This window comes from Lepidochelys kempii, chromosome 9 (assembly GCF_965140265.1).
Source record: "Lepidochelys kempii isolate rLepKem1 chromosome 9, rLepKem1.hap2, whole genome shotgun sequence".
NCBI lineage: Eukaryota > Metazoa > Chordata > Testudines > Cheloniidae > Lepidochelys > Lepidochelys kempii.
In genome coordinates this window covers 37,779,306-37,923,484 of record NC_133264.1, presented here as the reverse complement: position 1 = coordinate 37,923,484, position 144,179 = coordinate 37,779,306, and the positions used below count along the sequence as shown (strand labels likewise).

The following is a 144,179-nucleotide window of genomic DNA, read 5'->3' as shown; positions in this document are numbered from 1 at the left end:
ATTTGTCCTTATTGAATTTCTAATTAAACTTTTGTTTTGAAAATGTCATAAGAGGACATTTAGACTATTCTAAACCATTTTTGTCCATTTTTTTTCTCCCAGTCAGGAAATTCTACAAAACTGGCCCTTTGTGGCAAAGGGTTTCAATGAATCCGCATTTTCTGACAAAAATGTGTCACTGGAAAATTCCCAGCTACCTCTAGTACTTACTTACCCACACCCCCACAGCTGTTTAAAGGATTAATTAGGCAAAGTTTACACAGAGCGTTGGAAGTGAAGTGTTACATAAGTGCTAAGTTCTATGATTGTAAGTTACATACTCCTGCCTCCAGTAGAAAAGCCCTTTAATAATTTTAGTGTGCACTATTGCACTTTAACTCTCTATGCAAACATTCTATGAACTCCTGCCTCTGTCTAGTTATTTCCCTGGTGGTAGCATAGCTGTGCATACCCTGTATCCTTGCTTAGATTCTCAAAGAGCTGAGTAAACAGACTGGTGCTGGTTGCCACAGTACTACACCTGTAAGGTCAACAACGCACAAGTGGGTTGGCAACAGCACTTAGATTTGTTTTCCGTAAGCACCCAAGAGAACAGACCAAATCAGAAGAGAGTAGAACCAAAAAAAATCCTTTAGTGCTTTTTTATTTCAAAAATATCTGAGAGACTGAATAGAGGGAAGGGATCAAAAGCTCCCATACTGTACTTTTTTATTTGTGTTTTATTTGACTGTCAAGGACTGAGGCCCAAAGTGTCCAGTCTTCAGTGCTTTTCTTCCACTGCAAATAGAGCCCAAGACAAAGAAAATGCGTGGAGAAGAGTAATTAGAAAAGGGTCTCAGGAGAGCTTTTCAGAGTTTATATTTCTTGATGTTGTCTGATGGAAGAGTGGGGTTGTAGAACTAGTTCTATTTTGGTGTGTTCTCGGAAATATTAATTATTAACAATAATCACTAATTAATCACCTTTGCACTTGCATAACCCCTTTCAACCAAGAATATATCCATTTAGGCTCTTATATGTTTCCCATCATGGATAGCTTTGCATGCATTAACTAATTAATTCATTAAGCTTCATGATGTCCCTATGAGGTGGGGAGCTATTTTACACTCAGGCAAACTGAAGAAACCCAGAAGGGCCCAATGCTCATTACTCATGTTGAGTAGTACTTGACTCTGCAAGTAGTCCCATTAAAATCAATGTGAGTAAGGCTGGCAGAAGTATGCAGTAGAGTGCCGGGGGGAGCAAAGAGCCTCCACCTGTTTGCTCAGTCCCTCTAAGAGCCAGGCAGCATTGCAGTCCCTACACTCAGAGCAGTACATAGCACACGAAGAACACATAGGAGGAGGAAAAGCAGGTGACCCAATGGCTCCACCCCTCCATGCATCAACCAACAGAGCTGAATGGCTGCGTGCAGAGGAGTGGGGGTGGAGAGAGTATCTGACTCCCTTGAAAGGTGCGTAAAAGCGAATAGCCTCCCCTTCCACTCTGGAGATCTCTAGAAGCAGGTCTGCATCACCCTCAGCGCAGGGCTGTGTCACATCGCCTGGTGACCTTCCCAAGGTCACACACTGAGTCGGTGGGGCAATCAAGAACAGAACCCAAGAGCCTCTGCTTTTTCGGATAGGATTTTCAAAAGGACTTATCCTTGGCCACATTCAGCTTCCACTGAAGCCAATGGTAAATTGACTTAAATGGGAGCAGAATTAGGCCAAGCAGAGCACTGTTGAAAAGTCCTACCTTTAATCTTTAATTCTTTTAGTCACTGAAGCCGATTAAGATTTTTTTCAATTATTGCAGATGAGGTCAGTTAGGGATTGCTGCGCTAATATCTCAATCATTTTATTGCACTGATTTGAAGCTAGGTTTGTATTTTGCCATCCTAAACCTGGATACATATTTAGCTACAAAACATGGACATCCATTGGAGACTCTTTCCTTTCTATTCTGTGTGTTAATACCCCTCCACTCTCTCCCACAACTGCCAAAGAAAGCATTGACTACAAAACAGAACCTTGGAAATGCTAAAGCAAACAAACAATGAAAGGGACATTAGTAATGTACAGGATTCCATTTCAAATCCTCAGCGAAGTCCTAGAAAAGTATTACATTAAAAATTTAAATTCTTAACAATGAACTTGTGATCCTCCAAAACAACAGTATCAATTCAGAAGCAAGCATTTCCCCAAAAAGAAATATTATTTTTTCTGAAACATGCAACCTTCCTGGGAAAGTTCAAGGCAGACAGATTCATTTCAGCAAAAGATACTGAAATTCTGAAAAATAGGGATTTTGTTCCATCCTCCTCTGGGGATACATCCTGAGCATTCTTAGTCTGCTCCTATACACATTCAGTATAAATACAAGGATTTTTTCTCTTCCCATCACAATTATATACATCAGGGGGTAGCCGTTTTAGTCTGTATCCACAAAACAACAAGGAGTCCGGTGGCACTTTAAAGACTAACAGATTTATTTGGGCATAAGCTTTTGTGGGTAAAAAACCCACTTCTTCAGATACATGGAGTGAAAATTACAGATACAGGCATAAATACACTGGCACATGAAGAGAAGGGAATTATTTTACAAGTGGAAAGCCAGTGTTGACAAGGCCAATTCAGTCAGGGTGGATGTGGTCCACTCCCAATAATTGATGAGGAGGTGTCAATACCAAGAGAGGGAAAATTGCTTTTGTAGTGAGCCAGCCACTTCCAGTCCCTATTCAAGCCCAAATTGATGATGTTAAGTCTGCGTGGACTCCGCCTGATGGTCAAAATGACAGACTGGACTTCTACATAGAGTACTTCCACAGATGTGCACAGGCTGAAATTGTGAACAAACAGCATCACTTGCCCCATAACCTCAGCTGTACAGAGTGCAAAGCCATCCACAGCCTCAGAAACAACGCTGACATTATAATCAATGGGGCCGACAAAGGAGGTGCTGTAGTCATCATGAACAAGTTGGATTATGAACAGGAGACTGCCAGGCAACTTTCCAACACCACATTCTACAGGCCACTATCCTCCGATCCCACTTAGGGGTATCAAAAGAAACTAAACCATCTGCTCAGGAAACTCCCTGCTACAGCACAGGAACAAATCTACACAGACACGCCCCTAGAGCCCCGACCAGGGGTATTCCATCTGCTACCCAAGATCCATAAACCTGGAAATCCTGGATGCCCCATCGTCTCAGGCATTGGCACTCTTAAAGCAGGATTATCTGGCTATTTGGACTCTCTCCTCAGACCCTGTGCTACCAGCACTCTTAGCTATCTTCGAGACACCACCGACTTCCTGAGGAAACTACAATGCATTTGGTGATCTTCCTGAAAACACCAGCCTGGCCACCATGGACGTAGAAGTTCTTAACACCAATATTCCACACAAAGGTGTGCTACAAGCTGTCAGGAATAGTATCCCTGATCAGGCCATGGCACACCTGGTGGCTGAGCTTTGTGACTTTGTCCTCACCCACAACCATTTCAGATTTGGGGACAATTTATACCTTCAAGTCAGCGGCACTGCTATGAGTACCCGCATGGCCCCACAGTATGCCTACATTTTTATGGCTGACTTAGAACAATGCTTCTTCAGCTGTCATCCCCTAGCTCCCCTCCTCTACTTACGCTACATTGATCACATCTTCATCATATGGACCCATGGGCCGGAGGCCCTTGAAGAATTTCACCTGGATTTCAACAATTTTCAACCCACCATCAACCTCAGCCTGGACCTGTCCACACAAGAGATCCACTTCCTGGACACTACAGTGCAAATAAGTGATGGTTACATAAGCACTACCCTATACCAGAAACCTACTGACTGCTATACTTACCTACATGCCTCCAGCTTCCATCCAGGACACATCACACGATCCATTGTCTATAGCCAAGTCCTAAGATACAACCGCATTTGCTCCAGTCCCTCAGACAGGGACAAACACCTACAAGATCTTTATCAAGCATTCTTAAAACTACAATACCCACCTGAGGAAGTGAGGAAACAAATTGACAGAGTGAGACGGGTATCCAGAAATCACCTACTACAGGACAGGCCTAACAAGGAAAATAACAGAACACCACTGGCCGTCACATACAGCCTGCAGCTAAAACCTGTCCAGCACATCATCAAAGATCTACAACCTATCCTGGAAAACTATCCCCCACTCTCACAGACCTTGGGAGGCAGACCAATCCTTGCTTACAGACAGCCCCCGCCCAACCTGAAGCAAATACTCACCAGCAACTACACACCACACAACAGAAACACTAACCCAGGAACCAAACCCTGTTACAAATCTCATTGTCTACTCTGTCCCCATATCTACTCTAGCAACGCCATCAGAGGACCCGCCACACCATCAGGGGCTCATTCACCTGCACATCTACTAATGTGATATATGTCATCATGTGCCAGCAATGCTGCTGTGCCATGTACATTGGCCAAACCGGACAGTCCCTGCGTAAAAGGATAAATGGATATAAATCAGACATCAGCAATGGTAATATACAAAAGCCAGTAGGAGAGCACTTCAATTTCCCTGGACATTGAATAACAGATTTTAAAGTAGCCATTCTTCAACAAAAAAAGCTTCAAAAACAGATTTCAAAGATAGGTTTCAGAGTAACAGCCGTGTTAGTCTGTATTCGCAAAAAGAAAAGGAGTACTTGTGGCACCTTAGAGACTAACCAATTTATTTGAGCATGAGCTTTCGTGAGCTACAGCTCACTTCATCGGATGCATACCATGGAAACTGCAGCAGAAAAATTGCAGAGCTACAATTCAGTTGCAAACTTAACACCATCAGTTTGGGCTTGAATAGGGACTGGGAGTGGCTGGCTTACTACAAAAGCAATTTTTGGTATTGGCACCCCCTCATCAATTATGGGAGTGGACCACATCCACCCTGACTGAATTGGCCTTCAGCACTGGTTCTCCACTTGTAAGGTAACTCCCTTCTTTTCATGTGCCAATATATACTTATGCCTGTATCTGTAATTTTCACTCCATGCATCTGAAGAAGTGGGTTTTTTGCACACAAAAGCTTATGCCCAAATAAATCTGTTAGTCTTAAAGGTGTCACCGGACTCCTTGTTTTTATCACAATCGTGGGGGGTGAAGTCCTGACCCTATTGAAGCCAATGGGAACTTTGCCATTTAAGTTCACTGTAGTCAGGATTTGCCCAGAAGATGTAAGTCTGATCCCACAAACTTCTATACACATAAGATAATAGGATTACTCATGCAAGAAGAGTCATTCATGTGAATGTTTGCTCAATCAGCCCCTATATCTTCTGCAATTATAGTGATGATCCTTTTGTCTTCAGTGAAACTGCTCCTGTGACCAAAGTTATTTGTGTTTGAAAGTATTTGCAGGATTGGGCCCATACATAGTTTCCTATAATACAACTTGCCATGTACAGTATTAGGATAAAAGGCTGTGTGACCTGTGCTCCAATACATAAACACTTTGCTTTAAGTACACCCAATTTTCTATACTGTACTGACTTCACCCACGCAAACATTTTCTGAAAACATGAAACAAGATACTGAAACCTATAACGTGTTTCTCAAAGTTTCCTCAGGTGATGCAAACTGTCCTAGCTGCACATAAGACAATCGTCCTTTTTGAGAACGAACCTTAAGAACGATTCAAACTTCATTTCCAGTTAGTTTCACTTTCCTTTAATTGCTTCAGTTTCAGTATTCCCCTCTGTAGTACCAATTAGTAGGCTGCTGCCCTTTACTGCTTCCTCATTGTTTCTTGTAATGTAAAGCAGTATTATCATCATTTACCGCTAAGAGGGATTTTTTTTCATTCATTTATGTACAATTCTCCGTCACAGAATATGTTCATTTAAATATGTCTATCTGTACAATATCCATAAATACAAATGCCAACCAGGGGCTTTTGCAATGTATATCCCACCGCTATCCTCCCACAGGTCTCCTAGGGAGAAAGGAGACGGAATATAAAAGGTAACTTTAACATTGTCTGCTTCAGCTGATAAAGTGTCAGACTGAGAGTTCACACTTGAGGAATTTCCTTCAAGCTTTTCCATTTTGTCCCCCAATATCATCATCTGCAGAGTGCAGGCATCCAATTCAAGACTGAATCTCTCCATGGTGAACTTAATGGCATTTAATATTATGCTCAGAGAAGCTTCTGAAGCCAGTTGCTCAATGGTAGGCCTGCCAGGGCAGGGCTTGTCTCTTTTATGTGTTTGTACCATGTGCAGCACAATGGGGCCACAATCCTGATTGTGCCACCCTGACAAATATTTACTCCTCCTCCTCACACCAGAGCCCCAGTGGGGAGTAGAACTGCAGTTCTCTTGGTAAAAAGTAAAGTCTTAGAATACAAGTATTATCCCTTTCCTGCCACATCCAAGCTTCACTGTAGGAATGATTCTATAGTCTTGTGTGGGTGTGAGGGTGTGGGGGTGTGTGTTCCCAAACTGCAAAGGGGTATTAAAATGGATTCAGCTGACTCACTTTTAAAACCAACTGGAGCTCAGGCTCTGGCCCTCATTTTTATAACCAGTTACTTAAACTTCACTGAGGTTCTAAAACTTTTGGAAAGAGAAAAGGAGGACTTGTGGCACCTTAGAGACTAACCAATTTAGTTGAGCATAAGCTTTTGTGAGCTACAGCTCACTTCATCGGATGTATACACGAAATGTATGTAGCTCACGAAAGCTTATGCTCAAATAAATTGGTTAGTCTCTAAGGTGCCACAAGTCCGCCTTTTCTCTTTGCGAATACAGACTAATACGACTGTTACTCTGAAACCTAAAACTTTTGGGGAAGTTTCACAGAGATCAAATGCTGCAGGTCTAGACCAAGCACAAGAGAGTCTCTGTGGTGGGAATCTCTACTCTGTAGCTGGGATGCTGCTTCCCAGCATGGGTAGACAGACGCACCTTCCTGAGTAGAGCTAGCATGCTAAAAACAGTGGCACAGCAAGGGATAGCACTGGTGGCGGCTCGAGTACGTAGCCAGGGCATCTTGACTGGTTTGTACTCAGCTAGAGGGGTAAGCGCAAGCAGTAGTGTGGGCCTGCCTCCTGTGCTACCCCCGGCTCTGCTGGATTTTAGCATGCTAGCTGGAATATAGCTTAGGAAGCACACTCCCAGCTGCAGTGTAAGAGTAAGTACCAGCAGCACTAACTCTTTGCAACCATCTTTACTCACCCCACCCCCCAATTTCTAGGCAGTCATTTTTTAAGGTAACTTTAAAAAAGAACTTTTTTACATACAACTGGCTGTAATAAATGCACACCGCATGCTCTAGCCTGATTGATTTTCACAAGTATATGTATGTTAGGATTTAACTCAGGGTCTTCCCATTCAGGTCGTTACACAGAAGGTTCTTGTTGATTGTGTAATTGATCTGATGAGATGATAGAAATGAGTACAAGCTTTACTTAACATCCAAATAAGCCCATTCATTAACATATCCAAACAAAGCTACAAGGAGAGAGAGAGAGAGAGAGAGCGCACCGCTCTCAGGACTATAGGCACACTTACCTACTGCTAAGAGTTACGGAAACGAAGACAGCAGGAATCAACCAGTGGAGCACATCAGAGAACAGGCCATTAATCAGTCGACACCATTGCAGGAGCCTGACACTCCCAGATTTAGGGAACAGAGACAACTCTTTTATACCTTTATTTTATGTAATTATTTAGCTACATGTCCCTATTTCCAGGGCCATAATAAACTTTATTTTTGCTCATTAGCCACATGTGCCCTTCGGATCACAGAAGGAAGCTATTTGTATCAATTCATTTTTTAATAACCGATAGGCATTAGTGCAGTTATCTCTAGAGTTACCATGTTGCAAAAGCCCCCCGCAAGTTCCCCTTATTTCAAAATTACTTGTGAAAGCTTGTGGTGTACCTGTTCTTCTGTGGTCAACCTGTTTGTTACACAGAAGAGAAGGCACAATTCATGACCGCGAATTAAATCCTTACATCTACTTTGGCTAACTAAAACCCAAGCCTGACACACTAGGCCTCACACACAATAAATGTTACCTTTTTATTATAAGAAAGCCTAACATCCCTATGGTTTGTGTTCTCTTACTTGCCCCCAGCATGCTTCAATGTACTCAGCATTACAACTAATCCGTAATATAGCTATAGTGTTAGTACAAAAGCACAACAGGACCATAGGACAACAATGCCCAGAGAAAGCAGACATAATACAGGGTACACAGTGCACAAACACGTACATAGAAAGGGGGCACAGACAGGGGATAAACAATGTACAAATGAAGGGGAAAGAATATACAAATACACTCTCAGATTACAAAGAAAGCATGGGATAGGGAACATAAAGCATAAATAAAAATAAAGCTACAGAAAGAGAACATGAGCATGTGGCCTGATTGTGTCCTTTGGGACTAGATGCAAAGGAGACACCCCCCACAGATGGCCATCCCTCTCCTTATGTGGAAGGTCTCAGCCATCTTCCAGGCAGAGTTCCCCTGTACTTCAGGCCTTGTAAAGAGCTCTCTGTGCATCTAGGGATCCATGTGAGGGGAGCGGTCAGGTAGCGGGCAGGCTGATGGAGAAGGGGGCAAACTGGGGGTGGTAACTTTCCAGCCAACCACCCTCAAGGGATAAGAACCTACCTTCAGGGGAGATCCAGGGGAGTCCCTGAAGCTTTGCTGCCAGGGATCGGGGCAAAAGCAGAGGGGGCCAGACTTGGTCTGGAGGCAGAGCCTCCAAGTACATGGCACCATGTTGTCCCCTGCAGATCCCTGGATGGAGAAGGAAGGAGGAGGAAAGGCCATAGCTCAGACCTATACCCTCTGCACCAGCCCGAACGAACTGGTCAGACACAGAGATAGGAGCATGTGGCACTGCCCCCGCCAAAAATTGTGCCACATTAGTCTTCCCAGCAGGGTGGGGAATGTGTGAGAGGGATTGTCTTCCCAGCAGTACAATCCCTCTACAAGCTTTATCTTTAGCTGTGCATATCTCCATCACAACCAGAGCAAAATTCCTATGGCCCAAAGATTTTAAAAGCTCTATGGCCAAATTCTCTGCAGGCCTACTTCCATTGACTTTGATGGAGTGGACCCAACAAAAAGTTTGGACATTAATTGTGAAGTTAGGACTTTTTCCTGACTATCCCAACCCAGTACAATGTAAATTGCATGGAAAGGAAGAAGCCAGTAATAACATAAAACATATCAGTTAGTCAGCAGAACTAAGTCTAGGAAAGTCATGTATTACAAGGACTAAGTGGACATTTCACAATCAAATTTATATGGCAAATTTAGCCTCCTTTTTCTGCTTGTAGAATATTCATTTAACAAAAGGATTCAAGTAATATTTTTGCAAACTGTATTAACTCAGTGGATTGATTGTAAACAGCTTTCTGCAAGTCGTTTATATTTATTTAATATTAATATTTCTGCAAGCTGCTCAGGTTACAGATGACTGATCAGATAGGTGCTCTCTGGCACATCCAGTGTGAATAATCATACATGAGACTAAAATTCAATTTTTTCAAATCCTGATGTACATAAGTTTAAAAATGTGAGGATATATTTGTAGAAATTCAGTATTTTGTAGTATTAACTCAGCTGGGGATACTAATGTCTCATTTCCACCTAAACCTTGGAACAGCAGCATTCCCCCCCCACACACACACACGAGTACAGAAAACGTTTGTGAAGTGGAGCTAGCTTCATGGGAGACGAAGGAATGGAACCAATGGACAGTCATTAAGATGCAGAATACTGGAGCACGAGACACAAATACATTATGTGGTAGATATAACTGAAGATTGCAGACATTCTTTCATATTTCATTGATCAAATGACAAAGAAATGAACCTAACCGAGTTATAAAATGTATCATGAATTGGAAGTGCTGCAGATAGAATAATTAAAACATATGCTATTCACTTAATTACATTTTTAGTGTTAATAGTGCCAGCTTTTCCGAGCTAGAGTTACATTTTTAATAAAACTGTCCTTATTTGAATCAGTATGGACAAGCATTGAGTGGTCCTGTAGATTATTTCATATATGAATTTATATAAAATTCCAAGAAGCGCAAAACTGCAGTGTCTACAGGCAGGGTAGACTAGAAGAATGCACTCATAGAAAAGTTCAGAACATGAAATATAAGCTGTATTTATATACTTATTCTTCCATTCCTGTCCTAAACCATTGGGTAGTGTCACTGTGCAATGATAAGCAGGTGCCACATTTAATCCCACATTTGGAATAGTTAGTCTGTGCAAGTCTCAACTCTCCAGACTGACTTGCTTAGTAGGCCGGGAAGCTCCCCTGTGTATGATGATACTATATGATGGGCAGGTTGTGGGACTCAGTGCACTGACAGGGTGTCACTGGTCCACTCCTAGGCCCAGGTCAACTCTGCCCCACCTGTTCACTGCACCTTTAAGCAACGCTTAAGTTATGCTGAGGAGTGAAAAGGATGGAGTCGAGGAATAAGAGATTCTCATGCTCCAGCTGTGCCTGCCAGCTACTGAGCAGAGGGGATAGAGAATCACCACAATGAGGCTTGGAAACTTCTTTTATAATCTAGGAGACAGCATCTGTCACCCCTACTCAAACTGAATAGTACCTTACCTGACAAGTATCCTCACTGAAGTCATTAGTATCAGAGTTGCTAGGTGGCCAGCTGAGGCAGAAGCAGATGCAGGATAGAGTAGGGGATGGCTAGTGCGAAAACAGGTATGAGCTAAAGCAGGAGCAAAGGCGGTCTCTTGAGACTATTGGCAATGGGAGTGTTCCCAGCCAGGTAGGGATGTTAAGTGACTGGAGAGACTGCTTCCCTTAAGAGCCTATATACCTGCCTTGGGATCACCTGGATGGGTCCTTGCCTGTGGATTGGCTGAACCCTGGCCACATGGCATGGGAATTATCACAAGACCAGCAGGCAATTGCCTCTGATGACAGATCACACTCTCTGGCTCAGAGATAACTCATCAGATTTAAGCAGGCTTAGACACAGAGGTAACTCAGGCTTAGACAGGCTCAGCGGGATCACAATTAGGACTACTCATGGAGCAAAGGTGGCAGAACCTGGTGCACTCCTGCTCCCACTGAAGTCAATGGGAGTATTATTATTATTTATAGACCTAGCAATGAACCAGGACTCATTGTGCTAGGTTCTGTACAAACGCAGAACAGGAAGACAGTCTCTGTCCTGAGGAGCTTAAAAATCTAGCCATTGGCCTTGCTCCAATTGAAATCAGAAATTTCTCATAGTTTTTCTCTTTTCAAGTATATTGTATGCAGCAAGTAACCCTAGGGAATTATCTTGTATTAGCATTTTTAGTCTAAAAGTTTGTATTATGACTGCCTTGTGAACAGTACGTGCCATCATTTCAAAGCTCTTTGGCTTCATCATATTTCAGGAGCACGTACTGTCATAGCACCTCTTGCAAGGCATAGCTATCATGAAAACCCATGTATAATGGGTAGATATAGCTGTTGTCAAGGGCAAGACAGACAGGCTCCTACCTAAAAGTGAACAGGACACTGGTTTCACTCCAACAGTGGGCAGGCTGTACCAGACTGTACAACATGGGTGTCCCTGCAAGTCTCAGCTCTAGTCCTGACCTTCAGCGCGACGCACTCCTGCTCCTTCTCCCATTGTCTTCACTCCTCCCAGTCATCCTGCTTAATGGTCCCTTACCATGCCCCCATCTCTTCTCATTGCATACTCCCTTTCATGCTCCTGACTCTGCTTAGAGCATCGTCCATCTCCTTGGACAACCATGACCTCCCTTATTTTGAACTCCTCCTTAAGGCAGACCAATGTTGCTATCATTATCTCCACCAGTGTATTCAAGCAGGACTTCAACCTGTGCACCATGGCCAAGATTTTGAAGAGTGACCCATGATTTTGGAGGTCTCTATTTCTGGGGCACCTAGCCTGAGACACTTTTAAAAGGCCCCAATTTTTCAGAAAGTGCTGAGTACTCACCATCTGAAAATCAGGGACATTTAGGGTGTTGTGTTAGGCTCACAACATTTGAGGGCCCAAAATCACAAATCCATTTTGAAAATCTTGGCCCATAGGTATGATCCAAGGTGAGATTTGGAAAATGTAAGGGAATTAGGAACCCAACTCCCATAGGCAATGGGAGGTTGGCAACCTCTTACACTGGGATTTTCAAAAGGGACCTATGTCTAATATAGGAGATCACTTCCTTAAAATAGGGACTCTGTTCAGCACTGTACATACCAATCACACCCCATAGACGATGTATTATGAACATTGTTGTCCAAACACTGCTCTTTCAATCACTGACTATGGATTTGCTTTTTGTAACATGTTTTGCACAGCTGCTGCAGCGAGTAGTGCAGACGTGTGCTGTGTGTTGATGCTGAGTGGTAGGAGACCACAAAACTCAAAGCAATAAGAAAATCGTAATTGCACAGAGTCAGCAGCTTGGTTTGAATCTTTCCCTTACTAGGATTATAGAACCACTTTTGCGCCTTGCTGCTGAGGTTGCACCAAGTGATTCAGCCTGTTGAATAAAGGGGAAGCACTTTCTAATTGTTTCCTGGAAAATACAATCAAGAGGGATCTGTTGCATGTTTTGTAATGTTCAGTGATGGTTGCTGATGACAGTTAATAAGGACAACTTTTGATTAAGGAAGGAAATGTGTATTCCAAATAAATGGAGACATTGAAATTTCAAATAATAAGACAACCATTACAAACCACCTGAATTATCAGGAGACATACTATTCATTAATCCTAAGCAGGTTTTATACATAAAGAATTTATGGACACAAATTCTGAAATTAAATGAGTTCATATTTTGTAGCTTCAGTTTTTTTCTCTGAATTGCACAATGCAGTTAAAACATATGTTACCAGCGTAACAATGCTCATGACTTATAGACATGGAGCAACCGAGACTCTTTCTCTAGCAATGATACTAATTCCCTTCTTCCTCTTAGTTTTCTTTCCTTCTCTGGCCTGCCTTGTGTTTTTAAGGCAAAGTCCTGCACTGGAGATTGGGCAGAGATGCACCGTCCAATGAGAGCAGCAGAGGCATTGTGTGTCAGACATATTTGGAGCTTTCTGGGACACAAGAAAAGTGCACACTGCAACTTCCTTTTATAGGACAGAGCTTGCTCTGTTACTGTGCTAGTCACACTATGGGCTAGTGCAGAGATGGGACTAATCAGACTGAGCGCTACTCGGTGTGCAAAATGGTGGCATGACCAGGCTCTAACATGGGCGGCCAGTGACCTGGCCATTGGGGGATGCTAGCCTCTGGCCCCGCCTCTCCACTCCCCTTTTGCCCACTCCCAACCCCAGAGCGCCGGGCGGCTAAGCAACGTGCCTCCAGCCTTGGTGCGCTGAGCAGCCAGCCCCAAAGCACTGAGCGGCTGGACAGCACGGTCCAAGCGGGAAGTGCAGCCCCAGTGCCAGCCACTCTGAGTCCCTGAGGGAGACAGGCCGGTCAGCGCCAAGGCAGAGCGCTGGGAACTGCAGGCTGGGGGTGGAGTGTGGGCAGGGCCACGCCAGGCTGTTTGGTGAGGCACAGCCTCTCCCAGCCTACATTTGCCCCTAAATATTTAAACAAATAATATTTGGAAATTTTGAAGAGGGGGATAAAACCAACATTTTTCTCTACATTAAAACATCCACAAAGCAGATAAGATGGCCAAGCTATTGAGTCAACCACAGGAAGCTGGTTTAACTTCCAATAAACACCGCCTTCACGAACCCCTTTGTAATTTCACAGGGTCACGTGGTCTGTGGCATGCAAGGGAGCTAAAGAGAAGGGAAAAAAGGCATAAACAAACCGTAACCAGTGGAATGAAGAGTGGGGGCTAAGCAGCACCTTTCCACCCTCCCCATGAAATAGCAGAAGCCCCCTAATGGGGACAATGGATGAGAATCAGCATTTTGGGTGAGGTCTGATTACACTTTGCTAACAGGTGCTCGGCAAACAAATCAGCGTGGGAGCTGTTGCAATTTCAACTCAACAACATCCATATATCCTCTGCCCCTGCACTCCAAGAAAGGAGCCTACAGTTTTGCTGGGAAAGCCAAGGATGGCATGATTCCCAAATGAGTTATTTGGCTGTGGGAGGCGAAAGCTGAAGAGTAATACTGAGCAGGTGATGGGATGCACAGTGGCCCTGGAATCTAAAGGACCGGGACAGGCTTCATGCTGACTTCCCTACCTGCTTCAAGAGGTAGTGTTGCCTGCTCTCATCATTTCAATAGCTAGTCTTGCAGCTATTGATGTTTTTCTTAAAGCCACTGTTCCTACAGTCATGTGATTATGTGACAATCTCAGTTTTCATTTAAGAGAAAGTTTCTAGCCCTCATGATTGCAAAGAAAAGTTAAGAAATGTGAAACCAAAAGGCTCAAACCCGTAAATCAAATCCCCTCTTTCCCAAACTGAAGAAACAACATGATTTTAAGCCATCTCATGAATTTTGGGTGCCTGGTTCACGATTTCTGGCATGCTTGGGATTGGCCATACTGATGACGACTCAAACCCCTGGTTTCTTGCAGAAAATTCATCACTAACTGCCAAGTTCAGAATTTTAGGAACATTTCCCCCCTTGTTGTTGGTTCTTTCAGAAAAGAATTTGGCTCTTCATTTTCTAATCTGAATTAGCTATGGTTCTGACTCAGAATGAATTCAGCAAATTGCAGCTAATTTACAGACAGCTGAGTGGGAAGACAGGTCAACACTCGGCTGAAGGAGCAGTGACAATAGATCTGTAAAGGACATCATCAAAGGATAGCATTTTCTGCCAACAGGGTGCAGGGACATTTGGAGATTTTCACAGGCTCCAACAGTCTGTCTGTAATAATCAGTTTCAAACCATTTCAGGTAAACAGTTATACTAATAAAACAGATGCTTTCCCATCTATGGCCATTTAAGGAGCCAGGTAAAATCCTTGCTCATTGAATAAGTACCGTAATCCCATTGACTTCAGTGGAGCTACTTGCAGAGAAAGGTTCCCCTTATCATTAATAAGGTTGGCAGGATTGGGTTCTTAATGGGCCAGATCTATAAAGCTAAAGGCTAGGTGGTGCCCGGCCTTAAATCAGGCATGCAGAGGTGTAGGATTGAGTGGGAGCTCTCTCTTTCACAGCCTTTCCTAGGATTGGCTACAGTGGCTTGGGGCAGTGCAGGGGAGATTGTTTTGCCCAGCTGCAAATGGATGAAAAGAGGACAGGCATCAGGCAGAGCCAGAGTCAACAATTAGCTATGGGGGAGTCTGAAACTTCAGTGCTACACTATTTAAGTGGGTGTAGTAAGTGAGTGACTGTCCTTCTTTATGCCACTGGGGATCCCTGAGAGATATTGTGCTCTGAAACTCAAATGATTCCCCCAAGGTCTCTGTACTCTCCCTCACTATGGACTGCAGGCTAAAGGATGATCTAACCCTAAACTAGGAAATATAAATCATCCTGTAGCTCGTCTTTTAAAACGCAAATTATAATCACATTTTCTGGTCTAGATTCACCTATGCTGCCCCTTCACCCGAGGGATTCAGCCTAAGGAAGAACAGGTGGGTTTTCTACCACCTCCCCTTGCTGTGTGATCTTACTGGGAGGGTGCAGGGCCAGAGCAATTTTCTCTCGCAAACACATCTCCAAAGTAACATAATCGCTGGAGGCTTCACAGGTGACACCTTGAACTGGCGCATCTCCTGCTAGCGTGAGTCATTTCACCTCACTTTTGAAGCTGTGCTTAGCTGATGTGATCCCTTCTTCGTTTAAGGGGGTTCGGGCGATATTTTCCACCACTGGTGAAAGACATCAGGAACCCTAGGGTAAATCTAACCTAATGGACCAAACTCAGACTCCAAATGTGGAGTTGCACCCACTTCCACCATTTGGTTCATGGAGTTTAATTAACTGAACAAGTCAAAAGCTGCTCTTATTTACTCTCCTTAACTGGCATCGCAAATGGTACAGTTGTTACTTGAACATACTTGGCCAAATTCAGCCCTTGGGTATGCTGGTGTAGTGATACCAGTGCCCACTGCATTGAGTCCTTCGTGCTGGATCCGTGACTAACAGGAACAACTAACCTTCTGGAGTGTGGGTTTATTACAAGGGGTAGGGTAGGCGGTGGGAAGAATTCCTTTGGCAGCTGTGCTCACTCCCATGCATTAACAAACTGCATGGGCAAGAAGTCTGTTATAATCACTGCTGCTGAGCTTTAGTAAACATTCTGTTCTGAATGATCTGTCTGAATGGCATGGCACACCCGCTGTAGGGAACGCTGAGCAGCCCTCGTCCTGGATGCATACCCAGTTAGAATCCCTTTTCAGGGATGATAGAATTGAAAATACCTAAAATGTCTCAGCTGAGTTTTATAGGATTTACCCTAGTCTGCCCTCTCAGCTGGTAATAGTTTCCGAACCAGCTATTCACTAGGAGGACTGGTACCTGCCTTGCTAGATAAACATCCCATAAGCAGAGGTGAAGCACAGCTTTTGTATATTCTCATCTTGTTGCTGCACAGTTTACGAGAGGTCAGAGGGCACCTGGTCTAAAGTCCAACTCTTGGGGTGTCAAATTTGAAACACAGTAACTTCGTGTCAGAGCTCTGGTGCCACAGGGCACAAATGTTTCCTTTGGCTAGAAGAGCCTCTGCAAAATAAATGAATCCAGAGCAATTCTAGCAAAGGTAAACACAGAGTAGAAAGTACTGGAGTTTTCCCTGATGGCTCTTGTTTAGAACTTGCTGTGAATGCACAAAACTCAGTGGGATTTAAATACAACAGAATAATGATTCTGTACTAGAAATGATGATTTGCTAGTGCTGGCTTCTCTGTGATTTTTCCTTCAAATGACATTCAGTGTGGCAAAGGGACACCATCTTATGGTACCTGATGGGTTACTAATTAAGTGGAATGTAGACATGCCTTAGCATTTCCACCCCCATCTCTAAATCAAAGTCCCATGATCAGCTTTAAAAAATACAGCGGGGAAGGTTGCATTTTCTATTCATAACTGACTACTTTACCTATCCAGATTTCTGTTTATCTGCTAGCTCAGAAATAGAGTGTGTTACAGCTTCTAAAATGCCACACCAGAAAGAGGTCCAAGCCAAAATCCCAGGTTTGCTCTTTGAGAAACCCAAGATCAGAATAATAGTTGTCAGTCCTTATATCTACCATGAAATGAGCCAAAAATGAGGGGAGGAGAAAACGGCACGGGCCGAGGGATGTGCTGGCCACTGCTTCCCGCAGCCCCCATTGGCCTGGAATGGCGAACCACAGCAAGTAGGAGCTGTGATCAGCCGAACCCGCAGACGCTGCAGGGAAACAAACAGGCCCGGCCTGCCAGCGGATTTGCCTGACAGACCACGTGCCAAAGCTTGCCGATCCCTGGTTTACACCATAATGTTTATCTTTAGGGTATGTCTTCAGTACCAAAAAGGTGTATGTTTTCTGCAGGATAATTTAATGCACATTTGTTATCCCATGGTAAAATCCTACCGGAGATCAGGAATCTACAGATTTTAATCACAAGGTAGTTTGGCAAGGACAACACTATAACTAGATTTCAGAGTGGTAGCCGTGTTAGTCTGTATCAGCAAAAAGAATGAGGAGTACTCGTGGCACCTTAGAGACTAACAAATTTATTTGAGCATAAGCTTTCGTGGGCTAAAACCCACTTCATCGGATGCATGCAGTGGAAAATACAGTAAGAAGATATATATGTACACAGAGAACATGAAAAAAGGGGTGTTGCCATACCAACTACAATGAGAGTAATCAGTTAAGGTGAGCTATTATCAGCAGGAGAAAAAAAACTTTTGTAGTGATAATTGGGATGGAACATTTCCAACAGTTGACAAGAAACTGTGAGTAACAGTAGGGGGGGAAAATAAGCATGGGGAAATAGTTACAAGATCTCTATCAAGCATTCTTACAACTACAGTAGCCACCTGCTGAAGTAAAGAAACAGATTGACAGAGCCAGAAGAGTACCCAGAAGTCACCTACTACAGGAGAGGCCCAACAAAGAAAGTAACAGAATGCCACTAACCGTCACCTTTAGCCCCCAACTAAAACCTCTCCAGGACATCATCAAGGATCTACAACCTATCCTGAAGGACGACCCATCACTCTCTCAGATCTTGGGAGACAGGCCAGTTCTTGCTTACAGACAGCCCCCCAACCTGAAGCAAATACTCACCAGCAACCACACACCACACAACAAAAACACTAACCCAGAAACCTATCCTTGCAACAAAGCCCATTGCCAACTGTGTCCACATTTCTATACAGGGGACACCATCATAGGACTTAAACACATCAGCCATACTATCAGAGGCTCATTCACCTGCACTTCTACCAAAGGGATATATGCCATCATGTGCCAGCAATGCCCCTCTGCCATGTACATTGGCCAAACCGGACAGTCTCTACATAAAAGAATAAATGGACACAAATCAGACGTCAAGAATTATAACATTAAAAACACAGTTGGAGAAAACTTCAATCTCCCTGGTCACTCAATTACAGACCTAAAAATCGCAATACTACAACAATAAAACTTCAAAAACAGACTCCAACGAGAAACTGCTGAATTGGAATTAATTTGCAAACTGGACACCATTAAATTAGGCTTGAATAAAGACTGGGAGTGGATAGGTCATTACACAAAGTAAAACTATTTCCCCATGCTTATTTTCCCCCCTACTGTTACTCACACCTTCTTGTCAACTGTTGGAAATATGCCATCCCAATTATCGCTACAAAACATTTTTTTCGCCTGCTGATAATAGCTCACCTTTACTGATTACTCTCGTTATAGTTGGTATGGCAACACCCATTTTTTCATGTTCTCTGTGTATATATATATCTTCCTATTGTATTTTCCACTGCATGCATCCGATGAAGTGGGTTTAAGCCCACGAAAGCTGATGCTCAAATAAATTTGTTAGTCTCTAAGATGCCACAAGTACTCCTCGTTCTTTTTACTATAACTAGAGACAGGGTATCTCCCCTAATTTACCTGGTGGTAATAACAATGTGCCCTGTCTCCACTAGGATTTTGTCACAAGATAGCAAATGTGCATCAAAATATCCTCTGGCAAACACACATCTTTTGGGGCAGTGAAAATAAAGCCTGCTTCATTTGTAATACTTCCATTCAGTTTATTAAAAGATGAGAATGGTATTGGGTCTAAGCTCAGGACTGTGACTTAGAAGACCTGAGGTGGGTGTTTTTTTTCAGCTCTACCACGAGATTCTTATTAGACCTTAGGCAAGTCTCTTATTCTGTGTGCCTCAGTTTCTCATTCATGAAGTGAAAATGTCCACTAACAGTGTTTGTTACTTCACACATTGAATTCCTTGGATGAGCACTCTATGTAAGTACAAAATAGTATTACTTTAAGGCAATGTATATGCAAGTTAATCAGAGCCATTGCACACAGTGCCTTATAAAAGAGATGAATGTATAGCTAGAGGTTATCCGTGCCCTGAGAATTAGAGTTGTTCTCATTCTCATGGCTGGATAATTGCTGCAGTGTATTATATCTGTTTGCTAAGTCATAATCACATTTTATTCCTTTATTCTGTTTTTTGTAATGCAGTGTTTGTTCATTGCACATTGGAGTGATGGCTGAGACTATACTGTTTGATTTAAGCATCTGCTGCTATTCAGAACATATTTCAGAGTAACAGCCGTGTTAGTCTGTATTCACAAAAAGAAAAGGAGTACTTGTGGCACCTTAGAGACTAACCAATTTATTTGAGCATAAGCTTTCGTGAGCTACAGCTCACTTCATCGAAAGCTTATGCTCAAATAAATTGGTTAGTCTCTAAGGTGCCACAAGTACTCCTTTTCTTTATTCAGAACATAGTGAGGGAACAACACATGGCTGACATTGTTCCTCCTACAGGTACTCCTACTCCCTAGGAACCCAACCGTGCATGTGTAAGATAAGGAAAGAACAGAGGAGACAGCCCACTGAGGAAAGTTCTATACATGAGTGGCTGAAACCCAGCCAGTGCAAAATAGAAGAAAGGTTATAAAGAAGCCAGAGTGCTGAGTGTGTGTTTTCGGCCTTACCGGCAGGATTTTCCAAGACAAAGGGGTTATTTTCACCAAATTAAACTTGCAAATTTCATACCTTGCAGGGCTGACATTGTAATTCAAACTCTCTGACATTGAAAGTTTAATGATTTACCATGGTTCACACCCTATACAGACAGACCAGAGATTTGTGAGCAATTAATTGATAATGTGCTACAATCCGAGCTAACAATAAAGCTACCAGTAGGCACTGCCCATCAAGCTGCATACAACTACTTCAAAGAATATAACTATTTTCCTCCACCAGTTCAAAGCACATGACACTTTTACATCTTAATTGAGCCAATCAATGAAATATGTACCAAATCAGGTCTGTAAAACTCTACCTATTACTATTACATCTCATTATTATTATTTATATGAATCTGGAGATATTCAGACCCTACTTGGGATTGAATGTGTAAATATAAGCTAGTAAAAAGAATGACAGTGTCTCTTTAACATTCAGTGACAAATTGTTTAGGCTGAAAATTTCTCCTAAAGGAAAATGGTTATAAATGAGTAAACAAAATCCTCCATGTTCTAGATGTTTAAAAACAAACAAATAGGTTTCTCCCAATAAAGTTTTTTTTCTAAGCCAGGGATCTGCACAAAAGCAGTTTTGCGTTTGCTTTGCTTGGCCTGCAGAAGTGATAAACTGACAGATACTATGCCCTGGTATGTTTGTATTCCTCTTGATTCCATCAGTGATGTTAATGGACAAACAAGTGAGCAAAATGGAACTAAGGCCAGGTCTACCCTGAAGACGTTACAGCGGCGCAGCTGCATCGGTACAGCTACACTGCTGTAAGGTCTCCCGTGTAGCCACTCATAACTCAACCATCCCCAACGAGCAGCGGTAGCTTTGTCGGCAGGAGAGCATCTCCCACTGCCATAGCACTGTGCACACCAGCACTTCTGTCGGTGTAACTTATGTCAATCAGGGGTGAGCTGTAGCTCACGAAAGCTTCTGCTCAAATAAATTGGTTAGTCTCTAAGGTGCCACAAGTACTCCTTTTCTTTTTGCGAATACCGACTAACGCGGCTGTTACTCTGAAATCAGGGGTGTGTTTTTTTCAGATCCCTGACCACCAAAAGTGCTAGTGTAGACATAGCCTAAGTTGTGATTAACGAGCAGCAGCAGGAGAGGATGGTCCAGTGGTTAGGGCACTAGCCTGGGACTTGGGAGATCTGGGTCAACTCCCTGGTCTGACACAAACCTTCTGTGTCCTTGGGCAAACCACCTAGGCCCAGATCCTCAGAAGTATTGAGGTGCCTAACTCCCAATAACATCAATGGAAGCTAAGCACTTACATACCTCTAAGGATCTGCACCTTAAGGGGTGTCTACAAAGGCAAAAAAAAAACCCAACCTCATGAGGCAGTGAGTCTCAGAGCCTGGGTCAACTGCCTTGGGCTCACACTACAGGGCTAAAAATAGATATGTAGACATTTGGGCTTGGACTGGAGCCTGGGCTGTGAAACCCACTGAGAGGGAAGGGTCTCATAACCTGGGCTCCAGCCCAAGCTGTAACATCTACACTGATATTTTGAACTCCATAACACAAGCCCCACAAGCCCAAGTCAGCTGTCCCAGTCTCTGAGACTCATGACAGTGCATAGCTTTTTTGCTGTGAAAATGAACCCTAAATCTCTTTGCCTCAGTTCTCCAGCTGTAAGATGAGGATGGATAGTACTTGCCTACCTCACAGGGGTTTTGTAAGGAGAAATATATTTTATTCATTTACATTGATTGTGAGGCGCTCAGATACTATGAAGATCAGGGCTCTAAGTACCTTGGATAGACAGGAATATATTTTTGAGAAACAGAGAAAGTCCTAAGCCCCAGATCCTGCAATGAGCTCTGTGCAGGGGAAGGGCTCCACCCATATAGAGCTCCTTACAGGATAAAGGCCTAAATAGTTATGAAAAGAAATGTTGGTCAAGTTCTACAAATCTCCTACAAAAAATGTAGCATACAACAGGGTTAAAACCTAGAAAGAATGCTTGTTTGCATCCCTTTATCCAAACCAATACAATAAATAATTTAATCCAATTATTACTGTTATTCATTTGTACTGTCATAGTGCCTAGGAGCTGGGCTGTGAAACCCACTGAGAGGGCTCAGCTGGACTCCTTCTTCACAGAAAACCCAAGCACACTACATCCAAAGCTGTAATCATGGACCAGGATCCCACTGGTGTCACGTTATGTTTTACAATTTTATTAGACCAAAGAAAACTACTAAAACATGGTCAAAAGTGCTTGTAATAAACCCAGTACATCCTATTTCACAATAAATAGTTCCTATGGTTCCAATGCACCAATTAAACAGTTTCACATTAATTTTTCTTGCAGGAGTTCTGTATTACCATCTACTCATACAGAGCAAAACCTATTTCTTAAAATATACCCCCCAGAGTTGCTTCTCTGTTAGTATGAAATTTAAATATGTCACTTTGATCACTGGAAATCAAGTGGAAATTACCATTTTGACTAAGAATATCTAACTCTAAGAAATTAATTAATCCTAGAAACTGTTTAGAGAGAGATGTGATCTAGTGGTTTGAGCACAGGCCGGGTAGCCACTAGCTCTTCAGTTCTAATCCCCGCACAGCAAAGTTACGAAGACCAGAGGGGAAATCCTGGCCCCTCTGAGATCAACAGCAAAACTCCCGTTAACTTCAATAGCACCAAGATTTCTCTCCAGATTTTTCAAGAAGTGTTCAATGCCCAACATCTTCCATCTTTTCAGTGAAGCTGGGTTCTGGGCTATTTTGAAAACCTGGCCATTATTTAGGTGGCTAAATGGGAGCTGACCTCTTGAAAATATGGCCCCTAACATCTCTACCTCAGTTTCATCTTCTGTAAAATGCGGATAATCCTCTTCTCAGGGGAGTTGTGAGGATGATGAGTTAATGTTTGTGTGGTGTTTCACAGAGAGTAAAATCACGGAGAAAATACTAGCTGCTGTGGTAATACAAACCCAGTGTTTGTTTTTTTCAGACATACAGACTTGCCATCCTATTCCAGAACAGGCCCAATGCTCCAGGTTTTATGCTGGTATAACTACACTGCCACCATAAAACCACTGTACCTTACTGGAGAATCTAGCTCAATGAGTTTTCCTCTCATCTGCATCAGGCTGGGAAGCAGGCCCAAGCGTGTCAATTAGGGAAGGGCTCGGCTGGATGCCCTCTTCACAGAAAACCCAAGCACACTACATCCAAAGCTGAAAGGCATCTTCTCAAAATGTATCATTAGACAACATGTAATTTTGTATCCCCACCTGCAGAGCACAAAGGGGGAGAGGGACACCAAACCATTGAACATAGCACACTGAATTTCCTTCTATTTAGGGTAGGGTGGGACAGTAGGGCTGTATATTAAAATAAATAAGTCAGACAAATCTCTCATTTTCACACCATGTCCCACCATTCCAGACAGCAGGACTTTAGGGCACTTGAAAACAACAAAGGGCTTCCAGAAAGTAACTAGGTACCTAAAGAATACTGACAACTCATCCTTAGAATTATTTAGGAGCCCACCTCTACTGAAGTCAGAAACTGCCCCCAATTATGGACATCCATCTCGCATTGAATGGCACAGTGGTGAATAGATTACCAGATTTCCTGTTGACAGGTGGCTGGTGGCACTGGAAGAATGGTAACATGCTCTTCCTGATGCTGCTGTGTCCATGCTACTCTGACTTCATCTCAATTATTGTCCTGGGCCTTTGTCCCCTTTCTCCTCCTGTGGGACTTCATACTTCTTCTGCCCCACTTGTCTCTTCAAGGCCTTGATTCTGGGATAGAAAGGCAGCTTATAGCAGACATCTTGGTTGATGTTCCTGTGCCCACTGAGTATTTCCCCTCCTGACTCCTACTCATTTCGCACCCTACACACACCCATGAGCAAGAGACAGAAGGAGAGACTGTGGAAGGAGACTCTGCCCTGTCACTCGTCTTCCCTGCAGCTGTGAGAGAGAGAGAGAGCAATCTTTAGTGAGCAAGCGGTGAAGAATAAGAGGGAAATACATCCTGACAACTGGATAGTGAAAGTCAGAGGTGCCCACTGGGTGGCAGAGAGCCAGGCAAAAAGCTGGAGGGCCTTTTATTTAAAAGTTGAAGTAGCAGGTCTCCTCTCTCCAGAGAGCAACAGACAGACAAAGGGAAAGTTTTTTCCCAATTTTAAAAAGTTCTAGCCCTCCCATTGGCTTTTTTGGTCAGTGCCCACTCCCTTCCTTTTACCTATGGGCTTTAACACTTTACAGGTCAAGCAAGTAGAGAACAGCTACTAACATGGATTTTGTAGCTAACTGGCTGGCTAGGTGTCCATAAAAGGGAGCTTACCCCCGCCCCCTTCATTCATCACAGTTGAAAAGGTTTCAGAGTAGCAGCCCTGTTAGTCTGTATCCGCAAAAAGAACAGGAGTACTTGTGGCACCTTAGCCCTGGTCTACAGTAGGACTTTAGGTCGAATTTAGCAGCGTTAAATCGATGTAAACCTGCACCCGTCCACACAATGAAGCCCTTTATTTCGACTTAAAGGGCTCTTAAAATCGATTTCCTTACTCCACCCCTGACAAGTGGATTAGCACTTAAATCGACGTTGCCGGCTCGAATTTGGGGTACTGTGGACACAATTCGATGGTATTGGCCTCCGGGAGCTATCCCAGAGTGCTCCATTCTGACCGCTCTGGACAGCACTCTCAACTCAGATGCACTGGCCAGGTAGACAGGAAAAGAACCACGAACTTTTGAATCTCATTTCCTGTTTGGCCAGCGTGGAAAGCTGCAGGTGACCATGCAGAGCTCATCAGCACAGGTGACCATGATGGAGTCCCAGAATCGCAAAAGAGCTCCAGCATGGACCGAACGGGAGGTATGGGATCTGATCGCTGTTTGGGGAGAGGAATCCGTGCTATCAGAACTCCGTTCCAGTTTTCGAAATGCGAAAACCTTTGTCAAAATCTCCCAGGGCATGAAGGACAGAGGCCATAACAGGGACCCGAAGCAGTGCCGCGTGAAACTGAAGGAGCTGAGGCAAGCCTACCAGAAAACCAGAGAGGCGAACAGCCGCTCTGGGTCAGAGCCCCAAACATGCCGCTTCTATGATGAGCTGCATGCCATTTTAGGGGGTTCAGCCACCACTACCCCAGCCGTGTTGTTTGACTCCTTCAATGGAGATGGAGGCAACACAGAAGCAGGTTTTGGGGACGAAGAAGATGATGATGAGGAGGAGGTTGTAGATAGCTCACAGCAAGCAAGCGGAGAAACCGGTTTTCCCGACAGCCAGGAACTGTTTCTCACCCTAGACCTGGAGCCAGTACCCCCCGAACCCACCCAAGGCTGTCTCCTGGACCCAGCAGGCGGAGAAGGGACCTCTGGTGAGTGTACCTTTTAAAATACTATACATGGTTTAAAAGCAAGCATGTGAAAGGATTACTTTGCCCTGGCATTTGCGGTTCTCCTAGATGTAGTCCTAAAGCCTTTGCAAAAGGTTTCTGGGGAGGGCAGCCTTATTGCGTCCTTCATGGTAGGACACTTTACCACTCCAGGCCAGTAACACGTACTCGGGAATCATTGTACAACAAAGCATTGCAGTGTATGTTTGCTGGCGTTCAAACAACATCCGTTCTTTATCTCTCTGTGTTATCCTCAGGAGAGTGAGATATAATTCATGGTCACCTGGTTGAAATAGAGTGCTTTTCTTCAGGGGACACTCAGAGCAGCCCATTCCTGCTGGGCTGTTTGCCTGTGGCTAAACAGAAATGTTCCCCGCTGTTAGCCACAGGGAGGGGGGAAGGTTGAGGGGGTAGTCACACGGTGGGAGGAGGCAAAATGCGACCTTGTAACGAAAGCACATGTGCTATGTATGTAATATTAACAGCAAGGTTTACCCTGAAAGAGTGTAGCCACTGTTTTATAAAATGTGTCTTTTTAAATACCGCTGTCCCTTTTTTTTCTCCACCAGCTGCATGTGTTTCAATGATCACAGGATCTTCTCCTTCCCAGAGGCTAGTGAAGCTTAGAAAGAAAAAAAAATGCACTCGCGATGAAATGTTCTCCGAGCTCATGCTGTCCTCCCACACTGACAGAGCACAGATGAATGCGTGGAGGCAAATAATGTCAGACAGCAGGAAAGCACAAAATGACCGGGAGGAGAGGTGGCGGGCTGAAGAGAGTAAGTGGCGGGCTGAAGAGAGTAAGTGGCAGGCTGAAGACAGGGCTGAAGCTCAAATGTGGCGGCAGCGTGACGAGAGGAGGCAGGATTCAATGCTGAGGCTGCCGCAAGACCAAACCAGTATGCTCCAGTGTATGGTTGACCTGCAGCAAAGGCAGCTGGAGCACAGACGGCCACTGCAGCCCCTCTGTAACCAACCACCCTCCTCCCCAAGTTCCATAGCCTCCACACCCAGATGCCCAAGAACGCGGTGGGGGGGCCTCCGGCCAACCAGCCACTCCACCACAGAGGATTGCCCCAAAAAAAGAAGGCTGTCATTCAATAAATTTTAAAGTTGTAAACTTTTAAAGTGCTGTGCTTAAAGTGCTGTGTGGCATTTTCCTTCCCTCCTCCACCACCCCTCCTGGGCTACCTTGGTAGTCATCCCCCTATTTGTGTGATGAATGAATAAAGAATGCATGAATGTGAAGCAACAGGGGGTTGGACTAGATGACCTCCTGAGGTCCCTTCCAATCCTGATATTCTATGATTCTAAGTGTCAACAATGACTTTATTGCCTCTGCAAGCGGTGATTGAAGGGAGGAGGGGTGGGTGGTTAGCTTACAGGGAAGTAGAGTGAACCAAGGGGCGGGGGGTTTCATCAAGGAGAAACAAACAGAACTTTCACACCGTAGCCTGGCCAGTCATGAAACTGATTTTCAAAGCTTCTCTGATGCATACCGCGCCCTCCTGTGCTCTTCTAACCGCCCTGGTGTCTGGCTGCGCGTAACCAGCAGCCAGGCAATTTGCCTCAACCTCCCACCCCGCCATAAACGTCTCCCCCTTACTCTCACAGATATTGTGGAGCACACAGCAAGCAGTAATAACAGTGGGAATATTGATTTCGCTGAGGTCTAAGCGAGTCAGTAAACTGCGCCAGCGCGCCTTTAAACGTCCAAATGCACATTCTACCACCATTCTGCACTTGCTCAGCCTGTAGTTGAACAGCTCCTGACTACTGTCCAGGCTGCCTGTGTACAGCTTCATGAGCCATGGCATTAAGGGGTAGGCTGGGTCCCCAAGGATACATATAGGCATTTCAACATCCCCAACAGTTATTTTCTGGTCTGGGAATAAAGTCCCTTCCTGCAGCTTTTGAAACAGACCAGAGTTCCTGAAGATGCGAGCGTCATGTACCTTTCCCGGCCATCCCACATTGATGTTGGTGAAACATCCCTTGTGATCCACCAGAGCTTGCAGCACTATCGAAAAGTACCCCTTGCGGTTTATATACTCGGTGGCTTGGTGCTCCGGTGCCAAGATAGGGATATGGGTTCCGTCTATAGCCCCACCACAGTTAGGGAATCCCATTGCAGCAAAGCCATCCACTATGACCTGCACATTTCCCAGGGTCACTACCCTTGATATCAGCAGATCTTTGATTGCGTGGGCTACTTGCATAACAGCAGCCCCCACAGTAGATTTGCCCACTCCAAATTGATTCCCAACTGACCGGTAGCTGTCTGGCATTGCAAGCTTCCACAGGGCTATTGCCACTCGCTTCTCAACTGTGAGGGCTGCTCTCATCTTGGTATTCATGCGCCTCAGGGCAGGGGAAAGCAAGTCACAAAGTTCCATGAAAGTGCCCTTACGCATGCGAAAGTTTCGCAGCCACTGGGAATCGTCCCAGACCTGCAACACTATGCGGTCCCACCAGTCTGTGCTTGTTTCCCGAGCCCAGAATCGGCGTTCCACAGCATGAACCTGCCCCATTAGCACCATGATGCATGCATTGGCAGGGCCCATGCTTTCAGAGAAATCTGTGTCCATGTCCTGATCACTCACGTGACCGCGCTGACTTCGCCTCCTCGCCCGGTATCGCTTTGCCAGGTTCTGGTGCTGCATATACTGCTGGATAATGCGTGTGGTGTTTAATGTGCTCCTAATTGCCAAAGTGAGCTGAGCGGCCTCCATGCTTGCCTTGGTATGGCGTCCGCACAGAAAAAAGGCGCGGAACGATTGTCTGCCATTGCTCTGACGGAGGGAGGGGCGACTGACGACACGGCTTACATGGTTGGCTTCAGGGAGCTAAAATCAACAAAGGGGGTGTCTTTACATCAAGGAGTATTTCAGGCAGGACTTCACGGAGGGTTCCAATAAGAAATGGTGCACCTAAGTTATCGTTCTTATTGGAACAAGGAGGTTAGCCTGGCCTCTGATTGATACATGGCTAGATTTACCTCGCTGCACCTTCTCTGTGAGTGACTGCAGTGTGACCTAGAGGAATGAGTCCCCTAGACAGGGGAGGAGGCAAATGAGTACAAAACAAATCTGGTCTATTTCTTGTTTTGATCCACTCCATCTATCTTTTACATCTTTGGCTGGCAGCAGACGGTGCAGAAGGACTGCATGCCATCCACATCTCATGGCTGCTCGGCAGAAGATGGTACAGTACGACTGCTAGCCATCCTCATCTCTTGCCTGCCTGGCAGAAGATGGTACAATACGACTACTAGCAATCCTCATCTCTTGCCTGCCTGGCAGAAGATGGTACAGTACGACTGCTAGCAGTCCATATCGCCTGCCCGCTCACCATAAGACGGTTCAATAGGACTGACTGCAGGACTAAAGAGAATGACCTGGTCAAGTCACTCCAAATTTAGTCCCTGCACCCATGTCTGCCCAGGCGCTCCCAGCCGACATGGCCAGGAGCACCTCGGACGCGACGAGGACGACTACCAGTCGTATAGCACCGTCTGCTGCCAGAAGGCAATGGGTTGCTGCTACTGTGCAGCAAAGCCGTACCGCGTCTGCCAGCACCCAGGAGACATAGGGTGACGGTTACCTGAGCGGGCTCCATGCTTGCCGTGGTATGGCGTCTGCACAGGTAACTCAGGAAAAAAGGCGCGAAACGATTGTCTACCCTTGCTTTCACGGAGGGAGGGAGGGAACGGGGGCCTGACGATATGTACCCAGAACCACCCGCAACAATGTTTTAGCCCCATCAGGCATTGGGATCTCAACCCAGAATTCCAATGGGCAGTGGAGACTGCGGGAGCTGTGGGATAGCTACCCACAGTGCAATGCTCCGGAAGTCGACTCTAGCCTCGGTACTGTGGAAGCGCTCCGCCGAGTTAATGCACTTAATGCACTTAGAGCATTTTCTGTGGGGACACACACACTCGAATATATAAAACCGATTTCTAAAAAAACGACTTCTATAAATTCGACCTTATTCCGTAGTGTAGACATACCCTTAGAGACTAACAAATTTATTTGAGCATAAGATTTCGTGGGCTACAGTCCACTTCATCGGATGCATAGGATGGAACATATAGTAAGAAGATATATATATACATACAGAAAACATGAAAAGGTGTAGTAAGAGGCTAATTAATTAAGTTGAAAAGGCCTATCGTTTGGAGCAGGGGGATATAAGTTCTATGCACACTGTCACCAAGTCACCCTGAATGGCATGGTTTGTAGCATAACAACCATTGTGAACTCCTAAGTGACCATGGATTTCGTAAAACATCACATCATATGTCTAAATCAACATATACACACTCATGTGCCAATTACTAGACTGAGGCCATCAAACTAATTTTACTTGTAAAAAATGAAGTTGTACCTGGGGAAGTAGAATCTCTTGAAGTTTATACTAGGTACTATCTACCTACCTTAGAAAAGACTTTTTTTATGTTCTTTATTGGTAGTAACAGGAATTCTATAGAATGAACAGAATATTTTCATAGAAGCAGCATAAAAACCAAAGAAAAAGAAGAAGGGCAGCATTTATTCCATGTTTCATTGAAAAAGAAGCCAGCTATCCAGGATTACTGTCTACCTTTCATCTCTAAAATGAATAATTTATCCTAGGAAAACAAAAATACTTTATTTATGATGACAGAGAGGCTATAAATTTGCTCCTTATATGTGCATTGACTAATTAGATTAATTAAGCATGCATGCACTTCTGAACAATCAGGCAGGTGGCAAATCACATTTAAGATGATTTATATGATTTATTCCATCCTCCTTGCACTTGATAAATGACATCCATTCCAGTATGAAACCAGGGGGGAAAAGAGCATATTTTCAATGTACAGCATCTTTTTTTTTTTTTTTACTTTTAATTTAGTTTACTTCTTACAAAAAGTAATAAAATAAAACAAGCTGAAATTTTTCTAGCAGACAATCCCCTTTCACATGAAGACTCAGAAATCTAACTACGCTGTATTAAAGCACAACAATATGTTATGACTGTGTGACTGAAATCCACAAAAGCATAGACAGTCAGCTGTAAACCTGAAAAAAAAATCTAGGCGGAAGAGAGCTGGCTGAAAATTGGCCATTTCAGTTTGTAAAGGTTCATATGAATTTGGTTTTTAGATCTAGACCACCACTGAAAGGGGAAAAGCTTGCAGGTTGGGGATGTGGCCACTGCATCTATGACTTTGTTGCTCCAATGGCCAGCAACATGCTCAGAGGTACAAAGTGCATGGCTACCATTACAGCCTTTAGCCTGGCATAGCAGCCATCATGGGCAGGGATGTGCTGCAGTCCTGAGTCCCGCCCATTTATTGGCCACTGCATCCCATGGTACTGATTGCCCCCAACATACCAGGATTGTGGTGAGGTGGGAGCTGGAGGACGCTCATATGCCCCAACAGTGAGTTCCCCTGGGCCAGAAGAAGTTTCTTTTGGCAATTCACAGCCAGAATCCAGCCCTTTATACCTCATTCAGAAGGGAATTTGGCCCAGTGAGTGAGAAAAACTGACTCAGCTACCAGCAAATCCAAACATCCAGTGGTGTTGCTGAAGACAAGAACTCTTTGGCTCTTTTGAGAAACAGGAAAATAAAGCAATTTATACACACACCGACACAAAAGAGCACGATAAAAACACTGTTTCACATTAGTCAAAACATCCAACCCTGATGATATTTAAAAAAAAAAAAAAAAAGTCAGAAAAGGGTGAATAAATATAGTTCTCCCCAACCCGAATGGATGTGAAAATAATGTTCCTTCAATTTTAGAAGCTAACATGGAGCCTTGCATTGGGGATTGCATAAAGGTTTGCTCATCTGATTTCTTTTCCTGCATGCTCTCTCAATAATCAGAGCTACCTTGAGTGTTGTGTTGCAGAAAAACCTCTCACAAATGAAACTGTGATTCCCACAGAACTTTTGCTGCAGTGGCATAATGCCATTTAGCTGGAGGGATGCAGGAGGAAGCAAGTCAGCAGTGACACATACTGTGCATCCCAGCTGGGAAATAAAGCTCTGTATAATACCACATCTTGTCGGACGTAGTTAATCTTCCATAACTTAGTTAACAAAAATTGCAGCCTATTAAAATGGCACGTAATAAATGCAGCTGAAAACAAGTCTACCCAGGAATTGGCCTGTATAATTACAATTGGTTAAAAAAAATGGAAAAAGGAGAAAAAGATAGGGGAGGAGAAGGGGGGGGGAACCCTATCATTTACCAGATAAAGAAAATATTTAATGACAAAGAGAAAATGAATTTGCCTCAGTGAAAAAAAAATTAATTGTGAATTTTAGTTCTCAACTCCAAAATACTCAGGATTTGGAAATGTGCAGGACACACTGGGTTAGGTTTATTTTTGTTTTAGTCTACGTGTTGCATATGAAGTAAATATATCTGTAAATGCCTAGAGTCTTGCATGATTTACATTTTGAGAAGAAAAGTTCATCTTTCTCTCCTTATCTAGGAAGGCTGTGACTGAGCAAGGTGCTTATGACATGCCTAACCATACCTATGTGAACAGTCCCATTGGAGCCATGCTAGGCATATGTTTAAGTACCATGCTGAATTGGGGCATAAATGCCATAGGACATGCAGTGTGTATTTTGCAAAGAGAAAAAGAGTTATGGAGCTGTCTGAATTTAGGCTTGACTGCTATGGAATATCTGTTACATTGTGTAAATTCAATATTGTTTGCCCTTTTTTGTCACTCTCAAAAAAATGTTCTATAACAACATCATAAGGCACTGAGTCTAAAACTGTGGTCAGTGGGCCACAGCAGCAGGTATAGAGAGCTCCCTGCTAGTCTGCAGAGAGCTACATGGTCACATACTAACTTCCTTCTGCTTTCCACCTGCCAAGTTGCATTAAAACGCATTTAATGTTACTTTTCCATGTAAGCAAATTTCTGTAATTGACACATGAAAGATGAGAGACCATTAATGGGAACAAGGTCTATGGAATCGCAAATGGATGAAGGTGGGGGAAGGTGATCACTAAGACAAACTGTCTATTAAAAAGGTATGGTCAAAACTATTAAAACATTTGAAAGCCCCTGACATAAGGCACTGTGAGAGGCCTAGTGATGTCACATAGACATCTAATTACTGGCCTGATTCTTCGGGTTGCCTAGTACTGCAGTAAAGCCAGTCCCCATTGAAAGGAGGCAATCTACGGCAGTATCCTGAGTCTGGCCTGTCCTATGGCCACATTTTTAAAGGTATTTAAGCACCTAAAGAATCAGATCAGCATCTAGGCATTTTTAAAAAAAAATCTTTCAAAAGCGCCTAGGAGCTTATCTGGATCTTTAGGCAGCCTACATACTTTTAAAAAATCTGTCTCCAAGTACCTCAGGAAGCAGAGGTACTGATTACAGGCTTGAATATCCTCTGCATGCTCCACTCTAGAATTCCTCAGTGCGCTGACTACCCTGAAGCCATATATCAATTTGGGATAATTTTATATTAGATGTCTGACAGATTAAAATGAATTGATCATGGAAGTAAAAATTGATGGCTGCCTTAGGTGCAAACAATCAGGAGTTAATTTTATTTGTTATGTGCAAACAGAATATCGTTCCAACAAGTCATATATATTATTGGTGCTTAAAGAAACCAATTTCCCAAAGCTGAAAAGAATCATGAGCAAAATTGAGTGAGCAGAAAAAATTTAAACACATGAATGCGAATAATTGGTAATTGTTTAAGAATGCCCCCAAATACAAATATGTTATCATAAAACAAGGCTTCTTTGGGTACAAATAATATCTTGGTTGAAAGGGGAGACAAAAGCAGCAACAACAAAAAATTAATATGTAGCAAATGAAAACAATTATAGTAATAAGTACAAATCAGTAGTTAGGTAGGGAGACAATTGATAAGGGAAGCTTAAAGCATCAATGAAAATTCTATAGCCAGAAGAGTTAAGAACCACAAGAAGGAATTATTTAAATAAATCAGGAAGTAAATTAGATAAGGATGATTAAAAATTGTCACTCCTGATGTACAAAAGACAGAAGTATTTGATAAATATTTCTGTTCTATATTTGGAAAGAAGCAGAAGAGGTATATCTTACAGTGATAATGAGATAGTTTCAATTCCATCAGTAACTGGGGAGGATGTTAAACAGAAGCTGCTAAAAGTTAAATATTTTTTAAATTTGCAGGGTCAGACAACTTGCATCAATAGTATAAAAACATTGTCAGAGCTCCCTGAAGCTTAATATTCCTTTAATAATTCTTGCAACATGAGACGACCCAAAGGACAGGAATAAACTAATGTCATGCCAAACATTTTTAAAGTGTAAATGGGATGACCCGGGTAACTACAGGCCAGTAAGATTAAGATCCTGGGCAGAAATCATGAAAAGACTAGATCCTGAAGAGAAATCATGAAAAGGCTGATATAGGATGCAAACAGTAAAAAATGAAAGGATGGTAAAATAATTGATGCCAATCAATATGGTTTCATGGAAAGTATGTCAAACTTTTCTTTGACAAGCTAATAAGTTTGGTTGATAAATTATGTTGACATAATATACTTAGATTTCTGTAAATTATTTGTCTTAGTCCCACATGACATTTTGATAAAAATTTCACTGTAACAAATAAGAGTAAGCCATATTAAATGTATTAAAAACTGGATAACTGATAGTTCTCAAAAATAAATATAAATGAGGAATTGTCATATAGCGGGGGAATTTCTAGGTTCCTCAGGGGTCTGTTCTGTGTGCAATGCTAGCCAATATCTTTATCAAGTATCAAAATTAGTGGAGTGGTAAATAATGATGGGGACATGTCATTTATTCAAGATGACCTGGATTTCTTGTCAGTGGGATAATTTAAACAAGATGCATTTTGATACAACCAAATGAATGGTCATAGAACATAGGCTGCGCTTACAAGACTGGGGGTTCTAGTTCATAATGCTGCGAAATTGAGAAGGACTAGGGGTAGTAGTGGATAACAAGTTGAACTGGAACTCCAATTACAATGCTGTAGCTGAGAACAAATGTGATCCCTGGATGTATAAGCAGGGGAGAATTGACAGGAGTGAGCAGATGGTACTACCTCTGTATTCAGCATTGGGGAGACCATTACTGTAATACTATGTCCAGTTCTGGTGTCCATACTTCAAAAGGGATACTGATAAATTGAAAAAGGTTCAGAAAAGAACACAAGAATAATCTCAGGTCTTGCAAACATACCTTATGAAGAGATACTTAAGAAGCTCAATCTATTTGATTTATCCAACAGAAGGTTAAGAGGTGTCTTGATCACAGTGTAGAAGTCCCTACATGGGGAAGAGATTGCTGAAAGCAGACAGCTATTTAATTTAGTAAAGAAAGGCAGAACAAGTTCCAGTGGTTGGAAACTGAAACCAGACAAATTCAGATTAGAAATAAGGTGCACACTTTTAACAGTGATGTTAATTAACCATTGGAATAACTTATCTAATGGAACTTCTGGTACTTGAAGTCTTTAAATCAAGACTAGATGCCTTTCAAAAAGACATGCTGTAACTCAAACAGAAGTTATGGGCTTGATGTAGAGTTCACTGGGTGAGGTTCTTTGATCAGTGTCATGCAGGAAAGGTCGGACTACAATAGATAATCATAATGGTTCCTTCTGGACTTCAAATTTATGAATCTTATAAAAGCATCTTATTGGTCTTGAAGGACAGAAGGAAAATAAAAGGGAAACAATTATTAAGAGGTGGAGAAGAAAAGCACAAGTCACACTCCCTGATTTTGGAGGTATAGCAAGACCCCTAAGTGCTTTCAGACTTACGTTCATCATTCTTTAGCCTGTGATTTGTTTTTGAGGCTGGGAGAAGTCTGGAGTAACAACAGGTTCAGTATAACTAAGAAATGGTGAGGTTTTAGTGCTCATGTATTACCATAATAATTTCTGCTGAGGGGGGGAGAGAACTGTTGGCACAACTTCTTGTTGATGTCTGTGCTACTTGGTGGACAGACTATCATGCAGTTCTTAACTGAAAAATAAATTCAGCTATCCTCCGGACATTCCAACCCAGCAGCTATTTCTGTATCTAGATTTATCTACATCACCCCTCAAGCTGCCACTGAGGCTTCATATTTATAAAATAAAATGTTAGAGGAATTATATGGAACTTTTTGCAATCAAATAATGAGTGGTGCTTTGAGCATGATGATATAGTCTTATCCAAAGCAAACGCCCATTAACTTAACGGCAGCTTTCTCTGACTAAAGACCTCAGGAAACAGCTTAGTTTTTTAAATTAAATGTTCCCATAACTTTAAGCACCTCATGGCTATCGTCCTGGTCCCATATTGAGAACCATATGGGGAAAAGGAGTTCACTGTGCAGGATGGAACATCCACTCATAGTTCACACAGTGGAATTCCAATGCAATATGGAGTGAGTCATTGGTATGACTGGGCTGGATGATAAAAATCAAATTTCAGGTACTTGTTTCTATGCCAAGTCCTGAAGTTCCCTGCTTGAATTGCACATGTTACCCCATGAGTACTTAAGGCATCTGTCAAGAGATTATGTGCCAGATCCTTAGCTGGTATAAATTGGCATAGCTCCATAGAGTTCAATAGAGCTCTGTCTATTTACGCCAAGCCAACTGAGGATCTAGTCCTATGCTCCTAGGTATGCACTAAGAACAAGGCACCCTGTTATTCATCACCAAGAAGTATTTTGGAAGAACAGTACAAATAATAAATCATCATTAAAGTGACTGCAAAAATACTTCTAATGCAGAATGAATCCCCATGGCCTGATTCACTGTTTACCGACAAAGAATGAAGAGGCTTGTTATACCAATGAGGGTATGAAAATTGACTTCATCCCATTATGCTATTTATTACACTCTTCCTTGTCTCCCTAGTCTAATTCTGTATCTTCAGCCTTTTTATCAAATATTTGCAAAGTGCTTTGAGACCCTCTGATAAAAAAAATACTACTACTGAAGAGCAAAGTATTGTTACAAAAATATTTAACTCTCTCTCTGTACAACAGACATAATATAACAGAGACATGGCAGGGATCACACAGTGATACACATTGGTAATTTCTTTCCTCTAGTTTATCCATAAATTCTACCTATAGTCATATGTTGCTTCTGCAGCTTCCCATTTCCAATACAAACACTTTAGGATTTGCTGTTTTTTTCTTTATAGATGAGTCTCTCAAGTAACAGTCTCTGTGTTTTGGCTGCCAGCAATATTTCTTCTCCTCTTCTCCTGCTGGTCAAGTCAATCTTCTCCTACTTAAGATGAAAAGCCTCTGACTGCTCTTTTGCTGACCAGTTATATTCCCTAATCCATCTTCCTTCATTTTCACTCTCTTACTAAATTCCTGAGTTACCTTGGACTTTTCCCCCCACCTTTTAAAATGTTTTCTGCCACCTCAAAGTTTGTATACAACCAGCTGAGATGATCCATAAGCAGCAAGCAACCAGCCCCTCATTTCTGCTCAGGAAGTCTTCTGCTTCTAACCAGTTTCATCTTCCAGTTTAAACATACACATCTTGCTCAATAGGACTTCACTTAATACAGTTAGAATTTACTCAGCATATTACTTGCCACTCAGGGAGGCAGCATTCTTCCCAGAACTTTCCACCATGCAGGAGGAGCACACCTCCAGCCACTCCTTCAGCACATGCAAAATACTCCGTCCTTCATGCCCAGCCAGAGCAGCTACATGACCTGTAGCCTAGGCCCTTGGGGGTGTCACATGCCCCAGAAGGTGTAAGGAAGATTCAGTTCATCCCTGTACAAGGGGTCAGAACACAGCCTATGTAAATATTCTCAGGCAGAGATGTGACCTACCTCTGCCAAGTTTCTTCAAGAGATTGTTAGGAGGTGATGTAAGGACCAGCCAGAGGAAGCCATTTACAGTGCACAGTAATAAGCATGATCAGTCCAACAAAACCAAGAAACTGTACTACATATTCTTGAGTGCCATCTGTTAGGTATTTACATACATACAGATCTAAATCACTCCTGTAACATGGGATTAAAAAGGAAGAAGATGCAATGGGCCCCAAGTACATATCAGCTGTGTTTGCCAGCTTTGAAACAAAGATGATTTCACGGTTTGAGTCTTTTAACGATTTACTCTATCAGTTACATCTTAGCACTTTCCTATATGTATACATTTTCATCCTATTAAGCAAATTCGCCTTGGGAATAGAATTCGTGCCGTTTGAAGTTCTCTTTAGCCTTGTAAACAACAGTATAAATAGGTATTATTTAAGGTAGTATGATCTTGGAGTATTTCTCAAAGACATATTGCCTTTAAGTGAATCATCCATGCCTCATGTTCAGTTGGAACACAACTCACAGAAATACTGTTAGAGGGCAAAATTCAAGTATCCTTGAGGATGTCAAGCTGAGACATAAGTGTCAGTGCTGTCCAGACAACAGTAACAGAGGGTCTGAAATCTGCTCTGGGACCATTTTTCATCGGCAGGTCAAGTTCAGACAAGAATGCTGCAGCTGCAAAGGGCCTTTAGCTCAAGGGGGTACAAGTCACCGGGGGCGGGGAGAGGGAGACTGAAATTTAGAATGGTGTTTTCATCTCAAGTTCCAATACCACATGTTCAGAGCCATGAGTTGCTGTGTGTTGACTAAGAACTCTCTGGGGACAATAACTTGAGCCTACCAGGAAATTAAGATGGCTTCTCCTTTATCCTGGGCTTGGCTGCAGAACATTGCAGGACTCACTCCTAACTACAATTGAACAGGAAGCCTCCATTCCTTACTCCCCAACCCCTTTCACAAACACCAGTTTTGTGTGCATTCACTATTCTTCTGTGCACATGGGACAGAACATTTTCCCTTCATGGCTGGACTAATCCATATTCCAAACATCACCTATATCAGCCTTAATTGAGACAGCTCACCTGCTGTACTAGATATGAGACAACTACAGCAATAGCCATTCCTAAAAGAAAGGAGTCAGGTCCCTTTCCACTATATCTAAGGACCCTTTTGGAGCCAACCGTATCAAGCCAGAGCACACATTTCAATGTCCGTTATATTTGTCACCTAGTATAAATGAAAGCTAATAGGAACTCATTTGTTAGCCCTTTGGCGCGAACATATCCAGCAATCCTACTGTTACCACAAGGGCAAAATGAGTGAGTCTATATGGATTTAAAGAGGCCGAAGAAGTCCTGACACTATTCAGTGAACGAAGAAACAGGAAACCCAGACACAAGTGGGTCTTACCCACCCCTGTCTGTTTGAGCACCAGGATTCTCTTCACACTGCATTTTTTCAAGTACAGCAGTGAGGATACTACCACCAAACATCTCACTCTTTACCACTTCAGGGAATGAATAATTGGGATCTTTTTTGTGGCTTCCGACTCTGGTCTTCTCAGTCTTCCAGCAAGTCAGATTCTGATCTCATTTCCACAAGTGAAACACCAAAGTAAATCTATTGACATTAATGGAGTTACACTACATTTACACAGATTTAATTGAAAGTAGAATTAGTTCCAGTACCTATATCATTAGATCATTATGTAACTGTGTCTATAATGTTCTGTAAATAAGAACTCAGTGCAAGAACTAAATGGTGTTGCTATTAGGCTGCGGTGTGGGCCGAGAGATGTGCTGGCTGCCACTTCCAGCAGCCCCCATTGGCCTGGAACAGCGAACGGCCAGTGGGAGCTGCAATCGGCCGAACCTGCAGATGCTGCCGGTAAACAAACCGTCCAGGCCCGCCAGCAGATTTCCCTGATGGGCCGCATGCCAAAGGTTGCCGATCCCTGGGCTAAATCGAATGCACAAAGACACATACTAGATATCATGGAATCATGAAATGTAGGGCTGCAAGGGACTTTGATAGGTCATCTAGTCCAGTCCCCTACACTGAGGTAGGACTAAGCATTACGTAGACCATCCCTGAGACAGGTGTTTGTCTAACCTGTTCTTAAAAACCTCCAACAACAGAGATTCCATAAATTCCCTAGTTAATTTGTTCCAGTGCTTCACTACCCTTACAGTTAGGAAGTTTTTCCTAATGGCCTTCCCTTGGTTTGGATAGGCTCCTGTACTATCTATCTTTGCCCACTCTGTGGCACATTTCCTGCGCACAGGCTCCATCTGTTCCCCCTTTCATGGAAGAGGGGCTTCACTGCCTAGGTACCTTGTGACGCTGGACCAGTGCTGATTCATCAACACACCCCAGTTGTCTAAGTACATGCTTTCCCCAAGCTCCAACCTTGGGCATACTCTGGTTCACCATTCATCTCTCCAGGGACAGAGATAGTTGAAGCATGTAACACATGGACTTTGTAAGTTTTCTAACACAATCACTCTTTGCTTTAGACAGGAAGAAATATATAAATCTAGGCAAAAAAAACCTGTATGCATTTCCCTGCCTCAGTTTCCTCACCACTCCAGAGTGTTTTTTCAGAAACTAAGACGGTGTACTTTCAGGATTTCAAGTCTCCTTTCCTGGATTTCTATATATTTAAAGTTAAGTACTTATTTAAAAACTCTAACAATCCAATCAATTAGAAGATAATCTACATATTTAATTTATGCATTGTATTAAAGAAAAAACCCTCATGTCAGTTTCCTTTTTCTTAGGGAAAAATGCAAAAATGTGTGTTCCACTCACAGGCTGGTATGTCATGCTCAGGAGGATCAACATTTCTGAAAATCTTTCAGAATATCTGCAAGACTCTCAAATATCACATTGGGTGAATGAGTTTCTCTCCTCATCTGTATTATGGAGATTTTACTCGTAGGATGGATTTTCTTTCCATGCATTTAGTCCATGGGCACAGAATGGCCAAGTGCAGTAATGCAGATATAGTAGGATATTACGCTTAGTTCTCCTGTAACACAGGCTGAAAGCACTTTACAAAGATAGGCAATCACTATTATTCCTGTTTATAAGTGGAGCAGCTGAAGTACACAGAGGTGAAATGACTTGCCCAGCTCACACAGAAAGTCAATGGCAGACCCAGAAACATAACCTAGGTCCTTTTGAAACCCAGTCTTATGATAGGTTTCAGAGTAACAGCCGTGTTAGTCTGTATTCGCAAAAAGAAAAGGAGTACTTGTGGCACCTTAGAGACTAACCAATTTATTTGAGCATGAGCTTTCGTGAGCTACAGCTCACTTCATCGGATGCATCCGATGAAGTGAGCTGTAGCTCACGAAAGCTCATGCTCAAATAAATTGGTTAGTCTCTAAGGTGCCACAAGTACTCCTTTTCTTTTTAGTCTTATGATAAGAATTCACTAGACCACCTTGCTTCCCAGAACATCTGCAGGTTGGATCAGGAAGAAGAGTTTTGTCCATATTGTGCATGTTGATGGAGTTTAATTTTCCAAGTCCATGGAGCTGAGGGTGCGCAGCACCATTAGGAATTGCTCAACATCTTGCATACAGGATTCAGCCCTAACAGCTTAACAATGGTTAGTTGTCTCATATTTGAGCGTCTCAGTAACAAACATGCAAATAGTTAGTCCTTTGCTTTTTCAAACACCCGATACATTGAATTCTACCAAGTTGCACATTATAAGCAAGATTTTTCTTTCTGATCCATGATGAATGGAGGATGCTCAGCATCTTTAGGAGCTATTCAACACCTTGCACAACTGAACCTTTAATCTGGAATATATAAAAACATCATCCAAATTTGAGCTATGATGGGATTTCATACATATTTGGTGGTTTTGTTTTTGGAGATATTTAGGAAAAAAATATGCAAACAAATTGAAGATATTAGCAATTGACCAATGAATACATTGGTCCTGTTGTTGGGACTTCAATTGGAAAATCAACAGATATTTGAAACAAAGAATTCATGCCCTAATTATCAGCTGCAATTGATGAAAGTTATCAAAAGAAAATAAATCTCCTAATTAAACTGAGTGTAAGAAATATTATAAAATGTACTCATAAGAAAGATAAACAACCAAAAGACCTGGAGATATTATATAAATTAAACCATATCTATATTTTATAAATTATTGAAAAATAATTCTTATCAAGTTTACACAATTAAGCTATTTTTTTATTTATTAATCAGACACATAATCATATCTTGGTAAGTGATTTTCCTTCTTTCTTTATTCTAATATGAAAAATCTAATAATTAAAAAAAACACAAATGATTTTGTACAGAATATATAGCTGACAGGTGGTTTATATATAGGATCATTTTGCAACAGAGGGCAAAGATCAGATTTAGGGAGTAGGAGTATTTTTTTAATGAAAATTGGTGCAATATGGTGTAAAGAGAGACCAAATGCAGGTTTGGTTTGGTTTAAGTTATTAATGATAGAACTGGATCCAAGAAATATAGATTCACATATTGACTTCAGCGGTAGCCCTAAAAGATTCTGCAAGGACTTAAAGAGTTCATACATACACTTAAATCTATGTAAATATGTTTAAAGAGCTCATCACTCACTATCTTTCAATAGTCTCCAAATTAGTTACAAACTTAACATGAGTTCTTATTGTAAGACAAGGGAGTATCATTAAAATACAAAATAAACTAGTAATGAGAAGCAATAGAGGGGCAAAAAATAAAAATAAAAATAAAAAAAGTCAGTTTTGCTAGTCTCCAGAGACTAACCTACACAGCGAGAAAAAAGCAGTATCTTTCATCAAAGTCATCTCCTAGGATATTCCAGATCATAATAGAGTTTCAAAGCCAGGCTTCATAGACAGGTCTAATCATTTCAAAGACTGATGGACTGTAAACTACTAGTATTCAAACTTTAATTTAAATCTCCAGTAGAATTCATATTAAAAGACTTATTAGGTGGTCTCTGTTAGAGTGCTGTGAACTTGCATTATACAAGATAGTCTGCTGGAAATATTTTATAGACTGCTTGCTGCTTAAATTATACACTACAATACATAATCTATATCATTGTCAGTTTGGTCTCATCTCGGCATTTTTCCAGTAGCAAAATAATAAATCCCATTGTGCTTTTTCCAAATTTTTTCAATTTTTTTTTCCCTTTGAAGACTTGTTTCTCTTCCATTGTGTTTGTTTCTTAAAGAAAAATCTTTTAATCTGATCCAGATTCAATAGGCACTAAAAGTCAATAGCTAAAAATCTATCAAATCTTGTGGGGAAGATTCAGAGATTTTAAAATCTGTTTTTTGTTTTGCTTTCTAATTTGCTTCATGTGCTTAAAGATTAAATTGTTTGGGTTCAAAGGACAGTGAATCCATTAAAGAAGCTGCTAATAAAAATGATCCAGTCTTTGTATTTAGCTTTTAATACAAAATGGTCATTAACATTTGCATTATGAGGCCTGACCTCCTTAAGGGAATACAATCAGTTCTGCAGATATAGGATAGGTTCCGTAAAAACACTCATTGTGAATGTAATCATTCCTGCCAACATGCCAGCAATATTGTAAACCATGAGTAAAACTATTAACTCTAGTCTCTTTTGCAGCTGGTTGTCCACTGCATAGTATATAAATATATACTTATGGTGGAGGGAGCTTAATTCTAATATTAATTAGCTTATTGCAGTTCCTGGCAGAATACCTGGCTGCAAAAGAGTATAAGACGACTGAAAGATATATTTACAGTTCTGCAACTGTAGTGTCATCAGGAATGCTGGTAATTATAGTGGCACCATTTATGGGACCAGTAAGGATGGGTAGTGGTTCCAAATCTCCAGAGTCCCAGTCTGGTGCTTGGGGCGGGAAGAGTGTAGTGGTTCAAAGTTATACAACAAGACATCCCTCTACCAGTGGGCCCACCGCTGGCTACATTACCTGAGGAGGGGGCACATCCAGGGAGAGCAGGGGAGGTTGGCCTGATTCAGCATACCTCCAGGCAATTCTCCACCAGTAGGTTCCTGTGGTGCCCCAATGCCAATTTACACAGGAATGAATGGCAAGTGGGGAAGCAATGTGGAAACACACCCCTGCCCAATCCATGGGAGTGAACCGAGCCCTTTGTATATAGCAACATCTCAGTTATTCATTTTGAGCCCAGAGTTACCAGAAAACACCCTAAAATGAATTGTCTTCGGACTAGCCATGTTATACATCTAGGAAGCTGTCCTGATCATATGCAAGGTGATGGCTTAAGGTAGAAAATAACTGTTGTAAAAAAGCAGGCTAGCCAGCAGTCAGTGTGGAGCAATAGATGAGCATATCAACACTTTTGGAAACATTCAAGCTGAAGATTAATATAGGGTGGTAGCTAGCTTAACTGCCATATGGTGCTCTCTGGCCATAGCACAGTTCCCACGGTTAACTATCAAGGACAGCACATGACCCTAAATTTGCTTGGCATTAGTGCTGCAAGCTTTTTAACCAAAGATTTGACTTCAGTTGAACAAGCCCCTGTAAGTTCACCTACAATTCCTGGTCCCATGATCCAACATGCACCTCCAATCATGCAAAAAGAATATGGAATGAACTGGTGAGTGTGACTCTAAAAATAATCTTCCCAATTACTTACCATTTTTCTCGTATAGATAGTGTGTGAGTCACAGTGGCAGATAAGTCTGAATATTCCCCCATTTTACAGATGGGCAAACTGAAGAAGAGAGAATTAAGTGACTTGCCCCAGGTAGCTCAAGGGTAGAGCTGGGAGCAGAACCTTGTGGGTTCGTCCACAGAAGGAAAAATGGTGTTTGCCATATTTGAGCTAACGTGGTAAAATCCTCACAAGTGCAGTTTTCATGTATTGGAAAATGGAAGTAACTGTTTTGGGAGAGTTTAGCATTTACCTTGACCTGCTAACATGTGTGAAAACTGCAAATTACCTTGTTTACACAAGGTTTCCACCTGTCAGCTAACACATGATCAAACACACTGTTTTCATGCTAAAGACAAACATGCGGGTCAGACTCTTTACTGCTAACTCCTAATTTGTCTTCACCTAGGGTGACCAGATGTCCCGTTTTTATAGGGACAGTCCTGGTTTTTGGGACTTTTTCTTGTATAGGTGCCTGTTACTCCCCACCCAAGGTCCCGTTTTTTCACAGTTGCTGTCTGCTTACCCTATCTTCACCTGAAGCAGCAGGGGCCTGTTCTTTGGAAGCAGGTTCTACCCCGTTTTCACCATGATGTTCTGAGTAGCCACATTGCGCAGTGTAATTAATGACAATCGTTAAGCTGATACAGATTTGCTACAATACTTATTACATATACTGTACTTAGTTAATCCTTGCACCTGTCTGTGTGATATGCAAACATGATGCCCCATGTTACAGATAGGGCCACAGAGCTACAGTGATGACTAATGGTACACAGCAATCCTGGCTCAGCCAGGATTAAAAGGCAGAAATTCTGACTCACACTACTATGCTCAGTCTTCAAAACCACCCTGTCTCTTGTGTCGAGTTTGCAGTTGGAGGTAATGCAAAGCAATGAAGATGCATGTTGGGGAATCATGTATACTTGTGCAGATTCTGATTTGGCAGCATTTTACAGGCACTATGTGTGTGAATGTTGTAAGGCAGTGGGGATTCAGGCCCTACAAGTACAGCGGTATGAATAATTGACTTTTCCGTTTGCTAGTAATCCTGAAATAACTGTTTGTTTCAGGTGAAACAAAACATTTCATTTTGATTATTTCTGATTTTTTTTCTTTAATAAAATGGAAAGAAATTTTGAAGTCAACAGTAATTTTGAATCCGCTTAAAAACATTTATTTTTGACACTTTCAGAACTAAATGTTCAGACTTTCAGAAGTCTACTTTGTTTTGAATAACACAAATAACTTACTGAAATGACAAGAACTGGTGAAATGTTTTGGTGTCATTGAATCTGCACTTTTCACACACAATGAGCTTTCACCCAAAAATGTCACCCAGCTCTACCCAAAAGCTGATTTTCCCTAGAGATGGACATTGAGCTATGGAGGTTTTTCTGGTCCTGAATATATGACTAGATTTGTGCACTTTTGAGGATGAAAACCTGTGCTACAAAGAAGAAGGGGAGTGATGGAGTATTCACAACAGACCGTCCTCCTGATAAAAAGCAAGACTTTTTATTTAATTACAAAACTGTAGCACTTTTAAAATATTCCTTTAGAAGTTGCACTATTCTTTAGACAATAACAGCTTTTAAAGTATTTTTGAAAGGTTTTTCCTTCTTAGCTGATTGACAGAAAGCCATCTCATCAGTAAGGGAAGCCAGGGGACAAGAAATGGGGCTCACAGAATTATGGGCTAGCTACAGGTTAAACTTTTTTTATAGCCCCACTCTAACTCTCCCCCTATGTGTCCTGATTGAAGTGGATTAATCAAGGGGCAGCCTTCCCAAGAAGAAAAATGCTCTGAAGCGAATGGTCCAGATTATGCCATCCTTATTTATCTTGAAATCAGTGGGACAATTCAGAGAGTAAGATTACTCCAGAGAAGTAAGGTTCTTCTCAGTGTATCCAAGAGAAAGGAAGCACATGTATTCTAATTCTGCTACAGCTAATACAATTTAAAGCAAACTTATTTTAGCGCTAAGCTGCCAATACTGTTCTCTTATATCACTTGCATAACAGTGTTACTCCATTCACTTGAGCAGAATTGCTTGTGATGTACATTGGTGTAAGTGAAATCAGAAACAGCACAACATTTGAAAGATATTATGAATTGGAGTTTTTGTTAATCCACACACATAAATATATAAACATTTCTTATGCATGTGTGTATAATCATCAGGTAGGTAGATACATTTTTCTAAGCTCTCACAGCTCTAGTCTACACATAAGAGAAAAAACATTCTGAGTATTGAAAATATATAGGCTGGAAATTTTTCTTTAAAAAAGTAATTTAAAAAAACGAATTTCTGATCTTTTCTGTCTTACAAAAAGGAGATTTAAGATATAACTAAATGATTGTGCTCAATTGGTGAATCACTGCCTTTGTGGAGATTCTACAGTCCAGGACTGAGTTAAATTCTACTTTATGAGTTAAGAAATGAATCATTGCATGGAGGGAGGAGTGTCTGGGAGTTGTATGCATTCACACTGCTTACAGTAAAGGAATACATCCAAACTGGGCTGAGGACAAAGCCAAAGCCAAAGAAAGAACTCAACTCTAGGAGAGCAATCTAGGCAATGAGATTGTATGTGTGCTTTTCCTTTTTAAAAAAATTGCTACAAGAAATCTAGTCTGTTATTAATGTATCTTGTTATGCATTCTAATCTGTTTTTCTTGAGAAACTAATGCATTTGGATAGCTCTGTACCACTTTTTGAAAAATATAAACTTTATTTATCAAAAAATCCCTAATGGTTTTGTACTGCTCCATGTTTAAAGTTCCTCATCACTTTTGGAAGAGGCTTGCATAGCAGGTTTGTTCTATTTTTGTAAATATTTTCAAATTGAATTTTTGCATTTTCCCTTTTTTCTCATGGGTTTAAATTTTGTATTTATTTCTTTGTAGCCCTATGTCTTCTTGCTTTCTAATTTATTTCCTCTGCCCGCCACCCACCCACCCTGCCCCTCACGCCTTCAAACCATCAACATATCCCTGCTAGTAGGTCTGATTTATAATGCCTAGGAACATAATCCAAACATGAATCTTCCTAGGGAATGCCATAGTTGCATGAAAAAGACCATTAACTGAAGTTATTTTTAGGACAGAAAAGAAGGAAAAATAATCCCCAAGACCTACAAAACATGAGGGGGATCTTTTGTCTGCTATTCTTGCTGAGGTGTTAAGAATGTGCCAAAAGTACCCATGCCTGCCTTTTCAGTGTTGACAATTAATGATTTTATTGCATGCTTCATGATATTTGTTTTTCTGAAAGCCACAGCTCCAGGAGTCATGGGATTACAAGAGATTTTTCACGGTCATTTAAACAAGGAAGATTCTAATTCTCATAGCTGCAGAGAAAAGGTTGAAAATGTCACCCAAGTGCATGGTTTTGGATGACGAAAACCACAATTTCTTTAAAATCTGATGATTTTTAAATCAACCTCATGATGTGGGGGAGCTGATTGATGATTTTTGAAAACTTCAGTTAGGCAATACCATTTCTTTTTTCTATCCACCCATACAACCTCTTATCTTCCTCAACTGGCCATCTTGGATGTTTTATTATTTTTTAAATGTAAGTAGTGCAGGCTGTGAAGTGACTTTAGGTTTTATAATACTGGCCTTGTAGGAGGTAATCACGTGCTTCTCCACTACCTCTGCCTTGCTGGAAAGAAGCAGGAAGTACTGTTTGACAAAAATGGAATGGAGCTTGCCACTGGATAGACCATACCCCTGATAGGCTGCTCATCTCAATCTTGAGACCTGCTTGAATCACACAAAAGCCTCCTAAGAATATGGTTGTACCCAATTGTCTTGTGTGTATATGAACCTTGGGCAACTATCAGTAAATGCTGTCCAAAGAGCAGAATAAATGGTGAATCAGCAGAGGGAAAAAATAATCTCCCTGTGCATCCAGTTTTGGAATGCACCAAGGGTTCTCCCATTTGTCACCACTTCCTAAACTTCGAGCTGACTTTGTGAACAGATGGTGGTCAAGAGGGCTGTTGAGGATAAGAGACAGGGATAATATTAAAGTGACATAGTAGGTCAAACACATTTAAGTGGACATAAATAGATGCAAAATTCATAAGTTCCATAGCCACCAGGCTCTGGAGAGGCAGTCTCTTTCAATCTCTCGTGTTAGAGAGAACTGATGTTTTGTCAGAAAGTTTCAGTTTCAATGAGTCAGTGTTTTCCAACAAAAAACACTATCAAAAAAGTTCCCCAACCAGCTCTGCTTTCTAGTCCATTTCTATTCTGAAGCCGTTTTAGTGACACAGCAACCTAAGTTCCATTGACCGCCTAAGTGACTTTTGAAAAGGGAACTCAGATGTCTTCATTATGTGAAATATAATAACAGGTACGTATGCTGCCAAAGAGAAATGGCATGTAAAATTTCTCTGACAACTCATGTGAGACTTGTATAGTGAGGCTGCATGGGAAGGAGTCACCAGGTTTAACAGGAACATTTTGTCATCACTATATTGTAAGTGTTCTAAATTCATAAGTAGTTTCATTGAATGTTCCCTTGAATACTAAAGAGGGAACATCTTGGCTGCTGGAGTGCAATGAATAGCACGTTAATACATAATGATTTGCCACTTGTCATAAAGTGTTGCCCACTGTCCCCTCACATCTATTCTATATTGTTTTGTCTAATCAATAAGAAGACTCATCTCTGACTTTCATATGAAAATGGAAAGGGTGAGCACTTACCCCATCTTGTACAGCACAGTGCTCTTCTGAGAAATGTTTGGCAGATAGTGCTTCTTACAGTAACACTTTACTTTAATGGCACTTTAATGCTGAATTGACAATGAAAGTCCCATAGAAATGCTCATGGCATCCACATTAATGCCAACTAAGAGTCATTATGATTTTAGAGATATGCCAGGACAGAAATATCTAACCCAAGCACAGTGAATGAGAGATGCTTGCTAACTTTTAAAAAAGGCCTTCAGTCTATTTAGATACAATTATTGCTTATATTTATATAGTCCCTTCCAAAGCTCTTTACAAACTACTTCAAATCTCTCCTGTGCTGGAGGGGAAATCACTCTGATTATTTCTCCAGTGAAAGGGCAGCAGGCAGGCAACAGGAACAAAGCATCATATGCAACAGCAATGGATATATTGGCCAAGGATGTCAGACCAAAGTTCTTACAAGAAGTGCCATGGGATCTTAAATGGCTTTACACCGCAGACAGGCTCCTATACACACACACCCAAAAAAGCCAGAGTAAACTGCAATTTTCAATGCATCTAACTTGGAAGGAAAAAATACCAAGTCAATCTTGCCAGGATTCAAACTTGTGGATTTAGGAAGTTTGAGAACTAGTAGATGGGCTGAATCCTTCTTGTCCTCAACAGAACACAGAGACCCTAAGTCAGCTCCCAGACTTATCCACTTCCTTGAGTTATAAATGAAGCTGAACTCTAAAATCCAGTCTACAGTTCCTCTCCAAAATGGGCTATTCCAAGAACGTCCCTTGTCCTACCTTCCTCTCCCTTGAGGGCCACTTATCTCCCAATAATCAATAAGCATAAATTATAATTTCACTTTGAGAGCCCTTGTCAATGACAGCACTGGAGAAAAGGTGATTTAAGAGAACTTCAGGATATCGATAATGTACACTGCTAGCACCATCACAAAGCACAATGTCCTGTTTACAGATGTAAACTGAGGCACAGAGAAGTTAGGGCGTAGAGCCATGACTTTGCAATATGCATGTCACATAGAAGCTTACCCCCAGTTTGTTCCTTTGGAAGGTGAGGAACCTCAGGGCTTACTATGCTGTGGGAATGGGTGCCTGCAGTTATATGCTTTAATGGTCAGTTCCATCAGCCAGGGCAGAGCCATGATCCCTTCTCCTCAACCTTCTCAATTCAGAGAAGCTAGTAGTGCTAGCCCCTCACAGTGCTTTGTAAGCACGTGCAAAGAATATAACTATGGCCATACCTTGCTCAGGGAACATAAGGGCAAAGCAGACTCCTTGTGCCCCCACATACACAAACACACCCCACTTGTCCATTTGTACAGGGTGGACTATCTTCTGTACGGCCCCAGAGAAGCAATAATTTTATATTTTCATCTCAAAAGCAAGTGAAAAATACTGTTGACACCAGTCCTCTTGCTTTCTGGCTTGTATGCCCCTCCTGATTTTTCTTTTCCTTTCTCATAGGCAGGGTGTTTCCCCTGAAACCCTCCAAAAATCCCCATAAATAGGCTCTTTCTGTTGAGCCAACTTACCACAATCAGAATCATGAAAACCATCCTTTGGTAGCTACATGGTTAATTCCTTTCCTTTATTCTCCATTCACTCTGCTCCTCTTCCAGCTCCATTTGATCAGGATATGTTCAGCTCAAGATTTCTGCCTTCAAGACAAGCAGGAATTGTCTCTCCCCCTCTATCAGTTCTAAGCTCTTGTTTAGGTCAGAGGTCGCCTTTTCAGACTTCTACTCAACTACTCACAGAAGAGGAGAAACATCTTGCTTGTATTTCCAAAAACCTCACTGGAATAGCAGAAATTATGTGCCACACTATAGTTTGGCAGCTGATGTCCAACCGCAAGATACTGATAATTAAGCATACACTCATGGCTCCTGCTTTTCCAAAACTGAAGAAAGAAGTTACAGTAAAAAGGAGGAAAGGAATCACACCAAGACTTCGCTCACTGCTGTGCTGCAATTACAGTATGCCCCCCTTAGAACTATAGAGAATTCATTTCTGGTGATCCACACGTGTTCTTCCAAGACAGAGAGGCAGCATGGTCTAGTGGACAGGACAAAAGACTATGTCCAGATTTCCCTTTACTAGCTTCCTTGTCCTTAAAGATATCCTTTGAGACAATACTGCTGATATCTCTAACCACCTCTACGCTAAGTTAAAAGAACTGGATTCCTTCAATGCCTCTCAGGATCCTGGGCAAAGGTAGGCAGGACTAATGACAGAGCTTGGTATCCCAGAACTGAAGCCAGGGGTCAGAGCCAGTATCAGAGTCAAGTCAGAGTCAGGAGTTAAACCAAGGGTCAGAGACAGCGTGAGGAACCAGCCAATGGTCAATACCAGATATTGGGGTCCATGTTGGGGCTCCAGGGGCCAATTGAGTGTCAAAATCCCAGTCAAAACCAAAGTCAACAACAGGAATTCAGGAACAGAGGAGCATACCCGCTAACTATAAAACCACATTGTTGCCTAGACACTTCCTGGTAAACTGATGGGCTTATGTACGGTAAAGAAGCCAATCAAGGCTCACTAAGACCACTGTCAGTCAGCTCACTCAAGGCGGAACTTCCTGTGGTGATCATTCACTGCAGATTGTAGGTCACAGGGAGTATCCACTTTACAATGGCTTCTAGGTAAAACTGTGGGGCTGCTGGTTGCTTAGTAGCCCTGCAGAGCTAGGTTCAAGTCCCACTGATCCTTACCATTGCCTCAGCAGGGTTGGGGGTAGACAGCCCTACCATGCCCTGTACTCACTCCTTGACATACCATTAAACTCTAAACCCCATAAGAATTTTAATTTTTGTCCACATGCTTGTAGGACTTCCCCTGTGCCTAAGACAGGGCAAAGATTTCTTTCAGAGTTTTGTTGCTGAGCCCAATCAAGACTTTCAACCCCAGCCTTTGATTTTGTTAGAACTGAAGTGGGCACGTTACTTCACATGAAAAAAATGGACACACACCTATTCCCTGTATGTGCACATCCACTTTTGCAAATGCAATATTATTTACACAAAAAGGGCCCTGAACAATCAGAAGGCAGGTAGAGGCTGTCTGACAACAAGGCCCTCTATATACAACAGGGAAGAAAATTAAACAAGTACCATAAATCGCCACCCTACAATTATTCTACCCCAGACATTTTACTCTTTAGGAGTTCTAATAACTTGGGTCTGAATCTAATCAATCTGGATTAACAATACAATGCAGCAGTCCAATTACTGCCTCTGACATATTCTCACCCTGGTAGACATTCATACAGAGTTCTAGGCAGATGCAACCTGGGGGCAATGGTAGGGAGTCTTGAGAAGACACCATAAGAAGACACTCCTAGGCAGAGAGAGTGAATGTATAGAGAACTCTGATTCTGTTTTTGTTACTAAACAATAAAAGCAGCTTGTGGCTATCCATAACCAGTATGTATGGTCTGTTGGCTACCATTAACCTCCCAAGGGAAAGCAAACTATTGCAAGTCCTTGCAAGTAAAAATGACTAGGATACATCTAGCAGCCTTTTTCACCTTTCATTAAAACAATGGGGTCTTATAAGGAGGCCCAAACTCTTTATTTCAGTCTTTCCTTATGGGAATGAAAGGGTTGAGCTCTCTAAGGAATTTATTGGCCTATTGGGATTGAGGAACAGCACTAAAAAGAACCTACAAATTTAACATTACCCATTTGAGTCTTTATCTATGTGTGAAGCCAGGTCTCTTGTGTTTGGAAACTACTGAGGGGTTTTTCTTGGCCATTAAGAGTTGGGGAATTACAAGCTTTTGTAACTGATCTCCCATTTCTAAGAATAACAAAGGATGCCATATTATTGAAACCAGACATTTCCTTTCTACCCAAGAAGTTTGGTGGGTCTTATGTCTGTTTTTGGTTGATTTGCTAACACTGCCTTGAAACTCATGAGAAAAAAATAAACAAAAACTCTTAGAAAAGGCTGTAAACTTTACCTTCTAAATAGTTTAGCATCGATCTTTACCACAAAATCATGAGACACCTACCAAGTCTCCTTAAAGTGATAAATTTCCATCCCCCCCCAAAAAAAATCCATCTAGAACATTTCACATTTTTACTCAGACATACAAAAGCAGAGGTTTTCAGTTTGAACAATTTAGTTTTATAGGTTAACAGTGAGGGAATATTTCCTCCTATACAAACCCCTGCATCCAGATGAACTCTAGGAACATGAGAATGGTCATATTGGACCAGACTCCAGGTCCATGTAGTGCAATATCCTGACCGAGTACCAGATGTTTCAGAGGAAGGAGTAAAATGTAAGATAATCTGCCTTCTGCATCTTGAATAGAGACTGGCTTCAATCTGGAGACAACTTTTAATATCCCTTCCAAAATTCGTCATTTAATTGTAACTCTGCGTAATCTTGATAACCATATGAATATCCAAACCCACTGTGAATCCTGTTAAGTTCTTCTAGCTCTCTGATCAAGGTGTTATATTTTCCATCTTAAATTAGCCAAAGATGTTCCTAATCCCTTTCTGGGGGAAGTTACAAATGGAAGGTGGGGAAATTTCAATTGCTAATAATACTTGTGAAATGCCACCATTCTGGAGCAGTCCATTTCATCCAGTGCCCAGCCTGTGGCAGCAGCTTACACCCAGTCCTTGACAGGACACTTGGAACACATACGTCTTTTCACTCATTCAGTAGCAGGTGATCGTTTTGTATCTTGAAGTACAAAGATTGCTATCCCTTACAAAGATTGCTATGCCTGACTTTCTAGCCAGTATAGCTGCATATGTTGTGCCTGTTTATGCAAGATGCAGAAGCCCACCAAAACACTGTTGAACTAGAGATAACCCCAGGCTGAGAAGTTTGGCTCTAGACATAACCCCCCACCCTCACCCCCGAAGTCTGGTAATGTTGGGATCCAAGTTTTGGTCTCTATAGATCTTTGTTTAAAATGCTTTGCCTATGTTATCAACATGTTCAATATCAAGGGGGTCTGAGGTTCTGGAACAGACATCCTGGAGTGGGTGCCCTAAGCAGAGAAAAAGCACAGAGTACCCTTCTTCTCACTGTGCACTTGCCAGAATCCTGTTCCTTATAATCTCTGAGCACAAGCTGCAGAGAAGTACCACTAGTGATGCTAGACACCTCTGAGGAGGGCAGGGGATTGGTCATAACCCCACTCCTTCCACAGAGCCTGGTGATCTGACAGGGAATCTACAGAGAACCCCTCCCCCAAAGACTTTTAAAGGGTGTAGCAATTACCGCTCCTTCACAGGTTAGTGCACCTGGGGGTACTCTGCCTGCTTTTGTTCTCTGGCCCCTCACAGTTGTTGAAGCACCAACTCAGCCTTCTGATCATAGATGAGGCTATACCAGTAGGAAATATTGCTTGTTCTGAACGTTATAGCTCCTTAATTAAACCAACTCCATTTGAAATCATAAAAATTCAAAGAAGTTAGTGAAAACAATGTGGTCATTTCAGTGATAAAATTTCATGTTTACTGTTGGAGGCATAATCACTCAAAGAGGTTAAACAGGGCTCAAAAGGTGCTCCACAAAAGAATAAATCCTTATACAAGGCCAGATTGGATTCAGCAGCCTCAGTCCGGGGCCATGGTGATGGTTCTATGCACTGTCTGTAATAGACTGTTTCTCCACCTATAAAATGGGATAATGATACAGACCTCCTTTGTACAACGCTTTGAGAACTACTGATGAAAAGTGCTATAGAAGAGCTCAGTTTTATTATTAAACCATAAGCTTATGAAGCTTCAACCCCACACAGCAATCCAAATACCATTCTTTTCCTTAGGAAAAGACAGTAAGAAATACCGTAATAGGAGCAATCAAAAGAGGGGAACAGCCAATTGGAAAGTTTACATAACCTTTGTTAGACATTGCCTTGAGCAAACTAGATACATGGATCAAGCTTCTTCCTCTCTAGTTTGCTGCACCGAATGTAAGCTCTCATTTAAAGAATGAGCACGTGATCCTCCTGCTGTACATCTATTGAAGTCAAAGAAGCTACATAGATTGGCACCAGCCGAGGATCTGGCCTCAATCTTTATTGGGAAGGCAGGATTTTTAGATCCTCTCCAGTGTAGCTCAGTTCACCAATGCGTATATGATTGTACAACAAGACAGACTACCACCCAAATCTTCATTCATTCAGATTGCTTGAGTCCACAGGGGCTGGAGGAAGACATCATCCACCCCAGGCCGAGAAACAGCAGGGGAGCATCTGGATGGTCACAATTGCATCCGCACAGTTGCATTAGCCTCTGCTGCTGCTGTGCACCTCCTCCACACTGGACCTGCACACTTACAAATACGTGCCCTGTGACCAGCAGCCTTTTTGTGCCGGCTGGCAAAGGGCATAGGGAGCACAGAGTTTTACAGGGGTCCTCTGGGTCAAGTACATGCACAATAAATCACCAAAGGGTGGCTTGTGAGGTCTCCACTGAGAGCCAGGAGCCTACTGCTTATAATTGTTTTGAAATGTAGGGATGGATAATATTTAAGTAGTTATGTATCTATACTGGAAATTATGTTCTCAAAGCCTTGGCGTTAAGGCAGGTCACCACACGGTGACATGCCCCAGACCAGTTTCTTCCAGGGATGCAGGGAGAGATGCTTGTCATCTAGGCTGGGCATAGACCGCAGAGGTTTATTTGCATACTGAGCCAAAATGATAATCAAGAGACTGTGAAATCTTCATGAGAGGAAATTTACAGAAAAAGAGTTAAAATAGCAGACGGGGAGCCTCTTTATGAGTAAAGACAATGGATTGTTGGAGTATATGCAGGGATACCTCTGCCACACCCCCAGATCTTTCCATTGAAGAGGTAGGAGGGCAGCGTGACTTCTCTCCTCAATGGACGATCACTCCCAAGCTTGGCTGTAATAGGCTGGAAGGATTTGGGGTGGGCATTTGTGCTAGAAGGCACAACCGTAACTAGTTAAGTAAGTCTAGGCTCTAGAGTGTATGTTATGTTTTTATTTTATATGTGAACATTTTGCTTTCAATACTTTTACTTGCTTTCATTAGAATCGCTACTCTTTGTCCAATAAACTTTTACTTGTTTTCATATAAACATAACTAAGTGCTGCATGTTAAGCAGAGCTGCGATCTACGGTGTAACTGGTAAGCTGGGGGTGCTGTTCCTTTTGGGGCAGTGAATACTGTGAGTGTCCAGTGGCACAGCGGCTGGACATTGCAGTGGGATACCCAGAGGGCCCAGGAGATAGAGTGCCTATCACTGACTGCAGAGCCTGCGTAGGCTAAGCGGACAGTGTGTGGGCTGCCTGTGGCTGGTAGAGTCAGGGAGCTGAGACAAAGCAGGCACAGACGAGGCCTCATCACAATAAGGGAAGGTGGTGGCGAGGTGCCTCCCACAGCTGGAAAGCAACATAGTCTCTCCCTTTAGCCACTGAATCCCCTGTTCATCAGGCTTCCAGGAATCACACCAGTTGAGATGCACCCTGCACAAGGGGACTGCTCCCCTGCCGTAAGACCCCCCCAGAAATGCAGAGCCCTCCATCCCATAGATAGTAACTGTCCCTGAGGGGACGTCTATGCTGAGCTGCAAGTAAAAGTAAGGTTGCAAGGTAGGCACATCCCTGCTAGCTTTAATCTAGCTGTGGCCTTCAACACTGGTGAGCGAGTTGAGTACAAACCCAGGCTCCTCTGCAGGCTTGTATCATGGCAGCTAGCCCCTGCTGAGGCACCTCCACTGTGCCTACCTGTGCTACAATCACACCTTCACTTGCAGCGGAGACAACCCCAGCAAGAGGTATCTCATCATTCACCTCAATGGGGTGGTAAGTGGGATGGTTACTCCTGATTCTTTTATGATCCCTTACAATTTTAACTGTTTATTCAGTTCAGAGCTAAATGATTTGAACCAATGTGCCGCTTAGCCAGTCTGTATCAAGAGTTTACATTCTACAAATAACAAGATAACAGATTTTCCACTTATTTTATGCAGACTTGGACAGCCTATTGTGACCCAGAGGCCAACTGGAAATTCACTGCCCTGCGTCAGCAACTCTTGTCAGGCTGGCATATTCCGTGCACCCCAACACACAGTAAGTAGCGTGACAAAAAGTGGCATGTAGTATAGCATTGAAAACTAGCAACTCACTGATCATTAATGTTCTTGCATGACGAATGTCTGGTCAACCCCCAAAGGACTTTTAGATATGTGTTGCAAATATGTTCTTTAAAAGGATTGGGCAAGTGCAAGCAGTGCCTAAGCCACGCCTGTTCCAGACAAAGGAACCTAGTTCTGTCTGCTTGAATGTGTCTCTGATGTAAATTAAGCAAGGTGTGACCAAAGACAATGAACACCACATTGACATGCAAGGTCAGCAAAGGCATCAGGAGAGCAAGTGGGGAAAGATGATGATTCAACAATCTTGACAGAGGATGAAGACTGCACCTCCAGGAAGCCTTCCTGCCTCTTGAAGCAAGGTCATTGAAGTTTGGGAAGACATATGGAGAGAGAAAGACCCATTTTGGCATCCATTCACTTCAGCGACAAAAAGGGCCAGAGCTCTTAAAATCACAGAATGATGGATCCTTCGACCAAGGGGGCTGAAGTCTTTGAGAACTGAATATAGGTGAGAAACCAGCTTAGACAAAGATTATAACTTGCTGAAATTAAGTTTTAATCTTAGAAACATATTTTTATTTTTGTTTGCTGGTAACCCTTTCTATTTTTCCCTTATACTTGGTATCACTTAAACCTCTGACTTCACTAAACAAAAACTTATTTTACTTTTATTATAAGCCAGTTAAGTGTTTTGATTGAAATGAGTGTTTGTCAAACCCTAGTTAATTAATGAGCTACTGTTTACTGTCTCTTTAAAGGAGGATCAAATTAAATAACTTTGTGAGTGTTCCAGAAGAGGGCTGGACACTACAGGGCAGATCTTTGGGGTCACCTTAAAAAAAACCTAGGTGGTGGAAGCCAGGATGTGACCTGTGTGCTTGTATGCAGGCAGATGGTCCCAGGCTTTGAGTCCCAGCAACACAGCATTTAAGGCACCCAGAGCTGCAGGGCAGGCAGTGACACAACCCATAACTGGTCTAGGTTGAACCCCAAAGCATCACACTCATTCTAAGTTAGTAGAGGTATTACAGCAATGTGCCTAGTGGCTCCAGTAAGATGGTGGCTCCACCGTGCTAAGCACTATATATAAAGATAGGGAAAGAATTTCCTGCCCTGCAGAACTTGCAGTCTAGATAGATAAGAGACAAAGGGTTTTAAAGATGGGAAACAAAGCCACAGAGCGATCAAGTGACTTTCCCCAAGATCAAAGTCTGTGGCAGAACCAGAAATTGAACTCAGCTCACCTTAGCTCCAGTTCTGCGCTGTAACCTTCCTGTCAATAGAAGTCCACATCTAGTTATGCCTGTATTGTTCATTTATTACATGTTTGGTAGGATGCACAATGCCAGACACATTGCAATGTGTTTTTATAGTCATGTTAATCATTTCATTAAAAATGTAATACGTTGCTAGAAAATATAGAGTATCTTTTCTTTTGGTATTGGCCATTAAAAAGTTGGCTAATTTGTGGTAGCCGGATTTAAATACAAAAACAGCCATGGATAAAATGATACAGCAGCTTTGTTATGATATAAATCCTGAACAACAAATAGAAGCCTAAGAAATCAATCACAGAACCCGTTTTAAAAATACATGAAACAATTTGAGCTTATTTGCAAACATGCGGAGATAAGATCTATCAGCTAGTCCAGTGACATGATCTTACTTTGGCTCTCTAGCAACAGAACTGAGTCAATTTCATAGCCATGGAAAAAGTGAGCTATTGACAGCCCTAGAGGCTACTATACTCTGTTTATACTGATAACAGGAATATCATTGGCAGTGTCAGTGCAAATTTTCCCTACTTGCCCTGCCAATATGCAACAATTGTAACCTAGAAGGGAATCACCTCTGAAGGCAGAGGCGGATTTACCATGAAAAACCAGTGCGGTCGCATGGGGCCCCCAATGACAGGGGGGCCCCCAAAATGTAGGGCAAATCTCATCCGACAACCAGCTGGCAGCACAGCAGGGCTCAGGCAGGCAGGCTGCCTGCATTCCATGGCCAGCGGCTCCATGCCACTCCCAGAAGTCTCTGTGTGCCCCTGGCCAGGCTCTGCGCACTGCCCCCACCCCAGGCAGCGCACGGAGACCCGCTGCCCCCCTCCCCGCAAAGGGCACGCAGAGACATGCCAGCAACAGCAGCACAGCAGGGCTAAGGCGACTCCCTGCCCATGCTGCCTCCCTCACTCCGCGCCGTGCCGCTCCCATAAGTGGCTGGCATGTCCCTGCGGCCCCGGGGGGGGGGGGGGGGGGCGAGAACTGCGGCCAATGGGAGCTGTAGTGGCGGCACCTGCGGGCAGCAGTGTGCAGAGACCCCCTAACCCCCCCTGCCTAGGAGTCGCGGCCAGAGGGGTGTGCAGGTCGCTTTGAGAACCATGCTGCCCAAGGTAAATGCTGCCCCCTGACACCTCCCACACCCTAATCCCCTACCCCAGCCCAGAGTCAGCACCCAAACCTCCTCCCAGAGCCCGCAACCCTCACCCCCTCCCACACCCCGCCCCCCTATCCCAGCCCAAAGCCTGCAACCCTCATCCAAACTTCCTCCCAGAGCCCACACCCCTCACTCCCTCCCACACTCTGCACCCATACGTCCGCCCAGAGCCCACACCCCTCACCACCTCCCACACCCCAACCCCCAGCCCAGAGCCCACACCCCACACTCAAACCTTCTCCCAGAGCCCGCACCCCTCACCCCCTCCCACACTCCACACCCAAATGTCCACCCAGAACCCACACCCCTCACCCCAGCCCAGAGCCCGCACCCAAACTCCCTCTCAGAGACCGACCCCCACACTCCCTTCCCCTGCCCCAATCAAGGTACCTCACTTTATTTTCCTCTACTTCCTATTACTGATAATATAGGTGGAGGAGGAAGAAAAAAAGAATGAAAAACAGAGGGCAGGGGGAGATAAGAGAGAACGTTATTTTTCTTGGCTGGATCCTGAGGCGGGGCCCCCCCAAAATTAAGCTGTGCTCAGGGCCCCACTAACTCTAAATCTGCCACTGTCTGAAGGGGAGAAGGCATGTTAGTCTCCATGTCTTTTCATGCCAATGTCTCCCTGCTGAGGCTTCCAATACAGGTGCAAGTTATAAGCATTATTTCTACCACTAGGAGGCATGTCCACTGAATAGAAGACTGACACTACTGATGCATTATGGGAGTGGAGAGTGCTTAACATTATGCTGAGCTGAGCGCTATACGAGCCAACACAGAGAAAGCCTGCAGTGGCAACACCACTAAATCTAAGGGCGAAATAGCAAATTCTGTTACATCCCAGTCCTAGCCTCAGTTAAAAGATTTGCCATTGACTTTAAAGGGAGCAGGATCGGGCCTTACACAGAAGCCTGAAGTGAGAAGGACTTGAATTTGGCCTGAGTAAAGACTTAAGAAGAGAGTCCAGAATATGAACGAAAAATGCAGGCACGTGAGCTTATTTTGAATTGTATTATCCCTGAAATGCTCCGCTATTACATGACTGTTTCATATTATTTTCTTTCCAGTTAAAGTGGATTATCATCACTGAACTTGATAAAAGTGCAGAATACTGATATTCATGTACAATAGCCATATTAGAAAAGTATAGAGCTTGATATAGGGCTGTACCTTTCTAATGTCAGCAACATTCTTAAAGAATGTAAAGTTGAATCCAATCTGCCAGGAGAAGGTTAAGACCACAAAGAATAAATCACAGCATTGCTATGTGGACCTGTCTAAAGGTTAAAGATCTAAAGGACAAGCAGATACTCTAAAATATAAACAGCCCCTAGGGGATAATTACTTTACTGACTCTATTTGAGCACTCTTGAACAGATGGATGAGTAGGTACATTGACTGTTGCTATGTTACGTGAATCTATTTATTACCCCCCTTAGATGGGGAACAAATGACACTACAGATGTGTTACTGGTTACCTCTCTAATCTTTCCTCCTGAAATTCCTACTGATGTGGAAGTATATTCCCAGAAGTAACATTTCCCAGAGGCAGTAACTACTCAAAGTGAACTCAGTGAATGCCCTACAGGTATTATACAGATCAAGAAAGAGTGAATAGATTAACAAGAAAACAGATTGTTCAGCAGAACCAATTAGTCATACTGAATTACTGTGATTGTAGTACATTTAAATGCATCTGAGAGAATGCTGAAGATGTTGGAAACATAGAATAAACTCTTCAGGTTTGTAATTTTATGTTAACGTGGGGCCTGTCATGGTGACCTCTGCAATAGACCTAATTGGCTGAATCTCTCCATGCAAAGGTACAATTTTACTACAGGGCATGGAGTTAGTGTGTTCCTAGTCTGGTACCAGCGTATTTTATCTTCACTGTTTATTTGAAAGTGGGAATAAGTTTAAACCAGTCTACTCAGAATGGGTGAGATTGTGTTCCACTCCCAAGTACATTTGTAAGGGAGATGGAGATTGTACACGGAAACTCTCCCCTTTGTTTAAGGGCATAGGGTCCTTAAACATAAGGATGCTCAGGCAGAGGGCCAGCATGAGGCCTACACACCACTGAAGTCCTACTTAAGTCTATTTTGAGGCAAATTTCACCCAGGGAAATCATCTGGATTCCACTGGGCTAGTACTTCTGATGTTGGCCTGGTTAAAGGGGCATGGACAAGAGGACAAGACTATGGTCCCTTCCCTTCTGTACCAGCCATGCACAGAAGAAGAATGGGCTACACCCATAGATTCCAAGGTCAGAAAGGAACATAGTGATCATCTAATTTGGCCTCCTGTATAATACAGACCATAGACCTTCCCCAAAATATTTCCTAGAGCCTACCATTTTAGGCGCAGCCCTCTGCTTTGCACCCCTCCCCACCCCACCATAATGGACCATCTTAGCAAAAAGGCAGTGGAGCAGCAGCTGAGCAATGTAGCACCCCTGGAGGTTGGACCCCTGCTCACCCACCCCTAAAGGTATCGCTGGTGCTGCCTAGAAGCTCCAGGAATCACTGGCTCCAAGAGCTCCTGCTGGTGCAGTGGCTCTTTGCACTAACCTCACTGATGGACTGCTTATCCTTAGAACAGTTTTGATGTTAGCAGTTCAGGCAAATTATGTGGTGTTTGAGATTTTACAATTCTCTCAAACTATGTTTTTGACTTGAAGAAATTGAATAAAAAAAAAAGTTTTTCCCTTGCTAAAAGGAGGCCAGTGCTAAATAGTAGGGAGGGAAGAAATTTCCACAAAGTATTATTTATTAGTAGTACATTTAAGAGACAGATATTGTAGACAACTGAATGGTTCAGGAAATTGGTAATGGGCTTCAGAACCTTTGACCTCCAAGTCACTGGTTCAAATGTGGCTCAGATCAATAGCAACTGAAACCTGTTACTATCTGAGAGTTGGTCATTAGCTTACACAAGTTTCCTCAAAAACAATGGAGCAATGTAGACAACATATTTGCAACCCTGTGGTTGTGCTTACAATGGGCCCCAGGATGCAGACAAACATGTGAGTTTCTTTTAAGCTCCAAGAAGTGGTTGGTGGGAACTTTCCTTAAGGAAACAGAGCTAGTGAATTTTGACTTGTTTTAAGTGCATTTATGACAAAATTGCTCCAGTTATGGAAATGTGACACTCTGCTTCGGAACTGCTGTTGCTGTAAGGAACTTTGTGGAGGAGGGGTGCGAAAGGAGGAACAGAAAAGGAATTGGCCAGTAATTAAGTACTTACAGTAGGGAAAAATGAATATATTGAAAAAAAAAATCCCATGTACGTAACCAGTAGGAGGATGAGTTTGTAGGGGTTTTTTTAACTAGCACTAAAAGACCCCCAAGCAATGGACCTAATTTTCAAACTAGGACACCTCAAATTACACAGGTAGGTGGGTAAAATTTGGCACCCTGGATTTCTCTCTCATCTGCTTTGTGCTCCATGATTCTTTTTATATACCTTACTTTAGGAATTAAGTTTAGAAATTGAGCTCTATGTGTCTGATCCAATTCTTCTGTAGGATGGCAAGAATTTCACTATCCTTATCCTTTGACTACATTATTTCACCCTATAAAGATGACTGATTTCTCTCTTCTTTTTCTTTGCTCCCAGTTGGAAATAAAATGGCTTCTAAAAATAAAAACCACTGACAAATTGTACATTCTTCCCCTACTCTTCCTCTCTGGGTGCCTACAATCCTTTAAAGCATGACAAGCCAACACAAAAGAGGGAGCTCTCTCTTATACTGTTCCTGAGCCTGTATCTTTATGCGCTGGTGCTACTACATGCAACAGAGGTGTACACTGTACAAAGGAAAGTGGGAATGATCACCTCAAGCCCTACAAGGTGGAAGGGCCACCTGGTAAAAGGAAAAGACACCGGAACACCAACATTAATGAAGTGGAGAGAAGGGGGAAAACTGCAAAGATTCCCCTGTCTGGCAGAAGGGACAGCCACTAACTACCCAAGAATCATGAGCTACTTTAAATATTTTGAGTGTATTTCAGATGCTTTTCATCACTTTTGTTTAATATTATTTAATATTATTTGTATTACCAAAGAACCAGATGCCCCAGTGACAGTTAGGAACTCATTGTTCCTAACATTCCCCCGTCCCCCACCCCGAAAAAACCAAGGTCTGCTCAAAAGTTATGTTAACGGAAAAGGGGTGAATGGTTTGTTTGTTTTTAATTAAAATTTTCACAAGTGCCCTCACCGTGCATCTTTTGACTTTCTCTGCTTCTGATACTCCTACCACAACTGCTTCCAAATCCCTTAGTCTCACTTTATAGACAGATACAGTTAGTTCCGCACTCACCAATTTTATTTCATTTATCATAAATGGGCTAGCTCATTTTAACATATAGCCAGGCCGCAGTCTTAGCACTAGGCAAGCTACCTTCTTCCACAGACAGCAATGCAGAGCACTCTTGCAAACTGACTGAAGTCTTTTCCATTTCAAAACTTACCTTGATTTTAAATGGGTGGTCCCAGCATTGAACAACTATAATAACCTGCCTGCTACAGTAATTAGAGTAGTAGAGATCATCAGGTTACAAAAGGCCAACACAGTTTTGTTCACACAGGCCATGGGAAATAATCCTTTAAAAATAACAAGCAGCATGATATTCTGAAAAGTATAGTGCTTACACCAATCACATCAGATTTAACTATATCTAGGCTTGCAGAATACCAATGGAACTGGTTAGTGGCACTGGCAAGTAACTCCTCTTCAGGGATACCCAAATCCTTTCCAAGTCATCAAGTCCTTCTTGCATTAATCATTCCTGGAATGGTTACATTACTTACCAAATGTGGTGGTGGAAATCCATGAGCCATTTCTTGATCAAATATAAAAGTGCATGATGATTTACTCATTTTGTATGACTCAGGTCCCAGGAATGAACATTTTTACAGAGATTAATCATTTATCTTTGGTCATTTTCAGCAAGAAAAGAATGCACCCAGTCCTGAAAAGTCTCCAGGCAAAGAACTCCCATTTTAAAGTTCAAGTCCTTTATGCATGGAAATCCTGAAGAATTAGGAACAACTTTCTCTTAATGTCAGAACTTGTGCAAAAGTTGAAAATATAACTGGATTAATAAAAACGTCTGACTTTTTTATGTCTACTTTTACTGTAACAGTGAAACAATAGGGCAGTTTAATAACATGATTATTAGAGTATAATAGTTCATTTGGAAACAGAGTTCTCATTTAATAAATTACATATTGTATTGTAATAACCTGGAAGAAAAATAACCTGGAGAACAGATCTCACCATGCTCTGAAAATAGAAACTTATTGTTAAGTGCCAACAATATTAAAAATAAAATATTAAAAAATAGTGACTATTCAATTTTTTTATTATGGCAATAACGTCTAGAAGAGTGTCAATAAACACACATCTAATTATGTTATATTTTATAGGAAACGGGATTAACATAAACACCTACATTTAAAAAGAGATGTTTTCACAGACAGATTATCATGCACAGACTGATGGCTCTTTATTCTTCAGAACAATTAACAAAGATGAACAGAGACATTTTGACTAAACAAATAGACTGAAGTGTCCTTTCATCTACTCAGGAATGGTGCTGTGCCAAGCTTCCTGTGAACCTTAAGCAAAATGTCAATTCATCAGGAGCATGTTCTACAGGTATTTTTCCAATTAACAAACACCTGAAAATGCATCATCACTCTACCTCTTCGTCATGCAGTTCTTGACAAGTGAAAAATTGATATTTTGGATATTCACTTCCTGTACCTGAAAGATTTTTTTTATGTCCCATTACATCATTGTCTCTCTTTTCCATTCTGCATTAAAGACCAGATCCAGCTGCCACTGAAGTCAGTGGGCCTAGCTTCAGCTTGTGTAAATCGCCATCTAATCAATGGAGCTATGCCCCTTTACAACAGCCGAGGATCCGTCTTTTGTGGGAAAACCCCCAATGGACTTCACTATTAGCTGAGAGTGGGCCCTAAGTAATGATTGTGTGCTGTTAGTGATACACACATAACATGGAAGTTTTAATTTATGATCTGCAAAGAGATGAGTTACCCTATAACAAGGTGCACACCCTATTACATAATGGGGAAGGGTTGCTACAATTGCTGCAGCTCCTCAGCTGTTTCTCTCGGGAAAGACAGGATGGTGAGGTAATATCTTTTATTGGACCAACTTCTGTTGGTAAGAGAGACAAGTTTTTGAACTTACACAGAGCTCTTCTTCAGCTCGGTGAAAGAGACAAGCTTTCGGCCTTACACGGAGCTGAAGAAGACCTGAAGAAGAGCTCTGTGTAAGTTCAAAAGCTTGTCGCTTTCACCAACAGAAGTTGGTCCAAAAAAAGATATCACCTGACCCACCTTGTCTCTTTAATATCTTGGGACCAACACAGCTACAACATCTCTTGGGAAAGATTGATATATTTATTTATGGCTTGTTTCAGTTTTACCTCACCAGCCTTGACTAGGGGTTGGAATGGTGGGGTGGGGATGGAGGCTGAGCAGCATGGGACATGCCAACAGAGGAGTAGGTGGAAAACAGGAGAAGTAAAAATGGTCATGAATAAACTAATCCCAAAAGGAGAAAGGCTTGGAATAAATCCTGGGAAGCATGCAGAGGCAACTTCCTGGAGGTAAGGAAACTGCAGAGGCTTTTGACAGCCTTCAAAAGCCCAAATGTCCACAGAGGCATGGCACCTGAGCCTTTTGAAGGCTGGGGGTGGCCGCAGTGCTCCCTAACACAAACCAAAGAGCTATCAGGGCTGTTGTGGGGGGAGAGAAAACAAGAGGACAGGACAAAGCCCATGCGAGAGCTGAAGAACACCCAGCATAATGGCCCAAAGCAGGGTATTAAATCTCCGATACAGCAAAGCACTCAAGCACAGGACTACCTAGGTGCTTAAAGCTATGCACATGCTTTGCTCAATCAGGACCTTAAGTTTTGAATATGTTCTTATTTGTCAGCATTTTATCTTCTTTAATGCGAAGGTCAGTAAGTCACTTTGTTTTGTGAAATATACATATGACATCTAGGATTCTTGAGGCCACATTTTTCTGTGGTGCAGACTAAGTGATTTGGGCCTCTCTGTCAAAGACACACTTATTATCCCTCACCTCCCTTCCCCATCCCTGGGTGGGAAATAACATAACAGTACAGTAAAGCCTCTTCCTCTCTAGCAGTAACTTTGGGTGAATTGTCACAGTCCTTGTGTGCCCCCTAGTTTCCCTCCACTAACACTGTAATGCAAAGACAAAGATAAACTAAATATAAGTCTCTCTCTTTCTCCCATGCTCAGACAGACTCTGACAAAGTGAGGGAGATGGGGATAAAGCAGGGGCTGCTTGCCTAGTACTTCCCCAAACAAGTGGGCAGGAAAGCAGCATGGAGAATAGGAAGTACTTAAGTTTTACCTCTCCCTGCAGAGTAGCTGGGTGGGCACCCAGGAAAGACCATAAGCTGCTCCACAAAGAGGGGTGAAGTAATTTACTCTTCAGCTACAGCATTTTGGGCAGGGGGAGGGTGCGAGTAGCAGGAGAGAAATGATTGTAATTCAGTTCATTTTCTGGTCTCCTCTCAAGGCCATGCTACTTACGCACCACAGAGCACTGTTGTGTGAGAACCAGCCTAGACTGAACACCTTCCTCTCCTTCCTGAATTAAATACAGAGACACAGTCCTGTTGTTGCAGGATGGTTATTTACATCTGGTTAGACCAGAATGCAGACAAACCTCTTGTAACAAGCTGCTTGATTGGCTCCCATTTCACTTTCATGTGTAATGCTTAATGTGACTACAGCAGGTAGCCACTGTTACTGAAATAATGAATTACTAAACTAGATGTTCTAAATTAAACCTGAGAACTCAACCCCCTCCTTCCTGCCTCCTACCTTTATACCCGCCCCAGAAAACTAAATGTTCAGAACATCTGATTTGTAGTCTGAGCAAGAAATAAATTCATGTACCATAAATCATCAGAGAGGAACATTTTTGAAAACTGCAGCTTGTACTTGCATGTTGCGACAGTTGAAGGAGTAAAAATAGAACAAATAGCAGTTCCATAGTCACACTTAGGAATTCTGTACTTAAAAGGAAGACTTTGAAGGTTAGACTCAAGCATTGGGTAGGCCGTATTGAAACATGCACACTGAATACTGGATCACATTTTCAATCACAGACCAGTTGCCCTGATTGATTTTTATTATTAAAATTCATATATCATCATGGAATCCTTCTTTGGCATGTTTCCTCACTAAGCACAAGAGAGTATGCCAACCTAGGAAATATTAACATTTCCCCCCTCTTTACTTGGAATACATCTGATTAAAAAAAACCAAACATTCTTTTGAAGAACCCCCCCGCCTCACTGCATTTTTAGTCAAAATGACAGTTGTTGCAAATGGGCGTAGATATGGACATTGAATTTTTCCTGTGGTTTACTGACCAGTTTATGGCCCTTGCACATCAAATGTAAGTAAATGTATGTATTCTTATTATTAGATTTGTGATAACACCTAGAACAATGGTCCACAAGTAAGGCTCCTAACCACTGTACAAATAAAGGCAAAATGATTGTAAATAGAACTATTGTATGTCAGATTCAACTATTTTATCTAATTATTTACATTCCCAGGACTTATTAATTTTTGGTGCTTTTTGCATTATGGCTATCTTGGGTTTCCTATAAGGGTATTGGTCATATTGTTAGTTTTAATGGGATGAACTATATTCCCTTATAGCTAAAAGGTGCTAATCAGTAATCCAGAGCTTTTCCCCTATAATTCTTTGGTACTGGCTGCACTGGATATAAAAACTCTACAAGCTGGCTCTATTCAAATTCACCATAAACTCCATTATTATGAAGCACGTTTTGCTATAACAAGCAAAATTTTGTTTGGGCTATACTGTCAGCTCCTATGTAAAAGTGCAATGAGGAAGGCAGCATAATGCTAGCTTTCCTCAGCTTTGAAGCAGCAGAAATCATGATGCACCATACCTGCAAGTGAGAAGAATTAAAGGGCACAGGCTGTCTCATACAGCATACAAAAGATCTCTGGAATGATATGGGAAACCAGTAGAGACATGGTGCAGTACCATGGATCTACATGCAGTGCCAATTGCTGCCCAGTCTCATGATCTGCAAGATCACAAAGAAGCAAAACAGGAGCTGTTGTATTAATTTAGATAGAATATATTGGCCCAAAGAGCCAGACATGTTACATGACTGTCCACCACAAAACAGTTGTAAACAAGGTTTGGTATACTGAGACCTCAGCCTGCTCAGTACATGGCAAACACACCATAAAAAAATGTTTAAATCCCTTTATCAAGAATGCAGAAAAGGAAAAACAGTTAAAGCATTTGAAATGTAAAGTATTAAATAAGGTTTTCATTTTAACAACATCCCTTATTCCCCTTAGTTGGAGAAAGTCTTAGAAAGAAACCCCCTTGTTTGACAGGCTCTTTGATGGTAATAACTGTCCTTTTTGGGGAAAAGAGAAAAAGTTAAGTTTAGATGGGCTGGAGAACTTGCAGAAGTCTGATCTTGTTTCCCTAAAAGGCAAAACAAGACAAACACACACAAAAGGGGGAAAGAAAAGAACAGCAGGATAGAAAATGCAGCTTCTGTCTCTGGTCTTGACTTTCACTTGCAACCGCACTGCTTTAAAAAAAACAAACATAGGCACAGCACTTGATCTTATCAGCCACTCCAAGACCTGGAAAACCTGCATCTGCATCAGGCTGTTTAGGACATTGCTTTTAGCTGCCTTTCTGATCACAGGCTTACAGTTGTGTCGCAAAATATGCAGTCTTGGCCGGCTAAGTCAGACTCCTATTAGAGAGCAGGAAGGAGCAAGGTAGGAAAAAAGAAATAAAGTAGGGAAGGAAAAGAACATGAGGGAAGGAGGAGGTCGGAAGGTGGAAGAAACAAAGTGTCACACGATGAGGTGGACATGACATCTGGGTCCCTCTCTGTGGCCTGCTCTGGTCAGGACATCTCTCAGGATCAGAATGTTAGACTGGATCCTGGAGTCCCCGGGAATGGTAGGGGTGGCAGCCATGATGATGAAGCTTGTGCCTTTCCCGTCTCCCATCTTTCAGTCAGTCAGCATCACAATAGCCAGATTTTTCCCTCTCCTAACTTATATACACAGACCCATTCTCTTCTTTTAAGGATTCAAAAGTGGAATAATAGGTGGAATAGCAAATCCCTTCATTATTTTGTCACCAGTTAGGCTTAATTTGACACACCAATTTTGGTTCATTAATTTCCAGTCTCATGCAGCTCCTAAGGCATGATCTTAACACAGTCCTCGAATCATATCAGTAGGCCTTTTGTTTGAACTAATTCAGTCTTTCAGTGTCCCTTCTGCACAGTTTCCTATCACAATTTATTGTTATAGGTTATTGTGATTTTACAAACTTTCTCACAGTTGAGCTCCCAGTCCCTATTAAGGTAAATTTGTAGGCCCAGTTATCACAACAGAGCCTGTGAAACAGATTGTTACACCGTGTTTTCCTGTATTCTACTCTAAACATATTAGAACAAGATGGCATTTTTGCCTTTCATTCAGGAAGGGATTTGACCTGCAAGATCTAAGGCAGCCAGGATGCCTTCAGTATTGGGAGCAGCCCCACGCCAACTCCAGAAGGTAAAACCGTCTGCTGTGTTTAAGGCCTTGCCTATATAAGAAGTGCAACAATTCAGATAATTATTAAAAAAAACAAAACAATGTAGTTAAGATGGTGTAAACCGCTCATGTAGATGCACTTAAACCAGATTGAACCTCACTTGCCTGAATTTAATTATTTAGCAACACAAGCTAACCTGTTTAAGTGCATCAACATGAGGATCTTGCACAGGTTTACCTAACTTTAATACCGATTTTGTTAAATCAATGTAACTTTTCTAATATAAAAGAGGCTTACACCTATCTAATGTTTTATACTTTGCTCATCACAATAGCATATGAACGCCTCCCATCAATGCTGACAGAGTTCATATTAATATGCCAGGACATTCAACCAGGTTTTTCCATGCCTTTTTTTAAATGGTCTGACTCGGTCACATTTTTTTTTAAATCTGCTTCTCCTATTTACACCCTGGTTGCATCCCTATTTTTGGCTCTTAATTCCCCAAGTAATAATCCCCAGACCTGAACTACTTCTGATTGCCTTCCTTTTTTTGCCTCAGGTGACTTCACTTTCCATCGCTCCACAAGCAACATCTCATGGAACGATTTGGCCCCTAGTTGTCTCCAGAAACAAATGTAATACAGTAATCCCAACCAAAGATACAGAACAGGGATAAAAATAGCTTAAGCAGCACCATTCTGCTGTATGTCTATCCATTCCTTTCAAACAAGGACTAGTGCAATATGGTGTTATTCCAAGGAGAAGTTCATCAAAAGTATAGCCTAATTTATTTCTTTTAAACATACCAGGCTACTTTCTACCCTATGATAAAAATAGGAGTCTGATTTTCCTGAGATGCTTAATCAGATCATCAGGGGTTTCCAGGAAACAATTTGTCATTTACACCTTATATTTTATTTCTGCAAAAACCATTGTAATTGAAACCCATGAGGCACTTAATCGGTCCTTAATAATCTGCAAAGAACGCCCCTTGAAAAAATCACTTAGCTTAATGGAAACTCTTGATAGAAATAGCTAATATTGTGTGAGAGATAAGCCTTTATTGCTTAATTTTTTTTTAAATCTCTAGAAAACATGTATTAAATACCAAACATTTCCCGCAATTGACTTATACATACTGCAGTTATTTTCTCCATCCCTTACTCAATTGCCTAATATTTTTGGAGTTAAAAAAGTTTAACACATAGTTTAGTGTGACTTCAGGTTTGGTGTTCACTTACTTTGTTGGGGACTGGTATTTGTTTTGACAGTCCACCCTCAGAAGTTAATAGAAGCTGGACATTTCCAGAGAGCTCTGAAAGAGGATATTTACATATTGTCACATGTACAATCTTCCCTTACTCCACTAATTCATTTCAAATCAATAGAATTTCAGCATGCAAATTAATTGGAAAGGAATGGTGATGATTTGTTAAGTTATTTCTAATGGCATAATGACACATCTTATGAATGATGTGAGCTATTGACCTGGTCCATAGCCTATAAACTTAACAACTGGATGGAACAGTTAATAACTTTTCTTAATTACAAACGAATTGCTTCAAATGTAGACTATGAATAAGTTTTCAGTGAGTTTTAGCAATATGGAAAGTTAGAGCATTTGTTATGCCATTGCTATGATCATTCAAGTCAAAGAGATGAAACAGTGGTTGCTGAGTTTCTGAAACGACCAATTTATAAGTCAGTTTATGAATAAAAATTAACAAGTGTTCTTGCAAATGCTATCTATCTAAATTCTGTACTCAAAAAGAGTAAGTGCTGTAAGTTTGGAGAGGCTATGCTATATTATTCATACCAAAGCCTGAATCCCTGCTTTAAATGAAAAACTCAGCCTTAACTATTGACTCACAAGCAGGTCCTCCATCATTAGTTATAAAATCAACGCAAGCCAATAAATAATGTATCCACAATTCAGTTTGATGATTTCAAAGGAAGTTTACACTATTTGTTTTCTACGGGAAAAGATGTGGCAATGAATCAATTTTCAAGTCTTGTTTTTTGTGTATAAAGCCAACAACATTTCAGAGGAAACGAATTCCAGAGTCACTGAAAAGTGCTACACTGTTTCTCAGCTGCAGAGCAGGATACACATCCTTATTCTTTTTCTCCTGTAGGTGCAAAGGTGCTACTGAATCCCCACAGACAGACACCTCTTAAACACAATGCTAGGAAAGGATGAATCTGTTCAATCAAGTGTTCCTTTTTTTTTCTTCTTCTTCTTCTTCTTCTTTCCATGGTTAAATGAAAGTCAACCGTGGAAGCAAACCCTTTGTCGGCTACAGGTTCAGATGACTGTGTGGTTCGGTGCATTTATTTACTGAAAAACAGAGCAGAGATTTTCTTTCACAGGGGGGAAAAAACTGATAAAGGCTATTCTTAGGGAGCAATTCTTCATTGTTGCTGCAATTTGTGGTGCCACAAATGCCTGATCACTATCCCTTGCAACCTCCCAGTGTGCAATTGACTAGCGGTAATGGAAAGTTGACAGTGGGAAAGCACAAAGAAGGGGGAAACAGTATAAGTTTTAGTTTAAGAAAGGTATGTTCTTACCTCATTTATGTTAGGCATTTGGCAGTACACTTACTGTTTTTAGCGTGGGGGGTGTTGTTTTTTAAGTTTGATTATGATAGTATTTAATTGTGGTTTTCCTAGGCTATGCAGGAGAAGAATCAAAATATTTAGGAAGCTATAATTTGTTTTACGTTATGAAGGCAAAACAGTCACCCTACACGCCAAAGCAGGGAGGTAAAGAAACAGACACTCTAAGTCCCTGTGCTGGCTACCTACGATGCAGTTTACATCATGGGTTCTCCCCCCACTCCGCTACTCTCCACCATCCTGCATAGGCACCTATAGACAATCAAGCCCCCAGTTTGCAGATCAGAGCACAAACTCTTTCTTACGTTGGCCCAGTGCAGAGTTTGTATATTGCCATATGCATACAGTACATCTAACATGTTCTTCACACTACTGGTTTGAAGTAGTTAAGGTGAATGAGACTGTGACGGGTTTGGTCACAGAGACCCCCCTTGGGACTGTCACCTGATGGGCTGAAATTACCTCTGAACCCATTTTCCCTGGCAGCTTGGGACTCCAGAACCCTGCCTTGTTGAGCCAGACATGCCAGCCTGCTGCAACACAGACCCAGGTCCGGTGCATGCCCCCAAAGCTGTAGACTTTAACCAAAAACTACTCAGCAGGTCACCTATCTCCAGCACCCAGACACCCAGTTCCCAAAGGGATCCAAACCCCAAATAAATCCATTTTACTCTGTATAAAGCTTATACAGGGTAAACTCAAATTGTTCGCCCTCTATAACACTGATAGAGAGATATGCACAGCTGTTTGCCCCCCCCCAGGTATTAATCACTTACTCTGGGTTCATTAATAAATAAAAATGATTTTATTAAGTATAAAAATTCAGATTTAAGTGGTTTTGAGTAATAACAGACAGAACAAAGTAAGTTACCAAGCAAAATAAAGCAAAAACACTCAAGTCTAAACCTAATACATTAAGAAACTGATTACAGATAATATCTCACCCTCAGAGATGTTCCCATTCTTTCCAGCAGTGTTTGACTTGAATAGTTTGCAGGGTGAGATAAGACTCTCTTGGAAGTTCTTCTCCCACGTGGGAGCCCTTTTAAAATCACAAACACCACTGGTGCCTTGTAAAGACAAATAAAGTACCCGAAGCACTTTATTCATAAATTGTGTTATCCTATAGTTCCCATCTCCAAAGAATTTTTAAGAGATACAAAGTGGAAGTAGGGGCAGGAATTGCGGCCCCATTGAAATTATTTTTAGCACTAAATCAAAGGAAAAGGGGAGGTGAATAAAGACCTTAGTGACTGGTAGGTGAAGGTTTAGCAAACAAGACCCTTTGCCCTTGACATTGTATTATCCAAAATGTTCACAGTTAAGCTCTATGAGAGCTTAACAAGGCAACAGGAGTGAGTGACAGTGCTTAAGGACTGATTTATCTGTTCCTATTTCTTTAAACAAAAGCTTCTGGAAAGTATAGCAACCTGCATGAAACTTGGTAGGTAGAGCAGGGGCTACAGGCATGAAAGGTCTGGAAGAAGCATCAGGAAATCAATCTGTGCGCACATGACTTGAATGCTACTTACAGTTGCACACCTTGGTAGTTAGGGCTCCATGTATCTATAATTAAAATGTCTCTTTATTAAGAGAGTTATGTTAATACCCAGCACACTGTACACAAAACAGAAAACATCTGTTTTCCATGGAAAATTCAAATAATTTTTGTCCACCTAAATTTCCTTTGGGGGGGGGAAATACCTCATTTTCTGAGCGTCTCCAGTGATCACACTGTCTGCACCTTACCCTCCTATGACTGGAGAAAGGTATTGGCAATGTCTTCAGATCAGAACTTTGGTACATCTCATTAATTTAGCAGGTTGGGGGAGCTAGATCATGCCTAGTCTTAATATAGATATTCTGGGGTAGGAGGGAATAAGGATTCCTACCTATATTCTGCAGCCTGAATCGGAGTACCATATCACTAGATAGGTTTCAGAGTAACAGCCGTGTTAGTCTGTATTCGCAAAAAGAAAAGGAGTACTTGTGGCACCTTAGAGACTAACCAATTTATTTGAGCATGAGCTTTCGTGAGCTACAGCTCACTTCATTGGATGCATACCGTGGAAACTGCAGCAGACTTTATATACACACAGAGAATATGAAACAATACCTCCTCCCACCCCACTGTCCTGCTGGTAATAGCTTATCTAAAGTGATCATCAGGTTGGGCCATTTCCAGAACTAACCAATTTATTTGAGCATATCACTAGATAGATACTCTCCTCAGAAGTGAGTGGATGGGGAGGGATAGGAACAGATGGCATCATGGGTCTAGCCTCCCTTCCTGCCCCACATGAGGGAAGAAGACTAAATATGTTGCAACCCATAAAGGGGAGTCCTAGTTTAGCTACCCCCTTTCTGCAAGGCAGTCAATGAGGACAGGAAGGCACTATGGTCTCTGAAACATAATGCCTCACTGTGCTCATCCCTAGGGTGACCAGATAGCAAATGTGAAAAATCGGGACTGGGGTGGGGAGCAATATCATAGAATCATAGAATATCAGGGTTGGAAGGGACCCCTGAAGGTCATCTAGTCCAACCCCCTGCTCAAAGCAGGACCAATTCCCAGTTAAATCATCCCAGCCAGGGCTTTGTCAAGCCTGACCTTAAAAACCTCTAAGGACGGGGATTCTACCACCTCCCTAGGTAACGCATTCCAGTGTTTCACCACTCTCTTAGTGAAAAAGTTTTTCCTAATATCCAATCTAAACCTCCCCCACTGCAACTTGAGACCATTACTCCTCGTTCTGTCATCTGCTACCATTGAGAACAGTCTAGAGCCATCCTCTTTGGAACCCCCTTTCAGGTAGTTGAAAGCAGCTATCAAATCCCCCCTCATTCTTCTCTTCTGCAGGCTAAACAATCCCAGCTCCCTCAGCCTCTCCTCATAAGTCATGTGTTCTAGACCCCTAATCATTTTTGTTGCCCTTCGCTGGACTCTCTCCAATTTATCCACATCCTTCTTGTAGTGTGGGGCCCAAAACTGGACACAGTACTCCAGATGAGGCCTCACCAATGTCGAATAGAGGGGAACGATCACGTCCCTCGATCTGCTCGCTATGCCCCTACTAATACATCCCAAAATGCCATTGGCCTTCTTGGCAACAAGGGCACACTGCTGACTCATATCCAGCTTCTCGTCCACTGTCACCCCTAGGTCCTTTTCCGCAGAACTGTTGCCTAGCCATTCGGTCCCTAGTCTGTAGCGGTGCATTGGATTCTTCCATCCTAAGTGCAGGACCCTGCACTTATCCTTATTGAACCTCATCAGATTTCTTTTGGCCCAATCCTCCAATTTGTCTAGGTCCTTCTGTATCCTATCCCTCCCCTCCAGCGTATCTACCACTCCTCCCAGTTTAGTATCATCCGCAAATTTGCTGAGAGTGCAATCCATACCATCCTCCAGATCATTTATGAAGATATTGAACAAAACCGGCCCCAGGACCGACCCTTGGGGCACTCCACTTGATACCGGCTGCCAACTACACATGGAGCCATTGATCACTACCCGTTGAGCCCGACAATCTAGCCAGCTTTCTACCCACCTTATAGTGCATTCATCCAGCCCATAGTTCCTTAACTTGCTGACAAGAATACTGTGGGAGACCGTGTCAAAAGCTTTGCTAAAGTCAAGAAACAATACATCCACTGCTTTCCCTTCATCCACAGAACCAGTAATCTCATCATAAAAGGCAATTAGATTAGTCAGGCATGACCTTCCCTTGGTGAATCCATGCTGGCTGTTCCTGATCACTTTCCTCTCATGCAAGTGCTTCAGGATTGATTCTTTGAGGACCTGCTCCATGATTTTTCCAGGGACTGAGGTGAGGCTGACTGGCCTGTAGTTCCCTGGATCCTCCCTCTTCCCTTTTTTAAAGATTGGCACTACATTAGCCTTTTTCCAGTCATCCGGGACTTCCCCCGTTCGCCACGAGTTTTCAAAGATAATGGCCAATGGCTCTGCAACCACAGCCGCCAATTCCTTCAGCACTCTCGGATGCAACTCGTCCGGCCCCATGGACTTGTGCACGTCCAGCTTTTCTAAATAGTCCCTAACCACCTCTATCTCCACAGAGGGCTGGCCATCTCTTCCCCATTTTGTGATGCCCAGCGCAGCAGTTTGGGAGCTGACCTTGTTAGTGAAAACAGAGGCAAAAAAAGCATTGAGTACATTAGCTTTTTCCACATCCTCTGTCACTAGGTTGCCTCCCTCATTCAGTAAGGGGCCCACACTTTCCTTGGCTTTCTTCTTGTTGCCAACATACCTGAAGAAACCCTTCTTGTTACTCTTGACATCTCTTGCTAGCTGCAGCTCCAAGTGTGATTTGGCCCTCCTGATATCATTCCTACATGCCCGAGCAATATTTTTATACTCTTCCCTGGTCATATGTCCAACCTTCCACTTCTTGTAAGCTTCTTTTTTATGTTTAAGATCCGCTAGGATTGCACCATTAAGCCAAGCTGGTCGCCTGCCATATTTACTATTCTTTCGACTCATCGGGATGGTTTGTCCCTGTAACCTCAACAGGGATTCCTTGAAATACAGCCAGCTCTCCTGGACTCCTTTCCCCTTCAAGTTAGTCCCCCAGGGGATCCTGGCCATCCGTTCCCTAATATGTGCCTATATAAGAAAAAGCCCTTAATATCGGGACTGTCCCTGTAAAATTGGGACATCTGGTCACCCTACTCACCCCAGAGTGGAAGGAACCTACACTCTGCCCCATACTCAGAGCTGTGCTTGATGGTATAATCTAGCTCTAAATAATGACCCATATGATTTTAGATTATCCCTACTGAACACACTGAGTCATTGTTAGGATTTCTGGCAGTTTACAATTCCAGAGGAAGAGGATCACCATTAGTAAGTATTTTTTCTGATTGACAAGCACACATCTGTTAATTCTATAAACAGCAAATACTATAGCCTAGTCAATAATTCTTTTCCTCCGTTGCTAAGTATTCTCTCTTGGGCTTAACATCTTTATGCATGTTTATGCAAGAAAGTGTTCCCAAAAACTAAAATACCCTCGAATAGCGTGAGCAAGAAGTGTCATAACCTTTGCACCATAGAGCAAATTTAAATAATATCCATGTCAATACTCAATCTAAACATGTTAGTAGAATTAATCCATTTCAATTAATCACAGCCAGGTAAAGTCCTTGAGGCACAGTTAAAGATCAAAGAACATATGCCAAAATCTCAGTAAATACAGAAGTTGAAAGAGAAGCTTGTACAGAATTTTTAGTCCAGGTCAGTAGCAGAGTCTCCTGTTGTCTGCTTTTTGATTTATCCAGCACCCTCTGGGGATCCTCTAGTACCAATAAAACTTCTCTCTACAGAAGAAATAGACAAGACTGGGAATCATGAGCCCTGGTTTCTATTTCTGGCTCTCCCATTTTCCAGTATGAAGTCAGGCCAGATTCTGCCCCTCTTATTCATGTTGAGTAGAACTTTGTATATCTTGTCCTATTAAGAACAATGGTACTACTCACTGAGAAAGGTACCACTCAGCACACAAAAAATTTCACTTCTTGTCAAACAGGATTTTTACTGTTATAAACACATTTCTTCCTTTATTGGGTATTCAATTACTGTAAATCATCTCTATTTTATGTGAAAAATTCATCCAGATTTGGAGTCAGATTTATAAACTTGCAGTAGTAACACAAATAACTGCACTAGGTGAAGGTTTTACTCTCCTTGTGCTAGTTTAAAGCCACCATCTTAGCCAATACCACACTGAACTGATCCTGCAACCTTTATTGATGTGAGTAGCCCCACTGAAGTCGACAAAACTCCTCTCGAGTAAAGAGTGCTCATATGAGTAAGAAATGCAAGGTCATACCCGATTAGTAAACCGAGAATGATGCATTAATCTTTAATCCACATATCCAGGAAGATCGTACCAACTGTGATTTTAAATACAGCTTTGGAAGATGCACACAAAAAAATTCCAGTGTCAGAAAATGCACTTTAACATCACGTATGTGGGGGTGGAGAGAGTTGGGGGATAAGGGGTATGGAAGACTGTGGATGTTTTGTTTTTTGCTGTACATTTTACGATTGCTACAAAAATACAGTCTAATCCTCAGTTACCTTGCTTAATACATTTTTTGTGCAAATTATTCAGAACATTTTAGCTTCAGGGAAACTGTTCTCATCATCTTTCTTACCACGTGGAACTAACTGAAAGATATTCATGAAAGATTCACCAGGGCCAATCTTCTATGAGTATAAGCAACAGCAACATCAATATTTCAATGTCTAGAAAATGTGACTATTCTCTTGCCTTGAGTAGATTGTTAGAAATCCTTGCATTGTAATTCATTCAAAATATCACAAGAGATCCTGTGGGTATCTTGCTTATGACAATTTATTGGGGGAGAGCAGTTTTTTTTTCCTAAGTACTATTTGAGGACAATGGATCTGATAATATTTTTATAATATACTTATTGCAATGGCGGTGGAAATGTGACTGGTGAGCTTTTCATCATGGTCCGTGTAGACTGCTAGTTTCCCAGGCAGTTTCAGCTGTCACAGTTGCTTAGAGTTCACTGAGCTGTTTTTAGTTACTCATTCAAATATTCATAAGAATTGAGGGTTGCAGTTTGCTGTCTGGTAACAACTTCATTTTCTGCTCATACCAAGAGTGTCCTTGTGGGCTGCTTCTCTCAGTCCTGATTGGCTTTTTCACAGTCACTTGACCTTTCAAGGATAATGGAGTTTCCTTGGGAGTAGGCAAAAGAAGCATGTTCTACCTTTTATCTTTGGTTGGCTGGACGATGAAAATAATTGTAGAAGACAGTTATGGATTATCAAAAAGACACGTGAAATGATCAAACCTGTATCAAGCACTGGTTTGTGCTACTAGAGAAAGCACATCCTTTAATTATTTACCAGTACTGCCCCATGTACAGTTGGGAGCCTGAGAGGGGGCGAAGAGGGTCTGTTCAGGCCCTGAAGGAATTCTGGCTGATGGCCTCCTAGAGGATCCAAGGAAGCACAAACAAATGTGTCTTGTACAATACCTTTGAAGAATTTATAGAATACTAACCCCTTCTACATTTCACCAGCTCTGCCATGCTCCCCACTTAAACCTGCCCTCTTTTAGGCACACCGTACCCAGGGGTACTCTAATAGAGGAGCAATGGGAATAGGCCTCCTGTGTGATGTGTAACTAGCCCTGACACAAGGATGCAAAAGAGAAAGGGAATGTTCCTTGCACCCTTATTTCATCCTTTTGAATGCCCATGCAGGTGCCAGCCAGAATCTGGACCCTACGTATTCCCATGAAGCAGACTTTTCAATGAGTACCCAAGACAAGTCCATCCCAGATAACATAACTATGTTTCTATCAACAGTGTTTTAGGGAGAGGGCTTAATTTCTGCCAGTACAATCTTAGATATACAGGGCCTATAAAACGATAATTTTTGTAATTCCTCTTTTTGTTGATGGGTTTGTTCAAGCCACAATATTTCAAAAATCATTCTGTGATTCTTTTATGTCTTTTTATATCCAATATTATTAGAAAAAAAAATTCAGCAATGGGTAGATCAGTGACCTGAGTCTGAGATGCCTTTGGACGGCATATCTCATCAGTACACCTGTTCTGATTTAGCCAGTTCTTTTATTAATTATTAATTATTATTACTACACACTTTTGACACACACCCTAGCAATGCCAAGAATAACACACACAATATAGCAAATAGAGTCTATATTCTGGATTCAATTTTTAGAGTGGCTTTTCATGACCATGTTATAAGCCCCTGAAACGTGATCATAATAGAAATGCTGACAGCATCTTAATGGTGTCTGTGATAGTGGGGTGTTGCTGTGAACAAATGGCATTATTTGACTTTTCCAGAGATGGTCTTATCATGCATTAGCTATGAAACTGAAATCCTTTTTGCTTTACCTGTGACCAGTTTGTTTTCTTCGCATCTGGAGCGGAATGAGACAGAAAGTGGAAATGTACATTGTTGCTGCTCGTCCTTTGTTTAGCTTCTACAGAAGACTACACAATTGTCCAGTGCTGTTCAGTAAGTATGTAAACAAGCACTTTCAATCTGCACATTAAAAAAGGCAACCTACAAAGAAACTGTCATGCAAGAGTTCCATGATCTTAGATTTTGAACAGCAGGTCATGCTGTGGTATTTCTAAATGCAAGAAAAACCAATATATAAGGGATAAAGTATATCAACAACAAAGCCCTACATTTACAGCATCCGGGCTTGTTTGCTTTTTGGTATATATAAAAGTGGTGAGTGGTGTGGAGAAAGTGAATAAGAAAAAGTTAGTTATTTACTTGTTCCCATAACATAAGAACTAGGGGCCACCAAATGAAATTAACGGGCAGCAGGTTTTAAACAAATAAAAGGAAGTTCTTCTTCACACCGCGCACAGTGAACCTGTGGAACTCCTTGCCTGAGGAGGTTGTGAAGGCTAGGATTGTAACAGGGTTTAAAAGAGAACTAGATAAATTCATGGAGGTTCAGTCCATTAATGGTTATTAGCCAGGATGGGTAAGGAATGGTGACCCTAGCCTCTGTTTGTCAGAGGGTGGAGATGGATGGCAGGAGAGAGATCACTTGATCATTACCTGTTAGATTCACTCCCTCTGGGGCACCTGGCATTGGCCACTGTTGGTAGACAGGATACTGGACTGGGTGGACCTTTCGTCTGAGCCAGTGTGGCCATTCTTATATACATGTAGTGGGAGTTATATGGACATGTATCTGCTGGGGGCGGAGGAAAGAGGCGTAAGAATTTGATGTGTCAGATTTTTTACCCTTTAAAGAAAAAAATGTTACAGGATTTTTCCAGATCTATTTAAACTTTGAAACGACCAAGGCTTTCAAAGGCTAAAGGGCAACAGATTAATTTATTACTGAACACTCGTATAAGAAATACGCACACCTCATTTTTAGCCTTTCTTTGAAAGCAGCTATGTTTCCTTGTAGCTGCAATTTTAAAAGAATGTAATTATTATATTGAATTTCAGCAACCCGTGGGCCATGGCCTCTAGAGACAAAGAATTAAAAATAATGAATGTATTGTTTTGCAACAGACTTGCAAACTCGCATTTTTATTAATTTTCCTCTAAAGCTACAAGGCAGTTCCTCTCTGCTAAAAATCATATATCCCCACCCCCATTCTAAAATTGGTCTATTTAACAGCTGTAAGGCATATTTAAAGTAAATTAAAAGCCCCATATATTGACTAAACTAACATTACTCAAATGCAACAAAAGCACACACTCATTGAAGGTAACAGATAAGAGTATTGTCAGACTAACAGAGAGGAATGAATTCCAGAGACAAGGATTCTGTACCAAAAATGCCTGGCCCACACTGGTTAAATCTGGGAGCTGTTGCTCAAAAAATAATCTGATCTCAACTGTTAAGCTAAAATATGAGGAGAGGGGCTGGGCCAAATTCAGAGCCAAGTGTAAATGATGAGGCACTCTAAGCATACATAAGCATAGATCACCTTCCAGTCCCACGATCAGGTAGGACTTTTAGGCTATTACAATTTAAAAAGATTTGAAATCTACTGGTTACAGGCACTCTATAGGAGCTAGGTTACTATTTAAGTCACCTGTTTGCTATTTTTCTTTTACTAACACAACATTAGAGGTAGTGTGTCTGGGATGTAAGTTACATGGTAGTAAGTCTCCAGTCAAATTCATCCTTGGTACATCTCCAGCAAACTTTCTGGCATTGCAACAGGGGTTAATTAGGCCATGAGAGGTCTGTCTCTAAATGGGTGCACCTTACTACTCGAGGGAGCTAAGGAAAGTGCAAGTTACACCAGCTGAGACTCCTTTAGTGTCAGTTAGATTCACTTATCTTTGGCCTATTTTCTTTGGAGGTAGCCAGGACTTCAAGTCATACCAGTGTATAGATCAAAATAATACCTTGAACTGCATCCCGAAAGAAGCTCAAAAACTTCAATCTGTGGAGCAGCAGGTTAGCATATTGTATCTGCTAGGCAGCCAAGTCAATCCCAACATACCCTATGTTTTGGTCAAGTGAAATTTCAGCCATATAGTTCACATTCAGTCCTGGATAGAACTTGGAAAAGGGCTGATCAATTATCCAGGTCTAATGAAACAGACAAAGCTGAGTGTCACAATACTGATGAAACTTCAACCCAGTCCTCACTATTTCCTCAATACAACTATGTGCACACTAAACTGGAGGGATGAGAGATTAAAACCTTGTGGTATATCACACCACTGAGGTCTAAGGGCAGAGGAGCAACTGCCCAGACTACTCAATAGATCCTTCCGAGAGAAGAAAATGGAGTCACTTAAACACATCTGTCTCCTTCTGTTAGGATCCACAGGAGTGTAAATAATATTGCCATGGTCAACAATACCAGGAAGGCAACTGAAATACCTGAAAGAATCATCATGGACTATTGCTTCCAGTCTATCATCAGAATGAGACCACTGACCAGTGAGACCAGTCCAGCAGATATGCCACACCCAAGGTCAAAGAAAACTGTGCAGCCCTATAGCTGCCTTACCACTATCTATATATAGAACATTAGAACCGTGCAAGGCATTGTTGTGTCTGTGAACCATTTATTTTGTTAAGTCTCATGTGGGTTTGCAGCTTCTAAGTTTGCAATGAGTTCTCTGATTCATTTGGAGCTTTTGAGTGAATTCCAAACTCCATTAAAATTGCCAGCTGTTGCTGGTTTGTGGTTGAAACCATATAAAAGCCACAATTTGACATGGTTTCCACACACAGCTGTAACTTGGCCCAGGTTTACTCAGAACTCAACCCAAGTTTAAAAAAAAAAAAAAAAAGAAAAGGAGTACTTGTGGCACCTTAGAGACTAACCAATTTATTTGAGCATAAGCTTTCGTGAGCTACAGCTCACTTCATCGGATGCATTCAGTGGAAATTCAGTATTTTGCACTGAATGCATCCGATGAAGTGAGCTGTAGCTCACGAAAGCTTATGCTCAAATAAATTGGTTAGTCTCTAAGGTGCCACAAGTACTCTCTTTCTTTTTGCGAATACAGACTAACACGGCTGCTACTCTGAAAAAAGTTTAAAAAGTTTGCAAGCCTTAGTGAACCTTCCAATAAATCTGGTTCCAGTTTCAATAATGTGAGGACCAATTGACTTCCAACTTCCAATCTCTCTCTAACTCAGTCATGCATGAATTAAAAAAACAAAAACAAACAATCTTTTGGTCTAAAGCTTTCTATATTTTGTAGTAGTTACAATGGCCATTATTTGTTTATTTAGAATGTGAGTTCAGTTCAGCTGCTTCAGTTATGACAACATAAACATTTCTCTTTTCTGATTGGGACAGCCAGAAACATTTGTGCTTGGACAAGTCAAAAACAGCTGCTGCTCAAAATTTAAGAATTTGGTTTGTTTTATAGATCTCACTGACATTTAAAATGTCAAGCCACCGGTGAATAAAATTGGTTTACAGGTTTTAAAATTATCACGGTTTATTGCTGGTAGTTTTCCACATTGCTATTAGAAGTCGCAGGTGAATCCCGGTAGAGTTTAGTTTGAGATAAAATTTTGGAATATTGAAATTTTTTCCCCTACGCATCTGTTTGAACAATGCTTGCCTGAATATTGGATATCTAAATTTCAGCCACAGGAAGTTACATTTCCACCCATTTTAAGGCCCCTTTGCATTGCCTGAGTGGTATAAAGGGGCTTTAATGTAAATAAGACTCAGGCTCCAAGCATTCAAAAAATCAACAAAGTCCAAAATATAGGATTGCTCCCATTGCCCTGTGTAGGGGATATTTTTACATGCATTTTCCATTCCAGTTGCCTTTTAATGGATAAAATGTAATGTATTATAATTCTATTGAGGTTCTTATACTACACCCACTGTGTTATATAAGCTTGAATATTAATAAGCATTGCTATTTATGTATACTATGAGATATATAGGATGTATAATGGGTCTGAGCTGATATAATGAGAGCAACCTTCACTTTTGGATTTTCCTGGCTTCTAAGTGCTTCATATTTCAAACTATGTTGTATTAACACTAGTGTTTTGCATTTAATAGGCATAGTTTGAGCTTGTATATACTGGCCAATCTAATGAAATAAAAAGTTCTTGCTCTTGATAAAGGTGCTGTATGAGTTCATATTCTCTCTATTATCTGCTGAGAAGTAGCATATGTTCAGGACCTTGCATGCCAGCTTCCCAGTGGGGAAGAAATCAATGAGGAGGAGTCTAGGTATATTCTTAGTTTAACTTGTTTATATATAAGCACTCTAGACCTATAATACAGCCAGTCAACAGAATGCAGGGCAATCCCTTCTTCTAGGAATCTTAGCCCAACACAAATGCTCCATTCCCAGAGAGCAACTCTGCTTTGGGTTCTGACTGCAATCCATCAGAGACCAAAGCAGAAAGCAAACTCTCCTGCTGCTCCCATAGCTCCTTCTACCCAGAACCTAGCAAAACCCAAACTTACATCATAGCAATGTTTTCTTAAAACTGACCATTTGCTTGCACACTGAGACAGAAAACTTGGAAGACTATACATAACAGCGTCATCTGGTGACATCTGCCATCTTATATTGGGCTGTATAATCTAGCCAAAGTGGCTAGACGATCCTGCATCCCACACATGCAAAACCCCCATTGATTTCAGATAGTTGCCGGAGTAAAGAGCACATGATGCCTCCTTTCGTCCTTATTTAAGTTTTAAACGGGGAATTTAAAACTACTGTAATAAAATTATATGTAATGTTGGGGCAAATTTTGTCCTCCGTTTGTACAGCTGGGTAAGGGCCAAAATATACAAGAATCCCAGCATAGCCACTGTGTGGGGCTGAGCAGAAACTACAGTGGAGGGCCCACAAGAAGTGGGCACTACAGTCCGTTGTGTTCCTGAAGCCTACCTACTTAGCAGCTCTCTTTTGCAGGGATGCAGAGGGAGAGATTGAGTGGGCCAGGGAGGAAATGGGGTTGTGGCCAGTTGCACAAAGTTACGATCTCTAAATAAACCCTGCAAAATTGGGAAAAGTCCAGGCTACATCTTATTTCCTCCACCTGTACCTTGTAGTAGTGGCCACAGCCCCCATACAAGTTAGCAGAGACAGACTGAAGGTCTGAAGGTCAAAGGTTCCCTTCAGTTAGACATGTGCCTCTGGACTATATTTGTCAAAGTAGACAGCCTGTAGGGTTTTCCCTCCCTTCCATGACTTGGCCAGAAACGTAGTAGTCTTGTACTAACATTGGCCCCAGATAGAAGCTTAGCAACCTACTCAAGCAACCCCACGCTCCTTATCTGGCAGGGCAGAACAGTTTGAGCATGTTTATGAAATGGTATTTATCTATGAGAGAGCTACTATGTTAGCAAAGAAAAGTCTCCTCCCACACACACTTTGCAAACTATTAAACCACTGCCAATTTTTTCTTCAGTCTAGATTAGATTAGTGGTTCTCAAAGCCGGTCCGCCGCTTGTTCAGGGAAAGCCCCTGGCGTGCCAGACCGGTTTGTTTATCTGCCGCGTTCGCAGGTTCGGCTGATTGTGGCTCCCACTGGCCGCGGTTCGCCGCTCCAGGCCAATGGGAGCTGTGGGAAGCAGCGCGGGCCGAGGGACGTGCTGGCCGCCCTTCCCGCAGCCCCCATTGGCCTGGAGCGGCGAACCGCGGCCAGTGGGAGCCACGATCGGCCGAACCTGCGAACGCGGTAGATAAACAAACCGGTCCGGCCCGCCAGGGGCTCTCCCTGAACAAGCAGCGGACCAGCTTTGAGAACCACTGGTCTAGATATTTCACTAACACCAGTTTAGAAATAATCTGATTTTTCTTTCAAGCCTTTTAAATAAGAAATGCAGAGTCATGCACTTCTAAGACTCTAAAAGATGAAGTGTTTGTATGTAAATGAAAAAATTATGTGATTACTACATTAAAGACAACATTTGCACTATTAAATACACAAGCAATAACTGCCATAATATTTAAGTGTTGCTTCAAGAGAGATTAGATGTGCTGTACTGATAGCACATGTTTATCCAGCCTCTTTTAATTTAAAGATGCTATTTCCCTTTTTAGTTTGTATTACTTATCATCTTAGTAAAAGTCAAGTGGAACTAGGTCATAAGGTCTCTCTTTGTATTTTATTCAAAGAACCAGTATTAAAATTCTATCGTATGTGCAGATGAATACCGGTTAATCTGTTTAAAGAAACATACATATAAAACAACAGCATAGATCGGAAAAATTAAGAGGCATTAAATAAAGCAGTCCGCATAATGAGACATCCACACATCATTTTGAACTCCATCTTTCATCTCTGAATTCATCAGATATATATATTTTTTAAATGTACCCAAGTTGAAAAACAGGCTTCTCATTTAAAATCTAGTTTGGTCAAAAAGACTGTTTTAGCAAATATATAATCATAGGTTATGTGAAAAATGTGGAATAAAACAATACTTGCCCCCTCCCAAACTGCAGACAGTAAGTAATTTTGGTTTACAAGATTTCAAATTTATTATTTTTACTTATTATTTGTCTTTCCATAGCTCCTAGGAGCTCTCATAGTAGACTCAACCCTATTGTGCTGGATGCTGTACACACACCATTTAAAATGGTGAATCGTAGTTGTTAAAGTATTATTTACTTTGTACAGAAATACAATAATGAATGAATGAATACTATTGCACGATAGAGGCCTATAAAGTCATGAATGGTATGGAGAAATTGAATAGGGAAGTGTTATTTATCCCTTCACATAACACAAGAACCAGGGGTCACTCAATGAGAACAAACATTAGGAAGTACTTCTTCACACAACACATAGTCAACCTGTGGGGCTCGTTGAAAGGGGATGTTGCAAAGTCCAGAACTATAACTGGGTTCAAAAAAGAATTGGGAAAGTTGATGGAGGATAGGTCCAGCAATGGCCATTAGGGATGCAACCCCATGCTCTGGGTTTTCCTAAACCTCTGACTGTCAGAAGCTGGGACTGGATGACAGAGGATGGCTCATTCTATAATTGCTCTGTTCTGAATCACCTGGCACTGGCCACTTTCGGAAAACAGGATACTGGAAAATTGGTCTGACCCAGTATGGCCATTCTTATGTTAATTAAAAACCTGCACACATGCAGTACCATATGTGCCCTGAAATACTAAGCACAATATGGGCCAGACTGGGATACTACTCAATGTGAGTGTGGGTATCTTACTTTACAAGTAGCCTCATTGAAGTTAATGGGACTACTTGTGGAATCAAGTGCTATTCTCTACTGATAAGGGTATCACAATCTTACCCTACATGACTGGATCAGAATAAGGCAATTCAGAATTCTACATTGTCCATACTTCAGCCATGTAAAATGAAACACACACACACACACCCCCCAGTTGAACAAATGGCTTCTACCTCATACATGCTTATGGGCATAGAAAACAATATCTGTAACATATATGAGACTGCAATCTGCACCACACCCCTTGTGTTCCCCCTTTTCAAACTCACCATACATCAGACTAAGGGTCTACATTTGTAAACACACACACACGGCCATTTCTGGGGGCTTTGCTGGTTAGTTTTACAGATGGCAAAAAGTTGGACAAGGAATTAAAGTAAAAACCTGATTGGAGGCTAAGACCTGTCTAATTTCTCAAAATGAGTATGAAATGTTTAGAAATATTTAAATTGAGAGAATTTGAACAGTCTTTATTTATTGAGATCGAGAAACCATTGTGTAGAATTTTCTACTGATGTTAGCAGGTCCTGTATCACTATACAAAGAGCAGTGCACCTATAAAACATAATATTTCTCCTTTTCTGTAGAATTTGTCAAAGGTAGATTGATCTATTTTTAGGCTGCAGAAGCACAGCTAATATGCATTTTTCCATAGGAAAGTTTACCCATTATTTAACAGAATACTTAAATATGTACTTTTCCATAAAAGAAAATTCAATATATACTTGAAATGTAATCTAGTCTAGTGGTTTATTATTTTCTCAAATTTCAGTGTTGGAAAGGCTTTTTTTCTTTCAAATGACATCGAAAATACTTTTCTGAACATTTTTAGTGTTGTGTGTCAGGATACAAGTGCAGAGTAAGAGTGCCACCTAGCCTACAAATGTGGAAATGTCTAAGAGTGTTTGGAATGTATAGACCCATAGCATGATTCATTTAAGAGATAATGCTGCTTAAGTGCAGTTAACACACACACAAAACCACCAGTTTAATGGGAATTACTCTCCAGACAAGCCTCAAGACATGACTCCTCAAAACTTCCCATGAAAAAAAAAAACGGTATTTTAAAGAAAAAGAAAAGGAGTACTTGTGGCACCTTAGAGAATAAATTGGTTAGTCTCCAAGGTGCCACAAATACTCCTTTTCTTTTTTGCGAATACAGACTAACACGGCTGCTATTCTGAAACCTGGTATTTTAAATGAAGTTCTCATATTTTCCAATTTTTTTTCACTTTTTCTTCCTACAACACACACACACACAGACACACACAAAGAGAGTTTTTTTTAATTTGTGTTGAAACCCCCCAGAGAATTTCAAAATAAACCAATATTTTTGGTTCAGGAAAGAGGCCATTTTCCACCAAAAAAAAAATGTATAAAGGAGAGTTTGACAAGCTCAACTCCTTACCCATACACACCCATGTGTACTCAAACTCTTCATTGCCAGAATATTCCTTTTCATGCCCAGCATAAAAGTAGCCACACTAGATTTGTAGATGGTAACTCTTTTCATAATATGAAACAATACGAATGTTATTGTTTTTATGTTTGTTAAAGCTGGAGACTAAATTCAGAGCAAATGGGAAGATTTAAATTCTATTTTAGTTGCAGACTCTCATTACTAGAAACAAACCACATATGTATTATAAAAGCCATTTAGCCAAACTGTTTTAGCCCAGCATTTTATCCTATATGTACAACAGGAATTTTGTTAATTGTAAATTGAAATGTGTTAATTGAACAATTGAAGTTAATTTCATCTGCCTTCTCCAAAGCATCCTCTTTACAACGATTATTATAGAGAGCATATACAGATTCTCATAAGGGAGGGGTCACTGTATCTAACCCCCTCTTGGTACATAGTTTGATGCAGTCATATGAAGCCCAGTTCTGATCACTGACTCACATAGTTCCTTCCAACGCAAAATCAGAGATGAGTTAAATCACTTGATAAAGCTTTATTTACTTCAAGCTTGAGACAGCCACCTACCAGACCCTGAAAAAAGTTGGTTCAACGTTTTTAGTTCATGAATGCGTTTTCCTGTTGTTCAGTCGCCGTGTGAATTCCTTGCACTAAGCAGCAGACATTTCACTTTGATTCGGAGGATGCTTTTCACTGGGCGCATGAAGCTTACCTCTCTCTTGCTGGATGCGTTCACACTTGTGTTTCCCAGGTCGGTCTGCAGTCTTCTCTCCAGGGAGAGTATGGTCCTACCAAAGCCAGAATTCTCCCCTTCAGACAGGAGCTCCACAAGATTCTGTGTGTTCCCTGGGCCACACCCCTCAACTCAAAGGTCTCAACCGTCTATTCTTCTGAGGGGCTTCACAACAGTTCTTTTCCCCTTAGCCATTAGGGAACCTGCTCATCCCATCCCTATAGTGCAGCTGAGGTATAGGGGCGTCCAGGCCCTCCCTCTACACCAAGCACCTAAACTGGTAACAGAAAGCAACTGTTGCTTTTTCTCAAACTCTCCCTTCTTCAGCTTTTCTGAAGGCCACATTCTACATTGCCTGTCACGCCCTAGACCCTCCTCAGGCCTCACAGATTCTACAAGGAACCAACACAGCCCCCCCGCCTTGTGAGTTTCCCTTGCCTTCTGCGATCATCCTCTGGCTCACTCCAACCAGTTCCACTTCACTTACTAGACAGTCTCTCACTCCACTACTGCTCCTTCTAGCATTCCTCAGTCCTGAGGGCCATGACCTGCTTTTTAATCTGCTTTCTTCTTCCCAAAAGGCCTTGCTCCAGTCCCATAATTACAAGATAGCAAATGTTAGAGCTAGGACTTGAACCATTTAGAGACCTAGCTCATCCTGTAACAGAGAAAATGGCTCTCACAAAACCACCCTTCATACATGCCACATTTTTGTTTGAAAGAGAACTGCCTTTCTCGCTCTGAGACATTGGTGGTAGTGTTAGCGATGATGAAACAATATTTGGTATAACCACTTCCAGGCTATCACTGATCACATGATTTCTGCCAGGACTAAATGCCCAGCACAGGTTTAATCAGGAATCAAGCCAGACTCACTCATTTAAATGCCTTGTCCTGCGAGATCCTAAGTGGATTCCTCTTCCACTGTAGTCAGTGGGAGTTGGGAGCTAGTATTTGATTAAATAGGAACAATATGGTGCAAGAAAGAATGGTAGAAATTATGTACATCAAATATTGTGATTTAACATCAGTTATTATTTTTACACAGCATACAAATGTCCCTGCATACACAAAACCCTCTGCTAACGTCCAGGTGGCACAAGTGAGCATATCTCAAGTTAACTTTGAGATCATTTTCACTCATTTGGGACAAACTGAAGAGAAAAGAACCTGTTTCACACTGGTCTACTTATCAGCCCAAGGAAGAGAGATGAGTTCTTTAAAATCACCTGAGAGTTTGTTCTGAGGACTGATCTTTAGAATTTCAGTTTGATCCTACTTATTTTATGCTTAAGCCACACAGACTGAAAGGAAATATTCATTCTCTGAAATCAATTTGTACTTTGGATTACAATTCACTCTCTCATTTTTATTCTCGTTTTCAGTGTGTCTGACCAACTTGGATTTATGTTTAGCTTTAGCCTGCTAAACAACACAAAGGAGCTGGATGACACGAGAATCAGCCATTAAATAATTTATAATATACAATCACTAGAGCTAATCAAAAATATTTTTTTTGGACAAAGCTCTTTCTTCTGTTGAAAAATGCCCAAATTGAAATGCCTTGCAGAAACTTAGTTTAGATTAGCATTTTGTCGGGATGGTTTCCCAGGCCCAGGATGGCATTTCTGTTTAAAACCAGAGAGAGAACAGAATCAGGCAGACCAGAGACTTGAACCTGGTGAGTGCCCTAACCAGTGGCTATGTGGGGTAGGTATGGATCAGTTTGTTGCTGGGTCTCTTTCTCTCTCTTTTTCCGTTTAATGAGATATTTCAAAAAGTGAGTTTCAATCCACATTGGAACAAAAACAAAATGTCAAAACCTCAAAACTTTTCATGAAGTGAAATTCTGGTACTCTGGCCAGTCTCATGGTATGTTCTAATAGTGAAATGGCACGTTCTAATAGTGAAAGTCTCTTTTTATTAAGGACAGTAGCAGGCAGCACTCACTCTGTACCAGCTAGTAGCTGAAAGCTTATGCTGTCCCACGAATATAATTTGTAAAGTTGTGTGTAATAAAGCTGAGAATGGGGGGCTTTTGTTTCCAGGTGCTGGGTTGTGGTGAGCAATTTGTTGCTGTTTATTCACATCCCCTCAAGTCTGTGTACAGAGCTGCCATCTGGCTGGAGGTACCACCACCTCCTTGTTACCCTCCATAACTGTTACTGCCACCTTCTCTGATCAGCTGTCACTTTCCAGCTGCCACAGAATCTTTGGCCTCCAACATTCCATCGGGTTCTCACAGGGCTTGGTGAGGACCGAACTCAGTGATATTCTGAACAGAAAGAGCTCTCAGCCACACTCGTAGCAGTTGCCATCACTTCACACTGACATTCTAAGCTTCCAAGTGACACCCAGACACGGTAACAATCCTGAAAGATGGATGTTGATTTGTGGGGGTCACAAATGAGGGGCTGTGTCTGTGATGGCTGTTCATGTGGTTTTGAAGAACTGGGGCAGTGAGGCCAAATAGTCTACCATCTGTGCAGTCCCCTTTGCACAACCAATGAAACTGTTGCATGCAAATTAGCTGTATAGTAGGTGGTGATCATTAGCTGATACCTCCGATATCGTAATTGTCTAAAAATCTGGGCATAGCATAGCCTTACTGTTGCACAGGTGTAATTTGCAACATCAAAATCGACAAGAATTTAAAAATTGGACAGTAACAGATTGCAAATCCCAGTGATTACATTCTGAACAAAAAGAGCTCCCAACCATGCATGTAGCTGTTTCCATCTCAACACTGACACACAGTGGGCTGGACAACCCTGGAATCTTTGGATGCCTTCACATTAGGATGTGCAATTCACTATTTGTTTTCACATGGTTAGATGCTCCTGTAGCAAAAGACTAGTGCTTAAATAGTTGGACTCCATTTAAAACAGTTGTTTCAAATTCATGGCTGAGTTCCAGTCATTATTGCTGAAGTGTTGGTGCTTGGACCCTTTATGACAAAGACATGATGCCTCCTAGTTACCAAGGGGCACAGAATGCAGAGCAGAAGCAAATGTTCCCTCTATTGTGAAGAAAGGATGAAGACTTGCCTATCTTCCATTTAGAAACACCCCTTCTGAGGCTGGTCAATGCTGTAGGCAGTGCTAGCTGGTCCCTTTCCGTTACACAACGAAAAATGTGCAGGGACAGATTCTCTACTGTGACGCACCTTTCAGGCAATGAAAAGGGGCCGAAATCTAGCAGAAGAGGAGGTATGGAACTCCACTGCACCAGTCCTATACTGGTGTTAAGTCCATCAAGGACAGTGGCATTCTGGCAGCTACTCTAAGTTGCATCAGGTCTGGGGCTAGAGCAGAGAATTAGGGAGCCAGAAAAAGATCCTGGATGCGGAGCCCTCATGCGTGTACCCGTCCCCTACTCGAATAGAACTTTGGTACAGGATAGAACCTAGCCCATTACATGTACCACTTATGGAGGAGGGTAGGGCAGGGTTCTCTGTGCCATCTCCTACCTCTAATACAACCCACATAGGTGCAGGCATTATTTAGGTCTTAACCTCTTTGTGCCTTGTTTTCCCTCCCACTCCCTCATCTGTAGAATTGGGATAGCAATTCTCATTCACTATTACCCCATAGTTGTGGGGATTAATTAATTAATTAAAGTTTGCAGAGTGCTTCATGGTCCTCAAATGAAAGGCCCCATACAAGTGAAAAGAATTTGTTATTGTAGCGTTTGTTTGATCTTTGTATATGTTTTTGTTATGCCTGAAAACTCCAAATATAAATCATGCAAAAAAGTTACCTTGAAAGGTCACAGTGATGTATGATTTTTAATCAAAATGTCTGAAAAGATTTCCACTTCAGGAAAAGCTCCAGGGTATCAGCAATGGTAGAAAGAATGAATGGCTGAATGAAAAGTAGCACTGACTGTTACAGAACATCTAATTAAAAAGAAAAATCTTGAAAATGGGGTCTTATTACTGGTTTTGCTACTAAAGAAGATGGATATTTCTAGCAGCAGTGCCTCAGCATATCTGGTTCTATTTGTTTTGTTTACAAGAGGAGATAATCTGAACAAAATATAACTATTAGATGAGCCTTGAAGGCCTTTGCTTCAGGATTTGTGTTTTAGTTATTGATTATTTTATCACTCATCACCTGTACCAACCCACTAAAGCCATTATCAAGTCAGAAATTCAGCTCCTGTAACAGGCTAGCTCAGTCTTCGCTATAAAACATTTCATCAGCTGAATATTTCAAGGTTTTCATTACCATCATAAGGAAGCATTAATAGTGATAAAATAATCAGTCAGCAAAAATTCTATTACTTTTCCTTTAGTGAATGTGGTCATTACATTCTCATTCAAAAGTTTCTCATTTCCTGAGGGATAAGAACTATTAGCTAAAGAACATCAAGAAGATGCAGTTGAAACCAGTTAAACACATAATCCTGTTGCACATAGAGATGCACCAGAGGGACGATACCCCACTATGTATACCAGATATGCAGTTCAGAGAGTTCTTGCTTTCATTCACTCATAATGGGAGCAGAAACAAGTAGTTTTGTGAACAAAGAAAAAAATATAACCACAAAACACTACCCTTGTCTTATGCAGCTCAGCTTTTTCTTGTATTTGGTCTTTCTACGCACTGAAAGTTTATTCTTTTAACTGGATTCTCCAGTTTAGACACACTGTATTCTTTTTAAATGGCTCCATTGGGAATCTACATGGGTTGCTTTGAAGCAAAGCAAATCTATTCTTTTAACAGGTCTAGCTCTCCACAGGTGTTCATTAAAGTGTGTTCACATTAGTACTAAAGCTTTTTTTATTATTATTAATTATTATTATTATTAAAGGATCCATGTTAAAACCAGCATTGCCAAGTTCTGCAGTGCTGTAAAATACCTACACTTTCAGAAAGAAGATTTTCCTTAACCATCTCAAGGACCACAGATGCCTATCCAGTAATAAAGTAGTGACCTACTTATTTAACAGTTTTTTAAAACTGCATTTATCTTTGAAGTTTGCAGAAGAATAATGGCAGCTCCAGGATACATCCAATTTCATGTACTTCCAGTTGGCAGAAAGTGTTTTAGTTTTTTTTCCCATAAGAAAAGATACCATCCTATAATTTGCCATAGAAGAAAGGATTCTCTTACAGTATCTTATTAACTGATGAACAAACTTCATGTTTTGGAGGGGTGATTAGGATAAGCAGACAGCATTTCAGGTATTTGTCTGAATTAGCCTCTCTCTGTATAAAAAAGCTGTGAAATCATGAGAATAGACTCTCTCACCCATCTCTCCAGAGGTTTCCTGCCTTCAGCTGGGATAAGATAAGTCAGAATACCAAGAGAGGTTGTTTATGAGGGAAGGGAAAGGAAGCAAACATGTTAAAATACCAAACCCCTAACCTTCCCTCCACTAATGAAAGTGGAGAGGACACAAAATCCAATGGTAATAGGAAGGGAGAATCTCCACAGAATGAATCTCTTTTCCCTCCAGCTCTATGGTTCCGCTCTCCAGAAGTCCCTGGGATTTAAATGTGTGTTTTGAGGAGTGCTGGGGGCAAAAGTGGTGTAGGACACAGGCAGGGGAGCCCCTCAAATATTATTCCACTCACCGAGACTTATTCAGAGAAATGCATGCCAACTTCGGCATTTATGAAAATACCCTAAGCACCCTAAACTCTTCATCTCAACCAAACAGGAGTTCTTGAGTAGACGCCATGGAAGCAAGTGAGAGTATGGCTTTTGAGGAAGCACTGCTGTTGCCATGAGCATGAGAGGAGGGAAAGACTAAGGTAGATTTCCCTGCTCTATACAGAGATCTGCAGAAACACAGAAGTCCCCCCATGAGTGTTGAGACACTAGTGGGCTTGGTGGGTCTCAGCCCTGCCACCCAACTGGAATCAAACACTGTCCTCTGGATAGAATGCTATGATGGTAGCTGTGATTTATAACTTACTTTGTTTCTTGGCCCTTTTTCTGGATTTTTCTCTTGTAGTGGATGACATGGCTTCATGGAAGACTTTTGTAGCACGAAGGTTTGCCAACAGACAGAAGGACAAGGGCCAAGGTAACAAGAGAGGTGACCTCATCATTTCCATCTCCAACCCTCAGACAGGAGGTTGGTTGCTGTGGGTTGGAGAGTGCTAACCTTGTCTCACATAGGTTGTGCAGAATGCCAGAACCAAACACCAGATTTAGATCCAGACATTTAGGCTGGAACACATCCCCAGTTCAGCAGGGAGGGAGTATTCTTATTTTCCCTCTCCACCAAATTGGTTTGGCCATCATCAGTTTTAGGCCATTACTTTCACCCTTTTTAATTTTGGGGACTAGATTCACACATGCTGTCATAAATATAAAGGGAAGGGTAAACCCCTTTAAAATCCCTCCTGCCCAGAGGAAAAACTCTTTCACCCGTAAAGGGTTAAGAAGCTAGGATAACCTCGCTGACACCTGACCACAATGAGGAGACAAGATACTTTCAAAGCTGGAGGGGGGGAAAAACAAAGGGTCTGTGTCTCTCTGGGTGATGCTTTTGCCAGAGACAGAACAGGAATGGAGTCTTAGAACTTAGTAAGTAATCTAGCTAGATATGCGTTAGATTATGATTTCTTTAAACGGCTGAGAAAATAAGTTGTGCTGAATGGAATGGATGTTCCTGTTTTTGTGTCTTTTTGTAACTTAAGGTTTTGCCTAGAGGGATTCTCTAGGTTTTGTATCTAATTACCCTGTAAGGTATTTACCATCCTGATTTTACAGAGGTGATTCTTTTTACTTTTTCTTCTATTAAAATTCTTCTTTTAAGAAACTGAATGCTTTTTTCATTGTTCTTAAGATCCAAGGGTTTGGGTCTGTGGTCACCTATGCAAATTGGTGAGGATTTTTATCAAACCTTCCCCAGAAAAGGGGGGGTAAGATTTGGGAGGATTTGGGGGGGAAAAGACGTTTCCAAACAAACTCTTTCCCAGTAACCGGTGTTACCTAGTGTTCAGAGTGGGGAAGGAACCTTGACACATGTGGTGAACACAAATGGAAGTGCCTTTATAATGTGCTCTGTGCCAAGTGAATGAGGGTTAATTTGTAAAAAGGTAGAGCTGGGCAGGAAAGAGTTTTCCTGTTCCACAAAACTTGAGGCAGTTTTTTCCCCAGTTCTGCATTGGGATGAAGAAACCAGAGAGCTATCCACCCTAGAATAGCCTACAGCCCAGGGTTAGGGCACTCACTGGAATGTGAGAGGTCAGGTTCAAGCACTCACTGGAATGTGAGAGGTCAGGTTCAAACCCCTGCTCTGCCTGATTCAGAGTGCCTGAACCACTGGCTATCAGCAGTTTGAGGTGTCTCTCTCTCCAGAAATTCCATCCTGGAACTGAGGAAACCTGCCCATGAAATTTTCAGCAACGCTGATACATTTCCATGAAAAAGCTTTAATTTCATTGACTCAGCATTTTCCAACAAAAACCTATCAAATAATTCCTGACCAGCTACAATGCGAGGGCAAAGACTAATCATGAGAAGCTGAGCAGACCTGAGGAATCTGGACCTTTGTTACTTATTGAAAGAAATCTGGTTGAGTATCTGCTCCATAAGTTTTATTAAAGCTATTAAAATTAAAGTCATGAAAGCGTCTCGCTAAAACTAAGCTACCATTAACACTACTAAATTTAAGAATAAAGCAATATATCAATTCAGCAAGTTAGCACTGAAATTGGTCTGCAACTAAATTGGTCAAAATCAGATTATGCGGGAAATAAATCCTAAAAAAGAAACAAAGGAGGTGCCTGTCCATTTGGCTATGAATCCCAACTAAAGAATTTCCTCAAAGGCAATGAAATCAGAATTTAAAGCTGGTTAAATATTATAATATTGAAATCTAAATTATCGGTTAGTGTCTAAACCCCCAGTTCAGAGCCAAATCAAGGTTTCCTTAGATTTCAGTACACATAGGTGGCTAACCAGCCTCCTCCTCTCTCAACCCAAGTTAGTTCAGGCCTCAACACCGATAAGCAAAAGTTTGACAACTCTTAATAGTTTACAACTGACAGCTTTGAGTTTTAGGATTCTCAGCCAAAGATTATAGAACACACTGAGTACCTTTAAGAGGTTGGATTTAGGGTTGTTCGAACCTGGGGAGCTCTCTTTCATGTCCCTTCCCTATGCAGACTTTGTGGTTGTGTGCAAGCATGTATATGAGTGCCAATACTTTCACACCATTGCACTGAAAAGGCTAGGGCATCTCCCCATTAATTTAAAAAAAAGACAAAAACAGAGAGGAAAAAATAAAATACTTAAGGTAATGGCGGGGCGGGGGGAGTGGGAGGGGAGGGGAGAGTTAAACCCTTCAGCTCTTGCAGTCTTTAGACTGACAACAGAAGCTGAAACTGCAGTTGAAGAGCCACATGGTGGTGTTGCCAGCACAACACTTCTCACTAGCAGGACTTCTATGAGTAGCAGAAGACCAGCCTCTTCTGGGTGAAGAGGTCTCATGACAACATTATGCCACCAGTTTATTATTCCTGGAGAAATTCTGTGCCAAAATATAAAAATTCTGTGCACAATATTTTAAAATTCTGCCAAATTTTGCAAATTTTATTTATCAAAATAATACTACATAATCACGCCAGTTTCAATGATTTTGGTAAATTCAAAATAAAATACGGACAAAAAATTCCCCCAGGAGTAGAGAGTTAAAGAAACCCCTAGGACAAGTTAGTTCCTATTTCTCTGCCCCTTTCCCCCCCAGCTCCAGAGCCCAGCCTGGGGACCAGGCACCCACAACCCCTCCGACCCAAAGCCCAGCCACAGTGCCCCCCAGCCAATACACCCAAACCCCCTCCCTCCAGAGTCCAGGTGTGCCCCCTGCAGCCAATACACACAAACCCCCACGCCCCAGCTGTGGCCACCCTGCCAGGTACTCATACCCCCTCCCCCCAGAGCCCAGACATCACCCCTTCCCCGCTCAGAGCTCAGCCATGGCTCCCCCGCCAGCCCAGACACCTGCCCCTTTCCCCTCCAGAGGGAGAAACAGCCTGATGCTGGGTCCCAGGCTCGTGTGGAGTTTTCTGCGCACCAATCTCTCCTTCCCTCAGGGTGTGCTGGGAACTGCGGCTGCCAGGAACCCTTTAGCTCAGTGGTGGGCGACCTGTGGCCCATCAGGGTAATCCACTGGCGGGCCATGAGACAGTTTGGTTACATTGACTGTCCACAGGCACGGCCACCCACAGTTCCCAGTGGCCGCGGTTCGCCGTTCCTGCCCGATGAGAGCTGTGGGAAGCAAATCCCTGGGGCCAGCACATCCCTGAAACCTGCGCCACTTCCCACCACTGCTCTAGCTCCCCCACCATCTCCCTCGGCAGTGTCTTCTATGTTCGAGCTGGGATCGGCTGGGTCCAGTGGCCCTAGTGGTGGCCAGCAGCACTGCAGCCCATTTCTGTGGCGGGGGAAAGGAAATTCTGCACACACATTAATTTCTGCAAAATTCTGTATTGCGCAGTGGTGCAGAATTTCCCTCCAGGAGTAGTTTATTTAGAATTTAAACCCAAGTCCTATAAAGAATTTAAACCCAAGTCCTGTGCCTGGGAGAATCCCTTAGCAACAAACAACTACTCAACATTCATCCATCAGAATAATTTAAAATAAGTTTGAACATTTTATTTCACACAGAGGGTAACTCACTCCTGGTGTAAACCAGAGGACCTTTGATTTTCCTGACAGAAAACAAAAAGATTTTTTGCAAACTCAAAATTTTGTGGAAGCCTGTATTTTCCATCAGAGTTATTCTGATGGAAAATTCCTGACCTGTGCTAAATGCTACCATTCTGATTTGTTAGTGTTATTTATATCTTTGCAAAGTGGGCGTTAATGTGAAAAACAGGCTTTCTGTATTCAGTCTTTCAGGGTGCCTTTTAATGCAGCAAATTGGTAAAGTCCTTCTGCTGATGCCCTTCAATAGATGAAATGGATGAAGGAGAAAAACTAATTATTTCATTGAACAGACACGGAAATAAAATTAGGATGTGAGAACCAATTCTGCTCAGCTGAGTGGCATAAGCCATCACTTCCCTCTTGTAATGAATCTTTACCAAGGTTTGGCAAAATTAAACTTTTTAAACCATTTTTATTAGCTTAGTCACTCCATTGTTCTCACCAGCAACACTCCAAAACTATGAAGAAAGCCTGTGACAGTAAAGCCTATCCAGCCTACAGAGCCTATTTGCACAAACTTTTCAGGCCCAGAAGATTCAGAAACAGTTGGATGCTAATCCAAAGGCTGTGATCCAACAGAGAAGATTTGGCATCAATGATACTACTTATATGTTTAAAGCTATGTATGTGCTTAAGTGCTTTGCTGGATCAGGGCCCAAATCTTTGGTATTTTACAAAGATGTACTTTGCCTTACCTTATCAAAAATCACTAACTGTTTTTTAATCTCTATAATTATCCAAATTTTAACGCGGAATCTGGGAAAGCATTTTTCCCTTTTCTTTTTTCTTTTTAAAACAGTGATTTAAAAAGAAGGTCACAGATCTAATGGGACAGGGACACACAAAATCAGATATGATCAAGGCTCTGCTTCCTAATAAACATGTAGTTAGAAACTTGTCAGCCTTTTAAATAATGAGCTCTGATTTATGATAAATGTTCCAGTAACACATTTTCCAGGGCAGTGTATTTCAAATTGTAAGAAATAGTTGAGTCACAGCAGAATCTAATTTTTGCACAAATTACTTCTAAAACCAAAGAGCATCTAAAATTTATTTCTCATCTCATTAGCACAGGGTTGTTAATCACTGCATTGTGTGCTCGTAATTGACATACATAAAAAATTTATTTAAATTTGCAATTTAAAGGAGGACAAACTACAAGAGTGTCATGTTCTCTCACTTGGTATTTTGTTGCTCCATGTACTATTTCCTAAAAATATATAGGTTTTAGTATCTAACCTGACAGCTAAGTAACAGTAACATCTTCACTATTTAATCAACCTTGATTAAATCAGTTGCCCTTTGTTTCAGTAAAACAGGAAGGTACACATTTGAAATTTTAAAAAGAAAATCAGTGAAATTTGTTCCAAGGTAACATTTCTGAATGGCAATACCCCATGCCAAATTCTGCTTTAAATTACAATGGTGTAATTTACCAAACCATCCTTAAAGATGAATGGAGTTATTCCATGCAGAGTAAGGCCATGTCTACACTAGATACCTTGGAGTGGCACAGCTGCGCCACTGTAAGATGTCCCATGTAACTGCTCTATGGCGACGAGAGAGAGCTCTTCTATCAACATAATTAAACCACCCACAAAGACCCCTGAGCGACGTAAGTTATATCGACAACAGTGCTAGTGTAGACATAGCCTAACTGAAAGCAGAATTTGGACTGTTCTCTTTAGACACAAGTAGAGCCTTTTTGCTTTTTTTTTTAAATTCAAAAAAGGACAAAAAAGTAGATTCACAGCAACCAAACCACTTTATTAATTCGTGTCAAATTTGCCATGCTGTTTTGGTAAAAAAACAACTTTAAAATGTTTCGTTTTGACACTTTGGGAATGTAAGGATTGTATTTGAAATGCCGGTTCCAAAATTTGCTTCAAAAGTTTTACTAGAAAAAAAAAACCGAAAGAGTTGAAGTTTGAAAACAAAACTAAATATTTTGTTTCAAGTCAAACAAAATGGTTGTTTGACACAAAACGATTTGCCTTTTTGGTATGGCCAGCAAATTAATTTAAAAAAAAAAGTTATTTGTACGGTTCTAGCAACAAGCAAAACCCCAAGGTTTCAGTAAAAGTCTGTTCAGCAGCTAAATACAAACCTCTGATTTGTCAGTTACTGTTTGTCCCTTGCTTAGTCAAAGAGGGCAAAACTTCCTTCCAACGGGACCAAGATTTGGCCCTGTAATTGGGACAGGAGTATATGGCCAGATTACTTTAAGAAGGGGGGTGAATTTCACCGTTCTGTAGAAAGACAGCACAAGATTTAGGACTTTAGCAGTGCATGCTTATGCCCTCAAAATAAGGAGTAAGTGGGATTTAAGTGATGTGTAGGCTCTCTGCTAGTCACAGCACAGAGGCGAATTTCACCCATGGCAAGGGAGGCTTCTGCTTTAGGATTCTGATCCAAAACCCACTGTAGTCAGTGAAAAGACTCAATGGAGTCCTTTTAAATCAACTTCAATAGGCTTTGGATTAGGTCCCCAGATCAGCCAAGCTACATAATTTTGCCAGATTAATCTATGAGCACATGTAGTCTGAACATAAAAGATCAGGTGCTTATCAGAATGCATAAAGCAGATCAAAAAGTGGGCCAGAGTAATAAGCATTTGTCTCCTCCCTCAACCTGGTCATATTTGACTGTGGTTCAAATAAGGTCAATATACAAAATTTGTAGCTTGACCAAACAGCCACAGTTAGAGTGTCTCCTTATTAAGAGATCTTCAGACTTTTCTGATAGAGTTCAGCACATCAGTTGGGGGTGGGGGGAAATAGCTTGGTGATATCGCTATCTTTTATACATGATACAGAGCACAGCTACTAACGGAGGCAGGGGAAGAGTCAGGAGAGAGCATCCTTCCCATAGTAGCACCCCTCTTTCCATAGCAGAACAGGAAAAGTATATTTCTGACCCCTATTGGGAGATCTAGCCATTAGCAATCAATGCAGTGAGTTTTTCCTAGAGTGACCTTGGAGGAAAGTCAAAAGATGTTATGAAAGTCAAATGCTTTTTCTTGAACTTTCCAAATTACTGTGGCAAAAACAGACCTTACAGAGTCTGGAGAAACCTAGTTGCATAGTTCATTAGCAAAAATCTTGCTTTTGCCAGTATGCATGTCAACTTCTCTTGAATAACATACTGCTCCCTCTATGGATTCAGTATATGGGGAACAAGGACAGAAAACTTATCTACTGGTTCCAGTAGAGCATTTGTACTATTTAGCTAGAGCAGTGGTTTTCAAACTGCAGATCGCAACCCAGTCCTGGGTTGTTGAATGCAAGGCCCTGGGTCATAGTGACTCTGGCCAGCACCACCGACCAGGCCGTTAAAAGTCCTGTCAGTAGTGCTGCCCAGCTAAGACAGACTAGTTCCTACCTGTTGTGACACCGCGCTGCAGCCCAGGAGTGGCCAGCAGCAGGTCTGGCTCCTAGGCGTGGGGGCACACAGGGATCTATGCACTGCCCCCGCCCTGAGCACTGGCTCTGCACTGGAGGGAAGGTGGTGCCTGCAGGCGATAGCCACATGGAGCTGCTTGCGTGCCTCCACTTAGGAGCCAGACCTGCTGCTGGCCGCTTCCGGGGCGCAGCGCAGTCCGCGGTGCCAGGACAGACAGGAAGCCTGCCTTAGCACCCCCGCTGTGCCGCTGGCCAGGAGCCACCCAAGGTAACCCCACAGCCCAATCCCCTGCCCCAGCCTTGAGCCCTCCCAAACCCAGAGCCCCCTCTTGCACCCCAAACCTCTCATCCCAGCCCCACCCCAGAGCCTGCACCCCCAGCCCAGAGCCCTGACCCCCTCCTGTCCCCGACCTCCTGTCCCAGCCCTGAACCCCTCATTCCCGGCCCCACCCCACAGCCATCACTCCCTCACCAGAGCCCCTCCCAAACCCCTAACCCCTCATCCCTAGCTCCATTGTGTCATGGGCATCAAAATTTTCTTCAACTGGGTTGCCAGAAAAAAAGTTTGAAAACCACTGAGCTAGGGAAAAGGAGTACTTGTGGCACCTTAGAGACTAACAAATTTATTTGAGCAGAAGCTTTCGTGAGAGCTTATACTCAAATAAATTTGTTAGTCTCTAAGGTGCCACAAGTACTCCTTTTCTTTTTGCGGACACAGACTAACACGGCTGCTACTCTGAAACACTGAGCTAGAGCAATCCCTTTTGCCTTGTGTTTTGGTAAAGCTGATAAAAATTATGTTTAGCAACTCATTGTAGATTACTATGTTCTTTCAAAAGCATTATGAAAGCCAGGGCCCCTAATGTGCTTGGCATTATTCATACATAAGAGTCTCATTCTGAATCAAAACTAAAAGCTGAAGTTTCAAGATTACCTATTACAAAAAGTTTAAAATTTGTTTGGATAGTGTTGAAACAACGTGAATATTAAATCAAAACAAAATGAATCAAAAGAGCTGAAACAAGATGCTTTTACCTTCTCAGAACAAAATGAGAAAGTCAAAACTATTTGTTTTGACTACTCCGTCCTCCACCAAAAGGGTAATTGAAAACATGTTCCTGCAAAATATTTTGATTGACAAAACTGCATTTTCCAACAGAAAACTGTTTTAAAAAAATTTCATCTAGATATAACCCAGGAATTGTCTATGGCGGCCCTATCAATAGTTTTTCAGTAATCATTGAGCATTCCATCCTGGTGGGATAAGACACGCTGGGGTAAAATGCTATTTTTCATGTTTATGAGATTGGCACATATATACACACTGCCTTCATTGTTCAACACGTCTTGAAGAGAGGTTACCAGAGCATTATGCCACGTAATGCACTGTCCAGGAGCAGGCTGTGAATCTGGCCTGATGAAGGTCTTCATATTCAGACTCCAGTCCCCTACTGACATCCACCAGGGCCAGATACATCCCACCTGCTCCAGGTTCTTGGGACCCTCTTCCAGTGCTCCTGTTCATAGGTGCTGGAACTAAGGGTGCATTTGCACCTCCTGGCTTGAAGTGGGTTTACAGTTTGGTTCAATGGTTCTCAGCACCCCCTCTATGCAAATTATTCCAGCACACCTGCTCCTGTCCTGTGTTGTTTATTGGTGGCTTCCTTCCTCTCAGATTCCCTGTGGAGAAGAGCACCAGTCATCCTCAGCAGCTTGGATTCAGTTCTGTTCTCTTGCCTCCACCTACCAGCTGTCAGCCCACAAGAAAATTCCCCTCACTAAACAATTTGAGAACTCTCGAAGGGTCAACTTATCCAGCAGTAGGGAGAATCGGCATCTGCTTTGTTTTCTGGAGCACCCCGTGCTGCTTTCTTTGCTCCAAGCTGGGGTTCTCCATCTTCTCTCCCCCCCCCGCCCCTCCCCAGGGATATTGCTCTCAAGGAGGTGCACTTCTTTGCAATCAGATCATTCTTTAAGCCTTCAGAGCCTGAGAGTGAATATTTGTGCTATCAGACAGTACATATTGCCCATTATTACTTGGCGTGCATGGCAGCAAGCCAGGAGTGCCACAAGTTCCTACATCACCATGTCAAGTCTGAGCATGCTTGTGGATGCTCCAAAGAGCTAGTCATTACCTGACCAGCACTGTCTCTTTCAGAGAAGAAAGTTGCTAGGTTTTCATCAGTTCAGGCCAACAAAACTGGTAACAGATTTGATCCAGTTGAACTTAAAGCAATCAGTTCCTAGGTAAGTCTGCTTTAGCCTGTTCCTCAAACCTGACTTAGACTGGACTGGACTCTCAAAACAAGTTTACAACCCCATCTGGCTAATCCCAGTCAGTCATTTACTTCTAAGCTCTCCAGGAAAACCTCTCTCCTTCAGCCTTCTGAGAAGGCAACCTTTAAAGGAGCTGTAATCAGTACCAAATGAAGAACTTCACCTCCCTAATGGCCCTATTAACCCTTTCCTTACCACTTAGCTGTATGGCATTTATACACACCCATCACAATGCCATTTTGCTCCATAAAGGATTAATGTTTTCCATGAAAATATAGAGCCATCCCTGTAGGATGATCTATAAACTCCTACTTCTATGAATAAGTGGTCTCAAAGAGATATGTAAAGCCAGCTGGTTTATACGGATTTGATTTTTAAACTGACATATAGAACAAGTTTTCACATACTCTGGTGTGTGTTCTAGACAAGAATGTGGGCATATATCTTCATAGGTGGATTTGGATATTAGCCTTTATTAAGTGCCTAATTAATGAATGGCTATAGAAATAATTCAGAAGGGAATGCTGAATTATAGGAATTGACTAGCTTGAGGTATTTGAATGGGTGCAGGTGGTATCCTTTATGGTGGTGTTGGATCATATTAAAGAAGTTCTGTATTAAAATCACAAATGAGTTTGATTCCCCATAGTTTAAATTCCAGGGTATTACTAATTAAGAGGTCTCTTGGTTTTTGGTACTGTTTCTCTCCCTCTGTGTGTGAAACTTGCAAGCTGCTAATTGTGTTAGTACATTCTAAGACAGAGTCTGTTCTCAAAGCAATTCACAGAGAGAGAGAGACTCAAAGCAATACTCTGTAACAACAGAAACAGCACCCAGAGACTCCCCGCCCTTTTGTTGTATTAACAATTGTGATTAAAATAGAGATAGAGAATGTATGTGGCTGGATGCTTGGTGTGGATAATAACTGAATGATCAGGGAGGTGCCAGCCTAAGAATCCAGTGTCCATCGGCTGAAGAAGGCGTCAAGTGGAAATAACCAGAGGACCCCCAGAGGACAGACTGGGATCCACCCAACAGCCTCAAGAATGGGAGAACCAAAGAACAAGATAACATCTAGCAGCACGGAGCCGTCAGGAATGTGCTATCTGCTGATTGATTCAGCAACAGCATGATGAAGCAATTCCCATAGACTGGCATAGGAAGAAATTCCTATAAAAAGAGACTCTAAAAAGTGAGAACTTTGGGGGTCTGATTCTGCAAACCAACTTCCAGGAGCATCAGATGAGCATCTGACAAGGCCCTGCTCCCGCCTCATGTCCAGGCCACCTGGCCAGTGGCTTGGCATGAGCAATTCTAAGGCTGGTAACTATGATAACAACCTTGCAGAACCTGTGTGTGTGTGTTTGTATGAATGAATGTGTGAATAAATACGAGATTGAATGGAATGTTATAGCTATAACTAACTGCTTACTATGATTCTTTCTGTATTCACAAATGTGGTATTTTGCCTTTTCCCCTTTAATAAGATCCTGCTGGTTTTTAATTTATTGGTATAACAGTGGTACAAAAAAAAAGGGGGGGGGGGAGTGTCAGAGAACATGTCAGTCACCCTTTGTTTGGTTTTCCAATGGAATGTTGTGGTCTCTGACCACTTGATCTTCTGTTTGGAAATGAAAATGAAAATGTTTATTCTTGTCGAATAGTATGAGAAGTGGTTATTCTCTGAGATTCACCACTGATGTTTTTGCAAGAGGTCCATGGGTTCCTCAACTTCTTTCACAGAATTTCTAGAGAGGTCATCAGGACCATTACTCACTAAACTGTCATTATAGAATATATTGTTACTGCATTCTTGTTATCACTGGGACCATCAAGTTAGCTATGGAGGAGCTGTGAAGGAGAGGGCTTGCCATAAGCCATGAGACCTCTGTGAGTAAAAACCTGTGGCCCCATGAGTGGAAATGTTTGAGGGCCAGATAACCGCAAGACACTGATGTGCTGTAATTAAACCCTTTCCAATTTGTGTTGTGTGGCTGGCGCACGCCACCATTCTTTCCTGGTTATTCTCTTTTTCTGCTTCCCCTCTTCACTGACTCATGGAGTCGACTGGACACACCAGGAGGGAGGAGACAGTTTGCACCATTCTAAGGGCTGGTGCAGTCTGCTCTCCCCTGTGCACCAAAGGTCTCAAGAGAGGCACAGCCGTTTCCCTTGCTTCCTTGGAGACAGTGCAGTGATGCACTGTCCCCTACTTAGGGCTGTGCCTTAATGATAAGCTAACCCATAGCATCCTTATGCCAGTAATTTAATGGAAATGTCTATTGGTTCCCTTATATTAGAGTAAAGAACAGCAACATGACCAAAGAATATAATGTAATTGTGTATTTTTAAAATAGACACAAAATTAGACTTCCTTTGCAGTACTTTTCTACAACTTTCCCTTTGAAAAGGCTTTTCTGAAAAGTAAATTATCAGTGTAATTGAAGTCTTAACATCCTCCTTCCTTTGGCTCCCAATTAAAATATAACTTTAAATGTAAACATGCTGGGTGCGATTCATGACCACATTAAAATGATCTGTTTTTCTGTTTTGCTAATGGGACTCTCTTGAAGTCCCGCTGGACCCACTGGCATGAAATTGGAGTGAAAAAGTAGTGACTCAGCCCTACTATTTGGTGGGCAATATTGTTTATCTGACCTCACTTCTCCCTTTTTATCCTCAGCTTAGTAGTCCCTCAGAAGCCCAATAAGGTCTTTGTTTCCCTTGGCTTTTAGCACCTGGTATAGCTGCCCCAGTGCAAACATGTTTTCAGAAACCCAAATACTGATGCACCAGTGTAAACTGTGTCTTCACTAGAGGGTACTGAAATTTCAGTGTAGTTAAGGCCTCACTCTGTGTAGGCCAACTTTCTTCTTCTTGGCCTCTGATTCCTCCTGGAACTTTGCCTCGACAATGATAAAAATTACTGACCTTTTAATCCCCTTCAACATGTGTTATATTGCAATCCCTTAAAAACATGGTCCCTTTGTGGACACTCCCCTCCCCCCACCATATACTAATAACTGTTTGTGATTGAGAGGAAGGAGAAAGGGTTAACTTCAGCTAACCATTCAGATATAGCCTGTCATCAGATAGAGAGAAGTGTCAGAGGGAAATGTTCAGAAACCACAATGGTTCCTCTGAAAGGTGATTATGACATTAACAGCCCAGGTAGCCAAATAGACCTGAAACAAATTCAAAAGAGGTTATTACCAGGCCACAATGTACAGAAAGGATTGCTAGTATATTTGTCCATTATTACAACATAACTGGACTCTAGAGGGCAATGTTTCTCCAAACAATCAAGCATTTCATAATTCATTCTTCTCTCCCATGTGAAGATATCCCATAAGACTGACCTATATTCAGAGAATTCAGTGCACATCACTGAGCAGACCTACTTATACAACCAGTCACAGTGGACTAACAAGCTCTCCAAGCAAACGTGCATACTCACTGCGTCTCTTCTAAAAAGCGGCTGAAACAGTTTGGAAGATGCCTTGTACATCTACACATTTATAGCCAACTGGATATTTTCCCACACTTGCTATTTCTTGATTTTTTTTTTTTAATTATTGTAGCATCTAGAAGTCATGCTGGGTGTTATACAAACACAGACAGCTTACTCTTCACAACACAGCTAAAGGTAGCATTAGTGTCTCAGTTTTACAGATGGCAACTTCAGCACAGAGGGTAAGTGGATTGTCTGAAAAACCACAAGAAATCTGCAGAAGTACTAGAAACTGGACCCAGCTCTTCTTAGTCCCAGTTCACCACCTCAGACATTAAACCATCTTTCCCTTCAAGTGAAATTTCAGCTCCAACCCTTTTAATGCATCTAAAATCCAAAATGTTTTTGGTATACACATTTTTGGTGCAGATGAAGAGTTTATGCCAGGTGCTGAAATAACAGCCCCGGAACCCAAATCCTTTATTTGCAGATCAACTACATCACAGAATCATAGAACTGTACGGCTAGAACCTCGAGAAGTCATCAAGTCCAGCCCCCTTGTGCTGTGGTGGACCAAGGAAACCAAGACCATCCCTGACAGGTGTTTGTCCAATCTGCTTTTAAAATCCTCCAATGATGGGGATTCCAGAGTCTCTCTCAGAAGCCTATTTCAGAGCTTAACTACCCTTATAGTTGGATTTTTTCCCTAATATCTAAACTAAATCTACCTTGCTTCAGATCAACCCCATTACTTCTTCTCCTACCTTCCCTGGGAATGGAGAATAATTGATCACAGTCCTCTTTATAGCAGCTCTTAACATATTTGTCGACTGATATCAGGGCCCCCCCTCAGCCTCTCTCTCTCTCTCAAGACTAAAAACACACCCAATTTTTTTCACCTTTCTCATAGGTCAGCTTTTCTAAACCTTTTAGCATTTTTGTTACTGTCCTCTGGATTCTCTCCAATTTACCTGCATCTTTCCCAAAATGTGGTAGCCAGAACTGGACACAGTCCTCCAGCTGAGGCCTCACTAGTGCCAAGTAAAGTGGGGCAATTACCTCCTGTATGTTATATACAACACTCCTGTTAATACACCCCAGAATGATATTAGTCTTTTTTGCAATTGCATCACACTGTTGACACATAGTCAGTTTGTCATCCCCTATAATACCCAGATGCTTTTCAATAGTCCTACCATCCAGCCAGTTATTGCCCAGTTTTATAGTTGTACATTTGATTTTTGCTTCCTAAATGAGTCATTTTGCACTTGTTATTGAATTTCATCTTTCTGAATTCAGACCAATTCTCCATTTTGTCAAGGTCATTCTAATCCTGTCCTCCTAAGTGCTTGCAATCCCTCCCAGGTTAGTGTCTTCTGTAAATTTTAATCATACTTGACACTCCATTAGCCAAGTCACTAATGAAAATATCAAACCCAAGACTGACCCCTGCAAGACCCCACTAGATACATACCCACAGTTTGACACTGCTAACTACTTTGAGTACCATCTTTCAACCAGTTGTCACCCACCATATAGTAATTTTATCTGGACCATATTTGTATAGTTTGCTTATGAGACTGGCATATGGGACTATGCCAGGAGCCTTACTAAAATTAAGATATATCACACTTACTGCTTCCCCCATATCCAGTAGGCCAGTAACCCGGTCAAAGAAGGAAATTATGTTGGTTTGGCATGATTTGTTCTTGACAAATATATGCTGATGACTATTCCTTATATACCTCTTATTCTCCAAGTGCTTACAAATTGATTGTTTAATAATGTGTTCCAGTATCTTTCCAGGTATTGAAATTATGTTGACTGATCTATAATTCCCCAGGTCCTCTTTGTTTCCCCTTTTAAAGATAGGTGCTATATTTGCCCTTCTCCAGTTTTCTGGGACATCCAGGGAGTTCTCAAAGATAATTGCTAATGGATAAATGCAAGGTTGCTTCAGCTAGTTCTTTAAGTAGCCTACCTGTGACAGCACAGAAAAAGAGAGAGATTAAAGTGACTTGCTGAAGAGAATGGAAGTTTGTGGTAAAGCCAGGAATTGAACCTCCGAAGTGCTAGTCCAGTGCCTTAACTACAAGACTATTCATCCTCACAACACTATTAAAACAATATTATCGAAAATGTCTTCACAAACTGGTCCTTGTTTTACCTGAATTGGTTAAGGTGAGGAGATACAGGATGTGCCTTCGGTAACATAAGTCCTCATTTCATAACTCCTGAAGCCCTCCCTGTAAAAAAATTCATGAAACTCTCAAAACATCCATATTCCTAATGTCTCACTGTACAAAGACATGCTATAAGGAAGCAAATGTCTAATTTACATAATTTTAGCTCTACAGTAATTACTGTATGAGGAAAACGTTTACTACAGTATAAATATAAAGAACCTTGGTTATTTGGTTTGAAATATGGAAATGGAAGATAAAAATGGGACACGAGAAAAAGGAAACAAAAAAAATGAGGTTTAATAAAAAGTTTTTTCTGAATTATTTACTGGTTAAAATACGTATGTTAAACACCCTCAGATTAGCAAGTTTCAAATTACAATTAACACTTTTAATTTTACAACTGTATAACATTAACTTAGTTGGCTGCCTTAAGGAAAATTAAACAAAGAATTATTGTAAATCCTTTTGTGGTAAATGTAGATAGCAGAAAAATAGTTTTGTTGGTTTTTTTATTTTTTTTTTAAAGCTGCTGCATAAATGGAATTTTTAATGAAAACAAAAGACCTGCACAATTACTTTCCTCTATTTCTCTCTTCCTGCTCATTATTTCTGTTGGCTGGAAGAAACTCATTTTACCCCAGAATCTCATAATCTGCACTTCCCTAAACCTCCAGCTCTATGACTTCCATAACAAATTGTGTCGCTTCCGTACATCTCAGCTATAGCTGGTTGAAAATTTTCCATCAGAAAATGCTGATTTGATTAAAACCAAAATGTTTCATGGGAAAGTGAAATATTTCATATAACAAGGTTAAAACATGTTATTTTGACTTTTATTGTAAATTATGTTTCCATGTTGTTTAAACATTTCACTAAGGTTGAAACAAAATATTTCAGATTATTATTTATTTTTGCAAAAGGTTCTGTGTTTTTTACTCTTCAGATTCAGAATTTAACCAAATTTTGAAATTCCCAGCAGGACCACAAATTCCATTTTTCAGCAAGCTCTAACCTCAGAGGTTTAGTGGTTTGCTGTAAAGCCCAATGAAGTCACTGGGGGTATCTCTACATTGCAATAAAAAAAAAAAACCCATGGCCCCAGGTCTCAGAGACTGTGTCAGCTTTTGAGGCTAAAGCTGAGGGGCTCAAAATAGCAGTGTAGATATTCGGGCTCAGGCTGGAATCTGGGCTCTGAGGCCCCGTAGCCTGATCCCTGTGAGCCCAAGTCAGTTTAGCCAGGCCAGCCCTAGCTGTACCGTGGGTCTTTTATTGCTGTGTAGACATACATGGGGCGTCTTTTCTTTAGTTTAATTGGGATCTGATTCAGGCCAAAAGAGCAGATGCTGCAGTAAGCATCATATTAGCATTTCATTGAACTAGGTTTTCTCCAACATCTACTCAATACAGGAGCATGGGGGCAGGGATGTCAAGAAGCAAGTTACATTTTCTCCAGTTATGTAGTTGCTTTGGCCCTGATGAAGTTAGAATAGGGTAGGGATTGCTTTAAATTACGACAGCTGGCTATTTTACCAGCAGATCCTAGGCCAGCTGAAAATTGAGAAAAAGGAGTTACAGTTTGGCATGATTTGTTCTTGACACACCTCCCATTCCCCAGTATGGCCACTACACCATGGCGGTGTTAGGGACAGTTGGCTCAGAAGAGGAAACAAAGGAGCTGGATTGCAAAATAGAATCTCGTCCATTATTTATAAGATACTTCATAGCACGTGCATTCTATAGTATTCTAATCAGTCATTTAAACTACAATTTAAAAAAGAAACGAATCACATAAATTTTGTGATGATCCCCTATTCTTTTATCACTTGTACTTGCTAATTTGCAAGATTCAGTCATTCACTGTGGTTCTCCCAGTCACTAGTGATATTAGTAAGGTTCTAAAACCTCGAATCCTAGCTTAGGTGTGCTTTCAACCCAGGCTAGCTAGCACAGTGCAGGTATGGGTAAGAGCACAGGTTTCACTTTAGCTGGTAACCATGCCACTTTGATTTAGCCTATGTCCTCACAGCACTGAAGTGCTGATAGTCCTACAGTGCCTCCCCCCCACCCCCACACCTCCCCATGTACCTAGAAGGACAGTCAAGTTCTCCCACAATTCACTGAGAGAGTTAAGAGTGGCCTTGCTTACTGCAGCACAAAGAACCATGGGATATACTCCCAGAAGACCTAGCAACACACACCAATGTGTGGAAATGAGGATGCAGTAAGGTCAGGTATGGCTTTGCAGTGGCTTCTCACACCTGTACTAGGCTAACCCTGGTGTTCAGACCCAGGTACCAATCACTGGGGCTAACTCCGCAGTGAAGGCATACCCACTATGACTCCTGGTGTCACCACTTGGTTGTATTCCCCCACCCCCATCTACATATGAAGATGGTCTGTTATGCTTATCAGTTAGAATTGTCCATGTCTTCTATTCCTCTTTTCCTCACTGCTATGACCAGATTATCTAAGGACTCAAGGAATTTCCTGCAAAAGATGTGTAGTGTTTCGTAGACTCCCTACTGAAACCTTTCAATGTCTGCAGCCTATATGCCAGAGCAAGAGTTAACAACATGGGTGAGGCCACAATGCAGTCTTATCTGATAAGAATGGGTGTAGGTAGGCAAGATACCATTTATAGACAGCAAGCATCTGAATTGACTATCCAAGTCAAGTTTCCCGGGGTGGATGTTTGTCCTACAATGAAAGGTAAGTGCCAAGCTCCCTAATCCTGTTTTGACCTAGATTAATTTTCCATCAGAGAAAATAATTTATGTGGAGTCATAAAGCAAGTTGTTTCATGTGCAGGAGCAGTGGGAAAAGTAGCATTCCAATAGAGTTTTCACTCCAGTTTTCTGCTCACCAACCACAACAAACTACCATACCACAAAACTCGATGACTTACCTGAATGGGTCAGCAAGCTGCTGAGACTGCTACCAAAAACTAATAGGGTTAGGAAATTTCACTTCCATCTGGCCACCAGGGATCACCTTTCTGCCTAGTATATGTTTGAAAGAGAACATTTTCAGGGGCCAGTTTTTAAAGGAGACAACCTCAACATTTAGAAGCTCAATTGTTTGATCAAAGCAGACTCATCCTTTATGAGTCATTCACTGGCCACAGTGCAGCCTGTAGGGCACAACTAGCTTTTGTGGGGTGGGATGGTCCAGCGGTTAGGTGCACAAGTCCCTGTTCTGTCACAGATTGCGTTATCTGGGGAAAGTCACTTAGATTCTCTGTGCCCGATCCGTAAAATGGCACTTCCCTGTCTCACAGGGTGCTGAGAGGATACATACATTACAGACTGTGAGGTGCTCAGATACAGTAATGGGGCACGTAAGATAGAATCTACTGTTCCTAATATCATCCCAATGTAAAACAATTATAGATGGATCTAATTCTGGATCATAACGCCTGCTGAAAAGTTTGCATCTGCATACACATTTTGCTTTGGCCTTTATCTCAAGTGAGGCAAGTCTTCCTATACGTTTGTACAGGGCCTAGCAAAATGGGGATTCTCAGCTGAGGGGCTCTAGCAGCTCACCGCCCTAAACAAGGGAGGCTCAGACTAACCAAAGAGTTCAGCAGCTAATTCCCCAAAGTTACATTTTTTATGTATATACAAATTTTTAAAAGACAGTTATGCACTTGGGATTTGATTTAAATCTGCATAGTAAAATGCAATGCCAGCAAACTTCATGCTGCCAGTGAGGCTCAAATTGTGGTATAGAAAATAGTGCCCCAGGAAGCTGCCTTTTTACCCTGGCAACTTACTACACACAGGAGTCACTTTATGAGGCAGTTGCTGTGGTAACCATGATTTAGTGAGGCCTTGACAGGATTGCAGCAGTTCGGGCCGATTCTGCCAGCAGGGCTGCAGGGTGCATCCTCTCAGGACTGACACAGTGAGGCTGGCGGGGCTCCCTGTATGGTCCAGGAGCCTAAAACACCAGGCACAAGGGAGGTTGCAGTTGCCCAGGCAGACAATAGACTCCTGGTCAGGACTGCAAGGTGGAGCCTCCAGCCACAGGACCAGTGACAGCAGATCCCTGCAGGTGCAAGCTGAAGGGGGAGGCTGCAGTCCTGGCACGGCAGAGCAGAAACCACCAGCCAGGGCTGCAAGGAGGAAGAGGTATACTACAATTTGTGAGACTGTGTGATATGTACCTCACCTGTCAAAAATGTCACCAGCCACAACTAGGGTGACCAGATAGCAATGTGAAAAATTGGGATGGGGGGGAGGGGGTTAATAGGAGCCTATATAAGACAGACCCAAAAATTGGGACTGTCCCTATAAAATTGGGACATCTGGTCACCCTAGCCACAACTGGTCTAGCAGCAGTAATAATGCTAGTAGTTTGAACATTTTATGAAAAACAGTCCCCATCCCTGAAACAGAGGTGATCTTAAGTAGCAATACCTGAGTAGGGTCTTGAACCTGAGAAATGCTGAGCACCAGCTGCTTCCACTGACTATTTTGTGGAAGTGGAATGTGCAACATCAAGGTTCTGTTAAGAGAACACTTAATTCAGAAATATCTTGGTGGCACAATTACGATTCAGTGAAGACAGGCTTCTGGAACTGTCTTAAGACATCTCTAGTACTTATTCAGTTGCCCCATAGGAAACCATCTTCCAGCGTATGTGAAACATTATTTAAATTATTATAATCGGCAACATGAAAATATTAGGTTTGAATCCCACAAAGTTAAACTAATCTTTTTCAAAGCTCACAAACAGTGGGTAAAGTCTGCACAGAAGGTTCTGATTTTAGCAAAAGTTAGTTTGCCCTTACATTAGGCATCTGATCAGAAACAAGTTGGAATATTGCTTTATGCATGAACTGTTGTCACTGCAGTATAGTGGATAACTCTCAAACATCCCAAAGGTATTTGGCAATTCTTTAATACAGCTGACATTTCAACAACAACATGTAATTTGGTCTTCAGCAAAGCAATTACCAAATAAGTACGAATAGACAAAGAATAAATTACCTGGTTACAACACCTAAAACAAGATGCCACACCTGAATAAGATAATATTACCTGAATAATAATTATCTGTATGCACCAGAATATGCTGAAAGTATTGCTTTATTTGTGTGAAAGCTTAAGCCACCTGCCCTAAAAACCAGATAGTAGGTACATGTTCACTGTCTTTTCTTGCATTAATGAGATTGTGTAATTTCAGTTGTGCATTACTGGAAATGATGACTGAACTTTAAGTTTCAGAGATAGTGTATTTATATAGGCAAGCTAAATTTTGAATTAAGATAGCCACACCTCCTGATTAACACTGCACAGACTCTGGCCCAGTAATCACAGAAGCCCACAATTAGAGTTTGGGGGAAAAAATACTGGATGAAGTTTTTAGCCAAAGAATGCAGATTTGGGATGACAAAAGTTATGCGACTCTGCCAGATTGTTTTAGTAAAAAAATTCTATAATAAATAAAAAGTTGAAGTTTTCAAAACAAGTGTTTTGATTTTTTTATTCAAAATTACTTATTCAAATTTTACTTCAATTTTATTTACAAAAAAAAAAAAAACTTAGAAAACTTGAAAATGGAACATTGACTGATGCAGCTAACCAAAAATTCAGTTATTCATACAGCTCTACCCACAATGCCACAACTGTCACTTTTCAGAGGATACCTCATATTAAAGCAGTTTTCTCAAAGCCTAATCATGACTATATCTTTGCTATGTTAGAAGAGTTTCAAAATACCACAAATAGACTCAATACAGAGGTGGGGTAGAGCTGAGACCACCAGCCAGGATTGTTCAGCTCCCTGCCATGTTCAAGACGTCCCAGCAGCCTTATTAGAAGTTACATTCACAACCAACGGATTACACTTCTTCACTTCCCCTTACTCTTTGGGCAAGTTATGGACAGTCATGAATTTGTGTGTGCTAGATGTGGAGAAAACACAAAGACCCCCTTCCCTTACCACTTCCAGGACCTGCACAGGAGGCAGCCATAGTCTGAGGGATAAATCATCCATCCACCACTGGAGTGATGAGATCTCCTATGGCTCAAAGGCAGGGCCCTAATTTGGACAATAGTGTTACCTACCTACACCATAATTCCATAAATACACAAAAAGTTTTATTTCATTTATTCATTGTTGCACCTTGGGCACTTCTAAAAGGAAGTTATGCACCTACTATAAAAAGTGTCACTACTCTATAAGCAATAGCTACATCTTAATATAATTCATTAGCTAGGACACATGAATACAACCTTGGCTTATTCTATCATCTGAGCCTCAAATATAGAACCTGAGACAGTTAAAGTAGTGCAATAGAAACAGGCCTAAACTAATTCTCCAGAGACCAATATCTAGCCAGCTGGGAAGTATTCAGATCCAAATCCAGCTAGCCCTTTTCCTCTATAGTGAGCTTCTAGTTTGGCCCACTATCAAAACCCGCTGATCTTTGGAAGAGTGAAATCTAGATCTGAACTTTGGATCTCAGCTAACGGCCATGTTTAAAATACACAGGGCTATGTAACGTGCAAGTAAAACACAGGTTGACATATTCTAGGCCTAATCTTGTACTTGTCACCCAGGCAAGACTGCCCTAGAAGTCAAGGGCAGTTCTGCCCAAGAAAAGAGGGCATCAGACTTGGTTCTTCACTCCAGGCTAATAAGCTTGAGAGCTTTACTTATAAATTGCAATGTTTGTTATTTACAGCTTTGCCCTTATGCACTTATGGGTGAGAGTGGCGTTCAAGCAACGTTTTTTATTATCTGCCTGCTGGGACCCTTTTTCTCCTATAGGCTATATAATACCATATTCTTAGTCGTGTGGCCTCTGGCAGAGGTTGCCTTGCAGCATCTGTTATGACCATAAATTCTTGGTATTTGAAAGTAGTCATGTGCCGCCCTCCCTCCTGCCTCCCAAGAGATGCAAGTATAAGCAGGTTTCAGAGTAGCAGCCATGTTAGTCTGTATTCGCAAAAAAAGGAGTACTGGTGGCACCTTAGAGGCTAACCAATTTATTTGAGCATAAGCTTTTGTAAGCTCACTTCATCGGATGCATTCAGTGGCAAATACAGTGGGGAGATTTATATACATAGAGAACACGTAACAATGGGTTTTTCCATACACACTGTAATAAGAGTGATCACTTAAGGTGAGCTATTACCAGCAGGAGAGAGGGGTGGCGGTGTGGGGGAAGAGGGGGCCTTTTGTAGCGATAATCAAGGTGGGCCATTTCCAGCAGTTGACAAGAACATCTGAGGAACAGTGGCGGGGAAAAATAAGCATGGGGAAATATAGTTTTACTTTGTGTAATGACCCATCCACTCCCAGGCTCTATTCAAGCCTAAATTAATTGTATACTGTTTGCAAATTAATTCCAATTCAGCAGTCTCTCGTTGAAGTCTGTTTTTGAAGTTTTTTATTGAAAAATTGCCACTTTTAGGTCTGTAATAGAGCGACCAAAGAGATTGAAGTGTTCTCCAACTGGTTTTTGAATGTTATAATTCTTGACGTCTGATTTGTGTCCATTTATTCTTTTACGTAGAGACTGTCCAGTTTGACCAATGTACATGGCAGAGGGGCATTGCTGGCACATGATGGCATCTATCACATTGGTAGATGTGCAGGTGAACGAGCCTCTGACAGTGGCTGATGTGATTAGACCCTATGATGGTGTCCCCTAAATAGATATGTGGAGACAGTTGGCAACGGGCTTTGTTACAAGGATAGGTTCCTGGGTTAGTGATTCTGTTGTGTGGTTGCTGGTGAGTATTTGCTTCAGGTTGTGGGGCTGTCTGTAATCAAGGACAGGCCTGTCTCTCAAGATCTGAGAGAGTGATGGGTCATCCTTCAGGATAGGTTGTAGATCCTTGATGATGCATTGGAGAGGTTTTAGTTGGGGGCTGAAGGTGATGGCTAGTGGTGTTCTGTTATTTTCTTCGTTGGGCCTGTCCTGTAGTAGGTGACTTCTGGGTACTCTTCTGGCTCTGTCAGTCTGTTTCTTCACTTCAGCAGGTGGGTACTGTAGTTGTAAGAATGCTTGATAGAGATCTTGTAGGTGTTTGTCTCTGGATGAGGGGTTGGAGCGAATGCGGTTGTATTGTAGAGCTTGGCTGTAGACAATGGATCGTGTGGTGTGCTCTGGAAGCATGTAGGTAGGAATAGCGTCAATAGGTTTCCGGTATAGGGTGGTGTTTATGCGACCATCGCTTATTAGCACCATAGTGTCCAGGAAGTGGAAGCAGCTGGTGCGGACTAGTCCAGGCTGAGGTTGATGGTGAGATGGAAATTGTTGAAATCATGGTGGAATTCCTCATGGACTTCTTTTCCATGGGTCCAGATGATGAAGATGATGTCATCAATGTAGCGCAAGTAGAGTAGGGGCATTAGGGGACGAGAGCTAAGGAAGCGTTGTTCTAAGTCAGCCATAAAAATGTTGTCATACTGTGGGTCATGCGGGTACCCATTGCAGTGCTGCTGATTTGAAGGTATACATTGTCCCCAAATGTGAAATAGTTATAGGTGAGGACAAAGTCAAAGTTCAGCCATCAGGTTTGCCATGACATTATCAGGGATACTGTTCCTGATAGCTTGTAGTCCATCTTTGTGTGGAATGTTGGTGTAGGGGCCTTCTACATCCATAGTGGCTAGGATGGTGTTTTCAGGAAGATCACCGATGGATTGCAGTTTCCTCAGGAAGTCAGTGGTGTCTTGAAGATAGCTGGGAGTGCTGGTAGCGTAGGGCCTGAGGAGGGAGTCTACATAGCCAGACAATCCTGCTGTCAGGGTGTCAATGCCTGAGATGATGGGGGCGTCCAGGATTTCCAGGTTTATGGATCTTAGGTAGCAGATAGAATACCCCTGGTCGGGGTTCCAGGGGTGTGTCTGTGCGGATTTGTTCTTCTGCTTTTTCAGGGAGTTTCTTGAGCAAATGCTGTAGTTTCTTTTGGTAACCCTCAGTGGGATCAGAGGGGAATGGCTTGTGGAAAGTGGTGTTGGAGAGCTGCCGAGCAGCCTCTTGTTCATATTCCGACCTATTCATGATGACGACAGCACCTCCTTTGTCAGCCTTTTTGATTATGATGTCAGAGTTGTTTCTAGGCTGTAGATGGCATTGTGTTCTGCACGGCTGAGGTTATGGGGCAAGTGATGCTGCTTTTCCACAATTTCAGCCCGTGCACGTCAGCGGAAGCACTCTATGTAGAAGTCCAGTCTGCTGTTTCAACCTTCAGGAGGAGTCCACCCAGAATCCTTCTTTTTGTAGGAAGGTCTCTGTGGGTTAGTATATTGTTCAGAGGTATGTTGGAAATATTCCTTGAGTCGGAGATGTCGAAAATAGGATTCTAGGTCACCACAGAACTGTATCATGTTTGTGGGGGCGGAGGGGCAGAAGGAGAGGCCCCGAGATAGGACAGATTCTTCTGCTGGGCTAAGCGTATAGTTGGATAGATTACTTCTTATTGCTATATATCTTTAATTCTTATGGCTGAGTACAAGAGCTAGGCAAATACTGTAAATGATTTCTGTAATAGTGGAATTTTGAACTGAGTTACTTATCTCTGGATTTGCTTTCATAGAGCTGGAGTATAACTGGAGTTTACTTTGTGTAAATTGATTTCCAATTACCTGGAGGCAGCTAAAAGGGTTTCAAAAGCTAGTCACAACACTCCCAAGAGGGTTTGTTTCTGGCTCCTAATGTTTGTGGTTCACCCTGGGCTGAGGGTATAGGATATATTTGTTTGTCTAAGAAATATCTTATTTCAAGCTGCAGAATTCTTAGGTAGTCCATCTTTCCCAGGATAGGGTCCATGTGTCATCCCACAATACCAGTAGTTCCCTGTTAAATTCTCAAAACAGTGTATAGCAAACATGCTTCGGCTTGATCCTGTAAACCTTTACACCTAAGGCTCCAATCCTGCCAGTGAGTATTAGGCAGGTCTGTATGTCCATGCCTATTAAGGAGTCACACTGCTGCAAAGATGTATGCATCCACTTAGCTTTATGCACTGAGCAGTCCCACTGAAGTCAATGGGACTGTTTTCAGTGTGTAGATTTAATTGTCTGTGTGTTTGCAGGCCTGGGTCCTTAGTAGGTCTATTTACATGGCTGTACATACAGTGTCCCCTTCCTACTCTCGTACTATGGCCTCTGGGTGCTGCTAAAATTAATAGTACCAACATTTTGTTTCAGATCACTGACATTATAAATGTCATGATTTTATCTTAAATAGGATTTTATTATATTTAATTTGATAACCGACAAGTTTTGGAAGGGAACAATTAAAAAAAAGGAGATAGTACAATGTTGACCTTAGTCATTTTAAGGATTTTTCAAACAACCTTTTCTTCTGGTGAGGTTTCTGAGTATCAGATGCAGGCAGTTGTAATCAAAACCTTCTAGACTTCATTACAGGAGAGTTTGGGTAAAACAACTGCCCCATAAGATTAAAGCAATTGCATCTCCATACAAATTACCAACATTGTTAAAGAAAGCGCTTTATAGGTTGTATGATATCAGAAATTACTTTGTCAGAGTAAAATTCCTGTTTGGCACAGAACCTCCAATTTCACTACTTCCATCGCAGCCCCAAATCTGTCCGCTAGATGGCACTAACTATTTGCTGTTCTTTCTCCCCAGTTAATATATTCATTGCTACTCCCAATTTGCTAAAATGAAGATACCCCTGATACAAATTAACTCCTGTTAGTACACATTGTAATCATACTTTTAAATCCTCTCACCTTTCATTGCTAAATATTTACAATACTTTGGCTACATTTCTTTAATGTTCTCCAAATTTCTTTTCTCCTCATTTGTTTTCCCCACGAGAAAGCTGAGACATATCACAGGAATTGGGGCTTCCTTCAGAAAGGTGTATGGCACCTCTACTTGGGTTATGTACTGAATACATAAATTAAGGTTGGTCACGGTATAACAAAGCAGAAACAGGCTAAGGAGCTGTGCCAATCTGCAGTTTAGAGAACCCTGATTGAATTAAATGGCTGGAATATAAATAAATCCCTAATTGTCATGAAATGGACATCAGATCAAGTTTAGCCCAAAAGGTAGGTTTTATAAAAAGTTTTTCAAATGCTTAAGCTTACTAAAAATGATTCACTACTTTTTCTAGTTTCAAGGAGTTCCGTATTCCCCCCACCCCACCGCCAGTAACAGTGTTTGCAACCTAATCATTACAGCATTGTGTTAGTGAGTGAGCACTAGAAAGTGAAACGGACTAGACAGACCATAAAAGTAAAACTGACCAGTCTGTTCTCTGTTCAAGCTAAGAAGAAAAAAAATAATCAATACAAACAGACTAACTTCCTTTTCACTGATTGGGCAGTTATTTTATATAGGTGTGATTTCCATTTTAATAAGCTATGGTGTAATTTTAAATCAGACTTTTATTCTCAGTCTTGATTACTGCAACCTCCTTCTCTTTGGCCTGCTGGACACTTCTCTACACCACCTCCAATCCATACACAATGCTACTTCTATGACCATCTTCCTCTTGAGTCTCTGGTCATTCTGACCAGGTCACCCTCTCAGAATCTCTCTAATGGTTCCCCTATTTGCACTGTATCAAGTTCAAGCTTCTTGTCATCACCTGAGGCCCTTCGCAGTTGTAACTACCCCTACCTGTCAACTTTTCTCTTACCACATCCACCCCCCCGCCTCTTCTGCTTTTCGTTTATACTAGCCCCATCCATCCACCTGTTTCTCCCATATCTTCCTCCATGCTGCCCTCTACCAGAGAGACACTATAGCCAAATGTATGTGTAAACTGTAAACCACTACAATTTCCTCCCACCATTACCCTCACAAGATCTACTTATTTAGGATGTCTACATGTAGTTAGCCAGCAAATTAAGAATAGACTAATAATCAGTTGGAGTAGTTGAAATACATATTTAAAACCAAAGAGTTAGGTTTCCATGTGTTGCTTATAAAGTTATACATATTTTGGCCCCAATCCTGAAAAAGTAGCCATGCGGTTACCCTTACAGACATGAATAGTCTCATTGACTTCAACGGGATGTCTCTTATGCTTGAAGATAAGCACTTGCAAAAGTCTTCGCAGGATTGGGCACTTGAATTGTATCTTTCCTCTACCCTTCACATGTTGATTGCTATTCGAGAGCGTAAACTACTCTAAAGCAGAGACAGTAGTTGACACTGCCAAAAGTTATTAGAGGATTTTGCCATAAGACTGCTTTGAAGGGGAAAAAACCCAACCTATTCCTTCTCATATGTATTATGGCACTATGGAGCACCCATAGTGATTTGAGCCTTTGGACTAGGACAATAGAAATAATGTTAATATCACCTTCAGGTGGAGCTGCTAAAAAAAAGTTTGGCAAAAATTCAAAAAAGTCTTATTCCAAATCAAAAAGTTGTGGGATTTTTCCAGAAATGGTTGGCAAAAATGTGTATTTCCACAATCATGAAGATTTCATTTTATTCCCTCCCCCACCCTCATATACTTCCTCTCTCTTTACCACTGAATGCAATAGAAATAATGTCCAAGATTGGTTCCCCTCCACAGCTATTTTTCATTTTGCCTCTCCAACTTCTCACAAGTTGAGGAGGTTTTGGAGAGTTAGCAGCAAAAAGAAAAAAGATGAAGGAGTGGGAAAACAAAACAAAAAATGGACTCTTGCATTCAGTGGGCTGAAGGGGGAAAGGAGAAATGAGAAAACTCAAGAACCAGGATTTCCAGTTTTGTTGAAAAACTGGAAAATAAAAAAAAAAAAAAAAAAAAAAAAAAACCACTCCAACCCTGTTAAACTCCAGTTTAGAAGAAAAAGTTACCATTTGTTGAAAAAAAAGAGTTTGAAATAAAAACTTTTACCAGCTTTCTTTTTGAGGGCTGATTCAAATCCATCTTCGAGACTCTGAGGACAGCTCATCACTGCTGTGAACATGCACAAAGGACATGACACATTAGGGTGATCAGACATCCCAATGTTAGGAGCTTTGTCTTATATAGGCAACTATTTCCCCCTCTGCCCACAAACAAGAAAGTGTCCCGATTTTTCACACTTACCATCTGATCATCTTATGGCGTGGCCATAGAAATTTGAAATTTAGCTTAATGCTCTAGGTGCTTAGAACACTGCCATCCACAAGCCCAGACCCTTGTGGCACTGAGCGCTCAGCGAAGAACAGTGGCCTAGCTACCAAAAAAAAAAAAAAAAACCACTTACCTTACATAGAAGACAGCCATATTTGCATCAATATTTAGAAGATGACTCAAGGTATTTAAATTCTTGTATTCATGTGCAACATCTGGTATAAACCTAGGCTGCTGTAAGATAATATTTTTATGGTGCAGTCTTACAAGATCCAATTGTGTAAACAAAAACAGGAAGAGAAGGAGGGGGCAGCAGTTAAGAAGAGCACTAATGTAAGGAAATTGGACAAGGGAAACCTTGCAAGTTGCCACAAGAACTGCGTTGGAGTCACTGTATGACACATCTAACTGCTGAGTCACTTTGCTACCAGCAGCTAAAACCCTCATAGGCACCCCAGTGGGAGACTGGCAGCGATTTTGGTTCATTTTACAATGTTATCCAAGAACTGAGCATAGTACACAGTGGACTTAGGTTGCTAAGGTTGCTAAATGGGCTTTTTTTCTTTTCTTTTTTTAAGAAGTCATTTCTATATGAATATTTCCAACATCTAATATACACAAGGAGCTAGGTTCACCCTCCATGGGCATGGGCACAGGGGATATAAAGTGATACCCATAGCAGCAGCTCCAAAGAAGCGTAGGGGAAGAACAGCTGTTCTTCCCCAGGGGTTCCACTGAGGAAGAGCAACTACAAAATTAAGCAGTGGTTCCAGCATATCATCAGGATACACACTGAATTAGTAGGAAGGTCTGTTTCCACCACTGAATATTTGATTTCTACTGGCCAACTCTCAGCTGCCTGCTAGGATGACTGATGCAGGCAGCATGCATGGTTTTAAACCCCTGCTGCTCCCCCCCCCACCCCCCAACACTCCCATTCTTTTCCATTGCTGGACAGCTTGGGTTTTACCTACCCAAAACAAAGTAGTATAGCGATTCCGTCTGATCTGTGATAAGAATATAGCCACAAGATCAAACATGATGTGGTATCAAAAACATTTCACATAAAATCTGAGTATAGTATTATGGGGTAACCTATCTTCATCACTGATATTATATAGCTAAAATTAATAGCCTGAAAGAGCTATTACTTATTCCTTAAATTTAGTCTCTATTTCTTTGTTTCCATTATTTTTTGTAACATTGTAGCGCTCTCCCAGAAGAGCCATTCATTCCAGGGAAAGGCAGGTGACTGTACTGCTGCCTCTACCCATAGGAGCCCACAGGGGGAAGCAGCTTATACATCTGTCCAGGGTTTCCACCAGCAGAGACTGAAGAAGTTACCCTAAACCACTACATCTTCTGACCATGTCCCACTGCTATTGTGTGCCTACCCCACCCCCCACTTTAGAGGGTGCACCAGCTAAATTTCATGTCTCCTAGAGGAGGTGGAGGTTGTGGGAGACTTGCACTGCTCCTTCCCTACAAGCTTCATACCACCAGGAGTGTCCAACCCAGCTTCTGACAATTTGCAACAGCAGAACCTGGGGCATAACTGGTTCTCTCTAAAAGGAAAAAAAAAAAAAAAAGAGAAAGAAAATACTAGGGAGCCTACCCTACGAATTATAACTGGGATCCTGAGATGGATCATTATCATGGAAAATACCAAAATGATGTGGCCTCCTTGCAAACTGACCACCTGGATGGATCTCTGTCAAGGTGCTTAAGATGGCCTGGTTGCATATTCAGTTTTAGCCCATCACTGGCAATCTTGCCATATCTCAGAAGTCTTTGATTCCCCCACGATTGCCAGCTGCATACCGGAATTCCTCCGTGTACACACTTTGGAATTCATTGTTCTTCCATTCTAATGTGATGTCCATATAAAAAAAAAAAAAAAAAAAAAAAAAAGCTGCCAAACCCAAACCATTGCCTATGGAGGCAGTTGCTGGGTTGGCTTCCCCTGGACATGGAGGAGCTGCCAAAGCCAAGAATTGAAAATATCAATCTGTCACTTTTTAGCCTACCTCAGCATCCACAATTCATTTCCATACAATAGAGTTGGCATAACTGTAGTTCTATAGATAGGCAGCTTCCTAGTAAGCTTGATATCATGCTGACCCACATGGCAGTAGCTGCTGCTATATGATTGTCCACATCTTTCAAGCATCCTCCAGAACTATGACACTGCCCAAATATTTGACAGTTGCCAACTGCTCAGTGTCCTGCCTGGATAATTTAATACAGGATCTGGAACTGGATGCTGCTTGATGGTAATAGCCAGAAACTTAGTTTTATCCAGATTAACAATCAGATCATCGTGCACTGCTTCTTGACTAGCCAGATTAGCCATCAGCTGCAGCAATTCACCCAACTGAGCCAACAGGACAGCATCATCAGTGTAGTCGAGATCTTGGAGCAGAACGGTGTTCAACCCACTGCCACTGAACACCTGCCTCCTCAGGCTTATTAACCAATGTCGATATCGAACAATGATGGTGACAGAACACTGGCTTGCTGAATTCCTATTGGGATAGCAAACTATGCTATGTATCTGCCAATTATGGACCATAGGTTTGCTTAATTTTAATATAATGGCCCAATCTGGTCCCCATTGAAGCCACTTGAATTTTTGTCACAGACTGAAGTGGAAACAGGAACTGGCCCAATGACAATGATAATGGGCCAAATTCACCCCAGTGAAACTCCATTGACTTCAGTATAGTTGATCAAGGACTATGTTTGGACCAATGACTTGTTTTTAAAATCCACGTGCACCTATGAAACTCAAAACCTGACATTTGTGTTTCATGCCTTACTGCCTGTTCACGTGCACAAACGTGGGTTTTGCCACACAGCAGGTGTGCATGCATTTTTAAATGAGCAAGCTCTTGGAGGCAGGGGCTATCTTTACCTTTTGTGTGTGCACGCTCCCATGCACACAATGGCTAGCACAATGGGGGCTCTCGCCCTTCCCAGTCCAGATTAGGGTCCTTACTTGAACCAATAATTTGTTGCTACTAATCTAATTGCACCTAGGTCGGAAACAGGTATGCTTACATTGCAATCCTTGTGTTATGTAATAAGTAAACCGCTGTATATTGTATTTATGATTTAGGATGATAAACTGTGACATGAATATTAAATAATTTCTTGGGCTCCAGTTCCATTGTGCGAAGTAAGTCTCTCTTTAGAAATATGTTATATAAATAAATAGAGGCTGTTGCTGCCCTGCCTTTAACCACTCACACTAAAACTGCACTTAAATTATACACTAGTGTCATAGTTTATCATTTCAAACAGTATAAATAGCACAACATAATGGAAGTCACAAAAGGAGCTAGCGGGGGTGTGTTTCTAACTGACCTCTGAGAATGTCCCAACATGGCTGCTGCTGAGATATTCTCTGCTGTGTTCTGTTCATGCAGTAATCAAGAGCAAATTTACTTTAGCATCTGCTTTCAGGAATAGATTACAACAGTTTCCAAAGCGTCTCAGATTTTAGAGGCTGTTTTAAGAAACCAAAAATTAAACCCATATTAGTCTTCAGACTTAAAAACAATTTTAGAAGTGTTTGGTGTTGAACATTTTAAGCCTGAAAAAGTTATATATGCCCCCTGAAATACTAGTTGAATACCCCCACACTCAGCTAAATTCCCCTCTTACTTATATATGTGAAAACCCTCTTACTTCTATCTCCACTCACCTAAATAAGCTCTAGTTTACAAACTGTGTTTTAGACTTGTTACTGTCAAAGGAAAGGAGACAGTTTCTGTTTTGGCCAAATTGTTGAATTCCACTGAAATACAAGCAAAAAGCAACTCTGGGATTTTGTTGAATCCAATTAGTTGGATGCAACTTGTTGTACATCTGATTCCTATTAAGTATCTTTGAGTCATCCCACAAAATCTGTTGAAACTAAGTGGCTGTGACATTTAACCTAGATAGTGAAGGTGTAGGGTTCAATTTGAATGTTTTGTTACTCTCTCATCTTCACATGCTTATGTGCCTCCTTAAAACACCACAATAAAGGCATGATCCTGCAATCTTTAGTCAGGCAAATTCACTTGATTTCATTGAATTTCAATGGAAATTCTGCTTGATAGAAGACTGCAAGATAAGGCCTTAGATATCAATATGCTGTTTACACACTGAACTTCCGTGTCAGTTGCTAATCATGATTTCATAGTTTGATCTTTCCAGTTTTCAGTGACACTTGAATCATGCAGAATAACATGGTGATGGAAGATGTACTGCTTAATTTTGCACGGTGCAGTCACAGTGGCATGCACCGTAGTGTGTGGTGAGTTACAGGTACTCTGGGACCTGAAATCCCAAAATGCTGTAGCAATAGCAAGTTGAAGAAGGTTCAACACCTTGCAGGACTGAACCGATGGAAAGTACATTTCTCATTATACAAAAAGAAAAGGAGTACTTGTGGCACCTTAGAAACTAACCAATTTATTTGAACATAAGCTTTCGTGAGCTACAGCTCATTTCATCGGATGCATAAAGTGGAATTAGTCTCTAAGGTGCCACAAGTACTCATTTTCTTTTTGTGAATACAGACTAACATGGCTGCTACTCTGAAACCTCTCATTATACAGTTTCTTCATCATGAAATACTAATAAGATAATTGAACCTCTTCCAGAAGATGCTAATCTTGAAAAAAAAATCAAGTAAGTAGTTAGTGACTAATATTTTTAATAAATTAGGTACTTTATTGGAGTTACCTGTGATGTATCAGTTCAGTTAGTAATGGCTGTAACTCCTACAGCTTTTCTTACCAAAATAATTGGGGGGAGGAATTGCTGCTTCCCTAATGCAGACATACATACTTGTAATAGACATCTCTGCCTCCCCTAGTCTATTCCCAACAGTCCTTCTTGAGTATTGTAGGCCTATTAGACATCTCTTGGTGAATAACAGATAAGAAGAATCAGTTCCTGTCTTTTTCCTTGGGCCAGTTGTAGTACCGGTGGTTGTTTTTTATATGTGTATTTTGTTGGGGGAAGGGAGGAAGCTGTGATTGTGTATGGTTTTATTTTGCTATATTTCATTATTGCAATATTTCTTTGGAATGTGTGGTCTGATGGAATGAGCAAAGGGTTGGAAGTCAGGAGGACTTAAGTTTTAATCTTGGCTTCTGCCATCCTTACTCAGAGTTAAATGGGACAACTTGATGAGTAAAAAGAAAAAGGAGGACTTGTGGCACCTTAGAGAATAACCAATTTATTTGAACATAAGCTTTCGTGAGCTATAGCTCACTTCATCGGATGCATACTGTGGAAAATACAGAAGATGTTTTTATATACACAGACCATGAAGAAAAAAGGGTGTTTATCACTACAGAAGGTTTTCTCTCCCCCCACCCCACTCTCCTGCTGGTAATAGCTTATCTAAAGTGATCACGCTCCTTACAATGTGTATGATAATCAAGGTGGGCCATTTCCAGCACAAATCCAGGGTTTAACAAGAATGTCTGAGGAACAGTCGGGGGGGGGGGGGAGGGAAAGGAATAAACAAGGGGAAATTGATTCGTTTATTCCTTTCCCTCCCCCCCCCCCCGACTGTTCCTCAGACATTCTTGTTAAACCCTGGATTTGTGCTGGAAATGGCCCACCTTGATTATCATACACATTGTAAGGAGAGTGATCACTTTAGATAAGCTATTACCAGCAGGAGAGTGGGGTGGGGGGAGAGAAAACCTTCTGTAGTGATAAACACCCATTTTTTTTCCCATGGTCTGTGTGTATAAAAACATCTTCTGTATTTTCCACAGTATGCATCCGATGAAGTGAGCTGTAGCTCACGAAAGCTTATGCTCAAATAAATTGGCTAGTCTCTAAGATGCCACAAGTCCTCCTTTTCTTTTTGCGAATACAGACTAACACGGCTGTTACTCTGAAACTTGAGGAGTAAGGCACTCTTCAGCATGAGTAGAGCTAGCAGGGTAGAGTCTCTGCAACAAACTATTGTATATACTTGAGTTGTCAAACTCATGCATTGGCAGGGACCAACTTTCATTTTTATTGTGATCCATAGGTCAAGGTAAAAATTTAAGATTATAAACACCCTGCAACCCACAGCAGATCTCCCACTAAATTTCAATGGGAGGCTTGCATGGAGATGAGGGGTAGAATATGGTCATTAAATATATAGTTATCATCATTGTTTAATATTTGTTACGGGTTTTATTGTTTCATTCAGCATTACTCCAGGGGAAAAATATGCTTCTCTTGGAAAGGTGTGGGGAATGTATTCCTAATTATGCAATTGTCTTTAATGGCCACTAGGAGCCAGGATTTCCATTATAAGCCTCACGCAAACAGAGCTAAGTGAATTTTTTGGTTCACTGGCAATTCTTAAACAAAACCAAATCCAAACAAAGTGTGTGTGTTTTTGGGTTCAGCTTTAACTTATTTTTTCAAAATGTTTGGCTTCTTGAAAAGCCAACAATGACTTTTTTTAATTCAAAATATTTTGTTTTGATTTTGAGCAATTAATTTTATTTAATTTTTTTTAAAAAAAGTGAAAAGTAGTTTCAAACTGAAAAAAAACCCAAAAACCCACCAAAGTGTTTCATGTGGAAAAGGTTGAAACAAAACATTTTGGAATTTTTTTTTTTTTTTACTGAAACAAGTGAGCAAAAATTCATGAAATGTTTCAGTGCCGCTGAATCTGTATTTTTCACCCAAAAAGAGTTTTGAGCAAAAATATTTACCCAGCTCTACATGCAAAAGACAACAGCTTCTGCAACACACAGCCCCCAGAACTATGTAGGGGAGTAGAGTTGCCAATCACAGCATGCAGCACCAATGTGCTTCTTGTAATTCTCCCTAGTACTAAACCAGCCCAAACCTCATTCCTTTGTGACTGATTGGGTCATGTTGCAAAGTTGCATGCAGGTTATATGGACTGTACTGCAATCTGATAGTTAATGCAAAGTTAACTCCCTTGCAAAGAGAGTCCCCTTCTCTTCTAGCTGCAAGACTCAAGATTCTGGTATTAACTTTCTCCACCTGCCCCACACTGCTGTGCTGCTTTACCTAGGAGACAGGGAACACAGAACCTGGGGGAATGGGGGGGGGGGGGAGAATAGAACAGTGGATGGAGAGCCTTGCATAATGACAGGTTTCAGAGTAGCAGCTGTGTTAGTCTGTATTCGCAAAAAGAAAAGGGAGTACTTGTGGTACCTTGTGGCTACAGCTCACGAACGCTTATGCTCAAATAAATTGGTTAGTCTCTAAGGTGCCACAAGTACTCTTTTTCTTTTTAGTGGATGGAGATTTCCTTTTAAGCAGGAGAAAGGAAAAACTTGGTGTTAGCTCCCATAATTCATAGTGGGTACATTCTGGAATTTCTCTGGCTACCTTACTATATACTATGGGACATCTGGGAAGATATTTTTACTAACAGGAAACCCAGCAGGAGAGGGAGGTAGGAAAGGTTCTAGGTAGAACGTGAACAGTGTTAGAGATAGAGGAACCTTAGGGATAATATTGCTTTCCTTTGTTCTGATACAGTTTGTTTTCTAGTGTTGGAATCAAGTGACTCTCCCTGTGATCCTTTACCATTGCCATGTTACTTCATATGAATGATCTCTACTAGAGCCTTTGTTGTGACTCGGAGAAAACAAGAAAGCTGATGAACTGTTCAACCGTTGTTTATTAAGAACTCAAATTGTTTTCCTGCTTGTTCTCACAGACCCTCAGAGCTGTTAGCCTCAATCTGAATGGATTCTGCAGTTAGCTTGTCTGAAGTCACCAACTCTACGTTGCACCCTTTTATCATCAAATGCACACTCCAAAAGACGAAGATGTCTCAGCATAGGTTTTAGCCAATTATTCAATTATCAAACATTAATTTATGCCTTTTAGGAATGACCAAGAGGGGAGATTTTTCAGACAAGACTCCCATGGGCAATTCAATTGCATGTAAAAGACAGACAATATTACTCATATAGAAAGACAGATCTGGTCAAAATATTCCAGTTTTTTCCATGGGGAATTTTTTTTTAAACAAATATCCCAAGGAAATACTTTAGTTTTTCCATTTTGAAAAAAAATGGTAAAGGCTGATCAAAATAAAGTATCCCACAAACATTCAGTTGGCTTGAAGAGTCATTTTTTATTATAAAAAAAAATTAAAAACCATTTCAGCTAGCTCTCAGGTCTTCTCAACCACCCTACATAGTCCAACTCAAACATGTATGATGGACATCTATCCATAATATTCCAACAGGTGGTGAAATGGAATATGGTCAAAAGAAGTAACCAGAATGTGAGCTTTGATGGGACTCCCTGGCTTATATGATGGATTTGACCCCAGGGAAATCTTGTGCAGTAGTTTAATTTAAATCTGATTTTAAACCCATTTAGTTTACTCTGTGCAAGTCCCGGCAAGGACACTATTATTCCAGTTTATCATAATCTGATTCCTAAATTCAATTTAGGCTAAATTGAACTGACCTTGGTTTGAATTGAAGTAAGTTGCTCCACACAATCTTTTACAACTGTTTCACTAAACTGGTTTAAAAAAAAAAATCACTCTTTAAGCTGGTTCACCTTTCTCATGTAGATACATCCTTTGTTTTCACAATGATCATCTCCCCTTATTCCTTCAGAAGATAGTGCAAGTGGTGACAGCGTCTAATGGCATTTCCCTGATGAAAGGAATGCTCTAGGGGCCAGATTTTCAGAGGTATGTAGGCACCTAAACTGCAGTCACTGGGATGGAACAGGGATTGCAAGCCCTGTTTAGTTCCTGTGTGGTGGGGTGAGCAGGTTACAGGCTTGCCTGTAGCAAAAATAAGGGTTTGCTGGTTTTTCTTCCTGCTAGTACCAGCAAGCCAGTACAGCTATGGGAGACTGAGCTGAAGTCCACTCTGGGCTGGTCTGTACTGAAAGCTTACATTGGCATAGCTAAGTCTCTCAGAGATGTGAAAAAAAAAACACTCCAGAGAAACTTAGCTATGCTAGCCTAACCTGTGTGGGAGAGAGGCAAAAAAAAAAGCAAGGAGAAAGCTAGCAGACAAAGAGCATGGCCTTGGAACTACCAAGAGACAGAGCTTTTTGGCATCATACTGACTGGAACCGCAGACTTGGATTTGTGAGCAAGCAAACTGCCAGCTATTCTTTTTTTCCTACTGTGTTTAGGGAAAGAGGACTGTGTGTACATTCTTTGAAACTAAATGAGACTGAACCCAAGAAATACTTGACTTGAATCATCAATTTTTTCTCCTAATGGAACAGCCCATGCCAGGTGCCCCAGAGGGAATGAACAGAACAGGTAATCATCAAGTGATCCATTCCCTTTCACCCATTCCCAGCTTCTGGCAAACAACTCTTCGTAACCTGCCTGGGACTTAACTCTTGAGTAGTTTTGTATCATTTGAAAATTTTGCAATCCTACTGTTTGTCCCTTTTTCCAGATCATTTATGAATATGTTGAATAGGACTGGTCCCAGTACAGAACCTTGAGGGACACCACTATTTAACTCTCTCCATTCTGAGAATGGACCATTTGTTCCTACTTTTTGTTTCTTATCTTTTAGCAAGTTACCAATCCATGAGAGGATCTTCCCTCTTATCCCATGACAGTTTACTTTGCTTAAGAGCCTTTGGTGAGGGACCTTGTCAAAGGCTTTCTGAAAATCTAAGTACACTATATCCCCTTGTTCACATGCTTGTGGACTCTAGTAGATTGGCGAGGCGTGATTTCCCTTTACAAAAACTATGTTGACTCTTCCCCAAGAAGTTATGTTCATCTAGGTGTTTGACAATATTGTTCTTTACTATAGTTTCAACTAGTTTGCCAAGTACTGAAGTCAAGCTTACTGGCCTGTAATTGCCAGGATCACCTCTGGAGCCCTTCTTAAAAATTGGTGTCACATTAGCTATCCTCCAGTCATTTGGTACAGAAGCTGATTTAAATGATAGGTTACAGACAACAATTAGTAGCTCTGCAATTTCACATTTGAGTTCCTTCAGAACTAGCACAGAACTGCTTCCTTCAGAAGCAGCACAGACATATCCTAATTCACCAGTGCCCTGAGCCATGCAGAGTTCTTTCAGCACCATGAAGACACATCAAGATAATTGCTCTCCCTAATAATGATGTATGGCTTAAAGGTTGGATCCTCTAGTTTATCAGCATGATAGTTTTTTTTAATCTAGTGATCCTTTCTGATCTTAAAAATCCCTGTAACTATAGAACTTTCTCAGCTAGAGGCTTTGTGCCTGTTTCCATCATCTTCATTTCTCATTCGTCTAGTTCTTGGCTAAGTAGCTTATACTGTCTTTGTTAAAAATACAGACCACAATCAAGGTCTGTAATTCAAGCATACATTTTATATTTACTTGTCTTTTACTGTTGAATTTGAGAAAATAAGAAAGCAATGAATTTCCATGGAGCTACAACAGAAGGAGAAAGACAGTTATATAAATAATAAAACCAGTGATGTAATCATATTCCCAATATTAGACTATTTTTTTATTGAGTTTGATGTGCCAGGGCCAGAAATTAGGAAACATATCAAGACAAATATTTCTAAAAGTGAGTATGTATTGCTCTGAGAGATGATTGTTTAAAATGTAAAAGATTATACAAGTCTGAAACACATTGGCTGACATACTACAAATGTAACACAGCAAAAAGTAAAAACCGTGGGCTAAGCCATTCTGCACAAGCTGAGGATCTGACCAATACCATATAAACCCAGAAAACTAGAGGCCTAATCTTTCTATGTGCTGGGCAACCCCCTCCCTAACACCCACTGGAGATGATGGGCCACATCCTAAAGGCCTTCTTCAGTTTTTACACTCAGAGAAATTCCCATTGATTTCAATTCAAATAAAGCCACTGGCCCACAGAACTCCCACTGACTTCAATTAGCTGTGTGTGTGTGTGTAAGAACATAGTAAAAGCAGGGTTAGAACCCAATTCCTTAGGTCCTTCCAGCTGACCTAGTGGCCCTTGGTGCCTTAGAAAATCTCCCAAATAAATACGGTGTAAAGACTTTAGCATTTCACCCAAGCACTTTTCAAGAGCAAGCCCTTCATTAACATGCTACATAGCATGTTAGAAATAAAAGCATCATAAATGAAGCAAGAGGCCATTACATGATTCAGGATGAAGTAGCTGGAAGAGGAGATATTATTGGTGTGTGTAAACTCAGTCAGGGTTCTTTGAGTTTCCTCCTACCTTCCCCTGGATCTTGACAGGCTCTCCAGCCTGCCCATCAGTTCACCCCCCTCCTGGGCTGCTCTTTAGTAGCTTGCTGGCAGGAGCAACTTTCTCCAGCCTGCTCACTCTTCTGGTAGCCACCCCACCCTGCCCCTCAGCCCTTTTATCCACCCAGCTGCTGCACTGTTGCCGACTGGAAGCTGTTGACAGTGCCTGTAATAACTCTTTAGTTACTGGACCAGTGTGGGGTACGTATACCCCATAACAAGTACCTACATGGCGAACTGACACAGTATTTGCACCACTCACCACTAAGGTGCTTCCTTGTGGGCTCATCCGGAGATTACCTCCCCACTGGTTTGACACATCCTCTTGCTGTTTCTCAGCCCCCTTGTACCAATCTCTCACTTTGTGGCCTCTCTTATGCCCCATGAGCTGCAGTGCTTCCTCTTTGTGGCTTGGGCCTCTGGCCAGGTCACAATTGTTTCCCCCCTTCTCCCTGTTTTACAACTGTTAGGTTCCTGACTCCAGCTCTGACCTTTGGATTTGTTCCCAGCTTCTGACTCCACTCTGGCCACTAAGCAGAACTGCTTCTGCTCTGACTACCAAGCCTGACCACCCATGTCCCAGTTCATAACATACAGCTTCTGTTAGTATGTGTGCTTCAAATGCTCTTTAAAGGAAAGTGACACATTCATGTCCATAAGTTGTTTTGATTAAGTTAGTGTTATAAACAAGGCCATAAGTTGATGGTAAAGATGGGACTAGAATAAGCAGTTCAGACAAAACTTATTAAACCCAAGGGTAGCTGAAACATTAAGCAAGCTGACACCCACGGCAATAAAGATAAGTAATGTTTGTCAGTTCAAAAGAGAAGTGAATCAATGTTTATGGAAGGAATCTGAGGCCACACCACTAACTGAACTTTCAAGTTCATGATGGTGATAAGTTGTTTGCTTAGATTTTTCAGGGTTAATATGAGCAAGCCTCAATGGGTCAGTGATCTTCTCTGGTATAAAAATTACCATTAGACTACCAAGAAAAAAAAAAAGTTGGTAATTACTGGCTCTTCCCTTGTCATGAATTTGATGCGACAACCTGTGGACTACGCACCAAATGCTGCGTGGGGAAAAAAAAATCGGAAAGGTAAAGTGTTTAGTTTAAGTAAATCCAATTGGGTGGTATGGGGCATAATGATGGAAGACAAGAGTTAAATTGAAAGGGAAGGAGACCACTGAAAAATATTAGAGCCCCAGGTCTTTACCTTCTGCCTTTTGTGAGCAACTAAAAAACAAAATAGCATAAAGCACATGATACCTTTAAACAGAAATATGCCCCACACAGACTGCAGCAGGGGAATCATTTTATTTTGCTGAGCTATTGCGGGATGATAAATTAATAGAATGTGAAATCAAAACCAAACTCCAGCAAGAGATTGAGGAAGAGCAGGCATTGAGAAGGTACAGCAATTGTTCATCTGAAAGTGACAAGACAAAAGCACCCAGAATTTTTAGATCTAGAGAGAAAACAGATCCTTGTATTCCAGTAAGAACCAGGTCAGCAACAACTATATGAAGGAAGAACAAGAAGAAAGCAGTCTGTATTGGGGCTTGTCTACACAGTGGGGAAATAAACACTATGGGGCTGTGAGGTCTAAAGCACGCTGTGTTGTGCATTAATTGTCCTACGTAGATCCTGCTGGTGGGGATTTGCAGAGGTGCACTTGTATACAAGATGCATCATTTATTCAGGAGAACAAAAGGAAAAGGAAGGAACAAAAAGCTGGAGTTTGCTATATTGTATGTCAAGAGAAACAGCAACGGGTTAGACCCCTCAAGTGTTGCGAATGGACTTCAATGCTGATATACACCAGCTGAGATCAGGTCCCAAACGTACATCCTGTAATCAGGGCACTGGTTACTTTGTGTGATTCTGCAGCTGTGGAGTCTGAATGCAAGTAGCATTGGTGTGAAGTTTGCTGCAGAACTTAAATGTAAAATAAATAAAAGAAGGAAAAATGTAGTTATGGCTGCAATGAAATCTTTTAATACATACTTGTCTGAGTCCAAACAAATGCAGCTGCAGCTACATCTGCCTGAACCAACATTATTGGTTTGTATTAACACAGTACCTCAGAAGAGGCATGGACCAAGACCTCCATCATGCTAGGCTCTGGAGAAACAAAGACTGTCTCCTATCCCAAGGAGCTTACAGTCTCAGTGGGAAACAAAAGACAGACGAATACAGCCAGATAGGGGAATACAAAGAAACAAGGAGACAATATTGGTCAGTATGGTAAGTGGTGGTCTCAGCTCACTAACAGCAGAATCTTTGTCAAGTTTTTTTGTAGGCCTCACAGCAAAGAGCAGTTTTAAGGAGGATAATGAATTAGTTTTGTGGATGTTTACAGGAAGCTTTTTCCAAGCCTAAAGAGCAGCACAGGACAAATCCTGAAGGTGCTTGTTGGAGAAAAAACAAGCCAAACAAATCAAAAAACCACAATAGCTTTAAGAGAGAGGAGATGACCTATGTGGAAGTCCCTATGGGTTGTTGATGCTCAAACTTAATTATGATCTATTAAAAACATTTCTAACTTTTTCACTACCGGACATTTTAGCAAAGGACATGGCTACTCCAAAGTACATCCAATACTTTGTCCGATACCAAGAGTCTCAGCTGCTCCCTACCTAGCTGTCTAAACCTCCAGCTTCACCCTCACAAATTCTAAAATGCAGTTTTCATTTTTAAAATCTGCAAAAAATTAAACAGCATAAGATATATTGCATTGATTCAAGTATCAGAGTGGTAGCTGTGTTAGTCTGTATCCACAAAACAAGGAGTCTGGTGACACCTTAAAGACCAACACACTTATTTGGGCATAAGCTTTCGTGGGTAAAAAAAATCCAGTTCTTCAGATGTGCATTGATTGTTTGTCAATTTAATTCACTAAAACCTTCCATTTGTCAATTTTCCTGAAGCTCCTGCAGAATTCCCAGCCTGCTGCACAGTCCCTTCTCCTAAATGTAGGTCAAACTTGTCACTATGTGGGGCTGGACTATAGTTAACTGGGAAACAAACAGAAAAAATGGACAGCCAAGAAACATAACATCTAGTTATACTGGTAGAGGTTCCTGGGTGGATACTTATTAGTAAGAGCGTCCTTGGGACAAAAACATCTAGTGAACACAAGGCCTTAGAGACTCAGCACCAAAGCTCACTCCCCCAATAGCTATCTAAGCATTTGCATTGCCATTATCACCATGGTACAAGAATGTAGAGTCAAATAATCCCCCTGATTAAGGCAAGCAGGATTTGCCCCTAAATCATGAGAATTAACCACAGCAGAATGGTACTGACCTAGAATTTTTTTTAAGTTATTAATATTCATACAAAAGTTAGTGTGAGACAAATCAACTCATGAACATATAATTCCAGTGTGAGTCAAACGCTCAAGCCAAGAGAATTCAGGGAAGGGGGCTGAATTGACAATTTACTAGCAAAGAAAATGGTGGTTTCCACAGCCCCTCGGGACTACAGATATTGTCATTTCTGCCATCCCACTTAACACAACCCACATCACAGTAATTTACTGGTAGCTCCTATCCAGTGAACGTTAAATAATTGACAAAGAATAGAACTATCTTTATCCCCTCCCCTTATAATAGGGACAGTCTGCTTTTATTTGCACACCCAAAAACTCCCATTGACTTACAGCAGGGAGAATTTTGGGTGTGCACCGAATGCAAGATTAGGCTCATAAGGCCTGATCCAGCATCTATGGAAGTTAATGGGAGACTTCAATGGGCTTTGGATGGAGCCCATAGTGCTTTTATATTCAAGCAAGCCTGAAATCTCAAGCTATAATCCACTTGCAAGATCAAAATTTGATATAACTGTGCTTTAAAAGCAAGCTTTTTCTTGTCAAGTCGTTTAAAAACATAGCCTCTCAAAAAGAATAATCAGATTCAGTAATTGTACTTCCACCGTTTATTCCAGTTTTCTTTAAACAGGGAAAGTGTTACTGGAAACATGATTCTTACTACTTCTACTTAATTTTGATGGGCTACTGAATCAAAGCTAATGAGTTCTAGAATAGGAAAGTTTCTACATACAAGTGAATTGGGGTCTAGTGACTGAAAAAAAGAGCTGTTGAAGATCAACCCTGTTTTACAGGAAAAATGCAGAAGAAGGAAAGTGACTATTTTTGGAATTGATATATTCATTCGCATGCTACTGAGACTCCTCCCCTCTCCTTATTTAGGACAGGGAAAGGGCACTAATTAAAAAAGTGATAGTGAAGGAGGAGATGTCAGAACAAAAGAGATAAATCACATTCTTTAAAAAAAAAGCTTTGAAATGTTCATGAAATATAGCTGCTCATATTGGTCTTTCCCTGGCCAACACATTAGCAGGCTGGTATGTTCAAATGCTTTATTTAAACAAGTTGCAACCACTGCATTAATATGCAATCCATTCAATTCAGTGTTCGTCCTCAGCATCTAGGATTTGGTCATCTCGTGGATTGAGCAGTGTTGCTAGTAATTGAAGCATCACTATCTCTTCTACTTTGACAAATTGGGTTAGTGGAACATTCAGTGAAAGTTTAGTAGAAGCTACTAGCAATCCTAGTACTTCGTGAATGACCCTGATGTTTTAACATTGCATGGTCTCTCAATTATTAAATACTTACAGAATAAGTATAATCTGATAGATGAAATGTAGACTACAGTATATTCCTCCCTAATTTGTTGCTCTTCAATATATTAGATAAGCATCAGGCAGAGGGAATAATGGACAATACCTATTTTCTGGTTTGTTTGGAGGGTTTTTTGGTTTTTAAGTTATTGTTGCGATGAAGATAAATAGTAACTTATTTTCCACTTATAAACAAAGTTCATGATTCATACCTACAAAACCCCTATGTATGCAGATGACTAAAATGAGACAGACTTGAAATGACTTTCTAAAGTCACACACTGAATCACTGACTTCTAGTGCCTTGCTCTAACCCTTCATCGAAATAGCATCTGGCAGTTTCAGCAATGTAATTTGGGTTTCTAAGCTATAAACATGGTATGGTAAGTGGAAAGACTCCAAATTTGTTTTTTTCCTTTTGGATTAACTTTGAAACGGCATCTCTACTGCTTGCCCCTGGAAAAATGCCATGGCTTCCCTTTTGCATCCAAGGGTAATATAGTCTTGCTACTAGCCCCAACCTATCCCCAGCATTTTATTTCCAGGTCACCTCCTGTGTTGCTCTGTCTGCTAGCCATCCCAATGTACTTTGCCTTAACTCAGAAGTGCTAGATTGGTGGGAGGAAAAGAGAGGAGATAAGTTACTGTGGGAACTGTGAGAGAAAAAATGTTTTTCCAGTGCCAAAGCTTGCCAAGAACTAGGTCATCAGTTTGCAATCAGGCACCAAGCAAGGGACAGCTTCAGGGTCTAAGGCAGACTACAGGACAAACAAGTATGCTGGAAAAAGTCTACAGTTTATTGAAACAGTTCCCCACATACACACACTGGGCTGGAGTTCCCTGCAACAGTCTCACTAGGCCCCTCAGGCCTCTCCAGGCAGCACAAACAGTCTAGCAGTCTCTTTATAACATAGCAAAGAAAGATTCCATGCAAAAACCAAACTCAATAGCCCTGTGCCAGACCCACCTTTCTCCAGAGGGCCTTTGGCAGTCAGCAGCCTCTACAGAAGTTCTGAACTGTTCCTTTCTTCAGGAAACTACAGGAGCTCTATTCTCCTCCCTAGTCAGCCAGTTACTAAGTACTTGGTCTTCCCTTAACTGCTCCTTCATTCCCTGACAAAGAGTGCAGGTGTAGTGGGGCAGGGCTGAGTGGGCCCACAGCAGCTTGTTAACCATTGCTGGTTCAATGTGGGGTGGGTAAATCCAATCACAAGTTTTATTGTAATATCCCTGGCGCAACCTGGGAGGGTCAGTGTGACTCATGAAGTACTGGCTCACCAACATTTTTGACCAAAATTTTTCTGTTTAGGAGTTTTCAGTTTTTCAATAAAAATCAAAATTGTCTGTGGAAAATTTTGACATAAACAAAAGTGTTTTTAAATATTTTCCATGAAAAAATATGAACCATTTTGACAATTTAACTGCAAGAAAGGAAAGAAGGATGAGAACTAGGAAAGGAAGAGCCACAAAAGATTTGGTTAAGCTTCAAAGTAGCATCTGAATATAAGAGTCTTATCAGAACTGAGTCAAATCATTGAGATTCTCCCATGAAAAAGGTGGTCAATTAGATTTTGGCTATCAAGCAACCATGGAAGCTCTGTGCCACAACAACAGCAACACTTCCTTTAATCCCTTGTTCCAAAGGGTCTTGAATGGCTCCAGGGCCAACAGGGAATACAGCTTCTTAAAAGTAAGACTTCAAGACTATTTGAAAAAGTAGCGAGTGCAATTTAAGCTGTCCCAGGATCAGCACTTTATGCAGCAACCTCTAATCATCCAATATATGAAAGCTAGATCTGGAATGCGCAAACAAGGATAACATCCAAGTGCTGAAAACTGCTGATGAACAGAGGTTATAGTAACAAAATGTTTTGGTTTTTTTTTTTTTTTTTACTAGAGAGTACTAGATTACAGGAAGAGCAAGGTATGTGTGTTTGAACAGCATTAAACGTGGATGAATTGGAGCATTTTGGAAAATGCTGAGCGACCAAACCTTAGCACAAAAATTAATTGAAGAAACTTCATCCAAGGGGTTCAAACAAATGAAACAAACTCATTTTTTAAATTGTGCAAATGCAGAGGGAAACCATGAAATTAATCTGTTCTGCATTGAGTGGTACCCAAATCCCCAGAGCTTTCAGCGCTTATTACCAGTCTGTCTGTAAATTACACAAATTCAGCAAACAGCTGAATGCCAAGTGACCTGTTTACTGACTAGTTTAGAAAGTATTTTCTGTCACCCTTTAAAACAAAAAGGATTTCTACACCAACAATGTACCTTCATGGGTGGTGAAATTATATCTGTTTCTAGAAATAACACATTGTGCATTCAGATCACAGAGTAAGGGATAATTTTTGCTCTAGCAAGAAATTTGAGAGAAAGAGTTTTGTGATTTGTTCACATGGGTTCTTCTAGCTTTATTTTTTTTAAATGTTAAGATTACAGAATGCAATATGAGGTGCTTCCGCACTATATGATGGAATGAAGCTCCTGTTACCTACAGTTACAGAAGGTGGATGTTTTTTTTTTTTTTAAGTGTGTGTTAGGGACAATGAGCCAGATCCTTAACTGGTGTAAATCAGTGCAGCTCTACCAACTTCAGCAGGGTGAGGTTGAGTTATACGAGTTGTGGATCTGATCCAAGGAAAGTAAATGAAAGAAAACATACATAATTCTGAAAGGCAATGATTCACTGATTACATGAATATTCATAGCAGGGAATTTACAATATGTCAGTCTATCAGGCAACAACAGACCTGATATAGTGTGGAGTAAGAGGGAGTTATCTGTATTACTGTTTATGAATACCAAAAGCACCTCAATCTATCTGCTTGATATTATCCTTCCTGACTACACAGAGTTAAATCAAAAGGAGGCTCTTGGGGGGCGGGGGGGGAGTGGAACAGAGGGGAATCTATTATGGGGAACATCCACCTGCCTGGCTCCAGCAAGGCTAGCAAGGTTTATTCTTCCCAGAACCAGACCAAGGATCAGTGTGGATACTAAAATCTTAAAGATCCTGGCTTAGGAGCCCTGCTGAATGGGCAATAGTGGCTGGAGATGAATCTTAGAGTGGGACACAGAGAGAGAAATTCTGTACAACACAAAGAAGGCTACAATAGTTGTATGACTCTCCCAGGCCAGGAGCCGGGGGCCTGGGAGGAGTGGAACTCACTGAGAACTTAGAAGGAAAGAATAATGGTTAGGTACATCCTAGGCGGCTAGGCCTTTTTTGTTTTAGCTCTTCCCTCTATGTACCTTTGGGTGAATAAATAAGGCTCTGTTATGAAGAAACTGTTGAGTCACCTTAATCAGCCACTTGTCACAGAGCTAGGGAGGAAAAGAGCTCACCTATTCCAAACATAGTTGAGCCGGTCATGTTATCAGAGTTGAGAAAAAGGAGGGCTGCAGCCCAGAGATCCAGCCCAAGAGTGGTCATACCATGGGGTTTTGCTCAAAGGAGGTGAAGGAAACCAAGCTTGTCAGAGAAGTGCACTCAAGAGGGACTAAAGTTTAGTTCACCCTGTAACCATGACATGTGGATATAAAAGTTATGGGTCAGATTCTGCTCTCTGTTATACTAGTTTAGATCTGGAGTAACCACAATGGCTTCCATAGTGTTATTTGAGATGTAGGAACATAGCAGTCTCCATATTGTGTCAGACCTTTAGTCCATCTAGCACAGTTTCTGTGGCCAGGGCCAAGTACTACAGAAAAGAGTGCAAAATACCTTACACTAGTGCAAAAGTAATGGAGCAGAATTGGCCCCATGACTGCAGTGACAGCTCTTCTACAATTGACAAAAGCAATTAGAAATCTTTACAATTCAAGTGAGATGAGAGGAGGGAAAAATCACTTCTTAATGATCTTATATTCATGAGGGATAAAGATCTGAAATCACTTTACACACAGTGTACACAGGGGACATGCCACTGAAATTGGCCCCTAGAAAATATTCTGTACCAGCAACAGAACAGTTTGCAGGATCAGATGCGAGGAATAATTTATCCCAATCAAATTACAGGAGGAATTGATTTGGACAGAATGTAATCCAAGCTGGAATTTGACCTGCAGACCAAAAATTTGTTTGTTAGGCATCTAGCACACTATTGGCCCAATATATCATAATGTTAATAATTTTATTATCATTTAACTTGCCTGATTTTTCAGAGCTGCCATGGCTTCTTTAATGTTTACTTGTGCTTAAGGGTTCAACTTTGCCTCTCATTCAATAGAGAGCAGTTTCCATGCCACCCTCTCGCACCATTCTGTGTCATTGGTTCTGTACAGGTTCAAAAGGAATCATTCACCCCTTTTCCTGCAGCAGCTGAGTGTTTCTTGGAAGTCTTG

At 41.6% G+C, this 144,179-nt stretch overlaps 1 protein-coding gene across 1 annotated transcript; it reads left to right on the top strand.

The window, feature by feature from the left end:
* Positions 1–24,877: 24,877 nt before the first annotated feature.
* LOC140917002 (uncharacterized) lies at positions 24,878–126,418 on the top strand. Its single transcript, XM_073358897.1, has 3 exons — positions 24,878–25,470; positions 26,058–26,250; positions 126,193–126,418. The coding sequence occupies exons 1-3, from the start codon at positions 24,888–24,890 to the stop codon at positions 126,416–126,418; spliced, it is 1,002 nt and encodes a 333-aa protein (XP_073214998.1). The 5' UTR covers positions 24,878–24,887.
* The last annotated feature ends 17,761 nt before the right edge of the window (positions 126,419–144,179 follow it).

Excerpts from the sequence above, each read along its gene's own strand:
- LOC140917002 (XM_073358897.1), top strand. The coding sequence starts at position 24,888 with ATGCAGAGCTCATCAGCACAGGTGACCATGATGGAGTCCCAGAATCGC. Across the intron at positions 25,471-26,057 it reads AGGCGGAGAAGGGACCTCTG|CTGCATGTGTTTCAATGATC; the intron begins GTGAGTGTACCT and ends TTTCTCCACCAG. Across the intron at positions 26,251-126,192 it reads CAAAATGACCGGGAGGAGAG|GATCTGGAACTGGATGCTGC; the intron begins GTGGCGGGCTGA and ends AATTTAATACAG.